The sequence below is a fragment of the Mustela nivalis genome, assembly GCF_964662115.1.
Source record: "Mustela nivalis genome assembly, contig: HAP1_SCAFFOLD_226, whole genome shotgun sequence".
Taxonomy (NCBI): domain Eukaryota; kingdom Metazoa; phylum Chordata; class Mammalia; order Carnivora; family Mustelidae; genus Mustela; species Mustela nivalis.
The window spans coordinates 932,728-1,076,075 of NW_028136410.1; positions in this window are offsets into that span (position 1 = coordinate 932,728).

A 143,348-nucleotide genomic window follows, 5' to 3' on the forward strand; every position below is an offset into this window, starting at 1 on the left:
ACATATGCGGGCTCTTGGTCCAGTCACTGAGAGGCGTTACTTGAAAAAGGTACTCACGCTGAGGGTCACAATGTGTGTTTGTGCCCAAGGCGGCCCTCACGCTTGGGCGTGGCCTCATGGGCCATGCCGTTTTCTCCTACACTGAAGGTTTGACTCACTGCCAGCAGCAAGGTTTCTTGCCAGGGGGAAGGAGGGGTTCTGACTTGTGCATCAGGTTCCCCCCTGTGCAGGGATTGGAGATAAGGTCTAGGTTCCGATGACTGAAAACCCATGTTGGGAATGGATGGTGGCCTAAGGCAGTGGCGGGTCCAATGTGCTGGGTGTGCAGCCAGCTGTGTCGGTGTCTGTTGGAAGGTCTGGGCTCAGGCTATTTGCGACAGAGCATCACTGTTTAAGGTAGCCTATGCAATTGGGGTGTTGCCGAGGGCCAAGCAGTTTGATCCTCATTTGGGGTTTCTGGGCAGCGCCATAGACAATGTTTTTCTCCTGGGAGGCAGGCACAGTGCTTCATTGTGGCCCCAGAATTCCCAGGAGGGAGGGTTTGTGGGCCAGGAGTGTGAGGACGGAAGTCTGAAAACACAAGCTAGTGTGAGGATTGGAGCCAAGGGCAGAGCAGGCCCACTCTGCAGAGGCTGAATCAAAATCTCCTGCATCTGAAGTCAGGCTGAGGATCAGACGTTGGCTGAGGCTGGAGTATGTGTCCATGATGGCACCTTCATGAAGTGGGGGCCTCATGAGGCCAAGGAAGTTTTCCCACGCTGAGTTTGGAGGTTGCCCCAAACCACAAGGTTTCCTTCTGCGGGACATTCGAGTCCTGTTGCATGGCTCCAGGACATACCATATGGAAGGACTGGAGAGCAGGGTTCGAAGGATGGATCCCTGTACAGCATGCCTCGCATTCCCATTGGCTATTAGCGACAAGATATGTTTGATCTGCTGCCTCTGGAACACGCGACCCAGGGGGCTGAGTTGAAATGGCCTCTCCTGAGGATGCGTCATAATGTGCGTTTGGGTCCATGGAGACCTTGGAATGTGCTGGTTGTTCGGTGGCCCTGCGGAACTCTCCTACCTGAAGTGTTTGATACATCCCAGTAAGAAAGCTGCCCATGTGGAGGTGAGAGAGGTTTGGTTTGGTGCCTCAGAAAAGCCCCATGTGCTGGTCTACGAAAACAGTCCTCTGAGAACGGAAACATGGAAACCAAAGCTAAGGTTCAGATTAGGGCCTGGGGGCCTGTCCATTTCAACCTTCTGTCTCTGGGGACACTGTCTGAGAGTCTAAGTGGAGATAGTTGCTCCGCTGGTGTCAGAGAGCCCCTCTTAGTCCAGGGTGGCCTATACTATTGATGGCCTCAGGGACCTTGGAGCTTTTCCCTAACCTGTAGGGTTGTGGTCAATGGATTGGGCACACTTTCCTTGGAGAGGGCAGGCACAATCTTTCGCTGTTTGGTGCAGAGGCCCTAGCCTGGATGTTGTGTGGGTCCAGGCTGTGGGCACAGAAGTCTGAATACACAAACTCAGCTTATGAGTGGCGCCTAGGGTATGGCAGGCCGGATGTACAGCCCGAGAGGGAGCTCCTGGGCCTCTGAAACAAGGGCGAGTGGGAGGCGTTCCTTCAGGCTTTTGTCTCTGGATGTTGTGTCCGGGATAGCCGTGGATTGGAGCGGTGGCCTCAGGTACTGTGGACGAGTATCCCTCTCTGGGGATTTGTCCCAGCTCCCAAGAGTTTGGGGTCATTTTGTGGGAAGGGTGGAGTCGTGTTGTCTGGCTCATGGGTCTCTCCAAGAAAGGGATTCCAGAGCAGAGCTCCAGGTACGGGCGGGGCGACTGGAAAATTCAAACCGTGGTGAGGATTGGGTGCATAGGGGCTTGGCAAGCCCCATATGTGGGCTCTTGGTCCAGGCCCTGACAGGCCTTTCTTTGACATGGGGCTCATGCTGAGGGTCACAGTGTGAATTTGTGCCCAAGCAGCACTCAAGTTTGGGCGTGGCATCAGGGGCCATGAAGGTTTCTCCCACCCTGAGGGTGTGACTCCATGCCAAGAGCAAGCTTGACAGCCATGGGGAAGGAGGAGTTCTGTTTTGTGCTTGCTATACCCAGCTGTGTGGAGAATTGATATAATGTCTAGGTTCAGATATCTGAAAACCAAGGTTAGGATGAGGTGACGGCATAAGACCATGGCGTGTCCGAAGTGCTGGGTGTGCGGCCAGCTGTCTCCTTGTCTGTCTGGACGTCTGGCTTCAGGCTGTGTCAGGCAGAGCATGAGTGCCCAGAGCAGCCTATCCAGTTCGGGTACCGTCGAGGCCCGAGCAGGTTGATCCTCATCTGGGTTTTCTGGAGAGCCCCACAGGGAAACGTTTTTCTTCGGTTGGGCAGACACTGGGCTGGGTTTTGGTTCCGGAGTTCCTAGTCCGGAGGGCTTGTTTGCCAGGAGTGTGAGGAAGGAAGTCTGAAAACACAAGCTAGCGTGAGGTTTGGGACCGAGGGCACGGCAGGCCCACTCTGCAGAGGCTGAATCGAGATCTCCTGCACTGAGGTCATGTCAACTATGAGACGTGCCTCAGGCTAGAGTTCTTGTCCAGCATGGCCTCTTCCTGAAGGGTGTGGGGGCTTCATGAGGCCAGAAAGTTTTGGCTACGATGGGATTTGTGAACTGCTCCAAAACTGAAGGTTACCTTCTGCACGACAGTCGAGTCCTATTGGATGGTTCCAAGAGGCCCCATATGGAAAGACTCGAGAGCAGGTGTCTAAGCATGGATGCCTGGGAACGCCACCTCATATTCCCACTCTTTAGTCAGGACAAGGCAGGCTCAATCTGCGGGCTCCTGGGTGAGCTACCCAGAGGGGAGAGTTGAAATGGTCTCTCCTGAAGATGAGTCCTACTGTGGCTTGGTGGCCTGGGAGACTTTGGAATGTGGAGGTGGCTCAGGGACTCTGCAGGATTCTCCAACATGAGGTGTTTGACACGGCTCCAACAAGGAAACTTCCCATGTGGAGGCGAGAGGAGTTCTGTTCCGTGCCTCAGGAAAGCCCCATACCCTGTTCTTCGAACCAAAGCCTCTGAGGAGTGACACCTGGAAACCAAAGCAAGAGTTGAGACTACGGCCTAAAGGCCTGTCCGGCTCAACCTTCTATCTCTGTTGACATCTGTGTGCATGCATTCATGGATGTAGCTGCTCAGCTTGTGTCCGAATGCCCCTGTGAGTCCAGTGAGGCTCCCAGTAGTGGGATGTCCTCGGAGGCCTTGAGGTTTCTCATATTCTGGAGGTGTGTGGCCAAAGGAATGGACACAGTTTCCCAGGAGAGAGCAGGCACGGTCCTGTGGTATGGCTCCAGAGGACCCAGCCTAGAGGCTGTGTTTGCCAGGGCTGTGGGGACAGATGTCTGAAAAAGCAAACTTGGCTCAGCTAGGGGCCAATGTAATGGCAGGCCTGATCTCTAGTCCGTGAGGGGAGATCCTCTGGAAATCAAAGTAGGGCAAGTGGGAGGCAGTCACTCAGGATTTTGTCTCTGGGTGTTGCGTTTACAGTGTCCGGTCAGGGTAGGGGTTGTCTCAGAGGCCGAGGAAGAGCCTTCCTCTCGGGGGATTGTCCAAGCTCCCAAGTGTTTGTGTTCATTCTGTGGGAATGAAGAGTACTGTTTTCTGCCACAGGGGACCCCCCCCCAGGAGAGGTACTCTAGAGCACAGCAGTGGGTTCCCTCAACTGGAATACACACCATCTAGTTAGTCCTGGGTGCCTATGGGCATGGCAAGCCACATATGCGGGCTCTTGGTCCAGTCACTGAGAGGCGTTACTTGAAAAAGGTACTCACGCTGAGGGTCACAATGTGTGTTTGTGCCCAAGGCGGCCCTCACGCTTGGGCGTGGCCTCATGGGCCATGCCGCTTTCTCCTACACTGAAGGTTTGACTCACTGCCAGCAGCAAGGTTTCTTGCCAGGGGGAAGGAGGGGTTCTGACTTGTGCATCAGGTTCCCCCCTGTGCAGGGATTGGAGATAAGGTCTAGGTTCCGATGACTGAAAACCCAGGTTGGGAATGGATGGTGGCCTAAGGCAGTGGCGGGTCCAATGTGCTGGGTGTGCAGCCAGCTGTGTCGGTGTCTGTTGGAAGGTCTGGGCTCAGGCTATTTGCGACAGAGCATCACTGTTTAAGGTAGCCTATGCAATTGGGGTGTTGCCGAGGGCCAAGCAGTTTGATCCTCATTTGGGGTTTCTGGGCAGCGCCATAGACAATGTTTTTCTCCTGGGAGGCAGGCACAGTGCTTCATTGTGGCCCCAGAATTCCCAGGAGGGAGGGTTTGTGGGCCAGGAGTGTGAGGACGGAAGTCTGAAAACACAAGCTAGTGTGAGGATTGGAGCCAAGGGCAGAGCAGGCCCACTCTGCAGAGGCTGAATCAAAATCTCCTGCATCTGAAGTCAGGCTGAGGATCAGACGTTGGCTGAGGCTGGAGTATGTGTCCATGATGGCACCTTCATGAAGTGGGGGCCTCATGAGGCCAAGGAAGTTTTCCCACGCTGAGTTTGGAGGTTGCCCCAAACCACAAGGTTTCCTTCTGCGGGACATTCGAGTCCTGTTGCATGGCTCCAGGACATACCATATGGAAGGACTAGAGAGCAGGGCTCGAAGGATGGATCCCTGTACAGCATGCCTCGCATTCCCATTGGCTATTAGCGACAAGATATGTTTGATCTGCTGCCTCTGGAACACGCGACCCAGGGGGCTGAGTTGAAATGGCCTCTCCTGAGGATGCGTCATAATGTGCGTTTGGGTCCATGGAGACCTTGGAATGTGCTGTTGTTCGGTGGCCCTGCGGAACTCTCCTACCTGAAGTGTTTGATACATCCCAGTAAGAAAGCTGCCCATGTGGAGATGAGAGATGTTTGGTTTGGTTCCTCAGAAAAGCCCCATGTGCTGGTCTACGAAAACAGTCCTCTGAGAACGGAAACATGGAAACCAAAGCTAAGGTTCAGATTAGGGCCTGGGGGCCTGTCCATTTCAACCTTCTGTCTCTGGGGACACTGTCTGAGAGTCTAAGTGGAGATAGTTGCTCCGCTGGTGTCAGAGAGCCCCTCTTAGTCCAGAGTGGCCTATACTATTGATGGCCTCAGGGACCTTGGAGCTTTTCCCTAACCTGTAGGGTTGTGGTCAATGGATTGGGCACACTTTCCTTGGAGAGGGCAGGCACAATCTTTCGCTGTTTGGTCCAGAGGCCCTAGCCTGGATGTTGTGTGGGTCCAGGCTGTGGGCACAGAAGTCTGAATACACAAACTCAGCTTATGAGTGGCGCCTAGGGTATGGCAGGCCGGATGTACAGCCCGAGAGGGAGGTCCTGGGCCTCTGAAACAAGGGCGAGTGGGAGGCGTTCCTTCAGGCTTTTGTCTCTGGATGTTGTGTCCGGGATAGCCGTGGATTGGAGCGGTGGCCTCAGGTACTGTGGACGAGTATCCCTCTCTGGGGATTTGTCCCAGCTCCCAAGAGTTTGGGGTCATTTTGTGGGAAGGGTGGAGTCGTGTTGTCTGGCTCATGGGTCTCTCCAAGAAAGGGATTCCAGAGCAGAGCTCCAGGTACGGGCGGGGCGACTGGAAAATTCAAACCGTGGTGAGGATTGGGTGCATAGTGGCTTGGCAAGCCCCATATGTGGGCTCTTGGTCCAGGCCCTGACAGGCCTTTCTTTGACATGGGGATCATGCTGAGGGTCACAGTGTGAATTTGTGCCCAAGCAGCACTCAAGTTTGGGCGTGGCATCAGGGGCCATGAAGGTTTCTCCCACCCTGAGGGTGTGACTCCATGCCAAGAGCAAGCTTGACAGCCATGGGGAAGGAGCAGTTCTGTTTTGTGCTTGCTATACCCAGCTGTGTGGAGAATTGATATAATGTCTAGGTTCAGATATCTGAAAACCAAGGTTAGGATGAGGTGACGGCATAAGACCATGGCGTGTCCGAAGTGCTGGGTGTGCGGCCAGCTGTCTCCTTGTCTGTCTGGACGTCTGGCTTCAGGCTGTGTCAGGCAGAGCATGAGTGCCCAGAGCAGCCTATCCAGTTCGGGTACCGTCGAGGCCCGAGCAGGTTGATCCTCATCTGGGTTTTCTGGAGAGCCCCACAGGGAAACGTTTTTCTTCGGTTGGGCAGACACTGGGCTGGGTTTTGGTTCCGGAGTTCCTAGTCCGGAGGGCTTGTTTGCCAGGAGTGTGAGGAAGGAAGTCTGAAAACACAAGCTAGCGTGAGGTTTGGGACCGAGGGCACGGCATGCCCACTCTGCAGAGGCTGAATCGAGATCTCCTGCACTGAGGTCATGTCAACTATGAGACGTGCCTCAGGCTAGAGTTCTTGTCCAGCATGGCCTCTTCCTGAAGGGTGTGGGGGCTTCATGAGGCCAGAAAGTTTTGGCTACGATGGGATTTGTGAACTGCTCCAAAACTGAAGGTTACCTTCTGCACGACAGTCGAGTCCTATTGGATGGTTCCAAGAGGCCCCATATGGAAAGACTCGAGAGCAGGTGTCTAAGCATGGATGCCTGGGAACTCCACCTCATATTCCCACTCTTTAGTCAGGACAAGGCAGGCTCAATCTGCGGGCTCCTGGGTGAGCTACCCAGAGGGGAGAGTTGAAATGGTCTCTCCTGAAGATGAGTCCTACTGTGGCTTGGTGGCCTGGGAGACTTTGGAATGTGGAGGTGGCTCAGGGACTCTGCAGGATTCTCCAACATGAGGTGTTTCACACGGCTCCAACAAGGAAACTTCCCATGTGGAGACGAGAGGAGTTCTGTTCCGTGCCTCAGGAAAGCCCCATACCCTGTTCTTCGAACCAAAGCCTCTGAGGAGTGACACCTGGAAACCAAAGCAAGAGTTGAGACTACGGCCTAAAGGCCTGTCCGGCTCAACCTTCTATCTCTGTTGACATCTGTGTGCATGCATTCATGGATGTAGCTGCTCAGCTTGTGTCCGAATGCCCCTGTGAGTCCAGTGAGGCTCCCAGTAGTGGGATGTCCTCGGAGGCCTTGAGGTTTCTCATATTCTGGAGGTGTGTGGCCAAAGGAATGGACACAGTTTCCCAGGAGAGAGCAGGCACGGTCCTGTGGTATGGCTCCAGAGGACCCAGCCTAGAGGCTGTGTTTGCCAGGGCTGTGGGGACAGATGTCTGAAAAAGCAAACTTGGCTCAGCTAGGGGCCAATGTAATGGCAGGCCTGATCTCTAGTCCGTGAGGGGAGATCCTCTGGAAATCAAAGTAGGGCAAGTGGGAGGCAGTCACTCAGGATTTTGTCTCTGGGTGTTGCGTTTACAGTGTCCGGTCAGGGTAGGGGTTGTCTCAGAGGCCGAGGAAGAGCCTTCCTCTCGGGGGATTGTCCAAGCTCCCAAGTGTTTGTGTTCATTCTGTGGGAATGAAGAGTACTGTTTTCTGCCACAGGGGACCCCCCCAGGAGAGGTACTCTAGAGCACAGCAGTGGGTTCCCTCAACTGGAATACACACCATCTAGTTAGTCCTGGGTGCCTATGGGCATGGCAAGCCACATATGCGGGCTCTTGGTCCAGTCACTGAGAGGCGTTACTTGAAAAAGGTACTCACGCTGAGGGTCACAATGTATGTTTGTGCCCAAGGCGGCCCTCACGCTTGGGCGTGGCCTCATGGGCCATGCCGTTTTCTCCTACACTGAAGGTTTGACTCACTGCCAGCAGCAAGGTTTCTTGCCAGGGGGAAGGAGGGGTTCTGACTTGTGCATCAGGTTCCCCCCTGTGCAGGGATTGGAGATAAGGTCTAGGTTCCGATGACTGAAAACCCAGGTTGGGAATGGATGGTGGCCTAAGGCAGTGGCGGGTCCAATGTGCTGGGTGTGCAGCCAGCTGTGTCGGTGTCTGTTGGAAGGTCTGGGCTCAGGCTATTTGCGACAGAGCATCACTGTTTAAGGTAGCCTATGCAATTGGGGTGTTGCCGAGGGCCAAAGCAGTTTGATCCTCATTTGGGGTTTCTGGGCAGCGCCATAGACAATGTTTTTCTCCTGGGAGGCAGGCACAGTGCTTCATTGTGGCCCCAGAATTTCCAGGAGGGAGGGTTTGTGGGCCAGGAGTGTGAGGACGGAAGTCTGAAAACACAAGCTAGTGTGAGGATTGGAGCCAAGGGCAGAGCAGGCCCACTCTGCAGAGGCTGAATCAAAATCTCCTGCATCTGAAGTCAGGCTGAGGATCAGACGTTGGCTGAGGCTGGAGTATGTGTCCATGATGGCACCTTCATGAAGTGGGGGCCTCATGAGGCCAAGGAAGTTTTCCCACGCTGAGTTTGGAGGTTGCCCCAAACCACAAGGTTTCCTTCTGCGGGACATTCGAGTCCTGTTGCATGGCTCCAGGACATACCATATGGAAGGACTGGAGAGCAGGGTTCGAAGGATGGATCCCTGTACAGCATGCCTCGCATTCCCATTGGCTATTAGCGACAAGATATGTTTGATCTGCTGCCTCTGGAACACGCGACCCAGGGGGCTGAGTTGAAATGGCCTCTCCTGAGGATGCGTCATAATGTGCGTTTGGGTCCATGGAGACCTTGGAATGTGCTGGTTGTTCGGTGGCCCTGCGGAACTCTCCTACCTGAAGTGTTTGATACATCCCAGTAAGAAAGCTGCCCATGTGGAGATGAGAGATGTTTGGTTTGGTGCCTCAGAAAAGCCCCATGTGCTGGTCTACGAAAACAGTCCTCTGAGAACGGAAACATGGAAACCAAAGCTAAGGTTCAGATTAGGGCCTGGGGGCCTGTCCATTTCAACCTTCTGTCTCTGGGGACACTGTCTGAGAGTCTAAGTGGAGATAGTTGCTCCGCTGGTGTCAGAGAGCCCCTCTTAGTCCAGGGTGGCCTATACTATTGATGGCCTCAGGGACCTTGGAGCTTTTCCCTAACCTGTAGGGTTGTGGTCAATGGATTGGGCACACTTTCCTTGGAGAGGGCAGGCACAATCTTTCGCTGTTTGGTCCAGAGGCCCTAGCCTGGATGTTGTGTGGGTCCAGGCTGTGGGCACAGAAGTCTGAATACACAAACTCAGCTTATGAGTGGCGCCTAGGGTATGGCAGGCCGGATGTACAGCCCGAGAGGGAGCTCCTGGGCCTCTGAAACAAGGGCGAGTGGGAGGCGTTCCTTCAGGCTTTTGTCTCTGGATGTTGTGTCCGGGATAGCCGTGGATTGGAGCGGTGGCCTCAGGTACTGTGGACGAGTATCCCTCTCTGGGGATTTGTCCCAGCTCCCAAGAGTTTGGGGTCATTTTGTGGGAAGGGTGGAGTCGTGTTGTCTGGCTCATGGGTCTCTCCAAGAAAGGAATTCCAGAGCAGAGCTCCAGGTACGGGCGGGGCGACTGGAAAATTCAAACCGTGGTGAGGATTGGGTGCATAGGGGCTTGGCAAGCCCCATATGTGGGCTCTTGGTCCAGGCCCTGACAGGCCTTTCTTTGACATGGGGCTCATGCTGAGGGTCACAGTGTGAATTTGTGCCCAAGCAGCACTCAAGTTTGGGCGTGGCATCAGGGGCCATGAAGGTTTCTCCCACCCTGAAGGTGTGACTCCATGCCAAGAGCAAGCTTGACAGCCATGGGGAAGGAGGAGTTCTGTTTTGTGCTTGCTATACCCAGCTGTGTGGAGAATTGATATAATGTCTAGGTTCAGATATCTGAAAACCAAGGTTAGGATGAGGTGACGGCATAAGACCATGGCGTGTCCGAAGTGCTGGGTGTGCGGCCAGCTGTCTCCTTGTCTGTCTGGACGTCTGGCTTCAGGCTGTGTCAGGCAGAGCATGAGTGCCCAGAGCAGCCTATCCAGTTCGGGTACCATCGAGGCCAGAGCAGGTTGATCCTCATCTGGGTTTTCTGGAGAGCCCCACAGGGAAACATTTTTCTTCCGTTGGGCAGACACTGGGCTGGGTTTTGGTTCCGGAGTTCCTAGTCCGGAGGGCTTGTTTGCCAGGAGTGTGAGGAAGGAAGTCTGAAAACACAAGCTAGCGTGAGGTTTGGGACCGAGGGCACGGCAGGCCCACTCTGCAGAGGCTGAATCGAGATCTCCTGCACTGAGGTCATGTCAACTATGAGACGTGCCTCAGGCTAGAGTTCTTGTCCAGCATGGCCTCTTCCTGAAGGGTGTGGGGGCTTCATGAGGCCAGAAAGTTTTGGCTACGATGGGATTTGTGAACTGCTCCAAAACTGAAGGTTACCTTCTGCACGACAGTCGAGTCCTATTGGATGGTTCCAAGAGGCCCCATATGGAAAGACTCGAGAGCAGGTGTCTAAGCATGGATGCCTGGGAACGCCACCTCATATTCCCACTCTTTAGTCAGGACAAGGCAGGCTCAATCTGCGGGCTCCTGGGTGAGCTACCCAGAGGGGAGAGTTGAAATGGTCTCTCCTGAAGATGAGTCCTACTGTGGCTTGGTGGCCTGGGAGACTTTGGAATGTGGAGGTGGCTCAGGGACTCTGCAGGATTCTCCAACATGAGGTGTTTCACACGGCTCCAACAAGGAAACTTCCCATGTGGAGACGAGAGGAGTTCTGTTCCGTGCCTCAGGAAAGCCCCATACCCTGTTCTTCGAACCAAAGCCTCTGAGGAGTGACACCTGGAAACCAAAGCAAGAGTTGAGACTACGGCCTAAAGGCCTGTCCGGCTCAACATTCTATCTCTGTTGACATCTGTGTGCATGCATTCATGGATGTAGCTGCTCAGCTTGTGTCCGAATGCCCCTGTGAGTCCAGTGAGGCTCCCAGTAGTGGGATGTCCTCGGAGGCCTTGAGGTTTCTCATATTCTGGAGGTGTGTGGCCAAAGGAATGGACACAGTTTCCCAGGAGAGAGCAGGCACGGTCCTGTGGTATGGCTCCAGAGGACCCAGCCTAGAGGCTGTGTTTGCCAGGGCTGTGGGGACAGATGTCTGAAAAAGCAAACTTGGCTCAGCTAGGGGCCAATGTAATGGCAGGCCTGATCTCTAGTCCGTGAGGGGAGATCCTCTGGAAATCAAAGTAGGGCAAGTGGGAGGCAGTCACTCAGGATTTTGTCTCTGGGTGTTGCGTTTACAGTGTCCGGTCAGGGTAGGGGTTGTCTCAGAGGCCGAGGAAGAGCCTTCCTCTCGGGGGATTGTCCAAGCTCCCAAGTGTTTGTGTTCATTCTGTGGGAATGAAGAGTACTGTTTTCTGCCACAGGGGACCCCCCCAGGAGAGGGACTCTAGAGCACAGCAGTGGGTTCCCTCAACTGGAATACACACCATCTAGTTAGTCCTGGGTGCCTATGGGCATGGCAAGCCACATATGCGGGCTCTTGGTCCAGTCACTGAGAGGCGTTACTTGAAAAAGGTACTCACGCTGAGGGTCACAATGTGTGTTTGTGCCCAAGGCGGCCCTCACGCTTGGGCGTGGCCTCATGGGCCATGCCGTTTTCTCCTACACTGAAGGTTTGACTCACTGCCAGCAGCAAGGTTTCTTGCCAGGGGGAAGGAGGGGTTCTGACTTGTGCATCAGGTTCCCCCTGTGCAGGGATTGGAGATAAGGTCTAGGTTCCGATGACTGAAAACCCAGGTTGGGAATGGATGGTGGCCTAAGGCAGTGGCGGGTCCAATGTGCTGGGTGTGCAGCCAGCTGTGTCGGTGTCTGTTGGAAGGTCTGGGCTCAGGCTATTTGCGACAGAGCATCACTGTTTAAGGTAGCCTATGCAATTGGGGTGTTGCCGAGGGCCAAGCAGTTTGATCCTCATTTGTGGTTTCTGGGCAGCGCTATAGACAATGTTTTTCTCCTGGGAGGCAGGCACAGTGCTTCATTGTGGCCCCAGAATTCCCAGGAGGGAGGGTTTGTGGGCCAGGAGTGTGAGGACGGAAGTCTGAAAACACAAGCTAGTGTGAGGATTGGAGCCAAGGGCAGAGCAGGCCCACTCTGCAGAGGCTGAATCAAAATCTCCTGCATCTGAAGTCAGGCTGAGGATCAGACGTTGGCTGAGGCTGGAGTATGTGTCCATGATGGCACCTTCATGAAGTGGGGGCCTCATGAGGCCAAGGAAGTTTTCCCACGCTGAGTTTGGAGGTTGCCCCAAACCACAAGGTTTCCTTCTGCGGGACATTCGAGTCCTGTTGCATGGCTCCAGGACATACCATATGGAAGGACTGGAGAGCAGGGTTCGAAGGATGGATCCCTGTACAGCATGCCTCGCATTCCCATTGGCTATTAGCGACAAGATATGTTTGATCTGCTGCCTCTGGAACACGCGACCCAGGGGGCTGAGTTGAAATGGCCTCTCCTGAGGATGCGTCATAATGTGCGTTTGGGTCCATGGAGACCTTGGAATGTGCTGGTTGTTCGGTGGCCCTGCGGAACTCTCCTACCTGAAGTGTTTGATACATCCCAGTAAGAAAGCTGCCCATGTGGAGATGAGAGATGTTTGGTTTGGTGCCTCAGAAAAGCCCCATGTGCTGGTCTACGAAAACAGTCCTCTGAGAACGGAAACATGGAAACCAAAGCTAAGGTTCAGATTAGGGCCTGGGGGCCTGTCCATTTCAACCTTCTGTCTCTGGGGACACTGTCTGAGAGTCTAAGTGGAGATAGTTGCTCCGCTGGTGTCAGAGAGCCCCTCTTAGTCCAGGGTGGCCTATACTATTGATGGCCTCAGGGACCTTGGAGCTTTTCCCTAACCTGTAGGGTTGTGGTCAATGGATTGGGCACACTTTCCTTGGAGAGGGCAGGCACAATCTTTCGCTGTTTGGTCCAGAGGCCCTAGCCTGGATGTTGTGTGGGTCCAGGCTGTGGGCACAGAAGTCTGAATACACAAACTCAGCTTATGAGTGGCGCCTAGGGTATGGCAGGCCGGATGTACAGCCCGAGAGGGAGGTCCTGGGCCTCTGAAACAAGGGCGAGTGGGAGGCGTTCCTTCAGGCTTTTGTCTCTGGATGTTGTGTCCGGGATAGCCGTGGATTGGAGCGGTGGCCTCAGGTACTGTGGACGAGTATCCCTCTCTGGGGATTTGTCCCAGCTCCCAAGAGTTTGGGGTCATTTTGTGGGAAGGGTGGAGTCGTGTTGTCTGGCTCATGGGTCTCTCCAAGAAAGGGATTCCAGAGCAGAGCTCCAGGTACGGGCGGGGCGACTGGAAAATTCAAACCGTGGTGAGGATTGGGTGCATAGGGGCTTGGCAAGCCCCATATGTGGGCTCTTGGTCCAGGCCCTGACAGGCCTTTCTTTGACATGGGGCTCATGCTGAGGGTCACAGTGTGAATTTGTGCCCAAGCAGCACTCAAGTTTGGGCGTGGCATCAGGGGCCATGAAGGTTTCTCCCACCCTGAAGGTGTGACTCCATGCCAAGAGCAAGCTTGACTGCCATGGGGAAGGAGGAGTTCTGTTTTGTGCTTGCTATACCCAGCTGTGTGGAGAATTGATATAATGTCTAGGTTCAGATATCTGAAAACCAAGGTTAGGATGAGGTGACGGCATAAGACCTTGGCGTGTCCGAAGTGCTGGGTGTGCGGCCAGCTGTCTCCTTGTCTGTCTGGACGTCTGGCTTCAGGCTGTGTCAGGCAGAGCATGAGTGCCCAGAGCAGCCTATCCAGTTCGGGTACCGTCGAGGCCAGAGCAGGTTGATCCTCATCTGGGTTTTCTGGAGAGCCCCACAGTGAAACATTTTTCTTCCGTTGGGCAGACACTGGGCTGGGTTTTGGTTCCGGAGTTCCTAGTCCGGAGGGCTTGTTTGCCAGGAGTGTGAGGAAGGAAGTCTGAAAACACAAGCTAGCGTGAGGTTTGGGACCGAGGGCACGGCAGGCCCACTCTGCAGAGGCTGAATCGAGATCTCCTGCACTGAGGTCATGTCAACTATGAGACGTGCCTCAGGCTAGAGTTCTTGTCCAGCATGGCCTCTTCCTGAAGGGTGTGGGGGCTTCATGAGGCCAGAAAGTTTTGGCTACGATGGGATTTGTGAACTGCTCCAAAACTGAAGGTTACCTTCTGCACGACAGTCGAGTCCTATTGGATGGTTCCAAGAGGCCCCATATGGAAAGACTAGAGAGCAAGTGTCTAAGCATGGATGCCTGGGAACGCCACCTCATATTCCCACTCTTTAGTCAGGACAAGGCAGGCTCAATCTGCGGGCTCCTGGGTGAGCTACCCAGAGGGGAGAGTTGAAATGGTCTCTCCTGAAGATGAGTCCTACTGTGGCTTGGTGGCCTGGGAGACTTTGGAATGTGGAGGTGGCTCAGGGACTCTGCAGGATTCTCCAACATGAGGTGTTTGACACGGCTCCAACAAGGAAACTTCCCATGTGGAGACGAGAGGAGTTCTGTTCCGTGCCTCAGGAAAGCCCCATACCCTGTTCTTCGAACCAAAGCCTCTGAGGAGTGACACCTGGAAACCAAAGCAAGAGTTGAGACTACGGCCTAAAGGCCTGTCCGGCTCAACCTTCTATCTCTGTTGACATCTGTGTGCATGCATTCATGGATGTAGCTGCTCAGCTTGTGTCCGAATGCCCCTGTGAGTCCAGTGAGGCTCCCAGTAGTGGGATGTCCTCGGAGGCCTTGAGGTTTCTCATATTCTGGAGGTGTGTGGCCAAAGGAATGGACACAGTTTCCCAGGAGAGAGCAGGCACGGTCCTGTGGTATGGCTCCAGAGGACCCAGCCTAGAGGCTGTGTTTGCCAGGGCTGTGGGGACAGATGTCTGAAAAAGCAAACTTGGCTCAGCTAGGGGCCAATGTAATGGCAGGCCTGATCTCTGGTCCGTGAGGGGAGATCCTCTGGAAATCAAAGTAGGGCAAGTGGGAGGCAGTCACTCAGGATTTTGTCTCTGGGTGTTGCGTTTACAGTGTCCGGTCAGGGTAGGGGTTGTCTCAGAGGCCGAGGAAGAGCCTTCCTCTCGGGGGATTGTCCAAGCTCCCAAGTGTTTGTGTTCATTCTGTGGGAATGAAGAGTACTGTTTTCTGCCACAGGGGACCCCCCCAGGAGAGGGACTCTAGAGCACAGCAGTGGGTTCCCTCAACTGGAATACACACCATCTAGTAAGTCCTGGGTGCCTATGACCATGGCAAGCCACATATTCGGGCTCTTGGTCCAGTCACTGAGAGGCGTTACTTGAAAAAGGTACTCACGCTGAGGGTCGCAATGTGTGTTTGTGCCCAAGGCGGCCCTCACGCTTGGGCGTGGCCTCATGGGCCATGCCGTTTTCTCCTACACTGAAGGTTTGACTCACTGCCAGCAGCAAGGTTTCTTGCCAGGGGGAAGGAGGGGTTCTGACTTGTGCATCAGGTTCCCCCCTGTGCAGGGATTGGAGATAAGGTCTAGGTTCCGATGACTGAAAACCCAGGTTGGGAATGGATGGTGGCCTAAGGCAGTGGCGGGTCCAATGTGCTGGGTGTGCAGCCAGCTGTGTCGGTGTCTGTTGGAAGGTCTGGGCTCAGGCTATTTGCGACAGAGCATCACTGTTTAAGGTAGCCTATGCAATTGGGGTGTTGCCGAGGGCCAAGCAGTTTGATCCTCATTTGTGGTTTCTGGGCAGCGCCATAGACAATGTTTTTCTCCTGGGAGGCAGGCACAGTGCTTCATTGTGGCCCCAGAATTCCCAGTAGGGAGGGTTTGTGGGCCAGGAGTGTGAGGACGGAAGTCTGAAAACACAAGCTAGTGTGAGGATTGGAGCCAAGGGCAGAGCAGGCCCACTCTGCAGAGGCTGAATCAAAATCTCCTGCATCTGAAGTCAGGCTGAGGATCAGACGTTGGCTGAGGCTGGAGTATGTGTCCATGATGGCACCTTCATGAAGTGGGGGCCTCATGAGGCCAAGGAAGTTTTCCCACGCTGAGTTTGGAGGTTGCCCCAAACCACAAGGTTTCCTTCTGCGGGACATTCGAGTCCTGTTGCATGGCTCCAGGACATACCATATGGAAGGACTGGAGAGCAGGGTTCGAAGGATGGATCCCTGTACAGCATGCCTCGCATTCCCATTGGCTATTAGCGACAAGATATGTTTGATCTGCTGCCTCTGGAACATGCGACCCAGGGGGCTGAGTTGAAATGGCCTCTCCTGAGGATGCATCATAATGTGCGTTTGGGTCCATGGAGACCTTGGAATGTGCTGGTTGTTCGGTGGCCCTGCGGAACCCTCCTACCTGAAGTGTTTGATACATCCCAGTAAGAAAGCTGCCCATGTGGAGATGAGAGAGGTTTGGTTTTGTGCCTCAGAAAAGCCCCATGTGCTGGTCTACGAAAACAGTCCTCTGAGAGCGGAAACATGGAAACCAAAGCTAAGGTTTAGATTAGGGCCTGGGGGCCTGTCCATTTCAACCTTCTGTCTCTGGGGACACTGTCTGAGAGTCTAAGTGGAGATAGTTGCTCCGCTGGTGTCAGAGAGCCCCTCTTAGTCCAGGGTGGCCTATACTATTGATGGCCTCAGGGACCTTGGAGCTTTTCCCTAACCTGTAGGGTTGTGGTCAATGGATTGGGCACACTTTCCTTGGAGAGGGCAGGCACAATCTTTCGCTGTTTGGTCCAGAGGCCCTAGCCTGGAGGTTGTGTGGGTCCAGGCTGTGGGCACAGAAGTCTGAATACACAAACTCAGCTTATGAGTGGCGCCTAGGGTATGGCAGGCCGGATGTACAGCCCGAGAGGGAGCTCCTGGGCCTCTGAAACAAGGGCGAGTCGGAGGCGTTCCTTCAGGCTTTTGTCTCTGGATGTTGTGTCCGGGATAGCCGTGGATTGGAGCGGTGGCCTCAGGTACTGTGGACGAGTATCCCTCTCTGGGGATTTGTCCCAGCTCCCAAGAGTTTGGGGTCATTTTGTGGGAAGGGTGGAGTCGTGTTGTCTGGCTCATGGGTCTCTCCAAGAAAGGGATTCCAGAGCAGAGCTCCAGGTACGGGCGGGGCGACTGGAAAATTCAAACCGTGGTGAGGATTGGGTGCATAGGGGCTTGGCAAGCCCCATATGTGGGCTCTTGGTCCAGGCCCTGACAGGCCTTTCTTTGACATGGGGCTCATGCTGAGGGTCACAGTGTGAATTTGTGCTCAAGCAGCACTCAAGATTGGGCGTGGCATCAGGGGCCATGAAGGTTTCTCCCACCCTGAAGGTGTGACTCCATGCCAAGAGCAAGCTTGACAGCCATGGGGAAGGAGGAGTTCTGTTTTGTGCTTGCTATACCCAGCTGTGTGGAGAATTGATATAATGTCTAGGTTCAGATATCTGAAAACCAAGGTTAGGATGAGGTGACGGCATAAGACCATGGTGTGTCCGAAGTGCTGGGTGTGCGGCCAGCTGTCTCCTTGTCTGTCTGGACGTCTGGCTTCAGGCTGTGTCAGGCAGAGCATGAGTGCCCAGAGCAGCCTATCCAGTTCGGGTACTGTCGAGGCCCGAGCAGGTTGATCCTCATCTGGGTTTTCTGGAGAGCCCCACAGGGAAACATTTTTCTTCCGTTGAGCAGACACGGGGCTGGGTTTTGGTTCCGGAGTTCCTAGTCCGGAGGGCTTGTTTGCCAGGAGTGTGAGGAAGGAAGTCTGAAAACACAAGCTAGCGTGAGGTTTGGGACCGAGGGCACGGCAGGCCCACTCTGCAGAGGCTGAATCGAGATCTCCTGCACTGAGGTCATGTCAACTATGAGACGTGCCTCAGGCTAGAGTTCTTGTCCAGCATGGCCTCTTCCTGAAGGGTGTGGGGGCTTCATGAGGCCAGAAAGTTTTGGCTACGATGGGATTTGTGAACTGCTCCAAAACTGAAGGTTACCTTCTGCACGACAGTCGAGTCCTATTGGATGGTTCCAAGAGGCCCCATATGGAAAGACTCGAGAGCAGGTGTCTAAGCATGGATGCCTGGGAACGCCACCTCATATTCCCACTCTTTAGTCAGGACAAGGCAGGCTCAATCTGCGGGCTCCTGGGTGAGCTACCCAGAGGGGAGAGTTGAAATGGTCTCTCCTGAAGATGAGTCCTACTGTGGCTTGGTGGCCTGGGAGACTTTGGAATGTGGAGGTGGCTCAGGGACTCTGCAGGATTCTCCAACATGAGGTGTTTGACACGGCTCCAACAAGGAAACTTCCCATGTGGAGACGAGAGGAGTTCTGTTCCGTGCCTCAGGAAAGCCCCATACCCTGTTCTTCGAATCAAAGCCTCTGAGGAGTGACACCTGGAAACCAAAGCAAGAGTTGAGACTACGGCCTAAAGGCCTGTCCGGCTCAACCTTCTATCTCTGTTGACATCTGTGTGCATGCATTCATGGATGTAGCTGCTCAGCTTGTGTCCGAATGCCCCTGTGAGTCCAGTGAGGCTCCCAGTAGTGGGATGTCCTCGGAGGCCTTGAGGTTTCTCATATTCTGGAGGTGTGTGGCCAAAGGAATGGACACAGTTTCCCAGGAGAGAGCAGGCACGGTCCTGTGGTATGGCTCCAGAGGACCCAGCCTAGAGGCTGTGTTTGCCAGGGCTGTGGGGACAGATGTCTGAAAAAGCAAACTTGGCTCAGCTAGGGGCCAATGTAATGGCAGGCCTGATCTCTAGTCCGTGAGGGGAGATCCTCTGGAAATCAAAGTAGGGCAAGTGGGAGGCAGTCACTCAGGATTTTGTCTCTGGGTGTTGCGTTTACAGTGTCCGGTCAGGGTAGGGGTTGTCTCAGAGGCCGAGGAAGAGCCTTCCTCTCGGGGGATTGTCCAAGCTCCCAAGTGTTTGTGTTCATTCTGTGGGAATGAAGAGTACTGTTTTCTGCCACAGGGGACCCCCCCAGGAGAGGGACTCTAGAGCACAGCAGTGGGTTCCCTCAACTGGAATACACACCATCTAGTAAGTCCTGGGTGCCTATGACCATGGCAAGCCACATATTCGGGCTCTTGGTCCAGTCACTGAGAGGCGTTACTTGAAAAAGGTACTCACGCTGAGGGTCGCAATGTGTGTTTGTGCCCAAGGCGGCCCTCACGCTTGGGCGTGGCCTCATGGGCCATGCCGTTTTCTCCTACACTGAAGGTTTGACTCACTGCCAGCAGCAAGGTTTCTTGCCAGGGGGAAGGAGGGGTTCTGACTTGTGCATCAGGTTCCCCCCTGTGCAGGGATTGGAGATAAGGTCTAGGTTCCGATGACTGAAAACCCAGGTTGGGAATGGATGGTGGCCTAAGGCAGTGGCGGGTCCAATGTGCTGGGTGTGCAGCCAGCTGTGTCGGTGTCTGTTGGAAGGTCTGGGCTCAGGCTATTTGCGACAGAGCATCACTGTTTAAGGTAGCCTATGCAATTGGGGTGTTGCCGAGGGCCAAGCAGTTTGATCCTCATTTGTGGTTTCTGGGCAGCGCCATAGACAATGTTTTTCTCCTGGGAGGCAGGCACAGTGCTTCATTGTGGCCCCAGAATTCCCAGTAGGGAGGGTTTGTGGGCCAGGAGTGTGAGGACGGAAGTCTGAAAACACAAGCTAGTGTGAGGATTGGAGCCAAGGGCAGAGCAGGCCCACTCTGCAGAGGCTGAATCAAAATCTCCTGCATCTGAAGTCAGGCTGAGGATCAGACGTTGGCTGAGGCTGGAGTATGTGTCCATGATGGCACCTTCATGAAGTGGGGGCCTCATGAGGCCAAGGAAGTTTTCCCACGCTGAGTTTGGAGGTTGCCCCAAACCACAAGGTTTCCTTCTGCGGGACATTCGAGTCCTGTTGCATGGCTCCAGGACATACCATATGGAAGGACTGGAGAGCAGGGTTCGAAGGATGGATCCCTGTACAGCATGCCTCGCATTCCCATTGGCTATTAGCGACAAGATATGTTTGATCTGCTGCCTCTGGAACACGCGACCCAGGGGGCTGAGTTGAAATGGCCTCTCCTGAGGATGCGTCATAATGTGCGTTTGGGTCCATGGAGACCTTGGAATGTGCTGGTTGTTCGGTGGCCCTGCGGAACCCTCCTACCTGAAGTGTTTGATACATCCCAGTAAGAAAGCTGCCCATGTGGAGATGAGAGAGGTTTGGTTTGGTGCCTCAGAAAAGCCCCATGTGCTGGTCTACGAAAACAGTCCTCTGAGAACGGAAACATGGAAACCAAAGCTAAGGTTTAGATTAGGGCCTGGGGGCCTGTCCATTTCAACCTTCTGTCTCTGGGGACACTGTTTGAGAGTCTAAGTGGAGATAGTTGCTCCGCTGGTGTCAGAGAGCCCCTCTTAGTCCAGGGTGGCCTATACTATTGATGGCCTCAGGGACCTTGGAGCTTTTCCCTAACCTGTAGGGTTGTGGTCAATGGATTGGGCACACTTTCCTTGGAGAGGGCAGGCACAATCTTTCGCTGTTTGGTCCAGAGGCCCTAGCCTGGAGGTTGTGTGGGTCCAGGCTGTGGGCACAGAAGTCTGAATACACAAACTCAGCTTATGAGTGGCGCCTAGGGTATGGCAGGCCGGATGTACAGCCCGAGAGGGAGCTCCTGGGCCTCTGAAACAAGGGCGAGTGGGAGGCGTTCCTTCAGGCTTTTGTCTCTGGATGTTGTGTCCGGGATAGCCGTGGATTGGAGCGGTGGCCTCAGGTACTGTGGACGAGTATCCCTCTCTGGGGATTTGTCCCAGCTCCCAAGAGTTTGGGGTCATTTTGTGGGAAGGGTGGAGTCGTGTTGTCTGGCTCATGGGTCTCTCCAAGAAAGGGATTCCAGAGCAGAGCTCCAGGTACGGGCGGGGCGACTGGAAAATTCAAACCGTGGTGAGGATTGGGTGCATAGGGGCTTGGCAAGCCCCATATGTGGTCTCTTGGTCCAGGCCCTTACAGGCCTTTCTTTGACATGGGGCTCATGCTGAGGGTCACAGTGTGAATTTGTGCTCAAGCAGCACTCAAGTTTGGGCGTGGCATCAGGGGCCATGAAGGTTTCTCCCACCCTGAAGGTGTGACTCCATGCCAAGAGCAAGCTTGACAGCCATGGGGAAGGAGGAGTTCTGTTTTGTGCTTGCTATACCCAGCTGTGTGGAGAATTGATATAATGTCTAGGTTCAGATATCTGAAAACCAAGGTTAGGATGAGGTGACGGCATAAGACCATGGCGTGTCCGAAGTGCTGGGTGTGCGGCCAGCTGTCTCCTTGTCTGTCTGGACGTCTGGCTTCAGGCTGTGTCAGGCAGAGCATGAGTGCCCAGAGCAGCCTATCCAGTTCGGGTACTGTCGAGGCCCGAGCAGGTTGATCCTCATCTGGGTTTTCTGGAGAGCCCCACAGGGAAACATTTTTCTTCCGTTGGGCAGACACTGGGCTGGGTTTTGGTTCCGGAGTTCCTAGTCCGGAGGGCTTGTTTGCCAGGAGTGTGAGGAAGGAAGTCTGAAAACACAAGCTAGCGTGAGGTTTGGGACCGAGGGCACGGCAGGCCCACTCTGCAGAGGCTGAATCGAGATCTCCTGCACTGAGGTCATGTCAACTATGAGACGTGCCTCAGGCTAGAGTTCTTGTCCAGCATGGCCTCTTCCTGAAGGGTGTGGGGGCTTCATGAGGCCAGAAAGTTTTGGCTACGATGGGATTTGTGAACTGCTCCAAAACTGAAGGTTACCTTCTGCACGACAGTCGAGTCCTATTGGATGGTTCCAAGAGGCCCCATATGGAAAGACTCGAGAGCAGGTGTCTAAGCATGGATGCCTGGGAACGCCACCTCATATTCCCACTCTTTAGTCAGGACAAGGCAGGCTCAATCTGCGGGCTCCTGGGTGAGCTACCCAGAGGGGAGAGTTGAAATGGTCTCTCCTGAAGATGAGTCCTACTGTGGCTTGGTGGCCTGGGAGACTTTGGAATGTGGAGGTGGCTCAGGGACTCTGCAGGATTCTCCAACATGAGGTGTTTGACACGGCTCCAACAAGGAAACTTCCCATGTGGAGACGAGAGGAGTTCTGTTCCGTGCCTCAGGAAAGCCCCATACCCTGTTCTTCGAACCAAAGCCTCTGAGGAGTGACACCTGGAAACCAAAGCAAGAGTTGAGACTACGGCCTAAAGGCCTGTCCGGCTCAACCGTCTATCTCTGTTGACATCTGTGTGCATGCATTCATGGATGTAGCTGCTCAGCTTGTGTCCGAATGCCCCTGTGAGTCTAGTGAGGCTCCCAGTAGTGGGATGTCCTCGGAGGCCTTGAGGTTTCTCATATTCTGGAGGTGTGTGGCCAAAGGAATGGACACAGTTTCCCAGGAGAGAGCAGGCACGGTCCTGTGGTATGGCTCCAGAGGACCCAGCCTAGAGGTTGTGTTTGCCAGGGCTGTGGGGACAGATGTCTGAAAAAGCAAACTTGGCTCAGCTAGGGGCCAATATAATGGCAGGACTGATCTCTAGTCCGTGAGGGGAGATCCTCTGGAAATCAAAGTAGGGCAAGTGGGAGGCAGTCACTCAGGATTTTGTCTCTGGGTGTTGCGTTTACAGTGTCCGGTCAGGGTAGGGGTTGTCTCAGAGGCCGAGGAAGAGCCTTCCTCTCGGGGGATTGTCCAAGCTCCCAAGTGTTTGTGTTCATTCTGTGGGAATGAAGAGTACTGTTTTCTGCCACAGGGGACCCCCCCAGGAGAGGGACTCTAGAGCACAGCAGTGGGTTCCCTCAACTGGAATACACACCATCTAGTTAGTCCTGGGTGCCTATGGGCATGGCAAGCCACATATGCGGGCTCTTGGTCCAGTCACTGAGAGGCGTTACTTGAAAAAGGTACTCACGCTGAGGGTCGCAATGTGTTTTTGTGCCCAAGGCGGCCCTCACGCTTGGGCGTGGCCTCATGGGCCATGCCGTTTTCTCCTACACTGAAGGTTTGACTCACTGCCAGCAGCAAGGTTTCTTGCCAGGGGGAAGGAGGGGTTCTGACTTGTGCATCAGGTTCCCCCCTGTGCAGGGATTGGAGATAAGGTCTAGGTTCCGATGACTGAAAACCCATGTTGGGAATGGATGGTGGCCTAAGGCAGTGGCGGGTCCAATGTGCTGGGTGTGCAGCCAGCTGTGTCGGTGTCTGTTGGAAGGTCTGGGCTCAGGCTATTTGCGACAGAGCATCACTGTTTAAGGTAGCCTATGCAATTGGGGTGTTGCCGAGGGCCAAGCAGTTTGATCCTCATTTGTGGTTTCTGGGCAGCGCCATAGACAATGTTTTTCTCCTGGGAGGCAGGCACAGTGCTTCATTGTGGCCCCAGAATTCCCAGTAGGGAGGGTTTGTGGGCCAGGAGTGTGAGGACGGAAGTCTGAAAACACAAGCTAGTGTGAGGATTGGAGCCAAGGGCAGAGCAGGCCCACTCTGCAGAGGCTGAATCAAAATCTCCTGCATCTGAAGTCAGGCTGAGGATCAGACGTTGGCTGAGGCTGGAGTATGTGTCCATGATGGCACCTTCATGAAGTGGGGGCCTCATGAGGCCAAGGAAGTTTTCCCACGCTGAGTTTGGAGGTTGCCCCAAACCACAAGGTTTCCTTCTGCGGGACATTCGAGTCCTGTTGCATGGCTCCAGGACATACCATATGGAAGGACTGGAGAGCAGGGTTCGAAGGATGGATCCCTGTACAGCATGCCTCGCATTCCCATTGGCTATTAGCGACAAGATATGTTTGATCTGCTGCCTCTGGAACACGCGACCCAAGGGGCTGAGTTGAAATGGCCTCTCCTGAGGATGCGTCATAATGTGCGTTTGGGTCCATGGAGACCTTGGAATGTGCTGGTTGTTCGGTGGCCCTGCGGAACCCTCCTACCTGAAGTGTTTGATACATCCCAGTAAGAAAGCTGCCCATGTGGAGATGAGAGAGGTTTGGTTTGGTGCCTCAGAAAAGCCCCATGTGCTGGTCTACGAAAACAGTCCTCTGAGAACGGAAACATGGAAACCAAAGCTAAGGTTTAGATTAGGGCCTGGGGGCCTGTCCATTTCAACCTTCTGTCTCTGGGGACACTGTCTGAGAGTCTAAGTGGAGATAGTTGCTCCGCTGGTGTCAGAGAGCCCCTCTTAGTCCAGGGTGGCCTATACTATTGATGGCCTCAGGGAACTTGGAGCTTTTCCCTAACCTGTAGGGTTGTGGTCAATGGATTGGGCACACTTTCCTTGGAGAGGGCAGGCACAATCTTTCGCTGTTTGGTCCAGAGGCCCTAGCCTGGAGGTTGTGTGGGTCCAGGCTGTGGGCACAGAAGTCTGAATACACAAACTCAGCTTATGAGTGGCGCCTAGGGTATGGCAGGCCGGATGTACAGCCCGAGAGGGAGCTCCTGGGCCTCTGAAACAAGGGCGAGTGGGAGGCGTTCCTTCAGGCTTTTGTCTCTGGATGTTGTGTCCGGGATAGCCGTGGATTGGAGCGGTGGCCTCAGGTACTGTGGACGAGTATCCCTCTCTGGGGATTTGTCCCAGCTCCCAAGAGTTTGGGGTCATTTTGTGGGAAGGGTGGAGTCGTGTTGTCTGGCTCATGGGTCTCTCCAAGAAAGGGATTCCAGAGCAGAGCTCCAGGTACGGGCGGGGCGACTGGAAAATTCAAACCGTGGTGAGGATTGGGTGCATAGGGGCTTGGCAAGCCCCATATGTGGTCTCTTGGTCCAGGCCCTGACAGGCCTTTCTTTGACATGGGGCTCATGCTGAGGGTCACAGTGTGAATTTGTGCTCAAGCAGCACTCAAGTTTGGGCGTGGCATCAGGGGCCATGAAGGTTTCTCCCACCCTGAAGGTGTGACTCCATGCCAAGAGCAAGCTTGACAGCCATGGGGAAGGAGGAGTTCTGTTTTGTGCTTGCTATACCCAGCTGTGTGGAGAATTGATATAATGTCTAGGTTCAGATATCTGAAAACCAAGGTTAGGATGAGGTGACGGCATAAGACCATGGTGTGTCCGAAGTGCCGGGTGTGCGGCCAGCTCTCTCCTTGTCTGTCTGGACGTCTGGCTTCAGGCTGTGTCAGGCAGAGCATGAGTGCCCAGAGCAGCCTATCCAGTTCGGGTACTGTCGAGGCCCGAGCAGGTTGATCCTCATCTGGGTTTTCTGGAGAGCCCCACAGGGAAACATTTTTCTTCCGTTGGGCAGACACTGGGCTGGGTTTTGGTTCCGGAGTTCCTAGTCCGGAGGGCTTGTTTGCCAGGAGTGTGAGGAAGGAAGTCTGAAAACACAAGCTAGCGTGAGGTTTGGGACCGAGGGCACGGCAGGCCCACTCTGCAGAGGCTGAATCGAGATCTCCTGCACTGAGGTCATGTCAACTATGAGACGTGCCTCAGGCTAGAGTTCTTGTCCAGCATGGCCTCTTCCTGAAGGGTGTGGGGGCTTCATGAGGCCAGAAAGTTTTGGCTACGATGGGATTTGTGAACTGCTCCAAAACTGAAGGTTACCTTCTGCACGACAGTCGAGTCCTATTGGATGGTTCCAAGAGGCCCCATATGGAAAGACTCGAGAGCAGGTGTCTAAGCATGGATGCCTGGGAACGCCACCTCATATTCCCACTCTTTAGTCAGGACAAGGCAGGCTCAATCTGCGGGCTCCTGGGTGAGCTACCCAGAGGGGAGAGTTGAAATGGTCTCTCCTGAAGATGAGTCCTACTGTGGCTTGGTGGCCTGGGAGACTTTGGAATGTGGAGGTGGCTCAGGGACTCTGCAGGATTCTCCAACATGAGGTGTTTGACACGGCTCCAACAAGGAAACTTCCCATGTGGAGACGAGAGGAGTTCTGTTCCGTGCCTCAGGAAAGCCCCATACCCTGTTCTTCGAACCAAAGCCTCTGAGGAGTGACACCTGGAAACCAAAGCAAGAGTTGAGACTACGGCCTAAAGGCCTGTCCGGCTCAACCGTCTATCTCTGTTGACATCTGTGTGCATGCATTCATGGATGTAGCTGCTCAGCTTGTGTCCGAATGCCCCTGTGAGTCCAGTGAGGCTCCCAGTAGTGGGATGTCCTCGGAGGCCTTGAGGTTTCTCATATTCTGGAGGTGTGTGGCCAAAGGAATGGACACAGTTTCCCAGGAGAGAGCAGGCACGGTCCTGTGGTATGGCTCCAGAGGACCCAGCCTAGAGGCTGTGTTTGCCAGGGCTGTGGGGACAGATGTCTGAAAAAGCAAACTTGGCTCAGCTAGGGGCCAATGTAATGGCAGGCCTGATCTCTAGTCCGTGAGGGGAGATCCTCTGGAAATCAAAGTAGGGCAAGTGGGAGGCAGTCACTCAGGATTTTGTCTCTGGGTGTTGCGTTTACAGTGTCCGGTCAGGGTAGGGGTTGTCTCAGAGGCCGAGGAAGAGCCTTCCTCTCGGGGGATTGTCCAAGCTCCCAAGTGTTTGTGTTCATTCTGTGGGAATGAAGAGTACTGTTTTCTGCCACAGGGGACCCCCCCAGGAGAGGGACTCTAGAGGACAGCAGTGGGTTCACTCAACTGGAATACACACCATCTAGTAAGTCCTGGGTGCCTATGACCATGGCAAGCCACATATGCGGGCTCTTGGTCCAGTCACTGAGAGGCGTTACTTGAAAAAGGTACTCACGCTGAAGGTCACAATGTGTGTTTGTGCCCAAGGCGGCCCTCACGCTTGGGCGTGGCCTCATGGGCCATGCCGTTTTCTCCTACACTGAAGGTTTGACTCACTGCCAGCAGCAAGGTTTCTTGCCAGGGGGAAGGAGGGGTTCTGACTTGTGCATCAGGTTCCCCCCTGTGCAGGGATTGGAGATAAGGTCTAGGTTCCGATGACTGAAAACCCATGTTGGGAATGGATGGTGGCCTAAGGCAGTGGCGGGTCCAATGTGCTGGGTGTGCAGCCAGCTGTGTCGGTGTCTGTTGGAAGGTCTGGGCTCAGGCTATTTGCGACAGAGCATCACTGTTTAAGGTAGCCTATGCAATTGGGGTGTTGCCGAGGGCCAAGCAGTTTGATCCTCATTTGTGGTTTCTGGGCAGCGCCATAGACAATGTTTTTCTCCTGGGAGGCAGGCACAGTGCTTCATTGTGGCCCCAGAATTCCCAGTAGGGAGGGTTTGTGGGCCAGGAGTGTGAGGACGGAAGTCTGAAAACACAAGCTAGTGTGAGGATTGGAGCCAAGGGCAGAGCAGGCCCACTCTGCAGAGGCTGAATCAAAATCTCCTGCATCTGAAGTCAGGCTGAGGATCAGACGTTGGCTGAGGCTGGAGTATGTGTCCATGATGGCACCTTCATGAAGTGGGGGCCTCATGAGGCCAAGGAAGTTTTCCCACGCTGAGTTTGGAAGTTGCCCCAAACCACAAGGTTTCCTTCTGCGGGACATTCGAGTCCTGTTGCATGGCTCCAGGACATACCATATGGAAGGACTGGAGAGCAGGGTTCGAAGGATGGATCCCTGTACAGCATGCCTCGCATTCCCATTGGCTATTAGCGACAAGATATGTTTGATCTGCTGCCTCTGGAACACGCGACCCAGGGGGCTGAGTTGAAATGGCCTCTCCTGAGGATGCGTCATAATGTGCGTTTGGGTCCATGGAGACCTTGGAATGTGCTGGTTGTTCGGTGGCCCTGCGGAACCCTCCTACCTGAAGTGTTTGATACATCCCAGTAAGAAAGCTGCCCATGTGGAGATGAGAGAGGTTTGGTTTGGTGCCTCAGAAAAGCCCCATGTGCTGGTCTACGAAAACAGTCCTCTGAGAACGGAAACATGGAAACCAAAGCTAAGGTTTAGATTAGGGCCTGGGGGCCTGTCCATTTCAACCTTCTGTCTCTGGGGACACTGTTTGAGAGTCTAAGTGGAGATAGTTGCTCCGCTGGTGTCAGAGAGCCCCTCTTAGTCCAGGGTGGCCTATACTATTGATGGCCTCAGGGACCTTGGAGCTTTTCCCTAACCTGTAGGGTTGTGGTCAATGGATTGGGCACACTTTCCTTGGAGAGGGCAGGCACAATCTTTCGCTGTTTGGTCCAGAGGCCCTAGCCTGGAGGTTGTGTGGGTCCAGGCTGTGGGCACAGAAGTCTGAATACACAAACTCAGCTTATGAGTGGCGCCTAGGGTATGGCAGGCCGGATGTACAGCCCGAGAGGGAGCTCCTGGGCCTCTGAAACAAGGGCGAGTGGGAGGCGTTCCTTCAGGCTTTTGTCTCTGGATGTTGTGTCCGGGATAGCCGTGGATTGGAGCGGTGGCCTCAGGTACTGTGGACGAGTATCCCTCTCTGGGGATTTGTCCCAGCTCCCAAGAGTTTGGGGTCATTTTGTGGGAAGGGTGGAGTCGTGTTGTCTGGCTCATGGGTCTCTCCAAGAAAGGGATTCCAGAGCAGAGCTCCAGGTACGGGCGGGGCGACTGGAAAATTCAAACCGTGGTGAGGATTGGGTGCATAGGGGCTTGGCAAGCCCCATATGTGGTCTCTTGGTCCAGGCCCTGACAGGCCTTTCTTTGACATGGGGCTCATGCTGAGGGTCACAGTGTGAATTTGTGCTCAAGCAGCACTCAAGTTTGGGCGTGGCATCAGGGGCCATGAAGGTTTCTCCCACCCTGAAGGTGTGACTCCATGCCAAGAGCAAGCTTGACAGCCATGGGGAAGGAGGAGTTCTGTTTTGTGCTTGCTATACCCAGCTGTGTGGAGAATTGATATAATGTCTAGGTTCAGATATCTGAAAACCAAGGTTAGGATGAGGTGACGGCATAAGACCATGGTGTGTCCGAAGTGCCGGGTGTGCGGCCAGCTCTCTCCTTGTCTGTCTGGACGTCTGGCTTCAGGCTGTGTCAGGCAGAGCATGAGTGCCCAGAGCAGCCTATCCAGTTCGGGTACTGTCGAGGCCCGAGCAGGTTGATCCTCATCTGGGTTTTCTGGAGAGCCCCACAGGGAAACATTTTTCTTCCGTTGGGCAGACACTGGGCTGGGTTTTGGTTCCGGAGTTCCTAGTCCGGAGGGCTTGTTTGCCAGGAGTGTGAGGAAGGAAGTCTGAAAACACAAGCTAGCGTGAGGTTTGGGACCGAGGGCACGGCAGGCCCACTCTGCAGAGGCTGAATCGAGATCTCCTGCACTGAGGTCATGTCAACTATGAGACGTGCCTCAGGCTAGAGTTCTTGTCCAGCATGGCCTCTTCCTGAAGGGTGTGGGGGCTTCATGAGGCCAGAAAGTTTTGGCTACGATGGGATTTGTGAACTGCTCCAAAACTGAAGGTTACCTTCTGCACGACAGTCGAGTCCTATTGGATGGTTCCAAGAGGCCCCATATGGAAAGACTCGAGAGCAGGTGTCTAAGCATGGATGCCTGGGAACGCCACCTCATATTCCCACTCTTTAGTCAGGACAAGGCAGGCTCAATCTGCGGGCTCCTGGGTGAGCTACCCAGAGGGGAGAGTTGAAATGGTCTCTCCTGAAGATGAGTCCTACTGTGGCTTGGTGGCCTGGGAGACTTTGGAATGTGGAGGTGGCTCAGGGACTCTGCAGGATTCTCCAACATGAGGTGTTTGACACGGCTCCAACAAGGAAACTTCCCATGTGGAGACGAGAGGAGTTCTGTTCCGTGCCTCAGGAAAGCCCCATACCCTGTTCTTCGAACCAAAGCCTCTGAGGAGTGACACCTGGAAACCAAAGCAAGAGTTGAGACTACGGCCTAAAGGCCTGTCCGGCTCAACCGTCTATCTCTGTTGACATCTGTGTGCATGCATTCATGGATGTAGCTGCTCAGCTTGTGTCCGAATGCCCCTGTGAGTCCAGTGAGGCTCCCAGTAGTGGGATGTCCTCGGAGGCCTTGAGGTTTCTCATATTCTGGAGGTGTGTGGCCAAAGGAATGGACACAGTTTCCCAGGAGAGAGCAGGCACGGTCCTGTGGTATGGCTCCAGAGGACCCAGCCTAGAGGCTGTGTTTGCCAGGGCTGTGGGGACAGATGTCTGAAAAAGCAAACTTGGCTCAGCTAGGGGCCAATGTAATGGCAGGCCTGATCTCTAGTCCGTGAGGGGAGATCCTCTGGAAATCAAAGTAGGGCAAGTGGGAGGCAGTCACTCAGGATTTTGTCTCTGGGTGTTGCGTTTACAGTGTCCGGTCAGGGTAGGGGTTGTCTCAGAGGCCGAGGAAGAGCCTTCCTCTCGGGGGATTGTCCAAGCTCCCAAGTGTTTGTGTTCATTCTGTGGGAATGAAGAGTACTGTTTTCTGCCACAGGGGACCCCCCCAGGAGAGGGACTCTAGAGGACAGCAGTGGGTTCACTCAACTGGAATACACACCATCTAGTAAGTCCTGGGTGCCTATGACCATGGCAAGCCACATATGCGGGCTCTTGGTCCAGTCACTGAGAGGCGTTACTTGAAAAAGGTACTCACGCTGAAGGTCACAATGTGTGTTTGTGCCCAAGGCGGCCCTCACGCTTGGGCGTGGCCTCATGGGCCATGCCGTTTTCTCCTACACTGAAGGTTTGACTCACTGCCAGCAGCAAGGTTTCTTGCCAGGGGGAAGGAGGGGTTCTGACTTGTGCATCAGGTTCCCCCCTGTGCAGGGATTGGAGATAAGGTCTAGGTTCCGATGACTGAAAACCCATGTTGGGAATGGATGGTGGCCTAAGGCAGTGGCGGGTCCAATGTGCTGGGTGTGCAGCCAGCTGTGTCGGTGTCTGTTGGAAGGTCTGGGCTCAGGCTATTTGCGACAGAGCATCACTGTTTAAGGTAGCCTATGCAATTGGGGTGTTGCCGAGGGCCAAGCAGTTTGATCCTCATTTGTGGTTTCTGGGCAGCGCCATAGACAATGTTTTTCTCCTGGGAGGCAGGCACAGTGCTTCATTGTGGCCCCAGAATTCCCAGTAGGGAGGGTTTGTGGGCCAGGAGTGTGAGGACGGAAGTCTGAAAACACAAGCTAGTGTGAGGATTGGAGCCAAGGGCAGAGCAGGCCCACTCTGCAGAGGCTGAATCAAAATCTCCTGCATCTGAAGTCAGGCTGAGGATCAGACGTTGGCTGAGGCTGGAGTATGTGTCCATGATGGCACCTTCATGAAGTGGGGGCCTCATGAGGCCAAGGAAGTTTTCCCACGCTGAGTTTGGAAGTTGCCCCAAACCACAAGGTTTCCTTCTGCGGGACATTCGAGTCCTGTTGCATGGCTCCAGGACATACCATATGGAAGGACTGGAGAGCAGGGTTCGAAGGATGGATCCCTGTACAGCATGCCTCGCATTCCCATTGGCTATTAGCGACAAGATATGTTTGATCTGCTGCCTCTGGAACACGCGACCCAGGGGGCTGAGTTGAAATGGCCTCTCCTGAGGATGCGTCATAATGTGCGTTTGGGTCCATGGAGACCTTGGAATGTGCTGGTTGTTCGGTGGCCCTGCGGAACCCTCCTACCTGAAGTGTTTGATACATCCCAGTAAGAAAACTGCCCATGTGGAGATGAGAGAGGTTTGGTTTGGTGCCTCAGAAAAGCCCCATGTGCTGGTCTACGAAAACAGTCCTCTGAGAACGGAAACATGGAAACCAAAGCTAAGGTTTAGATTAGGGCCTGGGGGCCTGTCCATTTCAACCTTCTGTCTCTGGGGACACTGTTTGAGAGTCTAAGTGGAGATAGTTGCTCCGCTGGTGTCAGAGAGCCCCTCTTAGTCCAGGGTGGCCTATACTATTGATGGCCTCAGGGACCTTGGAGCTTTTCCCTAACCTGTAGGGTTGTGGTCAATGGATTGGGCACACTTTCCTTGGAGAGGGCAGGCACAATCTTTCGCTGTTTGGTCCAGAGGCCCTAGCCTGGAGGTTGTGTGGGTCCAGGCTGTGGGCACAGAAGTCTGAATACACAAACTCAGCTTATGAGTGGCGCCTAGGGTATGGCAGGCCGGATGTAAAGCCCGAGAGGGAGCTCCTGGGCCTCTGAAACAAGGGCGAGTGGGAGGCGTTCCTTCAGGCTTTTGTCTCTGGATGTTGTGTCCGGGATAGCCGTGGATTGGAGCGGTGGCCTCAGGTACTGTGGACGAGTATCCCTCTCTGGGGATTTGTCCCAGCTCCCAAGAGTTTGGGGTCATTTTGTGGGAAGGGTGGAGTCGTGTTTTCTGGCTCATGGGTCTCTCCAAGAAAGGGATTCCAGAGCAGAGCTCCAGGTACGGGCGGGGCGACTGGAAAATTCAAACCGTGGTGAGGATTGGGTGCATAGGGGCTTGGCAAGCCCCATATGTGGTCTCTTGGTCCAGGCCCTGACAGGCCTTTCTTTGACATGGGGCTCATGCTGAGGGTCACAGTGTGAATTTGTGCTCAAGCAGCACTCAAGTTTGGGCGTGGCATCAGGGGCCATGAAGGTTTCTCCCACCCTGAAGGTGTGACTCCATGCCAAGAGCAAGCTTGACAGCCATGGGGAAGGAGGAGTTCTGTTTTGTGCTTGCTATACCCAGCTGTGTGGAGAATTGATATAATGTCTAGGTTCAGATATCTGAAAACCAAGGTTAGGATGAGGTGACGGCATAAGACCATGGTGTGTCCGAAGTGCTGGGTGTGCGGCCAGCTGTCTCCTTGTCTGTCTGGACGTCTGGCTTCAGGCTGTGTCAGGCAGAGCATGAGTGCCCAGAGCAGCCTATCCAGTTCGGGTACTGTCGAGGCCCGAGCAGGTTGATCCTCATCTGGGTTTTCTGGAGAGCCCCACAGGGAAACATTTTTCTTCCGTTGGGCAGACACTGGGCTGGGTTTTGGTTCCGGAGTTCCTAGTCCGGAGGGCTTGTTTGCCAGGAGTGTGAGGAAGGAAGTCTGAAAACACAAGCTAGCGTGAGGTTTGGGACCGAGGGCACGGCAGGCCCACTCTGCAGAGGCTGAATCGAGATCTCCTGCACTGAGGTCATGTCAACTATGAGACGTGCCTCAGGCTAGAGTTCTTGTCCAGCATGGCCTCTTCCTGAAGGGTGTGGGGGCTTCATGAGGCCAGAAAGTTTTGGCTACGATGGGATTTGTGAACTGCTCCAAAACTGAAGGTTACCTTCTGCACGACAGTCGAGTCCTATTGGATGGTTCCAAGAGGCCCCATATGGAAAGACTCGAGAGCAGGTGTCTAAGCATGGATGCCTGGGAACGCCACCTCATATTCCCACTCTTTAGTCAGGACAAGGCAGGCTCAATCTGCGGGCTCCTGGGTGAGCTACCCAGAGGGGAGAGTTGAAATGGTCTCTCCTGAAGATGAGTCCTACTGTGGCTTGGTGGCCTGGGAGACTTTGGAATGTGGAGGTGGCTCAGGGACTCTGCAGGATTCTCCAACATGAGGTGTTTCACACGGCTCCAACAAGGAAACTTCCCATGTGGAGACGAGAGGAGTTCTGTTCCGTGCCTCAGGAAAGCCCCATACCCTGTTCTTCGAACCAAAGCCTCTGAGGAGTGACACCTGGAAACCAAAGCAAGAGTTGAGACTACGGCCTAAAGGCCTGTCCGGCTCAACCGTCTATCTCTGTTGACATCTGTGTGCATGCATTCATGGATGTAGCTGCTCAGCTTGTGTCCGAATGCCCCTGTGAGTCCAGTGAGGCTCCCAGTAGTGGGATGTCCTCGGAGGCCTTGAGGTTTCTCATATTCTGGAGGTGTGTGGCCAAAGGAATGGACACAGTTTCCCAGGAGAGAGCAGGCACGGTCCTGTGGTATGGCTCCAGAGGACCCAGCCTAGAGGCTGTGTTTGCCAGGGCTGTGGGGACAGATGTCTGAAAAAGCAAACTTGGCTCAGCTAGGGGCCAATATAATGGCAGGCCTGATCTCTAGTCCGTGAGGGGAGATCCTCTGGAAATCAAAGTAGGGCAAGTGGGAGGCAGTCACTCAGGATTTTGTCTCTGGGTGTTGCGTTTACAGTGTCCGGTCAGGGTAGGGGTTGTCTCAGAGGCCGAGGAAGAGCCTTCCTCTCGGGGGATTGTCCAAGCTCCCAAGTGTTTGTGTTCATTCTGTGGGAATGAAGAGTACTGTTTTCTGCCACAGGGGACCCCCCCAGGAGAGGGACTCTAGAGCACAGCAGTGGGTTCCCTCAACTGGAATACACACCATCTAGTTAGTCCTGGGTGCCTATGGGCATGGCAAGCCACATATGCGGGCTCTTGGTCCAGTCACTGAGAGGCGTTACTTGAAAAAGGTACTCACGCTGAGGGTCGCAATGTGTTTTTGTGCCCAAGGCGGCCCTCACGCTTGGGCGTGGCCTCATGGGCCATGCCGTTTTCTCCTACACTGAAGGTTTGACTCACTGCCAGCAGCAAGGTTTCTTGCCAGGGGGAAGGAGGGGTTCTGACTTGTGCATCAGGTTCCCCCCTGTGCAGGGATTGGAGATAAGGTCTAGGTTCCGATGACTGAAAACCCAGGTTGGGAATGGATGGTGGCCTAAGGCAGTGGCGGGTCCAATGTGCTGGGTGTGCAGCCAGCTGTGTCGGTGTCTGTTGGAAGGTCTGGGCTCAGGCTATTTGCGACAGAGCATCACTGTTTAAGGTAGCCTATGCAATTGGGGTGTTGCCGAGGGCCAAGCAGTTTGATCCTCATTTGTGGTTTCTGGGCAGCGCCATAGACAATGTTTTTCTCCTGGGAGGCAGGCACAGTGCTTCATTGTGGCCCCAGAATTCCCAGTAGGGAGGGTTTGTGGGCCAGGAGTGTGAGGACGGAAGTCTGAAAACACAAGCTAGTGTGAGGATTGGAGCCAAGGGCAGAGCAGGCCCACTCTGCAGAGGCTGAATCAAAATCTCCTGCATCTGAAGTCAGGCTGAGGATCAGACGTTGGCTGAGGCTGGAGTATGTGTCCATGATGGCACCTTCATGAAGTGGGGGCCTCATGAGGCCAAGGAAGTTTTCCCACGCTGAGTTTGGAGGTTGCCCCAAACCACAAGGTTTCCTTCTGCGGGACATTCGAGTCCTGTTGCATGGCTCCAGGACATACCATATGGAAGGACTGGAGAGCAGGGTTCGAAGGATGGATCCCTGTACAGCATGCCTCGCATTCCCATTGGCTATTAGCGACAAGATATGTTTGATCTGCTGCCTCTGGAACACGCGACCCAGGGGGCTGAGTTGAAATGGCCTCTCCTGAGGATGCGTCATAATGTGCGTTTGGGTCCATGGAGACCTTGGAATGTGCTGGTTGTTCGGTGGCCCTGCGGAACCCTCCTACCTGAAGTGTTTGATACATCCCAGTAAGAAAGCTGCCCATGTGGAGATGAGAGAGGTTTGGTTTGGTGCCTCAGAAAAGCCCCATGTGCTGGTCTACGAAAACAGTCCTCTGAGAACGGAAACATGGAAACCAAAGCTAAGGTTTAGATTAGGGCCTGGGGGCCTGTCCATTTCAACCTTCTGTCTCTGGGGACACTGTCTGAGAGTCTAAGTGGAGATAGTTGCTCCACTGGTGTCAGAGAGCCCCTCTTAGTCCAGGGTGGCCTATACTATTGATGGCCTCAGGGAACTTGGAGCTTTTCCCTAACCTGTAGGGTTGTGGTCAATGGATTGGGCACACTTTCCTTGGAGAGGGCAGGCACAATCTTTCGCTGTTTGGTCCAGAGGCCCTAGCCTGGAGGTTGTGTGGGTCCAGGCTGTGGGCACAGAAGTCTGAATACACAAACTCAGCTTATGAGTGGCGCCTAGGGTATGGCAGGCCGGATGTACAGCCCGAGAGGGAGCTCCTGGGCCTCTGAAACAAGGGCGAGTGGGAGGCGTTCCTTCAGGCTTTTGTCTCTGGATGTTGTGTCCGGGATAGCCGTGGATTGGAGCGGTGGCCTCAGGTACTGTGGACGAGTATCCCTCTCTGGGGATTTGTCCCAGCTCCCAAGAGTTTGGGGTCATTTTGTGGGAAGGGTGGAGTCGTGTTGTCTGGCTCATGGGTCTCTCCAAGAAAGGGATTCCAGAGCAGAGCTCCAGGTACGGGCGGGGCGACTGGAAAATTCAAACCGTGGTGAGGATTGGGTGCATAGGGGCTTGGCAAGCCCCATATGTGGGCTCTTGGTCCAGGCCCTGACAGGAGAGATGAAGCCCTAAGGCCATGGTGTTTCTGATGTGCTCAGTGTTCGGCCAGCTGTTGAGTGTGGGTTGGGAGGGGCAGGCTCAGGCTGTGGCAGACAGGGAATTAGTGTTCATGCTACACTGTATCATTGGGGTGCAGTCGAGTTTCGTGCAGGATGGTACTCATTTGTGGTTACTGGGTAGCCCCAAAGAGCAAAGTTTTTCTTCTGGAGGGAAGACAAGTGCCACATAGTGGCTCCAGAATTCCCAAACTGGAAGGCTTGTGGGCCAGGAGTGTGAGGAAAAAATTCTGAGAACACAAGCCAGCCTTAGATTTCGGGGTGAGGGGACGGCAGGCACCCTCTGCAGAGATGATTCGAGATCCCGTATACCTGAAGACAGAGCTAGGATCAGACGTTTTCTTAGGTCGGAGTTTCTGTCCATGACGGCCCATTCATGAAGGGGAGGGTGTCACGAGGTCATGGAGGTTTTCCCACGATGGGAATTGTGAGATGGTCCAAACCGCAATGATTCCTTCTGTGGGACAGGTGAGACCTGTTGGATGGCTCCCGGACATCTTATAAGGAAGTTATCCAGAGCAGGGTTCTAAGGATGGATTCCTGGGCAGCCTGCCTCCCATTCCAGGTGTCTCATAGAGCCAGGGCAAGTTCGATCTGCTGGATCCAGGGTAGCAACCGAGGCGGGTGTGTTGAACGGGTGAGTTGAGGATGGGTCATAATGTGTATTTGTGTCCATGTAGACATTGGAATGGGGTGTTTGATCCGGGCCTTGAGGGATGTTCATAACGGAGGTTTTGATGGAGCTCTAAAGAGTATGTTTCCTATGTAGAGAAGAGAATTGTTTTGATGAGTGCCTAAGGAATCTCCCATATGCTGGTATTGGAAACCAGGCCTCTGAGGAGAGATGACTGGAAACAAAAGCAATGGATCTGATTAGGGCCTAAGTGCCTGTCCAGTTCAATCTTATTCTATGGGGATATCTGTCTCTGGGTCTGAGTGGAGGTAGTTTCCTAACTTGTGAAAGATCATCCCTGTGTGTCCTGGGCAGCCAACACTATTCGGATGGCCTCGGGGAGATTGGAGGATACTCCTAATCTATAGGGTTGTGGCCAATGGAAATGGCAGAATTCCCATGGAGAGGGAAGCCACAGTCCTGAGGTGTGGCTCTAGGGGCCCCAACTTGGATGGTGTGTGGGCCAGGACTGTGAGGACAGAAGTCTGAAAACACAAACTCAGCTTAGGTTTGGGGATGTATGTATGAAGGCTCAATCTACAGACCGTGCGAATTTTCCGGGCTATGAACAAAGGGCGAGTATGTGGCGCTTGCTCAGGCATTTGTCTCTGTATTTTGTGTCAATGGTGGCCGTGGAATGTCGGGGTGTCCTCTAGGGACATGGACAATTCTTTCTCTGATGATTTGGCCTGATCCCAAGTGGTTGGGACCATTCTGTGGATGGGAAGAGTCCTTTATGTATTTTTTTTTTACCTCAGTTGTCCCACCAAAGAGGGATTCCAGAGTAGAGCCCTGCGTAGGGGTGACTAAACATCTCGAACTCTGGTTGAGTTTGGGGGACTAGGAGCTTGGCAAGCCCCATATGTGGGCTGTTGTTCCAGTCACTAAGAGGCTTTACATGAGGATAGGGCTCACGCTGAGGGTCACAATGTGTGTTTGTGCACATTGTGGCCCTCAGGGATAGGTGGGGCCTCCTAGTCCATGCTGCTTTCTCCTACAATGAACATTGGACAACATGCCAACCACTAGGTTTCTTGCCAAGGCGAAGGAGAAGTACTGATTCTTGCATCAGGTTTACTCCTGAGCAGTGAGTGGAGATAAGGTCTAGGTTCTAAGGTGAAAACTGAGGTTGGGTAGAGATGATGGCCTAAAGCCATTGTGGGTGTGATATGCTCTGTGTACGGCCAGCTGTCTGGGTGTTGGACTGGAGGTCTGCCCTCAGGCTGTGTCAGACAGGGCTTTAGTGCACAGGCTAGACTGTATAATTGGGGTATGGTCGAGTGGCATGCAGGTTGTTACTCATTTGGCGTTTCTGGTTAGCCCTATAGGGCAACATTTTTCTTCTGGAGGGCAGGCAGAGTGCTGCATTGTGTCTCCAGAATTGCCAAACTGGAGGGGTGTGGCCAGGATTGTGAGGAAGGAAGTCTGAAAACACAAGCTAGCACGAGTTTTGGGGCCAAGAGCATGGCAGGCCCACTGTGCAGAGGCTGAATCGAATCTCCTGCAGGTGAGGTCAGGGCGAGTATCAGATGTTGCCTCAAGCTGGAGTTTGTGTCCATGACGGCCCCTTCCTGAAGGGGGTGGGGGCGTCATGAGGCCAGGGAGGTTTCCCTACGCTGGGAGTTGTGAGCTGCTCCAAACTTCAAAGTTTCCTTCTTCAGGACAGTCGAGTACTATTGGATGGTTCCAGGATGCCCCATACAGAAAGACTCGAGAGCAGGGGCCTAAGCATGGATGCCGAGAAACGCCAACTCACCTTCCCATTGCCTGGTGGAGACAAGGCAAGCTCAATCTGCAGGCTCTTGGGTGAGCTACCCAGAAGGCTGAGTTTAAATGGACTCTCCTGAGGATGAGTCATAATGTGGGTTGGTGGCCATGGAGACCTTGGAATGTGGCAGTAGCTAAGGGACTCTGCAGGATTCTCCAACCCGAAGGGCTTGACACAACCCCAACAAGGAAGCTTCCCATGTGGAGATGAGAGGTCTTCTGTCTGGTGCCTCAGGAAAGCCCCGTATGCTGGTCTTCGAACCCAGGCCTCTGAGGAGTGATACCTGGACACCAAAGCAAGAGTTGATAATAGAGCCTAGGGGCCTGTCTGGTTCAATCTTCTGTCTCTGCGGATATCTGTCTGTGAGTCTGCATGGAGGTAGTAGTTGCTCAGCTTGTGTCATAATGCCCCTATTTGTCCAGTGCGGCTTGCGGTAGTGGGATGTCCTTGGGGACCTTGAGGTTTCTACTATTTTGTAGAGTTGTGGCCAATGGAATGGGCAGTTTCTTAGGAGAGAGCAGGCACAGTTCTGTGGTGTGGCTCCAGAGACCCCAGCCTGGAGGCTGTGTAGGCCATGGCTGTGCAGACAGACATCCAAAAACCCTAACTCAGCTCAGGTTTGGGGCCGAGGTTACGGCAGGCCTGATCTACAGTCCATGAGGGGAGCTCCTCTGGATATAAACGAAGGGTGAGAGGCAGGCAGTCGCTCAGGCTTTTGTCTCTGGATGTTTTGTCCACAATGGCCGTTTAATGTAGGAGTTGCCTCATGGGTCGTAGAAGTCTCCCTCTCTGGTAGTTTCTCCAGCCCCCAAGAGTTTGGGGTCATTCTGTGGGAAGGGAAGTGTCCTGTTTTCTGCTTCATGTGTCCCCCCAGTAGAGGGATTCTAGAGCATAGTAGTGGGTACTGACAACTGGAATACTCGCCCTCTGGTTAAGCCTGGGGGGCCTATGGATATGACAAGCCCCATATGCAGGATCTTGGTCCAGCCACTGAGAGGCGTTACTTTAATACGGGACTCACGCTGCAGGTCACAATGCATATCTGTGCCCTAGGCGGCCCTCAAGCACTGGCGTGGCCTTTCGGACAATGCAGGTTTTCCCAATTGAACGTTGGACAACATGCCAACCACAAGGTTTCCCGCCATGGGGAAGGAGGAATTCTAATTTCTGCATCACGTTCACCCCTGGGCATGATTGTACATAAGGTCTAGGTTCTAAAGACTGAAAACCGAGGTTGGGAATAGATGACGACCTACAGCAGTAGCGAGTCCAATGTGTCCAGGTTGGGGCCAGCTCTCTGGGTGTCGTTTGGGATGTCTTGTCTCAGGCTGTGCCAGACAGGGCATTAGTATACAGGGTGGGCTGTATAATTGCTTTACAATCGAGTGGCATGCATTAGAAAATCATTTGGTGTTTCTTTTAGCATCATAGGGCAAAGTTTTTCTTCTGGAGGGCAGGCAGAGTGCTGCATTGTGGCTTCAGAATTCCCAAACTGGAGGGCTTGTGGGCCAGGAGAGTGAGGACGGAAGCTGAGAACACAAGCTAGGCTTAGGTTTCGGGGCAAGGACATGGCAGGCACACTCTGCAGAGCTGAATTGAGATCTCATGCGGGTGAAGTCAGGTCGAGGTTCAGACTTACCTCAGGGTTGAGTGTCTGTCCATGTGGCCCCTTCAAGAAGAGGGGGGATTATGAGGCCATGGGGGTTTTGCCACTATTGGAGTTGTGAGATGGTCCAAACCGCAAGGATTCCTTCTGTGGGACAATTAAGATTTGTTGGATGGCTCCAGGACGTCTTATAAGGTATTTTTCCAGAACAGCGTTCTAAGTATGGATGCCTGGGCAGCCAGCCTCACATTCCAATTGTCTCCTAGCAACAAGAAACGTTTAATCTGCTGTCCTGGGGTAGCAACAGAGGGGGCTGAGTTGAAATGGATCTTCCTGAGGATGGACTTAATGTTGGTTTGAGTCCATGGAGACCTTGGTTATTTGGCAGTGGCACCAGCGCCCTGAATGATTCTCCTAACCAGCTGTTATGACTAAGCTCCAATGAGCAAGTTTTCCATGGGGAGACGAGATTTGTTCTTATTGGTGCCTCAGGAAACCACCATATGCTGGTATTGGAAACGAGGCCTCTGAGCAGAGATGACTGGAAACCAAAGCAATGGATCTGATTAGGGCCTAGGGGCCTGTCCGGTTCAATATTTTTCTCTGGGGACATCTCTTGTCTGAGTGCAGGTAGTTGCTCAGCTGGTTTTAGATCACCCCTGTTTGTCCTGGGCGGCCTACACTATTGGGATGGCCTCGGTGACTTTGGAGGTTTTTCCTCATTTGCAAGGTTGTGGCCAATGGAATGGGAAGAATTCCCTTGAAAGGGAAGCACAGTCCTGAGGTGTGGCTCCAGGGACCCAAGTGTGGAGCGTGTGTGGTCCAGGGCTATTTGGACAAAAGTCTGAAAACACAAATTCCACTTAGGTTGGGGGATGTAGGTATGGCCGGCCCGATCTATAGACCGTGAGGAGAACTCTTCGGCATATGAACAAAGGGCGAATGTGAGGTGCTTGCTCATGCTTTTTTTTTTTTTTTTTCTGGAAATGTGTCACCGATTGCCATGAAATGTCGGGGTGTCCTCATGGGCCATCGATGAGGCTCCCTTTCTGGGGATTTAACCCGATCCTAAGGGTTTGGGTTCATTCTGTCGGAAGGGAGGAGGCCTTTCTGGATTTTTTGTTTATTTTTTATTTATTTATTTTTTTTATCTCAGGTGGACCACCAAAAGAGGGATTCCAGAGCAGAGTCGTGGGTGGGGGCAACTGGACAACCAGACCTCTGGTTAACATTGGGACCTAAGAACATGGCAAGCCCCATATGTGGGCTTTTGGTCCAGACACTGAGAGGCCTTCCTTGAGGATATGTCTCACACTGAGTTTCACAATGTGTTTTTGAGCCCAAGGAGCCCCTCAAGGAAGGGCGTGGCCTAATGTACCATGCTGGTTTCTCCTACACTGAACATTGCACAATATGGCAACCACAAGTTTTCTGGCCATGGCGAAGAAGGAGTTCTAATTTCTGCAACACTTTCACTCCTGGACTATGATTGGATTTAAGGTCTAGGTTCTGAAGCCTGAAAACCGAGGTTGGGAAGAGATGACGACCTACAGCAATAGCGGGTCCTATGTGTCCAGGTTGGGGCCAGCTGTCTGGGTGTCGTTTGGGATGTCTTGTCTCAGGCTGTGCCGGACAGGGCATTAGTATACAGGGTAGGCTGTATAATTGCTTTACCATCGAGTGACATGCATTAGAAAATCATTTGGGGTTTCTTATTAGCAGCATAGGGCAAAGTTTTTCTTCTTGAGGGCAGGCAGAGTGCTGCATTGTGGCTTCGGAATTCCCAAACTGGAGGGCTTTTGGGCCAGCTGAGTGAGGACGGAAGCTGAGAACACAAGCTAGGCTTAGGTTTCGGGGCAAGGGTATGGCAGGCACACTCTGCAGAGCTGAATTGAGATCTCATGCATCTGAAGTTAGGTCGAGGATCAGACTTTGTCTCAGGTTTGAGTTTCTTTCCATTTTGGCCCCTTCAAGAAGAGGGGGGATTATGAGGCCATGGGGGTTTTGCCACTATTGGAGTTGTGAGATGCTCCAAACCGCAAGGATTCCTTCTGTGGGACAATTAAGATTTGTTGGATGGCTCCAGGACGTCTTATAAGGTATTTTTCCAGAACAGGGTTCTACGTATCGATGCCTGGGCAGCAGCCTCACATTCCAATTGTCTCCTAGCAACAAGAAACGTTTGATCTGCTGGCTTGGGGTAGCAACAGAGGGGGCTGAGTTGAATGGACTTTCCTGAGGATGGTCTTAATGTTGGATTGAGCCATGGAGACCTTGGTATGGGGCAGTGGCACCAGGGCCCTGAAGGATTCTCCTAACCAGAGGTTATGACAAAACTCCAATGAGCAAGTTTTCCATGGGGAGACGAGATTTGTTCTTATTGGTGCCTCAGGAAACCACCATATGCTGGTATTGGAAACGAGGCCTCTGAGGAGAGATGCCTGGAAACCAAAGCAATGGATCTGATTAGGGCCAACGGGACTGTCCGGTTCAATATTTTTCTCTGGGGACATCTGTTGTCTGAGTGGAGGTAGTTGCTCAGGTGGTTTGAGATCACCCCTGTTTGTCCTGGTCGGCCTAAACTATTGGGATGGCCTCGGTGACTTTGGAGGTTTTTCCTAATTTGCAAGGTTGTGGCCAATTGAATGGGAAGAATTCCCTTGAAAGGGAAGCACAGTCCTGAGGTGTGGCTCCAGGGACCCAAGTGTGGAGCGTGTGTGGTCCAGGGCTATTTGGAATAAAAGTCTGAAAACACAAACTCCACTCAGGTTGGAGGATGTAGGTATGGCTGGCCCGATCTATAGACCATGAGGAGAACTCTTCGGGATATGAACAAAGGGCGAATGTGAGGTGCTTGCTCATGCTTTTTTTTTTTTTTTTCTGGAAAGGTGTCACCGATTGCCATGGAATGTCGGGGGGTCTTCATGGGCCATCGATGAGGCTCCCTTTCTGGGGATTTGACCCGATCCCAAGAGTTTGGGGTCATTCTGTCAGAAGGGAGGAGGTCTTTCTGTTGTTGTTTTTTTTTTTTTTTTTTTTTTTTTTTTTTTTTTACCTCAGGTGGACCACCAAAAGAGGCATTCCAGAGCAGAGTGCTGGGGAGGGGCGACTGGACAACCAGACCTCTGGTTAACATTGGGACCTAAGAACATGGCAAGCCCCATATTTGGGCTCTTGGTCCAGACACTGAGAGGCCTTCCTTGAGGATAGGTCTCACACTGAGTTTCACAATGTGTTTTTGTGCTCAAGGAGCCCCTCAAGTCAGGGCGTGGCCTAATGTACCATGCTGGTTTCTCCTACACTGAACGTTGCACAATGGCAACCACAAGTTTTCTGGCCATGGGGAAGAAGGAGTTCTAATTTCTGCAACACTTTCACTCCTGGACTATGATTGGATTTAAGGTCTAGGTTCTGAAGCCTGAAAACTGAGGTTGGGAAGAGATGAAGCCCTAAGGCCATGGTGTGTCTGATGTGCTCAGTGTTCGGCCAGCTGTTGAGTGTGGGTTGGTAGGTGCAGGCTCAGGCTGTGGCAGACAGGGAATTAATGCCCAGGCTAGACTGTATCATTGGGGTGCAGTCGAGTTTCGTGCAGGATGGTACTCATTTGTGGTTACTGGGTAGCCCCAGAGGGCAACGTTTTTCTTCTGGAGGGAAGACACAGTGTCACATACTGGCTCCAGAATTCCCAAACTGGAAGGCTTGTGGGCCAGGAGTGTGAGAAAAAAATTCTGAAAACACAAGCAGACTTAGATTTCGGGGTGAGGGAATGGCAGGCACCCTCTGCAGAGATGATTCGAGATCCCGTATGCCTGAAGACAGAGCTAGGATCAGACGTTGGCTTACGTCGGAGTTTCTGTCCATGACGGCCCCTTCATGAAGGGGACGGTGTCGAGAGGACATGGAGGTTTTCCCACGATGGGAATTGTGAGATGCTCCAAACCGCAATGATTCCTTCTGTGGGACAGGTGAGACCGGTGGATGGCTCCAGGACATCCCATAAGGAAGTTATCCATAGCAGGGTTCTAAGGATGGATGCCTGGGCAGCCTGCCTCCCATTCCAGGTGTCTCATAGAGCCAAGGCAAGTTCGATCTGCCTGATCTAGTGGAGCAACCGAATCGGGTGTGTTGAAATGGGTGAGTTGAGGATGGGTCATAATGTGCATTTGTGTCCATGGAGACCTTGGAATGGGGTCTGATCCGGGTCCTTGAGGGATGTTCATAACCGGAGGTTTTGATGGAGCTCTAAAGAGTATGTTTCCTATGTAGAGAAGAGAATTGTTTTGATGAGTGCCTAAGGAATCTCCCATATGCTGGTATTGCAAACCAGGCCTCTGAGGAGAGATGACTGGAATCAAAAGCAATGGATCTGATTAGGGCCTAAGTGCCTGTCCAGTTCAATCTTATTCTATGGGGATATCTGTCTCTGGGTCTGAGTGGAGGTAGTTTCCTAACTTGTGAGAGATCATCCCTGTTTGTCCTGGGCAGCCAACACTATTCGGATGGCCTCTAGGAGATTGGAGGATACTCCTAATCTATAGGGTTGTGGCCAATGGAAATGGCAGAATTCCCCTGGAGAGGGAAGCCACAGTCCTGAGGTGTGGCTCCAGGGGCCCCAACTTGGATGGTGTGTGGGCCAGGACTGTGGGGACAGAAGTCTGAAAACACAAACTCAGCTTAGGTTTGGGGATGTATGTATGAAGGCTCGATCTACAGACCGTGAGAATTTTCCGGGCTATGAACAAAGGGCGAGTATGTGGCGCTTGCTCAGGCTTTTGTCTCTGGATTTTGTATCAACGGTGGCCGCGGAATGTCGGGGTGTCCTCAAGGGCCATGGACAATTCTTTCTCTGATGATTTGGCCTGATCCCAAATCATTCTGTGGATGGGAAGAGTGTTGGGATCACTCTGTGGATGGGAAGAGTCCTTTATGTATTTTTTTTTTTACCTCAGGTGTCCCACCAAAGAGGGATTCCAGAGTAGAGCCCTGAGTAGGAGTGACTAGACATCTCGAACTCTGGTTGAGATTGGGGGACTAGGGACTGGCAAGCCCCATATGTGGGCTGTTGTTCCAGTCACTAAGAGGCTTTACATGAAGATAGGGCTCACGCTGAGGGTCACAATGTGTGTTTGTGCACATTGTGGCCCTCAGGGATAGGTGGGGCCTCATAGTCCATGCTGCTTTCTCCTACAATGAACATTGGACAACATGCCAACCACTAGGTTTCTTGCCAAGGCGATGGAGAAGTTCTGATTCTTGCATCAGGTTCACTCCTGAGCAGTGAGTGGAGATAAGGTCTAGGTTCTGAAGGTGAAAACTGAGGTTGGGTAGAGATGATGGCCTAAAGCCATTGTGGGTGTGATATGCTCTGTGTACGGCCAGCTGTCTGGGTGTTGGACTGGAGGTCTGCCCTCAGGCTGTGTCAGACAGGGCTTTAGTGCACAGGCTAGACTGTATAATTGGGGTATGGTCGAGTGGCATGCAGGTTGTTACTCATTTGGCGTTTCTGGTTAGCCCTATAGGGCAACATTTTTCTTCTGGAGGGCAGGCAGAGTGCTGCATTGTGTCTCCAGAATTGCCAAACTGGAGGGGTGTGGCCAGGATTGTGAGGAAGGAAGTCTGAAAACACAAGCTAGCACGAGTTTTGGGGCCAAGAGCATGGCAGGCCCACTCTGCAGAGGCTGAATCGAGATCTCCTGCAGGTGAGGTCAGGGCGAGTATCAGATGTTGCCTCAAGCTGGAGTTTGTGTCAATGACGGCCCCTTCCTGAAGCGGGTGGGGGCGTCATGAGGCCAGGGAGGTTTCCCTATGCTGGGAGTTGTGAGATGCTCCAAACTTCAAAGTTTCCTTCTTCAGGACAGTCGAGTACTATTGGATGGTTCCAGGATGCCCCATACAGAAAGACTCGAGAGCAGGGCCGTAAGCATGGATGCCGAGAAACGCCAACTCACCTTCCCATTGCCTGGTCGAGACAAGGCACGCTCAATCTGCGGGCTCTTGGGTGAGCTACCCAGAAGGCTGAGTTTAAATGGACTCTCCTGAGGATGAGTCATAATGTGGGTTGGTGGACATGGAGACCTTGGAATGTGGCAGTAGCTAAGGGACTCTGCAGGATTCTCCAACCCGAAGGGCTTGACACAACCCCAACAAGGAAGCTTCCCATGTGGAGATGAGAGGTCTTCTGTCTGGTGCCTCAGGACAGCCCCGTATGCTGGTCTTCGAACCCAGGCCTCTGAGGAGTGATACCTGGACACCAAAGCAAGAGATCATAATAGGGCCTAGGGGCCTGTCTGGTTCAATCTTCTGTCTCTGCGGATATCTGTCTGTGTGTCTGCATGGAGGTAGTAGTTGCTCAGCTTGTGTCATAATGCCCCTATTTGTCCAGTGCGGCTTGCGGTAGTGGGATGTCCTTGGGGACCTTGAGGTTTCTACTATTTTTTAGAGTTGTGGCCAATGGAATGGGCAGTTTCTTAGGAGAGAGCAGGCACAGTACTGTGGTGTGGCTCCAGAGACCCCAGCCTGGAGGCTGTGTGGGCCGTGGCTTGCAGACAGACATCCAAAAACCCTAACTCAGCTCAGGTTTGGGGCTGAGGTTACGGCAGGCCTGATCTACAGTCCATGAGGGGAGTTCCTCTGGATATGAAAGAAGGGTGAGAGGGAGGCAGTCGCTCCGGCTTTTGTCTATGGATGTTTTGTCCACAATGGCCGTTTAAGGTAGGAGTTGCCTCACGGGTCGTAGATGTCTCCCTCTCTGGTAGTTTGTCCAGCCCCCAAGAGTTTGGGGTCATTCTGTGGGAAGGGAAGTGTCCTGTTTTCTGCTTCATGTGTCCCCCCAGTAGAGGGATTCTAGAGCATAGCAGTGGGTACTGACAACTGGAATACTCGCCCTCTGGTTAAGCCTGGGGGCCTATGGATATGACAAGCCCCATATGCAGGATCTTGGTCCAGCCACTGAAAGGCGTTACTTTAATAAGGGACTCACGCTGCAGGTCACAATGCATGTCTATGCCCTAGGCGGCCCTCAGGCACTGGCGTGGCCTTTCGGACAATGAAGGTTTTCCCACATTGAACGTTGGACAACATGCCAACCACAAGGTTTCTGGCCATGGGGAAGGAGGAATTCTAATTTCTGTATCACGTTCACCCCCGGGCAGTGATTGGAGATAAGGTCTAGGTTCTGAAACCTGAAACCCGAGGTTGGGAAGAGATGACGACCTACAGCCATAGCGGGTCCTATGTGTCCCGGTTGGGGCCAGCTGTCTGGGTGTCGTTTGGGATGTCTTGTCTCAGGCTGTGCCAGACAGGGCATTAGTATACAGAGTGGGCTGTATAATTGCTTTACAATCGAGTGGCATGCATTAGAAAATCATTTGGGGTTTCTTATTAGCAGCATAGGGCAAAGTTTTTCTTCTGGAGGGCAGGCAGCATGCTGCATTGTGGCTTCGGAATTCCCAAACTGGAGGGCTTATGGGCCAGGAGAGTGAGGACGGAAGTCTGAGAACACAAGCTAGGCTTAGGTTTCGGGGCAAGGACATGGCAGGCACACTCTGCAGAGCTGAATTGAGATCTCATGCGTCTGAAGTCAGGTCGAGGTTCAGACTTTGGCTCAGGTTTGAGTTTCTGTCCATGTTGGCCCCTTCAGGAAGGGGGGGCATTATGAGGCCATGGGGGTTTTCGCACTATTGGAGTTGTGAGATGCTCCAAACCGCAAGGATTCCTTCTGTGGGACAATTAAGATTTGTTGGATGGCTCCAGGACGTCTTATAAGGTATTTTTCCAGAACAGGGTTCTAAGTATGGATGCCTGGGCAGCCAGCCTCACATTCCAATTGTCTCCTAGCAACAAGAAACGTTTGATCTGCTGGCTTGGGGTAGCAACAGAGGGGGCTGAGTTGAAATGGACTTTCCTGAGGATGGTCTTAATGTTGGATTGAGTCCATGGAGACCTTGGTATGGGGCAGTGGCACCAGGGCCCTGAAGGATTCTCCTAACCAGAGGTTATGACAAAGCTCCAATGAGCAAGTTTTCCATGGGGAGACGAGATTTGTTCTCATTGGTGCCTCAGGAAACCACCATATGCTGGTATTGGAAACGAGGCCTCTGAGGAGAGATGCCTGGAAACCAAAGCAATGGATCTGATTAGGGCCTAGGATCCTGTCCGGTTCAATATTCTTCTCTGGGGACATCTGATGTCTGAGTGGAGGTAGTTGCTCAGCTGGTTTGAGATCACCCCTGATTGTCCTGGGCGGCCTACACTATTGGGATGGCCTCGGTGACTTTGGAGGTTTTTCCTCATTTGCAAGGTTGTGGCCAATGGAATGGGAAGAATTCCCTTGAAAGGAAAGCACAGTCCTGAGGTGTGGCTCCAGGGACCCAAGTGTGGAGCGTGTGTGGTCCAGGGCTATTTGGACAAAAGTCTGAAAACACAAACTCCACTTAGGTTGTGGGATGTAGGTATGGCCGGCCCGATCTATAGACCGTGAGGAGAACTCTTCGGCATATGAACAAAGGGCGAATGTGAGCTGCTTGCTCATGCTCTTTATTTTTTTTTTTTTCTGGAAATGTGTCACCTATTGCCATGGAATGTCGGGGTGTCCTCATGGGCCATCGATGAGGCTCCCTTTCTGGGGATTTGAACAGATCCCAAGAGTTTGGGGTCATCCTGTCTTAAGGGAGGAGGCCTTTCTGGTTTTTTTTGTTTATTTTTATTTATTTATTTATTTATTTTACCTTAGGTGGACCACCAAAAGAGGGATTCCAGAGCAGAGTCGTGGGTGGGGGCAACTGGACAACCAGACCTCTGGTTAACATTGGGACCTAAGAACATGGCAAGCCCCATATGTGGGCTCTTGGTCCAGACACTGAGAGGCCTTCCTTGAGGATAGGTCTCGCACTGAGTTTCACAATGCGTTTTTGTGCCCAAGGAGCCCCTCAAGTCAGGGCGTGGCCTAATGTACCATGCTGGTTTCTCCTACACTGAACGTTGCACAATATGGCAACCAAAAGTTTTCTGGCCATGGGGAAGAAGGAGTTCTATTTTCTGCAACTCTTTCACTCCTGGACTGTGATTGGATTTAAGGTCTAGGTTCTGAAGCCTGAAAACTGAGGTTGGGAAGAGATGAAGACCTAAGGCCATGGTGTGTCTGATGTGCTCAGTGTTCGGCCAGCTGTTGAGTGTGGGTTGGGAGGTGCAGGCTCAGGCTGTGGCAGACAGGGAATTAATGCCCAGGCTAGACTGTATCATTGGGGTGCAGTCGAGTTTCGTGCAGGATGGTACTCATTTGTGGTTACTGGGTAGCTCCAAAGGGCAACGTTTTTCTTCTGGAGGGAAGACACAGTGCCACATAGTGGCTCCAGAATTCCCAAACTGGAAGGCTTGTGGGCCAGGAGTGTGAGGAAAAAATTCTGAGAACACAAGCCAGACTTAGATTTCGGGGTGAGGGGACGGCAGGCACCCTCTGCAGAGATGATTCGAGATCCCGTATACCTGAAGACAGAGCTAGGATCAGAAGTTGGCTTAGGTCGGAGTTTCTGTCCATGATGGCCCCTTCATGAAGGGGAGGGTGTCACGAGGACATGGAGGTTTTCCCACGATGGGAATTGTGAGATGCTCCAAACCGCAATGATTCCTTCTGTGGGACAGTCGAGACCTGTTGGATGGCTCCAGGACATCCCATAAGGAAGTTATCCAGAGCAGGGTTCTAAGGATGGATGCCTGGGCAGCCTGCCTCCCATTCCAGGTGTCTCATAGAGCCAAGGCAAGTTCGATCTGCTGGATCTAGGGGAGCAACCAAGGTGGGTGTGTTGAAATGGGTGAGTTGAGGATGGGTCATAATGTGCATTTGTGTCCATGTAGACCTTGGAATGGGATGCTTTATCCGGGGCCTTGAGGGATGTTCATAACCGGGGGTTTTGATGGAGCTCTAAAGAGTATGTTTCCTATGTAGAGAAGAGAATTGTTTTGATGAGTGCCTAAGGAATCTCCCTTATGCTGGTATTGGAAACCAGGCCTCTGAGGAGAGATGACTGGAATCAAAAGCAATGGATCTGATTAGGGCCTAAGTGCCTGTCCAGTTCAATGTTATTCTTGGGGATATCTGTCTCTGGGTCTGAGTGGAGGTAGTTTCCTAACTTGTGAGAGATCATCCCTGTTTGTCCTGGGCAGCCAACACTATTCGGATGGCCTCGGGGAGATTGGAGGATACTCCTAATCTATAGGGTTGTGGCCAATGGAAATGGCAGAATTCCCCTGGAGAGGAAAGCCACAGTCCTGAGGTGTGGCTCCAAGGGCCCCAACTTGGATGGTGTGTGGGCCAGGACTGTGGGGACAGAAGTCTGAAAACACAAACTCAGCTTAGGTTTGGGGATGTATGTATGAAGGCTCGATCTACAGACCGTGAGAATTTTCCGGGCTATGAACAAAGGGCGAGTATGTGGCGCTTGCTCAGGCTTTTGTCTCTGGATTTTGTGTCAACGGTGGCCGCGGAATATCGGGGTGTCCGCTAGGGCCATGGACAATTCTTTCTCTGATGATTTGGCCTGATCCCAAGTGGTTGGGATCATTCTGTGGATCGGAAGAGTCCTTTCTGTAATTTTTTTTTTTTTTTTTTACCTCATGTGTCCCACCAAAGAGGGATTCCAGAGTAGAGCCCTGAGGAGGGGTGACTAGACATCTCGAACTCTGGTTGAGATTGGGGGACTAGGGGCCTGGTAAGCCCCATATGTGGGCTGTTGTTCCAGTCACTAAGAGGCTTTACATGAGGATAGGGTTCACGCTGAGGGTCACAATGTGTGTATGTGCACATTGTGGCCCTCAGGGATAGGTGGGGCCTCATAGTCCATGCTGCTTTCTCCTACAATGAACATTGGACAACATGCCAACCAATAGGTTTCTTGCCAAGGCGAAGGAGAAGTTCTGATTCTTGCATCACGTTCACTCCTGAGCAGTGAGTGGAGATAAGGTCTAGGTTCTGAAGGTGAAAACTGAGGTTGGGTAGAGATGATGGCCTAAAGCCATTGTGGGTGTGATATGCTCTGTGTACGGCCAGCTGTCTGGGTGTTGGACTGGAGGTCTGCCCTCAGGCTTTGTCAGACAGGGCTTTAGTGCACAGGCTAGACTGTATAATTGGGGTATGGTCGAGTAGCATGCAGGTTGTTACTCATTTGGCGTTTCTGATTAGCCCTATAGGGCAACATTTTTCTTCTGGAGGGCAGGCAGAGTGCTGCATTGTGTCTCCAGAATTGCCAAACTGGAGGGGTGTGGCCAGGATTGTGAGGAAGGAAGTCTGAAAACACAAGCTAGCACGAGTTTTGGGGCCAAGAGCATGGCAGGCCCACTCTGCAGAGGCTGAATCGAGATCTCCTGCAGGTGAGGTCAGGGCAAGTATCAGATGTTGCCTCAAGCTGGAGTTTGTGTCCATGACGGCCCCTTCCTGAAGGGGGTGGGGGCGTCATGAGGCCAGGGAGGTTTCCCTACGCTGGGAGTTGTGAGCTGCTCCAAACTTCAAAGTTTCCTTCTTCAGGACAGTCGAGTACTATTGGATGGTTCCAGGATGCCCCATACAGAAAGACTCGAGAGCAGGGCCGTAAGCATGGATGCCGAGAAACGCCAACTCACCTTCCCATTGCCTAGTCGAGACAAGGCATGCTCAATCTGCGGGCTCTTGGGTGAGCTACCCAGAAGGCTGAGTTTAAATGGACTCTCCTGAGGATGAGTCATAATGTGGGTTGGTGGCCATGGAGACCTTGGAATGTGGCAGTAGCTAAGGGACTCTGCAGGATTCTCCAACCCGAAGGGCTTGACACAACCCCAACAAGGAAGCTTCCCATGTGGAGATGAGAGTTCTTCTGCCTGGTGCCTCAGGAAAGCCCCGTATGCTGGTCTTCGAACCCAGGCCTCTGAGGAGTGATACCTGGACACCAAAGCAAGAGTTCATAATAGGGCCTTGGGGCCTGTCTGGTTCAATCTTCTGTCTGCGGATATCTGTCTGTGTGTCTGCATGGAGGTAGTAGTTGCTCAGCTTGTGTCATAATGCCCCTATTTGTCCAGTGCGGCTTGCGGTAGTGGGATGTCCTTGGGGACCTTGAGGTTTCTACTATTTTGTAGAGTTGTGCCCAATGGAATGGGCAGTTTCTTAGGAGAGAGCAGGCACAGTACTGTGGTGTGGCTCCAGAGAACCCAGCCTGGGGGTTGTGTGGGCCATGGCTGTGCAGACAGACATCCAAAAACCCTAACTCAGCTCAGGTTTGGGGCCGAGGTTACGGCAGGCCTGATCTACAGTCCATGAGGGGAGTTCCTCTGGATATGAAAGAAGGGTGAGAGGGAGGCAGTCGCTCCGGCTTTTGCTCTGGATGTTTTGTCCACAATGGCCGTTTAATGTAGGAGTTGCCTCATGGGTCGTAGATGTCTCCCTCTCTGGTAGTTTGTCCAGCCCCCAAGAGTTTGGGGTCATTCTGTGGGAAGGGAAGTGTCCTGTTTTCTGCTTCATGTGTCCCCCCAGTAGAGGGATTCTAGAGCATAGCAGTGGGTACTGACAACTGGAATACTCGCCCTCTGGTTAAGCCTGGGGGCCTATGGATATGACAAGCCCCATATGCAGGATCTTGGTCCAGCCACTGAGAGGCGTTACTTTAATACGGGACTCACGCTGCAGGTCACAATGCATGTCTGTGCTCTAGGAGGCCCCAAGCTCTGGCGTGGCCTTTCGGACAATGCAGGTTTTCCCACATTGAACGTTGGACAACATGCCAACCACAAGGTTTCTGGCCATGGGGAAGGAGGAATTCTAATTTCTGCATCACGTTCACTCCTGGGCAGTGATTGGAGATAAGGTCTAGGTTCTGAAGCCTGAAAACCGAGGTTGGGAAGAGATGACGACCTACAGCCATAGTGGGTCCTATGTGTCCAGGTTGGGGCCAGCTGTCTGGGTGTCGTTTGGGATGTCTTGTCTCAGGCTCTGCCAGACAGGGCATTAATATACAGGGTGGGCTGTATAATTGCTTTACAATCGAGTGGCATGCATTAGAAAATCATTTGGGGTTTCTTATTAGCAGCATAGGGCAAAGTTTTTCTTCTGGAGTGCAGGCAGCATGCTGCATTGTGGCTTCGGAATTCCCAAACTGGAGGGCTTATGGGCCAGGAGAGTGAGGACGGAAGTCTGAGAACACAAGCTAGGCTTAGGTTTCGGGGCAAGGACATGGCAGGCACACTCTGCAGAGCTGAATTGAGATCTCATGCGTCTGAAGTCAGGTCGAGGTTCAGACTTTGGCTCAGGTTTGAGTTTCTGTCCATGTTGGCCCCTTCAGGAAGGGGGGGCATTATGAGGCCATGGGGGTTTTCGCACTATTGGAGTTGTGAGATGCTCCAAACTGCAAGGATTCCTTCTGTGTGACAATTAAGATTTGTTGGATGGCTCCAAGACGTCTTATAAGGTATTTTTCCAGAACAGCGTTCTAAGTATGGATGCCTGGGCAGCCAGCCTCACATTCCAAATGTCCCCCAGCAACAAGAAACGTTTGATCTGCTGGCTTGGGGTAGCAACAGAGCGGGCTGAGTTGAAATGGACTTTCCTGAGGATGGTCTTAATGTTGGATTGAGTCCATGGAGACCTTGGTATGGGGCAGTGGCACCAGGGCCCTGAAGGATTCTCCTAACCAGAGGTTATGACAAAGCTCCAATGAGCAAGTTTTCCATGGGGAGACGAGATTTGTTCTTATTGGTGCCTCAGGAAACCACCATATGCTGGTATTGGAAACGAGGCCTCTGAGGAGAGATGCCTGGAAACCAAAGCAATGGATCTGATTAGGGCCTAGGGTCCTGTCCGGTTCAATATTCTTCTCTGGGGACATCTGTTGTCTGAGTGGAGGTAGTTGCTCAGCTGGTTTGAGATCACCCCTGTTTGTCCTGGGCGGCCTACACTATTGGGATGGCCTCGGTGACTTTGGAGGTTTTTCCTCATTTGCAAGGTTGTGGCCAATGGAATGGGAAGAATTCCCTTGAAAGGGAAGCACAGTCCTGAGGTGTGGCTCCAGGGACCCAAGTGTGGAGCGTGTGTGGTCCAGGGCTATTTGGTCAAAAGTCTGAAAACACAAACACCACTTAGGTTGTGGGATGTAGGTATGGCCGGCCCGATCTATAGACCGTGAGGAGAACTCTTCGGCATATGAACAAAGGGCGAATGTAAGGTGCTTGCTCATGCTTTTTTTTTTTTTTTTTTTTTCTGGAAATGTGTCACCGATTGCCATGGAATGTCGGGGTGTCCTCATGGGCCATCGATGAGGCTCCCTTTCTGGGTATTTGACCAGATCCCAAGAGTTTGGGGTCATTCTGTGGGAAGGGAGGAGGCCTTTCTGGGTTTTTTTGTTTATTTTTATTTATTTATTTATTTTTTTAACCTCAGGTGGACCACCAAAAGAGGGATTCCAGAGCAGAGTCGTGGGTGGGGGCAAATGGACAACCAGACCTCTGGTTAACATTGGGACCTAAGAACATGGCAAGCCCCATATGTGGGCTCTTGGTCCAGACACTGAGAGGCCTTCCTTGAGGATAGGTTTCGCACTGAGTTTCACAATGTGTTTTTGTGCCCAAGGAGCCCCTCAAGTCAGGGCGTGGCCTAATGTACCATGCTGGGTTCTCCTACACTGAACGTTGCACAATATGGCAACCAAAAGTTTTCTGGCCATGGGGAAGAAGGAGTTCTATTTTCTGCAACTCTTTCACTCCTGGACTGTGATTGGATTTAAGGTCTAGGTTCTGAAGCCTGAAAACTGAGGTTGGGAAGAGATGAAGACCTGAGGCCATGGTGTGTCTGATTGCTCAGTGTTCGGCCAGCTGTTGAGTGTGGGTTGGGAGGTGCAGGCTCAGGCTGTGGCAGACAGGGAATTAATGCCCAGGCTAGACTGTATCATTGGGGTGCAGTCGACTTTCGTGCAGGATGAGACTCATTTGTGGTTACTGGGTAGCCCCAAAGGGCAAAGTTTTTCTTCTGGAGGGAAGACACAGTGCCACATAGTGGATCCAGAATTCCCAAACTGGAAGGCTTGTGGGCCAGGAGTGTGAGGAAAAAATTCTGAGAACACAAGCCAGACTTAGATTTCGGGGTGAGGGGACGGCAGGCACCCTCTGCAGAGATGATTCGAGATCCCGTATACCTGAAGACAGAGCTAGGATCAGAAGTTGGCTTAGGTCCGAGTTTCTGTCCATGACGGCCCCTTCATGAAGGGGAGGGTGTCACGAGGTCATGGAGGTTTTCCCACGATGGGAATTGTGATATGCTCCAAACCGCAATGATTCCTTCTGTGGGACAGTTGAGACCTGTTGGATAGCTCCACACATCCCATAAGGAAGTTATCCAGAGCAGGGTTCTATGGATGGATGCCTGGGCAGCCTGCCTCCCATTCCAGGTGTCTCATAGAGCCAAGGCAAGTTCGATCTGCTGGATCTAGGGGAGCAACCGAGGCGGGTGTGTTGAAATAGGTGATTTGAGGATGGGTCATAATGTGCATTTGTGTCCATGTAGACCTTGGAATGGGATGCTTGATCCGGGGCCTTGAGGGATGTTCATAACCGGAGGTTTTGATGGAGCTCTAAAGAGTATGTTTCCTATGTAGAGAAGAGAATTGTTTTGATGAGTGCCTAAGGAATCTCCCATATGCTGGTATTGGAAACCAGGCCTCTGAGGAGAGATGACTGGAATCAAAAGCAATGGATCTGATTAGGGCCTAAGTGCCTGTCCAGTTCAATCTTATTCTCTGGGGATATCTGTCTCTGGGTCTGAGTGGAGGTAGTTTCCTAACTTGTGAGAGATCATCCCTGTTTGTCCTGGGCAGCCAACACTATTCGGATGGCCTCGGGGAGATTGGAGGATACTCCTAATCTATAGGGTTGTGGCCAATGGAAATGGCAGAATTCCCCTGGAGAGGAAAGCCACAGTCCTGAGGTGTGGCTCCAGGGGCCCCAACTTGGATGGTGTGTGGGCCAGGACTCTGGGGACAGAAGTCTGAAAACACAAACTCAGCTTAGGTTTGGGGATGTATGTATGAAGGCTCGATCTACAGACCGTGCGAATTTTCCGGGCTATGAACAAAGGGCGAGTATGTGGCGCTTGCTCAGGCTTTTGTCTCTGGATTTTGTGTCAACGGTGGGCGCGGAATGTCGGGGTGTCCTCAAGGGCCATGGACAATTCTTTCTCTGATGATTTGGCCTGATCCCAAGTGGTTGGGATCATTCTGTGAATGGGAAGAGTCCTTTCTGTATTTTTTTTTTTTACCTCAGGTGTCCCACCAAAGAGGGATTCCAGAGTAGAGCCCTGAGTAGGTGTGACTAGACATCTCGAACTCTGGTTGAGATTGGGTGACTAGGGGCTTGGCAAGCCCCATATGTGGGCTGTTGTTCCAGTCACTAAGAGGCTTTACATGAGGATAGGGCTCACGCTGAGGGTCACAATGTGTGTATGTGCACATTGTGGCCCTCAGGGATAGGTGGGGCCTCCTAGTCCATGCTGCTTTCTCCTACAATGAACGTTGGACAACATGCCAACCACTAGGTTTCTTGCCAAAGCGAAGGAGAAGTTCTGATTCTTGCATCACGTTCACTCCTGAGCAGTGAGTGGAGATAAGGTCTAGGTTCTGAAGGTGAAAACTGAGGTTGGGTAGAGATGATGGCCTAAAGCCATTGTGGGTGTGATATGCTCTGTGTACGGCCAGCTGTCTGGGTGTTGGACTGGAGGTCTGCCCTCAGGCTGTGTCAGACAGGGCTTTAGTGCACAGGCTAGACTGTATAATTGGGGTATGGTCGAGTGGCATGCAGGTTGTTACTCATTTGGCGTTTCTGGTTAGCCCTATAGGGCAACATTTTTCTTCTGGAGGGCAGGCAGAGTGCTGCATTGTGTCTCCAGAATTGCCAAACTGGAGGTGTGTGGCCAGGATTGTGAGGAAGGAAGTCTGAAAACACAAGCTAGCACGAGTTTTGGGGCCAAGAGCATGGCAGGCCCACTCTGCAGAGGCTGAATCGAGATCTCCTGCAGGTGAGGTCAGGGCGAGTATCAGATGTTGCCTCAAGCTGGAGTTTGTGTCCATGACGGCCCCTTCCTGAAGGGGGTGGGGGCGTCATGAGGCCAGGGAGGTTTCCCTACGCTGGGAGTTGTGAGCTGCTCCAAACTTCAAAGTTTCCTTCTTCAGGACAGTCGAGTACTATTGGATGGTTCCAGGATGCCCCATACAGAAAGACTCGAGAGCAGGGCCGTAAGCATGGATGTGGAGAAACGCCAACTCACCTTCCCATTGCCTGGTCGAGACAAGGCACGCTCAATCTGCGGGCTCTTGGGTGAGCTACCCAGAAGGCTGAGTTTAAATGGACTCTCCTGAGGATGAGTCATAATGTGGGTTGGTGGCCATGGAGACCTTGGAATGTGGCAGTAGCTAAGGGACTCTGCAGGATTCTCCAACCCGAAGGGCTTGACACAACCCCAACAAGGAAGCTTCCCATGTGGAGATGAGAGTTCTTCTGCGTGGTGCCTCAGGAAAGCCCCGTATGCTGGTCTTCGAACCCAGGCCTCTGAGGAGTGATACCTGGACACCAAAGCAAGAGTTCATAATAGGGCCTAGGGGCCTGTCTGGTTCAATCTTCTGTCTCTGCGGATATCTGTCTTTGTGTCTGCATGGAGGTAGTAGTAGCTCAACTTGTGTCATAATGCCCCTATTTTCCAGTGCGGCTTGCGGTAGTGGGATGTCCTTGGGGACCTTGAGGTTTCTACTATTTTGTAGAGTTGTGGCCAATGGAATGGGCAGTTTCTTAGGAGAGAGCAGGCACAGTACTGTGGTGTGGCTCCAGAGACCCCAGCCTGGAGGCTGTGTGGGCCATGGCTGTGCAGACAGACATCCAAAAACCCTAACTCAGCTCAGGTTTAGGGCCGAGGTTACGGCAGGCCTGATCTACAGTCCATGAGGGGAGTTCCTCTGGATATGAAAGAAGGGTGAGAGGGAGGCAGTCGCTCAGGCTTTTGTCTCTGGATGTTTTGTCCACAATGGCCGTTTAATGTAGGAGTTGCCTCATGGGTCGTAGAAGTCTCCCTCTCTGGTAGTTTGTCCAGCCCCCAAGAGTTTGGGGTCCTTCTGTGGGAAGGGAAGTGTCCTGTTTTCTGCTTCATGTGTCCCCCCAGTAGAGGGATTCTAGAGCATAGCAGTGGGTACTGACAACTGGAATACTCGCCCTCTGGTTAAGCCTGGGGGCCTATGGATATGACAAGCCCCATATGCAGGATCTTGGTCCAGCCACTGAAAGGCGTTACTTTAATACGGGACTCACGCTGCAGGTCACAATGCATGTCTGTGCCCTAGGCGGCCCTCAAGCACTGGCGTGTCCTTTCGGACAATGCAGGTTTTCCCACATTGAACGTTGGACAACATGCCAACCACAAGGTTTCTGGCCATGGGGAAGGAGGAATTCTAATTTCTGCATCACGTTCACACCTGGGCAGTGATTGGAGATAAGGTCTAGGTTCTGAAACCTGAAAACCGAGTTTGGGAAGAGATGAAGACCTACAGCCATAGCGGGTCCTATGTGTCCATGTTGGGGCCAGCTGTCTGGGTGTCGTTTGGGATGTCTTGTCTCAGGCTCTGCCAGACAGGGCATTAGTATACAGGGTGGGCTGTATAATTGCTTTACAATCAAGTGGCATGCATTAGAAAATCATTTGGGGTTTCTTATTAGCAGCATAGTGCAAAGTTTTTCTTCTGGAGGGCAGGCAGCATGCTGCATTGTGGCTTCGGAATTCCCAAACTGGAGGGCTTATGGGCCAGGAGAGTGAGGACGGAAGTCTGAGAACACAATCTAGGCTTAGGTTTCGGGGCAAGGATATGGCAGGCACACTCTGCAGAGCTGAATTGAGATCTCATGCGTCTGAAGTCAGGTCGAGGTTCAGGCTTTGGCTCAGGTTTGAGTTTCTGGCCATGTTGGCCCCTTCAGGAATGGGGGGCATTATGAGGCCATGGGGGTTTTCCCACTATTGGAGCTGTGAGATGCTCCAAACCGCAAGGATTCCTTCTGTGGGACAATTAAGATTTGTTGGATGGCTCCAGGATGTCTTATAAGGTATTTTTCCAGAACAGCGTTCTAAGTATGGATGCCTGGGCAGCCAGCCTCACATTCCAAATGTCCCCCAGCAACAAGAAACGTTTGATCTGCTGGCTTGGGGTAGCAACAGAGCGGGCTGAGTTGAAATGGATTTTCCTGAGGATGGTCTTAATGTTGGATTGAGTCCATGGAGACCTTGGTATGGGGCAGTGGCACCAGGGCCCTGAAGGATTCTCCTAACCAGAGGTTATGACAAAGCTCCAATGAGCAAGTTTTCCATGGGGAGACGAGATTTGTTCTTATTGGTGCCTCAGGAAACCACCATATGCTGGTATTGGAAACGAGGCCTCTGAGGAGAGATGCCTGGAAACCAAAGCAATGGATCTGATTAGGGTCTAGGGTCCTGTCCGGGTCAATATTCTTCTCTGGGGACATCTGTTGTCTGAGTGGAGGTAGTTGCTCAGCTGGTTTGAGATCACCCCTGTTTGTCCTGGGCGGCCTACACTATTGGGATGGCCTCGGTGACTTTGGAGGTTTTTCCTCACTTGCAAGGTTGTGGCCAATGGAATGGGAAGAATTCCCTTGAAAGGGAAGCACAGTCCTGAGGTGTGGCTCCAGGGACCCAAGTGTGGAGCGTGTGTGGTCCAGGGCTATTTGGTCAAAAGTCTGAAAACACAAACACCACTTAGGTTGGGGGATGTAGGTATGGCCGGCCCGATCTATAGACCGTGAGGAGAACTCTTCGGCATATGAACAAAGGGCGAATGTGAGGTGCTTGCTCATGCTTTTTTTTTTTTTTTTTCTGGAAATGTGTCACCGATTGCCATGGAATGTCGGGGTGTCCTCATGGGCCATCGATGAGGCTCCCTTTCTGGGGATTTGACCAGATCCCAAGAGTTTGGGGTCATTCTGTCGTAAGGGAGGAGGCCTTTCTGGTTTTTTTTGTTTATTTTTATTTATTTATTTATTTTTTTTACCTCAGGTGGACCACCAAAAGAGGGATTCCAGAGCAGAGTCGTGGGTGGGGGCAACTGGACAACCAGACCTCTGGTTAACATTGGGACCTAAGAACATGGCAAGCCCCATATGTGGGCTCTTGGTCCAGACACTGAGAGGCCTTCCTTGAGGATAGGTTTCGCACTGAGTTTCACAATGTGTTTTTGTGCCCAAGGAGCCCCTCAAGTCAGGGCGTGGCCTAATGTACCATGCTGGGTTCTCCTACACTGAACGTTGCACAATATGGCAACCAAAAGTTTTCTGGCCATGGGGAAGAAGGAGTTCTATTTTCTACAACTCTTTCACTCCTGGACTGTGATTGGATTTAAGGTCTAGGTTCTGAAGCCTGAAAACTGAGGTTGGGAAGAGATGAAGACCTAAGGCCATGGTGTCTCTGATTGCTCAGTGTTCGGCCAGCTGTTGAGTGTGGGTTGGGAGGTGCAGGCTCAGGCTGTGGCAGACAGGGAATTAATGCCCAGGCTAGACTGTATCATTGGGGTGCAGTCGACTTTCGTGCAGGATGGGACTCATTTGTGGTTACTGGGTAGCCCCAAAGGGCAAAGTTTTTCTTCTGGAGGGAAGACACAGTGCCACATAGTGGATCCAGAATTCCCAAACTGGAAGGCTTGTGGGCCAGGAGTGTGAGGAAAAAATTCTGAGAACACAAGCCAGACTTAGATTTCGGGGTGAGGGGACGGCAGGCACCCTCTGCAGAGATGATTCGAGATCCCGTATACCTGAAGACAGAGCTAGGATCAGAAGTTGGCTTAGGTCGGAGTTTCTGTCCATGACGGCCCCTTCATGAAGGGGAGGGTGTCACGAGGTCATGGAGGTTTTCCCACGATGGGAATTGTGATATGCTCCAAACCGCAATGATTCCTTCTGTGGGACAGTTGAGACCTGTTGGATAGCTCCAGACATCCCATAAGGAAGTTATCCAGAGCAGGGTTCTAAGGATGGATGCCTGGGCAGCCTGCCTCCCATTCCAGGTGTCTCATAGAGCCAAGGCAAGTTCGATCTGCTGGATCTAGGGGAGCAACCGAGGCGGGTGTGTTGAAATAGGTGATTTGAGGATGGGTCATAATGTGCATTTGTGTCCATGTAGACCTTGGAATGGGATGCTTGATCCGGGGCCTTGAGGGATGTTCATAACCGGAGGTTTTGATGGAGCTCTAAAGAGTATGTTTCCTATGTAGAGAAGAGAATTGTTTTGATGAGTGCCTAAGGAATCTCCCATATGCTGGTATTGGAAACCAGGCCTCTGAGGAGAGATGACTGGAATCAAAAGCAATGGATCTGATTAGGGCCTAAGTGCCTGTCCAGTTCAATCTTATTCTCTGGGGATATCTGTCTCTGGGTCTGAGTGGAGGTAGTTTCCTAACTTGTGAGAGATCATCCCTGTTTGTCCTGGGCAGCCAACACTATTCGGATGGCCTCGGGGAGATTGGAGGATACTCCTAATCTATAGGGTTGTGGCCAATGGAAATGGCAGAATTCCCCTGGAGAGGAAAGCCACAGTCCTGAGGTGTGGCTCCAGGGGCCCCAACTTGGATGGTGTGTGGGCCAGGACTCTGGGGACAGAAGTCTGAAAACACAAACTCAGCTTAGGTTTGGGGATGTATGTATGAAGGCTCGATCTACAGACCGTGAGAATTTTCCGGGCTATGAACAAAGGGCGAGTATGAGGCGCTTGCTCAGGCTTTTGTCTCTGGATTTTGTGTCAACGGTGGGCGCGGAATGTCGGGGTGTCCTCAAGGGCCATGGACAATTCTTTCTCTGATGATTTGGCCTGATCCCAAGTGGTTGGGATCATTCTGTGAATGGGAAGAGTCCTTTCTGTATTTTTTTTTTTTACCTCAGGTGTCCCACCAAAGAGGGATTCCAGAGTAGAGCCCTGAGTAGGGGTGACTAGACATCTCGAACTCTGGTTGAGATTGGGTGACTAGGGGCTTGGCAAGCCCCATATGTGGGCTGTTGTTCCAGTCACTAAGAGGCTTTACATGAGGATAGGGCTCACGCTGAGGGTCACAATGTGTGTATGTGCACATTGTGGCCCTCAGGGATAGGTGGGGCCTCCTAGTCCATGCTGCTTTCTCCTACAATGAACGTTGGACAACATGCCAACCACTAGGTTTCTTGCCAAAGCGAAGGAGAAGTTCTGATTCTTGCATCACGTTCACTCCTGAGCAGTGAGTGGAGATAAGGTCTAGGTTCTGAAGGTGAAAACTGAGGTTGGGTAGAGATGATGGCCTAAAGCCATTGTGGGTGTGATATGCTCTGTGTACGGCCAGCTGTCTGGGTGTTGGACTGGAGGTCTGCCCTCAGGCTGTGTCAGACAGGGCTTTAGTGCACAGGCTAGACTGTATAATTGGGGTATGGTCGAGTGGCATGCAGGTTGTTACTCATTTGGCGTTTCTGGTTAGCCCTATAGGGCAACATTTTTCTTCTGGAGGGCAGGCAGAGTGCTGCATTGTGTCTCCAGAATTGCCAAACTGGAGGTGTGTGGCCAGGATTGTGAGGAAGGAAGTCTGAAAACACAAGCTAGCACGAGTTTTGGGGCCAAGAGCATGGCAGGCCCACTCTGCAGAGGCTGAATCGAGATCTCCTGCAGGTGAGGTCAGGGCGAGTATCAGATGTTGCCTCAAGCTGGAGTTTGTGTCCATGACGGCCCCTTCCTGAAGGGGGTGGGGGCGTCATGAGGCCAGGGAGGTTTCCCTACGCTGGGAGTTGTGAGCTGCTCCAAACTTCAAAGTTTCCTTCTTCAGGACAGTCGAGTACTATTGGATGGTTCCAGGATGCCCCATACAGAAAGACTCGAGAGCAGGGCCGTAAGCATGGATGCGGAGAAACGCCAACTCACCTTCCCATTGCCTGGTCGAGACAAGGCACGCTCAATCTGCGGGCTCTTGGGTGAGCTACCCAGAAGGCTGAGTTTAAATGGACTCTCCTGAGGATGAGTCATAATGTGGGTTGGTGGCCATGGAGACCTTGGAATGTGGCAGTAGCTAAGGGACTCTGCAGGATTCTCCAACCCGAAGGGCTTGACACAACCCCAACAAGGAAGCTTCCCATGTGGAGATGAGAGTTCTTCTGCGTGGTGCCTCAGGAAAGCCCCGTATGCTGGTCTTCGAACCCAGGCCTCTGAGGAGTGATACCTGGACACCAAAGCAAGAGTTCATAATAGGGCCTAGGGGCCTGTCTGGTTCAATCTTCTGTCTCTGCGGATATCTGTCTTTGTGTCTGCATGGAGGTAGTAGTAGCTCAACTTGTGTCATAATGCCCCTATTTGTCCAGTGCGGCTTGCGGTAGTGGGATGTCCTTGGGGACCTTGAGGTTTCTACTATTTTGTAGAGTTGTGGCCAATGGAATGGGCAGTTTCTTAGGAGAGAGCAGGCACAGTACTGTGGTGTGGCTCCAGAGACCCCAGCCTGGAGGCTGTGTGGGCCATGGCTGTGCAGACAGACATCCAAAAACCCTAACTCAGCTCAGGTTTAGGGCCGAGGTTACGGCAGGCCTGATCTACAGTCCATGAGGGGAGTTCCTCTGGATATAAACGAAGGGTGAGAGGCAGGCAGTCGCTCAGGCTTTTGTCTCTGGATGTTTTGTCCACAATGGCCGTTTAATGTAGGAGTTGCCTCATGGGTCGTAGAAGTCTCCCTCTCTGGTAGTTTGTCCAGCCCCCAAGAGTTTGGGGTCCTTCTGTGGGAAGGGAAGTGTCCTGTTTTCTGCTTCATGTGTCCCCCCAGTAGAGGGATTCTAGAGCATAGCAGTGGGTACTGACAACTGGAATACTCGCCCTCTGGTTAAGCCTGGGGGCCTATGGATATGACAAGCCCCATATGCAGGATCTTGGTCCAGCCACTGAAAGGCGTTACTTTAATACGGGACTCACGCTGCAGGTCACAATGCATGTCTGTGCCCTAGGCGGCCCTCAAGCACTGGCGTGTCCTTTCGGACATTGCAGGTTTTCCCACATTGAACGTTGGACAACATGCCAACCACAAGGTTTCTGGCCATGGGGAAGGAGGAATTCTAATTTCTGCATCACGTTCACCCCTGGGCAGTGATTGGAGATAAGGTCTAGGTTCTGAAGCCTGAAAACCGAGGTTGGGAAGAGATGACGACCTACAGCCATAGCGGGTCCTATGTGTCCATGTTGGGGCCAGCTGTCTGGGTGTCGTTTGGGATGTCTTGTCTCAGGCTCTGCCAGACAGGGCATTAGTATACAGGGTGGGCTGTATAATTGCTTTACAATCAAGTGGCATGCATTAGAAAATCATTTGGGGTTTCTTATTAGCAGCATAGGGCAAAGTTTTTCTTCTGGAGGGCAGGCAGCATGCTGCATTGTGGCTTCGGAATTCCCAAACTGGAGGGCTTATGGGCCAGGAGAGTGAGGACGGAAGTCTGAGAACACAAGCTAGGCTTAGGTTTCGGGGCAAGGACATGGCAGGCACACTCTGCAGAGCTGAATTGAGATCTCATGCGTCTGAAGTCAGGTCGAGGTTCAGGCTTTGGCTCAGGTTTGAGTTTCTGGCCATGTTGGCCCCTTCAGGAATGGGGGGCATTATGAGGCCATGGGGGTTTTCCCACTATTGGAGCTGTGAGATGCTCCAAACCGCAAGGATTCCTTCTGTGGGACAATTAAGATTTGTTGGATGGCTCCAGGATGTCTTATAAGGTATTTTTCCAGAACAGCGTTCTTAGTATGGATGCCTGGGCAGCCAGCCTCACATTCCAAATGTCCCCCAGCAACAAGAAACGTTTGATCTGCTGGCTTGGGGTAGCAACAGAGCGGGCTGAGTTGAAATGGACTTTCCTGAGGATGGTCTTAATGTTGGATTGAGCCCATGGAGACCTTGGTATGGGGCAGTGGCACCAGGGCCCTGAAGGATTCTTTTAACCAGAGGTTATGACAAAGCTCCAATAAGCAAGTTTTCCATGGGGAGACGAGATTTGTTCTTATTGGTGCCTCAGGAAACCACCATATGCTGGTATTGGAAACGAGGCCTCTGAGGAGAGATGCCTGGAAACCAAAGCAATGGATCTGATTAGGGCCTAGGGTCCTGTCCGGGTCAATATTCTTCTCTGGGGACATCTGTTGTCTGAGTGGAGGTAGTTGCTCAGCTGGTTTGAGATCACCCCTGTTTGTCCTGGGCGGCCTACACTATTGGGTTGGCCTCGGTGACTTTGGAGGTTTTTCCTCATATGCAAGATTGTGGCCAATGGAACGGGAAGAATTCCCTTGAAAGGGAAGCACAGTCCTGAGGTGTGGCTCCAGGGACCCAAGTGTGGAGCGTGTGTGGTCCAGGACTATTTGGTCAAAAGTCTGAAAACACAAACTCCACTTAGGTTGGGGGATGTAGGTATGGCCGGGCCGATCTATAGACCGTGAGGAGAACTCTTCGGCATATGAACAAAGGGCAATTGTGAGGTGCTTGCTCATGCTTTTTTTTTTTTTTCTGGAAATGTGTCACCGATTGCCATGGAATGTCGGGGTGTCCTCATGGGCCATCGATGAGGCTCCCTTTCTGGGGATTTGACCAGATCCCAAGAGTTTGGGGTCATTCTGTCGTAAGGGAGGAGGCCTTTCTGGTTTTTTTTGTTTATTTTTATTTATTTATTTATTTATTTTTTACCTCAGTTGGACCACCAAAAGAGGGAATCCAGAGCAGAGTCGTGGGTGGGGCAACTGGACAACCAGACCTCTGGTTAACATTGGGACCTAAGAACATGGCAAGCCCCATATGTGGGCTCCTGGTCCAGACACTGAGAGGCCTTCCTTGAGGATAGGTCTCGCACTGAGTTTCACAATGTGTTTTTGTGCCCAAGGAGCCCCTCAAGTCAGGGCGTGGCCTAATGTACCATGCTGGGTTCTCCTACACTGAACGTTGCACAATATGGCAACCAAAAGTTTTCTGGCCATGGGGAAGAAGGAGTTCTATTTTCTGCAACTCTTTCACTCCTGGACTGTGATTGGATTTAAGGTCTAGGTTCTGAAGCCTGAAAACTGAGGTTGGGAAGAGATGAAGACCTGAGGCCATGGTGTGTCTGATTGCTCAGTGTTCGGCCAGCTGTTGAGTGTGGGTTGGGAGGTGCAGGCTCAGGCTGTGGCAGACAGGGAATTAATGCCCAGGCTAGACTGTATCATTGGGGTGCAGTCGACTTTCGTGCAGGATGGGACTCATTTGTGGTTACTGGGTAGCCCCAAAGGGCAAAGTTTTTCTTCTGGAGGGAAGACACAGTGCCACATAGTGGATCCAGAATTCCCAAACTGGAAGGCTTGTGGGCCAGGAGTGTGAGGAAAAAATTCTGAGAACACAAGCCAGACTTAGATTTCGGGGTGAGGGGACGGCAGGCACCCTCTGCAGAGATGATTCGAGATCCCGTATACCTGAAGACAGAGCTAGGATCAGAAGTTGGCTTAGGTCGGAGTTTCTGTCCATGACGGCCCCTTCATGAAGGGGAGGGTGTCACGAGGTCATGGAGGTTTTCCCACGATGGGAATTGTGATATGCTCCAAACCGCAATGATTCCTTCTGTGGGACAGTTGAGACCTGTTGGATAGCTCCAGACATCCCATAAGGAAGTTATCCAGAGCAGGGTTCTAAGGATGGATGCCTGGGCAGCCTGCCTCCCATTCCAGGTGTTTCATAGAGCCAAGGCATGTTCGATCTGCTGGATCTAGGGGAGCAACCTAGGCGGGTGTGTTGAAATGTGTGAGTTGAGGATGGGTCATAATGTGCATTTGTGTCCATGTAGACCTTGGAATGGGGTGCTTGATCCGGGGCCTTGAGGGATGTTCATAACCGGAGGTTTTGATGGAGCTCTAAAGAGTATGTTTCCTATGTAGAGAAGAGAATGGTTTTGATGAGTGCCTAAGGAATCTCCCATATGCTGGTATTGGAAACCAGGCCTCTGAGGAGAGATGACTGGAATCAAAAGCAATGGATCTGATTAGGGCCTAAGTGCCTGTCCAGTTCAATCTTATTCTATGGGGATATCTGTCTCTGGGTCTGAGTGGAGGTAGTTTCCTAACTTGTGAGAGATCATCCCTGTTTGTCCTGGGCAGCCAACACTATTCGGATGGCCTCTAGGAGATTGGAGGATACTCCTAATCTATAGGGTTGTGGCCAATGGAAATGGCAGAATTCCCCTGGAGAGGAAAGCCACAGTCCTGAGGTGTGGCTCCAGGGGCCCCAACTTGGATGGTGTGTGGGCCAGGACTGTGGGGACAGAAGTCTGAAAACACAAACTCAGCTTAGGTTTGGGGATGTATGTATGAAGGCTCGATCTACAGACCGTGAGAATTTTCCGGGCTATGAACAAAGGGCGAGTATGAGGCGCTTGCTCAGGCTTTTGTCTCTGGATTTTGTGTCAACGGTGGGCGCGGAATGTCGGGGTGTCCTCAAGGGCCATGGACAATTCTTTCTCTGATGATTTGGCCTGATCCCAAGTGGTTGGGATCATTCTGTGAATGGGAAGAGTCCTTTCTGTATTTTTTTTTTTTTTACCTCAGGTGTCCCACCAAAGAGGGATTCCAGAGTAGAGCCCTGAGTAGGGGTGACTAGACATCTCGAACTCTGGTTGAGATTGGGTGACTAGGGGCTTGGCAAGCCCCATATGTGGGCTGTTGTTCCAGTCACTAAGAGGCTTTACATGAGGATAGGGCTCACGCTGAGGGTCACAATGTGTGTATGTGCACATTGTGGACCTCAGGGATAGGTGGGGCCTCCTAGTCCATGCTGCTTTCTCCTACAATGAACGTTGGACAACATGCCAACTAATAGGTTTCTTGCCAAAGCGAAGGAGAAGTTCTGATTCTTGCATCACGTTCACTCCTGAGCAGTGAGTGGAGATAAGGTCTAGGTTCTGAAGGTGAAAACTGAGGTTGGGTAGAGATGATGGCCTAAAGCCATTGTGGGTGTGATATGCTCTGTGTACGGCCAGCTGTCTGGGTGTTGGACTGGAGGTCTGCCCTCAGGCTGTGTCAGACAGGGCTTTAGTGCACAGGCTAGACTGTATAATTGGGGTATGGTCGAGTGGCATGCAGGTTGTTACTCATTTGGCGTTTCTGGTTAGCCCTATAGGGCAACATTTTTCTTCTGGAGGGCAGGCAGAGTGCTGCATTGTGTCTCCAGAATTGCCAAACTGGAGGTGTGTGGCCAGGATTGTGAGGAAGGAAGTCTGAAAACACAAGCTAGCACGAGTTTTGGGGCCAAGAGCATGGCAGGCCCACTCTGCAGAGGCTGAATCGAGATCTCCTGCAGGTGAGGTCAGGGCGAGTATCAGATGTTGCCTCAAGCTGGAGTTTGTGTCCATGACGGCCCCTTCCTGAAGGGGGTGGGGGCGTCATGAGGCCAGGGAGGTTTCCCTACGCTGGGAGTTGTGAGCTGCTCCAAACTTCAAAGTTTCCTTCTTCAGGACAGTCGAGTACTATTGGATGGTTCCAGGATGCTCCATACAGAAAGACTCGAGAGCAGGGCCGTAAGCATGGATGCGGAGAAACGCCAACTCACCTTCCCATTGCCTGGTCGAGACAAGGCACGCTCAATCTGCGGGCTCTTGGGTGAGCTACCCAGAAGGCTGAGTTTAAATGGACTCTCCTGAGGATGAGTCATAATGTGGGTTGGTGGCCATGGAGACCTTGGAATGTGGCAGTAGCTAAGGGACTCTGCAGGATTCTCCAACCCGAAGGGCTTGAAAAAACCCCAACAAGGAAGCTTCCCATGTGGAGATGAGAGGTCTTCTGTCTGGTGCCTCAGGAAAGCCCCGTATGCTGGTCTTCGAACCCAGGCCTCTGAGGAGTGATACCTGGACACCAAAGCAAGAGTTCATAATAGGGCCTAGGGGCCTGTCTGGTTCAATCTTCTGTCTCTGCGGATATCTGTCTTTGTGTCTGCATGGAGGTAGTAGTAGCTCAACTTGTGTCATAATGCCCCTATTTGTCCAGTGCGGCTTGCGGTAGTGGGATGTCCTTGGGGACCTTGAGGTTTCTACTATTTTGTAGAGTTGTGGCCAATGGAATGGGCAGTTTCTTAGGAGAGAGCAGGCACAGTACTGTGGTGTGGCTCCAGAGACCCCAGCCTGGAGGCTGTGTGGGCCATGGCTGTGCAGACAGACATCCAAAAACCCTAACTCAGCTCAGGTTTAGGGCCGAGGTTACGGCAGGCCTGATCTACAGTCCATGAGGGGAGTTCCTCTGGATATGAAAGAAGGGTGAGAGGGAGGCAGTCGCTCAGGCTTTTGTCTCTGGATGTTTTGTCCACAATGGCCGTTTAATGTAGGAGTTGCCTCATGGGTCGTAGAAGTCTCCCTCTCTGGTAGTTTGTCCAGCCCCCAAGAGTTTGGGGTCATTCTGTGGGAAGGGAAGTGTCCTGTTTTCTGCTTCATGTGTCCCCCCAGTAGAGGGATTCTAGAGCATAGCAGTGGGTACTGACAACTGGAATACTCGCCCTCTGGTTAAGCCTGGGGGCCTATGGATATGACAAGCCTCATATGCAGGATGTTGGTCCAGCCACTGAGAGGCGTTACTTTAATACGGGACTCACGCTGCAGGTCACAATGCATGTCTGTGCCCTAGGCGGCCCTCAAGCACTGGCGTGTCCTTTCGGACAATGCAGGTTTTCCCACATTGAACGTTGGACAACATGCCAACCACAAGGTTTCTGGCCATGGGGAAGGAGGAATTCTAATTTCTGCATCACGTTCACCCCTGGGCAGTGATTGGAGATAAGGTCTAGGTTCTGAAGCCTGAAAACCGAGGTTGGGAAGAGATGACGACCTACAGCCATAGCGGGTCCTATGTGTCCATGTTGGGGCCAGCTGTCTGGGTGTCGTTTGGGATGTCTTGTCTCAGGCTCTGCCAGACAGGGCATTAGTATACAGGGTGGGCTGTATAATTGCTTTACAATCAAGTGGCATGCATTAGAAAATCATTTGGGGTTTCTTATTAGCAGCATAGGGCAAAGTTTTTCTTCTGGAGGGCAGGCAGCATGCTGCATTGTGGCTTCGGAATTCCCAAACTGGAGGGCTTATGGGCCAGGAGAGTGAGGACGGAAGTCTGAGAACACAAGCTAGGCTTAGGTTTCGGGGCAAGGACATGGCAGGCACACTCTGCAGAGCTGAATTGAGATCTCATGCGTCTGAAGTCAGGTCGAGGTTCAGACTTTGGCTCAGGTTTGAGTTTCTGGCCATGTTGGCCCCTTCAGGAATGGGGGGCATTATGAGGCCATGGGGGTTTTCCCACTATTGGAGCTGTGAGATGCTCCAAACCGCAAGGATTCCTTCTGTGGGACAATTAAGATTTGTTGGATGGCTCCAGGATGTCTTATAAGGTATTTTTCCAGAACAGCGTTCTAAGTATGGATGCCTGGGCAGCCAGCCTCACATTCCAAATGTCCCCCAGCAACAAGAAACGTTTGATCTGCTGGCTTGGGGTAGCAACAGAGCGGGCTGAGTTGAAATGGACTTTCCTGAGGATGGTCTTAATGTTGGATTGAGTCCATGGAGACCTTGGTATGGGGCAGTGGCACCAGGGCCCTGAAGGATTCTTTTAACCAGAGGTTATGACAAAGCTCCAATAAGCAAGTTTTCCATGGGGAGACGAGATTTGTTCTTATTGGTGCCTCAGGAAACCACCATATGCTGGTATTGGAAACGAGGCCTCTGAGGAGAGATGCCTGGAAACCAAAGCAATGGATCTGATTAGGGCCTAGGGTCGTGTCCGGTTCAATATTCTTCTCTGGGGACATCTGTTGTCTGAGTGGAGGTAGTTGCTCAGCTAGTTTGAGATCACCCCTGTTTGTCCTGGGCGGCCTACACTATTGGGATGGCCTCGGTGACTTTGGAGGTTTTTCCTCATTTGCAAGATTGTGGCCAATGGAACGGGAAGAATTCCCTTGAAAGGGAAGCACAGTCCTGAGGTGTGGCTCCAGGGACCCAAGTGTGGAGCGTGTGTGGTCCAGGACTATTTGGTCAAAAGTCTGAAAACACAAACTCCACTTAGGTTGGGGGATGTAGGTATGGCCGGGCCGATCTATAGACCGTGAGGAGAACTCATCGGCATATGAACAAAGGGCAATTGTGAGGTGCTTGCTCATGCTTTTTTTTTTTTTTCTGGAAATGTGTCACCGATTGCCATGGAATGTCGGGGTGTCCTCATGGGCCATCGATGAGGCTCCCTTTCTGGGGATTTGACCAGATCCCAAGAGTTTGGGGTCATTCTGTCGTAAGGGAGGAGGCCTTTCTGGTTTTTTTTGTTTATTTTTATTTATTTATTTATTTATTTTTTACCTCAGTTGGACCACCAAAAGAGGGATTCCAGAGCAGAGTCGTGGGTGGGGGCAACTGGACAACCAGACCTCTGGTTAACATTGGGACCTAAGAACATGGCAAGCCCCATATGTGGGCTCCTGGTCCAGACACTGAGAGGCCTTCCTTGAGGATAGGTCTCGCACTGAGTTTCACAATGTGTTTTTGTGCCCAAGGAGCCCCTCAAGTCAGGGCGTGGCCTAATGTACCATGCTGGTTTCTCCTACACTGAACGTTGCACAATATGGCAACCAAAAGTTTTCTGGCCATGGGGAAGAAGGAGTTCTATTTTCTGCAACTCTTTCACTCCTGGACTGTGATTGGATTTAAGGTCTAGGTTCTGAAGCCTGAAAACTGAGGTTGGGAAGAGATGAAGACCTAAGGCCATGGTGTCTCTGATTGCTCAGTGTTCGGCCAGCTGTTGAGTGTGGGTTGGGAGGTGCAGGCTCAGGCTGTGGCAGACAGGGAATTAATGCCCAGGCTAGACTGTATCATTGGGGTGCAGTCGAGTTTCGTGCAGGATGGGACTCATTTGTGGTTACTGGGTAGCCCCAAAGAGCAACGTTTTTCTTCTGGAGGGAAGACACAGTGCCACATAGTGGCTCCAGAATTCCCAAACTGGAAGGCTTGTGGGCCAGGAGTGTGAGGAAAAAATTCTGAGAACACAAGCCAGACTTAGATTTCGGGGTGAGGGGACGGCAGGCACCCTCTGCAGAGATGATTCGAGATCCCGTATACCTGAAGACAGAGCTAGGATCAGAAGTTGGCTTAGGTCGGAGTTTCTGTCCATGACGGCCCCTTCATGAAGGGGAGGGTGTCACGAGGACATGGAGGTTTTCCCACGATGGGAATTGTGAGATGCTCCAAACCGCAATGATTCCTTTTGTGGGACAGTCGAGACCTGTTGGATAGCTCCAGGACATCCCATAAGGAAGTTATCCAGAGCTGGGTTCTAAGGATGGATGCCTGGGCAGCCTGCCTCCCATTCCAGGTGTTTCATAGAGCCAAGGCAAGTTCGATCTGCTGGATCTAGGGGAGCAACCTAGGCGGGTGTGTTGAAATGTGTGAGTTGAGGATGGGTCATAATGTGCATTTGTGTCCATGTAGACCTTGGAATGGGGTGCTTGATCCGGGGCCTTGAGGGATGTTCATAACCGGAGGTTTTGATGGAGCTCTAAAGAGTATGTTTCCTATGTAGAGAAGAGAATTGTTTTGATGAGTGCCTAAGGAATCTCCCATATGCTGGTATTGGAAACCAGGCCTCTGAGGAGAGATGACTGGAATCAAAACCCATGGATCTGATTAGGGCCTAAGTGCCTGTCCAGTTCAATCTTATTCTCTGGGGATATCTGTCTCTGGGTCTGAGTGGAGGTAGTTTCCTAACTTGTGAGAGATCATCCCTGTTTGTCCTGGGCAGCCAACACTATTCGGATGGCCTCGGGGAGATGGGAGGATACTCCTAATCTATAGGGTTGTGGCCAATGGAAATGGCAGAATTCCCCTGGAGAGGGAAGCCACAGTCCTGAGGTGTGGCTTCAGGGGCCCCAACTTGGATGGTGTGTGGGCCAGGACTGTGGGGACAGAAGTCTGAAAACACAAACTCAGCTTAGGTTTGGGGATGTATGTATGAAGGCTCGATCTACAGACCGTGAGAATTTTCCGGGCTATGAACAAAGGGCGAGTATGTGGCGCTTGCTCAGGCTTTTCTCTCTGGATTTTGTGTCAACGGTGGCCGCGGAATGTCGGGGTGTCAAGGGCCATGGACAATTCTTTCTCTGATGATTTGGCCTGATACCAAGTGGTTGGGATCATTCTGTGGATGGCAAGAGTCCTTTCTGTAATTTTTTTTTTTTTTTTTACCTCAGGTGTCCCACCAAAGAGGGATTCGAGAGTAGAGCCCTGAGTAGGGGTGACTAGACATCTCGAACTCTGGTTGAGATTGGGGGACTAGGGGCCTGGCAAGCCCCATATGTGGGCTGTTGTTCCAGTCACTAAGAGGCTTTACATGAGGATAGGGCTCACGCTGAGGGTCACAATGTGTGTTTGTGCACATTGTGGCCCTCAGGGATAGGTGGGGCCTCATAGTCCATGCTGCTTTCTCCTATAATGAACATTGGACAACATGCCAACCACTAGGTTTCTTGCCAAGGCGAAGGAGAAGTTCTGATACTTGCATCACGTTCACTCCTGAGCAGTGAGTGGAGATAAGGTCTAGGTTCTGAAGGTGAAAACTGAGGTTGGGTAGAGATGAGGGCCTAAAGCCATTGTGGGTGTGATATGCTCTGTGTACGGCCAGCTGTCTGGGTGTTGGACTGGAGGTCTGCCCTCAGGCTGTGTCAGACAGGGCTTTAGTGCACAGGCTAGACTGTATAATTGGGGTATGGTCGAGTGGCATGCAGGTTGTTACTCATTTGGCGTTTCTGGTTAGCCCTATAGGGCAACATTTTTCTTCTGGAGGGCAGGCAGAGTGCTTCATTGTGTCTCCAGAATTGCCAAACTGGAGGTGTGTGGCCAGGATTGTGAGGAAGGAAGTCTGAAAACACAAGCTAGCACGAGTTTTGGGGCCAAGAGCATGGCAAGCCCAATCTGCAGAGGCTGAATCTAGATCTCCTGCAGGTGAGGTCAGGGCGAGTATCAGATGTTGCCTCAAGCTGGAGTTTGTGTCCATGACGGCCCCTTCCTGAAGGGGGTGGGGGCGTCATGAGGCCAGGGAGGTTTCCCTACGCTGGGAGTTGTGAGCTGCTCCAAACTTCAAAGTTTCCTTCTTCAGGACAGTCGAGTACTATTGGATGGTTCCAGGATGCCCCATACAGAAAGACTCGAGAGCAGGGCCGTAAGCATGGATGCGGAGAAACGCCAACTCACCTTCCCATTGCCTGGTCGAGACAAGGCACGCTCAATCTGCGGGCTCTTGGGTGAGCTACCCAGAAGGCTGAGTTTAAATGGACTCTCCTGAGGATGAGTCATAATGTGGGTTGGTGGCCATGGAGACCTTGGAATGTGGCAGTAGCTAAGGGACTCTGCAGGATTCTCCAACCCGAAGGGCTTGAAAAAACCCCAACAAGGAAGCTTCCCATGTGGAGATGAGAGGTCTTCTGTCTGGTGCCTCAGGAAAGTCCCGTATGCTGGTCTTCGAACCCAGGCCTCTGAGGAGTGATACCTGGACACCAAAGCAAGAGTTCATAATAGGGCCTAGGGGCCTGTCTGGTTCAATCTTCTGTCTCTGCGGATATCTGTCTTTGTGTCTGCATGGAGGTAGTAGTTGCTCAACTTGTGTCATAATGCCCCTATTTGTCCAGTGCGGCTTGCGGTAGTGGGATGTCCTTGGGGACCTTGAGGTTTCTACTATTTTGTAGAGTTGTGGCCAATGGAATGGGCAGTTTCTTAGGAGAGAGCAGGCACAGTACTGTGGTGTGGCTCCAGAGACCCCAGCCTGGAGGCTGTGTGGGCCATGGCTGTGCAGACAGACATCCAAAAACCCTAACTCAGCTCAGGTTTAGGGCCGAGGTTACGGCAGGCCTGATCTACAGTCCATGAGGGCAGTTCCTCTGGATATAAACGAAGGGTGAGAGGCAGGCAGTCGCTCAGGCTTTTGTCTCTGGATGTTTTGTCCACAATGGCCGTTTAATGTAGGAGTTGCCTCATGGGTCGTAGAAGTCTCCCTCTCTGGTAGTTTGTCCAGCCCCCAAGAGTTTGGGGTCCTTCTGTGGGAAGGGAAGTGTCCTGTTTTCTGCTTCATGTGTCCCCCCAGTAGAGGGATTCTAGAGCATAGCAGTGGGTACTGACAACTGGAATACTCGCCCTCTGGTTAAGCCTGGGGGCCTATGGATATGACAAGCCCCATATGCAGGATCTTGGTCCAGCCACTGAGAGGCGTTACTTTAATACGGGACTCACGCTGCAGGTCATAATGCATGTCTGTGCCCTAGGCGGCCCTCAAGCACTGGCGTGTCCTTTCGGACAATGCAGGTTTTCCCACATTGAACGTTGGACAACATGCCAACCACAAGGTTTCTGGCCATGGGGAAGGAGGAATTCTAATTTCTGCATCACGTTCACCCCTGGGCAGTGATTGGAGATAAGGTCTAGGTTCTGAAGCCTGAAAACCGAGGTTGGGAAGAGATGACGACCTACAGCCATAGCGGGTCCTATGTGTCCATGTTGGGGCCAGCTGTCTGGGTGTCGTTTGGGATGTCTTGTCTCAGGCTCTGCCAGACAGGGCATTAGTGTACAGGGTGGGCTGTATAATTGCTTTACAATCGAGTGGCATGCATTAGAAAATCATTTGGGGTTTCTTATTAGCAGCATAGGGCAAAGTTTTTCTTCTGGAGGGCAGGCAGCATGCTGCATTGTGGCTTCGGAATTCCCAAACTGGAGGGCTTATGGGCCAGGAGAGTGAGGACGGAAGTCTGAGAACACAAGCTAGGCTTAGGTTTCGGGGCAAGGACATGGCAGGCACACTCTGCAGAGCTGAATTGAGATCTCATGCGTCTGAAGTCAGGTCGAGGTTCAGACTTTGGCTCAGGTTTGAGTTTCTGTCCATGTTGGCCCCTTCAGGAAGGGGGGGCTTTATGAGGCCATAGGGGTTTTCCCACTACTGGAGTTGTGAGATGCTCCAAACCGCAAGGATTCCTTCTGTGGGACAATTAAGATTTGTTGGATGGCTCCAGGATGTCTTATAAGGTATTTTTCCAGAAGAGGTTCTAAGTATGGATGCCTGGGCAGCCAGCATCACATTCCAATTGTGTCCTAGCAACAAGAAACGTTTGATCTGCTGGCTTGGGGTAGCAACAGAGGGGGCTGAGTTGAAATGGACTTTCCTGAGGATGGTCTTAATGTTGGATTGAGTCCATGGAGACCTTGGTATGGGGCAGTGGCACCAGGGCCCTGAAGGATTCTTTTAACCAGAGGTTATGACAAAGCTCCAATAAGCAAGTTTTCCATGGGGAGACGAGATTTGTTCTTATTGGTGCCTCAGGAAACCACCATATGCTGGTATTAGAAACGAGGCCTCTGAGGAGAGATGCCTGGAAACCAAAGCAATGGATCTGATTAGGGCCTAGGGTCCTGTCCGGTTCAATATTCTTCTCTGGGGACATCTGTTGTCTGAGTGGAGGTAGTTGCTCAGCTGGTTTGAGATCACCCCTGTTTGTCCGGGGCGGCCTACACTATTGGGATGGCCTCGGTGACTTTGGAGGTTTTTCCTCATTTGCAAGGTTGTGGCCAATGGAACGGGAAGAATTCCCTTGAAAGGAAAGCACAGTCCTGAGGTGTGGCTCCAGGGACCCAAGTGTGGAGCGTGTGTGGTCCAGGGCTATTTGGTCAAAAGTCTGAAAACACAAACTCCACTTAGGTTGGGGGATGTAGGTATGGCCGGGCCGATCTATAGACCGTGAGGAGAACTCATCGGCATATGAACAAAGGGCGAATGTGAGGTGCTTGCTCATGCTTTTTTTTTTTTTTCTGGAAATGTGTCACCGATTGCCATGGAATGTCGGGGTGTCCTCATGGGCCATCGATGAGGCTCCCTTTCTGGGGATTTGACCAGATCCCAAGAGTTTGGGGTCATTCTGTCGTAAGGGAGGAGGCCTTTCTGGTTTTTTTTGTTTATTTTTATTTATTTATTTATTTATTTTTTACCTCAGTTGGACCACCAAAAGAGGGATTCCAGAGCAGAGTCGTGGGTGGGGGCAACTGGACAACCAGACCTCTGGTTAACATTGGGACCTAAGAACATGGCAAGCCCCATATGTGGGCTCTTGGTCCAGACACTGAGAGGCCTTCCTTGAGGATAGGTCTCGCACTGAGTTTTACAATGTGTTTTTGTGCCCAAGGAGCCCCTCAAGTCAGGGCGTGGCCTAATGTACCATGCTGGGTCTCCTACACTGAACGTTGCACAATATGGCAACCAAAAGTTTTCTGGCCATGGGGAAGAAGGAGTTCTATTTTCTGCAACTCTTTCACTCCTGGACTGTGATTGGATTTAAGGTCTAGGTTCTGAAGCCTGAAAACTGAGGTTGGGAAGAGATGAAGACCTAAGGCCATGGTGTGTCTGATTGCTCAGTGTTCGGCCAGCTGTTGAGTGTGGGATGGGAGGTGCAGGCTCAGGCTGTGGCAGACAGGGAATTAATGCCCAGGCTAGACTGTATCATTGGGGTGCAGTCGAGTTTCGTGCAGGATGGGACTCATTTGTGGTTACTGGGTAGCCCCAAAGGGCAACGTTTTTCTTCTGGAGGGAAGACACAGTGCCACATAGTGGCTCCAGAATTCCCAAACTGGAAGGCTTGTGGGCCAGGAGTGTGAGGAAAAAAATTCTGAGAACACAAGCCAGACTAAATTTCGGATGAGGGGACGGCAGGCACCCTCTGCAGAGATGATTCGAGATCCCGTATACCTGAAGACAGAGCTAGGATCAGAAGTTGGCTTAGGTCGGAGTTTCTGTCCATGACGGCCCCTTCATGAAGGGGAGGGTGTCACGAGGACATGGAGGTTTTCCCACGATGGGAATTGTGAGATGCTCCAAACCGCAATGATTCCTTTTGTGGGACAGTCGAGACCTGTTGGATAGCTCCAGGACATCCCATAAGGAAGTTATCCAGAGCAGGGTTCTAAGGATGGATGCCTGGGCAGCCTGCCTCCCATTCCAGGTGTTTCATAGAGCCAAGGCAAGTTCGATCTGCTGGATCTAGGGGAGCAACCGAGGCGGGTGTGTTGAAATGTGTGAGTTGAGGATGGGTCATAATGTGCATTTGTGTCCATGTAGACCTTGGAATGGGGTGCTTGATCCGGGGCCTTGAGGGATGTTCATAACCGGAGGTTTTGATGGAGCTCTAAAGAGTATGTTTCCTATGTAGAGAAGAGAATTGTTTTGATGAGTGCCTAAGGAATCTCCCATATGCTGGTATTGGAAACCAGGCCTCTGAGGAGAGATGACTGGAATCAAAAGCCATGGATCTGATTAGGGCCTAAGTGCCTGTCCAGTTCAATCTTATTCTCTGGGGATATCTGTCTCTGGGTCTGAGTGGAGGTAGTTTCCTAACTTGTGAGAGATCATCCCTGTTTGTCCTGGGCAGCCAACACTATTCGGATGGCCTCGGGGAGATGGGAGGATACTCCTAATCTATAGGGTTGTGGCCAATGGAAATGGCAGAATTCCCCTGGAGATGGAAGCCACAGTCCTGAGGTGTGGCTTCAGGGGCCCCAACTTGGATGGTGTGTGGGCCAGGACTGTGGGGACAGAAGTCTGAAAACTCAAACTCAGCTTAGGTTTGGGGATGTATGTATGAAGGCTCGATCTACAGACCGTGAGAATTTTCCGGGCTATGAACAAAGGGCGAGTATGTGGCGCTTGCTCAGGCTTTTGTCTCTAAATTTTGTGTCAACGGTGGCCGCGGAATGTCGGGGTGTCCTCAAGGGCCATGGACAATTCTTTCTCTGATGATTTGGCCTGATCCCAAGTGGTTGGGATCATTCTGTGGATGGGAAGAGTCCTTTCTGTAATTTTTTTTTTTTTTTTTACCTCCGGTGTCCCACCAAAGAGGGATTCCAGAGTAGAGCCCTGAGTAGGGGTGACTAGACATCTCGAACTCTGGTTGAGATTGGGGGACTAGGGACTGGCAAGCCCCATATGTGGGCTGTTGTTCCAGTCACTAAGAGGCTTTACATGAGGATAGGGCTCACGCTGAGGGTCACAATGTGTGTTTGTGCACATTGTGGCCCTCAGGGATAGGTGGGGCCTCATAGTCCATGCTGCTTTCTCCTACAATGAACATTGGACAACATGCCAACCACTAGGTTTCTTGCCAAGGCGAAGGAGAAGTTCTGATACTTGCATCACGTTCACTCCTGAGCAGTGAGTGGAGATAAGGTCTAGGTTCTGAAGGTGAAAACTGAGGTTGGGTAGAGATGAGGGCCTAAAGCCATTGTGGGTGTGATATGCTCTGTGTACGGCCAGCTGTCTGGGTGTTGGACTGGAGGTCTGCCCTCAGGCTGTGTCAGACAGGGCTTTAGTGCACAGGCTAGACTGTATAATTGGGGTATGGTCGAGTGGCATGCAGGTTGTTACTCATTTGGCGTTTCTGGTTAGCCCTATAGGGCAACATTTTTCTTCTGGAGGGCAGGCAGAGTGCTGCATTGTGTCTCCAGAATTGCCAAACTGGAGGTGTGTGGCCAGGATTGTGAGGAAGGAAGTCTGAAAACACAAGCTAGCACGAGTTTTGGGGCCAAGAGCATGGCAGGCCCACTCTGCAGAGGCTGAATCGAGATCTCCTGCAGGTGAGGTCAGGGCGAGTATCAGATGTTGCCTCAAGCTGGAGTTAGTGTCCATGACGGCCCCTTCCTGAAGGGGGTGGGGGCGTCATGAGGCCAGGGAGGTTTCCCTACGCTGGGAGTTGTGAGCTGCTCCAAACTTCAAAGTTTCCTTCTTCAGGACAGTCGAGTACTATTGGATGGTTCCAGGATGCCCCATACAGAAAGACTCGAGAGCAGGGCCCTAAGCGTGGATGCCGAGAAACGCCAACTCACCTTCCCATTGCCTGGTCGAGACAAGGCACGCTCAATCTGTGGGCTCTTGGGTGAGCTACCCAGAAGGCTGAGTTTAAATGGACTCTCCTGAGGATGAGTCATAATGTGGGTTGGTGGCCATGGAGACCTTGGAATGTGGCAGTAGCTAAGGGACTCTGCAGGATTCTCCAACCCGAAGGGCTTGACACAACTCCAACAAGGAAGCTTCCCATGTGGAGATGAGAGTTCTTCTGTCTGTTGCCTCAGGAAAGCCCCATATGCTGGTCTTCGAACACAGGCCTCTGAGGAGTGATACCTGGACCCCAAAGCAAGAGTTCATAATAGGTCCTAGGGGCCTGTCTGGTTCACTTCTGTCTCTGCGGATATCTGTCTGTGTGTCAGCATGGAGGTAGTAGTTGCTCAGCTTGTGTCATAATGCCCCTATTTGTCCAGTGCGGCTTGCGGTAGTGGGATGTCCTTGGGGACCTTGAGGTTTCTACTATTTTGTAGAGTTGTGGCCAATGGAATGGGCAGTTTCTTAGGAGAGAGCAGGCACAGTACTGTGGTGTGGCTCCAGAGTCCCCAGCCTGGAAACTGTGTGGGCCATGGCTGTGCAGACAGACATCCAAAAACCCTAACTCAGCTCAGGTTTGGGGCAGGAGGTTACGGCAGGCCTGATCTACAGTCCAAGAGGGCAGTTCCTCTGGATATGAAAGAAGGGTGAGAGGGAGGCAGTCGCTCAGGCTTTTGTCTCTGGATGTTTTGTCCACAATGGCTGTTTAATGTAGGAGTTGCCTCATGGGTCGTAGAAGTCTCCCTCTCTGGTAGTTTGTCCAGCCCCCAAGAGTTTGGGGTCCTTCTGTGGGAAGGGAAGTGTCCTGTTTTCTGCTTCATGTGTCCCCCCAGTAGAGGGATTCTAGAGCATAGCAGTGGGTACTGACAACTGGAATACTCGCCCTCTGGTTAAGCCTGGGGGCCTATGGATATGACAAGCCCCATATGCAGGATCTTGGTCCAGCCACTGAGAGGCGTTACTTTAATACGGGACTCACGCTGCAGGTCACAATGCATGTCTGTGCCCTAGGCGGCCCTCAAGCACTAGCGTGGCCTTTCGGACAATGCAGGTTTTCCCACATTGAACGTTGGACAACATGCCAACCACAAGGTTTCTGGCCATGGGGAAGGAGGAATTCTAATTTCTGCATCACGTTCACCCCTGGGCAGTGATTGGAGATAAGGTCTAGGTTCTGAAGCCTGAAAACCGAGGTTGGGAAGAGATGACGACCTACAGCCATAGCGGGTCCTATGTGTCCAGGTTGGGGCCAGCTGTCTGGGTGTCGTTTGGGATGTCTTGTCTCAGGCTGTGCCAGACAGGGCATTAGTATACAGGGTGGGCTGTATAATTGCTTTACAATCGAGTGGCATGCATTAGATAATCATTTGGGGTTTCTTATTAGCAGCATAGAGCAAAGTTTTTCTTCTGGAGGGCAGGCAGCATGCTGCATTGTGGCTTCGGAATTCCCAAACTGGAGGGCTTATGGGCCAGGAGAGTGAGGACGCGGCTGAGAACACAAGCTGGGCTTAGGTTTCGGGGCAAGGACATGGCAGGCACACTCTGCAGAGCTGAATTGAGATCTCATGCGTCTGAAGTCAGGTCGAGGTTCAGACTTTGGCTCAGGTTTGAGTTTCTGTCCATGTTGGCCCCTTCAGGAAGGGGGGGCATTATGAGGCCATTGGGGTTTTCCCACTATTGGAGTTGTGAGATGCTCCAAACCGCAAGGATTCCTTCTGTGGGACAATTAAGATTTGTTGGATGGCTCCAGGACGTCTTATAAGGTATTTTTCCAGAACAGCGTTCTAAGTATGGATGCCTGGGCAGCCAGCCTCACATTCCAATTGTGTCCTAGCAACAAGAAACGTTTGATCTGCTGGCTTGGGGTAGCAACAGAGGGGGCTGAGTTGAAATGGACTTTCCTGAGGATGGTCTTAATGTTGGATTGAGTCCATGGAGACCTTGGTATGGGGCAGTGGCACCAGGGCCCTGAAGGATTCTCCTAACCAGAGGTTATGACAAAGCTCTAATGAGCAAGTTTTCCATGGGGAGACGAGATTTATTCTTATTGGTGCCTCAGGAAACCACCATATGCTGGTATTGGAAACTAGGCATTGAGGAGAGATGCCTGGAAACCAAAGCAATGGATCTGATTAGGGCCTAGGGTCCTGTCCGGTTAAATATTCTTCTCTGGGGACATCTGTTGTCTGAGTGGAGGTAGTTGCTCAGCTGGTTTGAGATCACCCCTGTTTGTCCTGGGCGGCCTACACTATTGGGATGGCCTCGGTGACTTTGGAGGTTTTTCCTCATTTGCAAGGTTGTGGCCAATGGAATGAGAAAAATTCCCTTGAAAGGGAAGCACAGTCCTGAGGTGTGGCTCTAGGGACCCAAGTGTGGAGCGTGTGTGGTCCAGGTCTATTTGGTCAAAAGTCTGAAAACACAAACCCCACTTAGGTTGGGGGATGTAGGTATGGCCGGCCTGATCTATAGACCGTGAGGAGAACTCTTTGACATATGAACAAAGGACGAATGTGAGGTGCTTACTCACGCTTTTTTTTTTTTTTTTTCTGGAAATGTGTCACCGATTGCCATGGAATGTCGGGGTGTCCTCATGGGCCATCGATGAGGCTCCCTTTCTGGGGATTTGACCCGTTCCCAAGAGTTGGGGGTCATTCTGACGGAAGGGAGGAGGCCTTCTTTTTTTTTTTTTTTTCTTTTTTACCTCAGGTGGACCACCAAAAGAGGGATTCCAGAGCAGAGTCGTGGGTGGGGGCAACTGGACAACCAGACCTGTGGTTAACATTGGGACCTAAGAACATGGCAAGCCACATATGTGGGTTCTTGGTCCAGGCACTGAGAGGCCTTCCTTGAGGATAGGTCTCACACTGAGTTTCACAATGTGTTTTTGTGCCCAAGGAGCCCCTCAAGGCAGGGCGTGGACTAATGTACCATGCTGGTTTCTCCTACACTTAACGTTGCACAATATGGCAACCAAAAGTTTTCTAGCCATGGGGGAGAAGGAGTTCTATTTTCTGCAACACTTTCACTCCTGGACTGTGATTGGATTTAAGGTCTAGGTTCTGAAGCCTGAAAACTGAGGTTGGGAAGACATGAAGACCTAAGGCCATGGTGTTTCTGATGTGCTCAGTGTTCGGCCAGCTGTTGAGTGTGGGTTGGGAGGTGCAGGCTCAGGCTGTGGCAGACAGGGAATTAGTGTTCATGCTACACTGTATCATTGGGGTGCAGTCGAGTTTCGTGCAGGATGGTACTCATTTGTGGTTACTGGGTAGCCCCAAAGAGCAAAGTTTTTCTTCTGGAGGGAAGACAAGTGCCACATAGTGGCTCCAGAATTCCCAAACTGGAAGGCTTGTGGGCCAGAAGTGTGAGGAAAAAATTCTGAGAACACAAGCCAGACTTATATTTCGGGGTGAGGGGACGGCAGGCACCCTCTGCAGAGATGATTCGAGATCCCGTATACCTGAAGACAGAGCTAGGATCAGAAGTTGGCTTAGGTCGGAGTTTCTGTCCATGAAGGCCCCTTCATGAATGGGAGGGTGTCACGAGGACATGGAGGTTTTCCCACGATGGGAATTGTGAGATGCTCCAAACCGCAATGATTCCTTTTGTGGGACAGTCGAGACCTGTTGGATAGCTCCAGGACATCCCATAAGGAAGTTATCCAGAGCAGGGTTCTAAGGATGGATGCCTGGGCAGCCTGCCTCCCATTCCAGGTGTTTCATAGAGCCAAGGCAAGTTCGATCTGCTGGATCTAGGGGAGCAACCGAGGCGGGTGTGTTGAAATGTGTGATTTGAGGATGGGTCATAATGTGCATTTGTGTCCATGTAGACCTTGGAATGGGGTGCTTGATCCGGGGCCTTGAGGGATGTTCATAACCGGAGGTTTTGATGGAGCTCTAAAGAGTATGTTTCCTATGTAGAGAAGAGAATTGTTTTGATGAGTGCCTAAGGAATCTCCCATATGCTGGTATTGGAAACCAGGCCTCTGAGGAGAGATGACTGGAATCAAAAGCCATGGATCTGATTAGGGCCTAAGTGCCTGTCCAGTTCAATCTTATTCTCTGGGGATATCTGTCTCTGGGTCTGAGTGGAGGTAGTTTCCTAACTTGTGAGAGATCATCCCTGTTTGTCCTGGGCAGCCAACACTATTCGGATGGCCTCGGGGAGATGGGAGGATACTCCTAATCTATAGGGTTGTGGCCAATGGAAATGGCAGAATTCCCCTGGAGATGGAAGCCACAGTCCTGAGGTGTGGCTTCAGGGGCCCCAACTTGGATGGTGTGTGGGCCAGGACTGTGGGGACAGAAGTCTGAAAACTCAAACTCAGCTTAGGTTTGGGGATGTATGTATGAAGGCTCGATCTACAGACCGTGAGAATTTTCCGGGCTATGAACAAAGGGCGAGTATGTGGCGCTTGCTCAGGCTTTTGTCTCTAAATTTTGTGTCAACGGTGGCCGCGGAATGTCGGGGTGTCCTCAAGGGCCATGGACAATTCTTTCTCTGATGATTTGGCCTGATCCCAAGTGGTTGGGATCATTCTGTGGATGGGAAGAGTCCTTTCTGTAATTTTTTTTTTTTTTTTTTACCTCCGGTGTCCCACCAAAGAGGGATTCCAGAGTAGAGCCCTGAGGAGGGGTGACTAGACATCTCGAACTCTGGTTGAGATTGGGGGTCTAGGGACTGGCAAGCCCCATATGTGGGCTGTTGTTCCAGTCACTAAGAGGCTTTACATGAGGATAGGGCTCACGCTGAGGGTCACAATGTGTGTTTGTGCACATTGTGGCCCTCAGGGATAGGTGGGGCCTCATAGTCCATGCTGCTTTCTCCTACAATGAACATTGGACAACATGCCAACCACTAGGTTTCTTGCCAAGGCGAAGGAGAAGTTCTGATACTTGCATCACGTTCACTCCTGAGCAGTGAGTGGAGATAAGGTCTAGGTTCTGAAGGTGAAAACTGAGGTTGGGTAGAGATGATGGCCTAAAGCCATTGTGGGTGTGATATGCTCTGTGTACGGCCAGCTGTCTGGGTGTTGGACTGGAGGTCTGCCCTCAGGCTGTGTCAGACAGGGCTTTAGTGCACAGGCTAGATTGTATAATTGGGGTATGGTCGAGTGGCATGCAGGTTGTTACTCATTTGGCGTTTCTGGTTAGCCCTATAGGGCAACATTTTTCTTCTGGAGGGCAGGCAGAGTGCTGCATTGTGTCTCCAGAATTGCCAAACTGGAGGTGTGTGGCCAGGATTGTGAGGAAGGAAGTCTGAAAACACAAGCTAGCACGAGTTTTGGGGCCAAGAGCATGGCAGGCCCACTCTGCAGAGGCTGAATCGAGATCTCCTGCAGGTGAGGTCAGGGCGAGTATCAGATGTTGCCTCAAGCTGGAGTTTGTGTCCATGACGGCCCCTTCCTGAAGGGGGTGGGGGCGTCATGAGGCCAGGGAGGTTTCCCTACGCTGGGAGTTGTGAGCTGCTCCAAACTTCAAAGTTTCCTTCTTCAGGACAGTCGAGTACTATTGGATGGTTCCAGGATGCCCCATACAGAAAGACTCGAGAGCAGGGCCCTAAGCGTGGATGCCGAGAAACGCCAACTCACCTTCCCATTGCCTGGTCGAGACAAGGCACGCTCAATCTGTGGGCTCTTGGGTGAGCTACCCAGAAGGCTGAGTTTAAATGGACTCTCCTGAGGATGAGTCATAATGTGGGTTGGTGGCCATGGAGACCTTGGAATGTGGCAGTAGCTAAGGGACTCTGCAGGATTCTCCAACCCGAAGGGCTTGACACAACTCCAACAAGGAAGCTTCCCATGTGGAGATGAGAGTTCTTCTGTCTGTTGCCTCAGGAAAGCCCCGTATGCTGGTCTTCGAACACAGGCCTCTGAGGAGTGATACCTGGACCCCAAAGCAAGAGTTCATAATAGGTCCTAGGGGCCTGTCTGGTTCACTTCTGTCTCTGCGGATATCTGTCTGTGTGTCAGCATGGAGGTAGTAGTTGCTCAGCTTGTGTCATAATGCCCCTATTTGTCCAGTGCGGCTTGCGGTAGTGGGATGTCCTTGGGGACCTTGAGGTTTCTACTATTTTGTAGAGTTGGGGCCAATGGAATGGGCAGTTTCTTAGGAGAGAGCAGGCACAGTACTGTGGTGTGGCTCCAGAGTCCCCAGCCTGGAAACTGTGTGGGCCATGGCTGTGCAGACAGACATCCAAAAACCCTAACTCAGCTCAGGTTTGGGGCAGGAGGTTACGGCAGGCCTGATCTACAGTCCAAGAGGGCAGTTCCTCTGGATATGAAAGAAGGGTGAGAGGGAGGCAGTCGCTCAGGCTTTTGTCTCTGGATGTTTTGTCCACAATGGCTGTTTAATGTAGGAGTTGCCTCATGGGTCGTAGAAGTCTCCCTCTCTGGTAGTTTGTCCAGCCCCCAAGAGTTTGGGGTCCTTCTGTGGGAAGGGAAGTGTCCTGTTTTCTGCTTCATGTGTCCCCCCAGTAGAGGGATTCTAGAGCATAGCAGTGGGTACTGACAACTGGAATACTCGCCCTCTGGTTAAGCCTGGGGGCCTATGGATATGACAAGCCCCATATGCAGGATCTTGGTCCAGCCACTGAGAGGCGTTACTTTAATACGGGACTCACGCTGCAGGTCACAATGCATGTCTGTGCCCTAGGCGGCCCTCAAGCACTAGCGTGGCCTTTCGGACAATGCAGGTTTTCCCACATTGAACGTTGGACAACATGCCAACCACAAGGTTTCTGGCCATGGGGAAGGAGGAATTCTAATTTCTGCATCACGTTCACCCCTGGGCAGTGATTGGAGATAAGGTCTAGGTTCTGAAGCCTGAAAACCGAGGTTGGGAAGAGATGACGACCTACAGCCATAGCGGGTCCTATGTGTCCAGGTTGGGGCCAGCTGTCTGGGTGTCGTTTGGGATGTCTTGTCTCAGGCTGTGCCAGACAGGGCATTAGTATACAGGGTGGGCTGTATAATTGCTTTACAATCGAGTGGCATGCATTAGATAATCATTTGGGGTTTCTTATTAGCAGCATAGAGCAAAGTTTTTCTTCTGGAGGGCAGGCAGCATGCTGCATTGTGGCTTCGGAATTCCCAAACTGGAGGGCTTATGGGCCAGGAGAGTGAGGACGCGGCTGAGAACACAAGCTAGGCTTAGGTTTCGGGGCAAGGACATGGCAGGCACACTCTGCAGAGCTGAATTGAGATCTCATGCGTCTGAAGTCAGGTCGAGGTTCAGACTTTGGCTCAGGTTTGAGTTTCTGTCCATGTTGGCCCCTTCAGGAAGGGGGGGCATTATGAGGCCATTGGGGTTTTCCCACTATTGGAGTTGTGAGATGCTCCAAACCGCAAGGATTCCTTCTGTGGGACAATTAAGATTTGTTGGATGGCTCCAGGACGTCTTATAAGGTATTTTTCCAGAACAGCGTTCTAAGTATGGATGCCTGGGCAGCCAGCCTCACATTCCAATTGTGTCCTAGCAACAAGAAACGTTTGATCTGCTGGCTTGGGGTAGCAACAGAGGGGGCTGAGTTGAAATGGACTTTCCTGAGGATGGTTTTAATGTTGGATTGAGTCCATGGAGACCTTGGTATGGGGCAGTGGCACCAGTGCCCTGAAGGATTCTCCTAACCAGAGGTTATGACAAAGCTCCAATGAGCAAGTTTTCCATGGGGAGACGAGATTTATTCTTATTGGTGCCTCAGGAAACCACCATATGCTGGTATTGGAAACTAGGCATTGAGGAGAGATGCCTGGAAACCAAAGCAATGGATCTGATTAGGGCCTAGGGTCCTGTCCGGTTAAATATTCTTCTCTGGGGACATCTGTTGTCTGAGTGGAGGTAGTTGCTCAGCTGGTTTGAGATCACCCCTGTTTGTCCTGGGCGGCCTACACTATTGGGATGGCCTCGGTGACTTTGGAGGTTTTTCCTCATTTGCAAGGTTGTGGCCAATGGAATGAGAAAAATTCCCTTGAAAGGGAAGCACAGTCCTGAGGTGTGGCTCTAGGGACCCAAGTGTGGAGCGTGTGTGGTCCAGGTCTATTTGGTCAAAAGTCTGAAAACACAAACTCCACTTAGGTTGGGGGATGTAGGTATGGCCGGCCCGATCTATAGACCGTGAGGAGAACTCTTTGACATATGAACAAAGGACGAATGTGAGGTGCTTACTCACGCTTTTTTTTTTTTTTTTCTGGAAATGTGTCACCGATTGCCATGGAATGTCGGGGTGTCCTCATGGGCCATCGATGAGGCTCCCTTTCTGGGGATTTGACCCGTTCCCAAGAGTTGGGGGTCATTCTGACGGAAGGGAGGAGGCCTTCTTTTTTTTTTTTTTTTTCTTTTTTACCTCAGGTGGACCACCAAAAGAGGGATTCCAGAGCAGAGTCGTGGGTGGGGGCAACTGGACAACCAGACCTGTGGTTAACATTGGGACCTAAGAACATGGCAAGCCACATATGTGGGTTCTTGGTCCAGGCACTGAGAGGCCTTCCTTGAGGATAGGTCTCACACTGAGTTTCACAATGTGTTTTTGTGCCCAAGGAGCCCCTCAAGGCAGGGCGTGGCCTAATGTACCATGCTGGTTTCTCCTACACTTAACGTTGCACAATATGGCAACCAAAAGTTTTCTAGCCATGGGGGAGAAGGAGTTCTATTTTCTGCAACACTTTCACTCCTGGACTGTGATTGGATTTAAGGTCTAGGTTCTGAAGCCTGAAAACTGAGGTTGGGAAGACATGAAGACCTAAGGCCATGGTGTTTCTGATGTGCTCAGTGTTCGGCCAGCTGTTGAGTGTGGGTTGGGAGGTGCAGGCTCAGGCTGTGGCAGACAGGGAATTAGTGTTCATGCTACACTGTATCATTGGGGTGCAGTCGAGTTTCGTGCAGGATGGTACTCATTTGTGGTTACTGGGTAGCCCCAAAGAGCAAAGTTTTTCTTCTGGAGGGAAGACAAGTGCCACATAGTGGCTCCAGAATTCCCAAACTGGAAGGCTTGTGGGCCAGAAGTGTGAGGAAAAAATTCTGAGAACACAAGCCAGACTTATATTTCGGGGTGAGGGGACGGCAGGCACCCTCTGCAGAGATGATTCGAGATCCCGTATACCTGAAGACAGAGCTAGGATCAGAAGTTGGCTTAGGTCGGAGTTTCTGTCCATGACGGCCCCTTCATGAAGGGGATCATATCACGAGGACATGGAGGTTTTCCCACGATGGGAATTGTGAGATGCTCCAAAACGCAATGATTCCTTCTGTGGGACAGTCGAGACCTGTTGGATGGCTCCAGGACATCCCATAAGGAAGTTATCCAGAGCAGGGTTCTAAGGATGGATGCCTGGGCAGCCTGCCTCCCATTCCAGGTGTCTCATAGAGCCAAGGCAAGTTCGATCTGCCTGATCTAGGGGAGCAACTGAATCGGGGGTGTTGAAATGGGTGAGTTGAGGATGGGTCATAATGTGCATTTGTGTCCATGGAGACCTTGGAATGGGGTCTTGATCCGGGTCCTTGAGGGATGTTCATAACCGGAGGTTTTGATGGAGCTCTAAAGAGTATGTTTCCTATGTAGAGAAGAGAATTGTTTTGATGAGTGCCTAAGGAAACCAGGCCTCTGAGGAGAGATGACTGGAAACAAAAGCAATCGAGATGATTAGGGCCTAGGTGCCTGTCCGGTTCAATCACTTTCCTGAGGATACGTGTATAAGGATCTGAGGGGATGTAGTTGCTCAGCTTGTGTCAGATCGCCCCTGTTTGTCCTGGGCAGCCTATAATATTGGGATGGCCTCAGGACTTTGGAGTTTCTCCTAATCTATAGGGTTGTGGCCAATGGAATGGGCAGAAATCCCCTGGAGAGGGCAGGCAAAGTTCTGAGTTTGGCTCTAGGGCCCCAACCTTGAGGGTGTGTGGGCCAGGGCTGTGGGGACAAAAATCTGAAAACACAAACTCTGCTTAGGATTGGGGACATAGTTATGGAACGCCCAATCTACAGACCGTGACAACACTTCAGGATATGAAAAAGTTTGAGTTTGAGTTGCTTGCTCAGATTTTGTCTCTGGATTGGTGACAACAATGTGGGTGGAATGCTGGCGTGGCCTCATGGGTTGTGGACGGCTTTCCTTCTCTGAGGATTTGACCCAATCCCAAGAGTTTGGGTACGTTCTGTGGGATGGGAGGAGTCCTTTCTGTTTTTTATTTTATTTTATTTTATTTTTTGTACCTCATGTGTCCCAATAAAAGAGGGATTCCAGAGCAGAGTCCTCGGGAGGGACAACTGGACAACCTCACCTCTGTTTTAGTTTGGGGGCCTAGGGGCATGGCAAGTCCAATATGTGGGCTCTTGATTCAGACACTGAGAGGCCTTCCTTGAGGACAGGGCTCATGCTGAGGGTCACAATGCCTATTTGTGCCAACAAGGCCCTCAAGCATGGGAAGGGCCTCATGGGCCATGTTGGATTCTCCGACACTGAACGTTGGAGAATATGCCAACCACAAGGTTTCTGGCCATGGCGAAGGAAGAGTTGTGACTTCTGCATCACGTTCACCGCTGGACAGTGATTGGAGTTTAGGTCTAGGTTCTGAAACCCGAAAACCGAGGTTGGGAAGAGATGAAGACCTAAGGACCTGTTGGGTCCAATGAGCTCAGTGTGTGGCCAGCTGTTGAGCGTAGGTCTGGAGGTGTGGGCTCATGCTGTGTCAGACAAGGCATTAGACAGGGTAGACTGTATATTTGGGGTGCAGTCGAGTGGCGTTCAATTGATCCTCATTCGGGTTTCTAGGTAGTTCCATTAGGCAACGTTTTTCTCTGGGAGGGCTAGCAGAGTGCTGCATTGTGGCCCCAGTATTGCCAAACTGTAGGGCTTTTGGGCCAGGGGTGTGAGGACTGTAGTCTGAGAACACAAGCTAGGCTTAGTTTTTGGGGTGAGGGCACAGAAGGCACACTCTGCAGAGCTGAATCATGATCTCATGCACCTGAAGTCAGGGCGAATATCAGACGTTTGCTCAGGTTGGAGTTTCTGTCCATGATGGCCACTTTATAAAGTGGAGCGTCTCAAGAGGCCATGTAGATTTTCCCACAATGGGAGTTGTGAGATGATCCAGACTGCAAATATTCCTTCTGTGGGACACTTGAGACCTGTTGGATGGCTCTAGGATGTCCCATATGGAATGACTCCAGAGTAGGGTTCTAAGGATTGATGCCTAGGCAGCCCACCTCCCATTCTAGTTGTCTCCTAGCAACAAGGCAGGTTTGATCTGCAGGCCCTGGGGGAGAAACCAAGGGGGTTGAGTTGACATGGACGCTCCCGAGGATAGATCATAATGTGGGTTTAAGTCCATGGAGACCTTGGAATTGGGCGCTTGATCCGGGGCCCTGAAAGATTCTCCTAAACAGAGGTTTTTATAGAGCTCCAAAGAGTACATTTCCTATGTGGAGAAGAGATTTTTCTGATGAGTGCCGCAGTAATTCCCTATGCTGGTATTGGAAACCAGGCCTCTGAGGAGAGATGCCTGGAAACAAAAGCATTGGATCTGATTAGGGCCTAAGTGCCTGTCCAGTTCAATCTTATTCTCTGGGGATATCTGTCTCTGGGTCTGAGTGGAGGTAGTTTCCTAACTTGTGAAAGATCATCCCTGTTTGTCCTGGGCAGCCAACACTATTCTGATGGCCTCGGGGAGTTTGGAGGTTTCTCCTAATCTATAGGGTTGTGGCCAATGGAAATGGCAGAATTCCCCTGGAGAGGGAAGCCACAGTCCTGAGGTGTGGCTCCAGGGGCCCCAGCTTGGATGGTGTGTGGGCCAGGACTGTGGGGACAGAAGTCTGAAAACACAAACTCAGCTTAGGTTTGGGGCTGTATGTATGAAGGCTCGATCTACAGACCGTGAGAATTTTCCGGGCTATGAAAAAAGGGCGAGTATGTGGCGCTTGCTCAGGCTTTTGTCTCTGGATTTTGTGTCAACGGTGGCTGTGGAATGTCGGGGTGTCCTCAAGGGCCATGGACAATTCTTTCTCTGGTGATTTGGCCTGATCCCAAGGGGTTGGGATCATTCTGTGGATGGGAAAAGTCCTTTCTGTATTTTTTTTTTTTTTTTACCTCAGGTGTCCCACCAAAGAGGGATTCCAGAGCAGAGCCCTGAGTAGGGGTGACTAGACATCTCGAGCTCTGGTTGAGATTGGGGGACTAGGGGCTTGGCAAGCCCCATACGTGGGCTGTTGTTCCAGTCACTAAGAGGCTTCACATGAGGATAGGGCTCACGCTGAGGGTCACAATGTGTGTTTGTGCACATTGTGGCCCTCAGGGATAGGTGGGGCCTCATAGTCCATGCTGCTTTCTCCTACAATGAACGTTGGACAACATGCCAACCACAAGGTTTCTTGCCATGGCGAAGGAGAAGTTCTGATTTTTGCATCACGTTCTCTCCTGAGCAGTGAGTGGAGATAAGGTCTAGGTTCTGAAGGTGAAAACTGAGGTTGGGTAGAGATGATGGCCTAAAGCCATTGTGGGTATGATATGCTCAGTGTACGGCCACCTGTCCTGGTGTTGGACTGGAGGTCTGCCCTCAGGCTGTGTCAGACAGGGTTTTAGTGCACAGGCTAGACTGTATAATTGGGGTATGGTCGAGTGGCATGCAGGTTGTTACTCATTTGGCCATTCTGGTTAGCCCTATAGGGCAACATTTTTCTTCTGGAGGCCAGGCAGAGTGCTGCATTGTGTCTCCAGAATTTCCAAACTGGAGGTGTGTGGCCAGGATTCTGAGGACGGAAGTCTGATAACACAAGTTTGGCTTAGGTTTCGGGGAGAGGGCCCAGCAGGCACACTCTCAAGTGCTGAATCGAGATCTCATGCTTCTGAATTCAGGGCGACAATCAGACTTTGGCTTAGGATGGAGTTTCTGTCCATGATGGCCCATTTATGAAGGTGTGGGGCATCATGAGGAAATGGAGGTTTTCTCACAGTGTTATTGTGTGATGCTTCAAACCACAAGGATACATTCTGCGAGACAGTCAAGACAGGTTGGTTGGATTCAAGACGTCCCATAAAGAAGTTCTCCAGAGCAGGGTTCTAAGGATGGATGCCTGGGCAGCCCGCCTCCCATTCTAACTGTCTCCTAGTGACAAGGAAGGTTTGATCTGCTGCCTCTAGGTGAGCAGCCGAGGGGGCTGATTTGAAATGGACTCTCCTGAGAATGGATCATAATGTAAGTTTGTGTCCTTGGGGACCTTGGGATTGGGCCATGGCGCCAGTGCCCTGAAGGATCCTCCTAACCTGAGGTATTGACACAGCTCCAAAGAGCAAGTTTCCCATGTGGAGATGAGATCTGTTCTGATTGTTTCCTTAGGAAACCCCCATATTCTGATATTGGAAACCAGGCCTCTGAGGAGAGATACCTAGAAACCAAAGCAATGCATCAGAAGTTGGCTCAGGTTGGAGTTTCTGTCCATGATGGCCCCTTTATAAAGGGGAGCATCTCATGAGGCCATGTAGGTTTTCCCACGATAGGAGTTGTGAGATGCTTCAATCTGCAAGGATTCCTTCTGTGGGACAGTCAAGACCTGTTGGAAGGCTCCAGGACATCCCATATGGAAGGGCGCCAGAGCAGGATTCCAAGGATGGATGCCTAGAGAGTCTGCTTTGCATTCCAGTTGTCTCCTAGCGACAAGGCAGGTTTGATATTCTGCCTCTGGGGGAGTAATCGACGGGGCTGAGTTGAAATGTACTCTCCTGCCGAATGGTCATAATGCGGGTATGTGTCCATGGAGACCTTGGAATAGGGCGGTTGCTCCGGCTACCTGAAGGTTTCTCCTAACTGGAGGCTTTTACAGAGCTCCAAAGGATAAGTTTCCCATGTGAAGACAAGATTTGTTCTGATTGGTATCTCTGGAATCCCCCATATGCTGGTATTGGAAAACAGGCCTCTGAGGAGAGATGCTTAGAAAAAAAAGCAATGGAACCAATTACATTCTAGGGGCCAGTCCAGTTTAATCTTCTTCTCTTGGGTTATCTGTCTACGGGTGAGTTGACGTCGTTGCTCAGCTTGTGAGAGATCGCCCCTCTTTGTCCTGGGTGGCCTACACTATTGGAATTGCCTCTGGGACTTTGGAGGTTTCTCCTTATCTGTAGGGTTGTGGCCAATGGAATGGGAAGAATTTCCTTGGAGAGGGCAGGCACAGTCCTGAGGTGTGGCTCCAGGGGCCTCAGTGTGGAGGGTGTGTGGGACAGGGATGTCAGGATAGAAGTCTGAAAACACAAACTCGGCTTAGGTTTGGGGACGTAGGTATGGTGGCAAATCTACAGACTATGAGGAGAATTTTTTGGGCTATGACCTAAGGGTGAGTGTGAACGCTTGCTGAAGCTTATGTCTCTGGATTTTGTGTCAATAGTGGCCGTGGAATGTCGGGCTGGCCTCATGGGCCATGGACGAGTCTTTCTCTCTGGACCCCAATCACTTGGGATGGCCCAATCCCAAGTGATTGGGGTCATTCTGTGAGTGGGAGGAGTCCTTTCTGTGTTTATTTACCTCAAATGTCCCACCAAAGAGGGATTCCAGAGCAGAGCCCTGAGTAGGGGTGACTAGATGTCTCTACCTCTGGTTAAGATTGGGTGACTTGGGGCATGGCAGGCCCCATATGTGGGCTCATGGTCCAGCCACTGAGAGGCTTTACTTGAGGACAGGGCTCAAACTGAGGGTCCCAATGTGTGTTTGAGCCCACCGCAGCTCTTAAGCATAGGCAGGGCCTCAGGGACCCTACACTACCCTCAGGGGCCCTACTACTACCCCTGTAGGCCCTACAGGGGTCCTCCACTGAACGTTGGACAAGATGCCAACCACAAGATTCTGGCGAGAGGGAAGGAGGAGTTCTGATTTCTGCATCATGTTCACCCATGGGAAGTGAGTAGAGATAAGGTCTAGGATTCTGTAGCCTGAAAACCGAAGTTGGAAAGAGATGGCGACCTAAGGCCATGGCGGTTCAGATGTTCTCAGTGTACTGCAAGCTGTCTGGGTGTCGGTTGGGAATTCAGGCCTCAGGTTATGTCAGACAGGGCATTAGTGCACAGGCTAGACTATATAATTGGTGTACAGTTGAGTGACGTGCAGGTTTATCCTCATTTGAGGTTTCTGGGTAGACCCATAGGGCAATATTTTTCTTCTAGAGGGCAGGCAGAGTGCAGCACTGTGTCATCGGAAATCCCAAAATAGAGGGCGTGTGGTCCAGGAGAGTGAGGACGGAAGTCGGAGAACACTAGCTACGCTTAGGATTTGGGGTGAGGGCACAGCAGGTACACTCTGACGAGCTGAATCAAGATCTCGTGCATCTGAAGTCAAGGCGAAGATCAGCTGTTGGCTCAGGTTGGAGTTAATTTCCATGATCTGCCTTCATGAAGATTGGGGGCATCATGTGACCTTGGAAGCTTTCCATGATATGAGTTGTTAGGTGGTCCATGCACAAGGACTCCTGTGGGACAGTCGAGACCTGTTGGATGGCTCAAGGATGTCCCATAAGGAATGACGCAAGAGCAGGGTTCTAAGGATGGATGCCTGAAGAGCCCAACTCGCATTTCAATTGTCTCCTAGCGACAAGGCAGGTTCAATCTGCTGGCTCTGGGGTAGCAACCGAGGGGGTTTAGTTGAAATGGACTCTCCTGAGGATGGGTCATAATTTGGGATTGTGTCCATGGAGATATTCAAATGGGGCAGTGGCTCCAGTGACCTGAAGATTTCTCCTAACTGGAGGTTATGACACAGCTCCATAGAGCAAGATTCCCATGTGGAGACGAGATTTTTTCTGATAGGTAGCTCTGGAAACCCCCTTATGCTGGTATTGGAATCCAGGCCTCTGAGGAGAGATGCCTGAAAACAAAAGCAATGGGTCCAATTAGGGCCTAGGTGCCTGTCTTGTTCAATATTCTTTTCTATGGATATCTGTCTAAGGTTCTGATTGGAGGTAGTGGCTCAGCTTGTGCCAGAGGGTCCTTGTATGCCCAGGACATCCTACACTATTGGGATGGCCTCAGAGATTTTGGATGATTCTCCTAATCTGTCAGGTTGTGCCAAATGAATGAGCAGAATTCCCTCGGAGAGGGCAGGCACAGTCCTGAGGTGTGGCTCCATGGGGCCCAGCCTTTAGGGTGTGTGGGTGAGGACAATGGAGACAGAAGTCTGAAAACACAAACTCGGCTTAGGTTTGGGGACATAGGTATGGCAGGCCCGATCTACAGACCTTGAGAATTTTGGGGGCTCTGAACAAAGGGCAAGTGTGTGGCGCTTTTTCAGGTTTTTGTCTCCGGATTTTGTGTCAATGGTGGCCGTGGAATGTCAGGCTGGCCTCATCGACCATGGACGAGTATTTCTCTCTGTGGATTTGGCCAGATTCCAAGTGTTTGGGGTCATTCTTTGGATGGTAGGAGTCCTTACTTTTTTTTTTTCTTTATCTTGTTTTTTTTTTTTTTTTTTTTTTTACCTTATGTGTCCCACCAAAGAGGGATTCCAGAAAAGAGCTCTGAATAAGGTTGACTAGACTTCTCAAGCTCTGGCTAGGATTGGGGGAGTAGGGGCATGGCAAGTCCCATATGCAGGCTCTTGGTCCAGCCCCGGAGAGGCTTACTTGAGGCCAGGGTTCATGCTTAGGGTCCTAATGTGTGTTTATGCCCATCGCGGCCCTCAAGCATGTCTGAGGCCTCATGGGCCATGCTGGGTTCTCATATACTGAACGTTGGACAACATGCCAACCACAAGGTTTCTGGTCATGGGGAAGGTGAAGTTCTGATTTCTGCATCACGTACATCACTTAGTTGTGAGTGGAGATAATGTCTAGGTTCTGAAGCCTGAAGACCAAGGTTGGGAAGAGATGATGACCTAAGGCCATGGCATGTTCGATGTGTTCAGTGTGAGGCCAGGTGTCTGGGTGTCGGTCACGAGGTCTGGGGTCAGGCTGTGTCAGACAGGGCATTAGTGCCCAGGCTAGACTATATAATTGGGGTACAGTCTAGAGAATTGCAGGTTGATCCTCATTTGATGTTTCTGGGTAGACCCCTAGGGCAAAGTCTCTTTTCTGGAGGGCAGGCAGAGTGCTGCATTTTGTCTCCAGAATTCCCAAAGTGGAAGGCTTGTGGGCCAGGAGTGTGAGGACGGAAGTCTGAGAACGCGAGCTGGCTTAGGTTTTGGGGCAAGGGCAAGGCAGGAACACTCTGCAGAGCTGAATTGAGATCTCATGCATCTGAAGACAGGGCGAATCAGACGGGAGTTTCTGTCCATGATGTCCTCTACCTGAAGGTGGAGGCATCACGAGGCCATGGAGGTTTTCCCACGGTGCGAGTGTGTGATGCTGCAAACTACAAGGATTCCTTCTGCAGGACAGTTGAGACCTGTTGAGTGGATCAAGGACACCCCATTAGGAATTTCTCCAGAGCAGAGTTCTAACAACGGATACCTGGGCAACAAACTCGCATTCCAATTGTCTCCTAGTGACAAAGCAGGTTTGATCTGCTGGCACTGGGTGAGCAACCGCCAGGTTTGAGTTGAAATGGACTCTCCTGAGGATGGGTCATAATGTGGGATTGTGTCCATTGAGACATTGGAATGGGGCGATGGCTCCAGTGACGTGAAATTTTCTCCTAACTGGAGATTTAGACACAGTTCCATATAACATGATTCCCATGTGGCATGCGATTTGTTCTGATTGGTAGCTCCAGAAACCCTCATGTGCTGGTATTGGAATCCAGGCCTCTGAGGAGAGATACGTGAAAACAAAAGCAATGGATCCGTTTAGGGCCTAGGTGCCTGTCCTGTTCAATCTTCTTTTCTATGGATATCTATCTACAGGTCTGATTGGAGGTAGTGGCTCAGCTTGTGGCAGATGGTCCCTGTTTGTCCCGGACATCCTACAATATTGGGGTGGCCTCGGGGACTTCGGATGTTTCTCCTAATCTGTCAGGTTGTGCCAAAGGAATGAGCAGAATTCCCATGGAGAGGGCAGGCACAGTCCTGAGCTGTGGCTCCATGGGGCCAAGCCTTGAGGGTGTGTGGGCCAGGACAATGGAGACAGAAGTCTGAAAACACAAACTTGGCTTAGGTTTGGGGACATAGGTATGGCAGGCCCGATCTACAGACCGTGAGAATTTTTCAGGCTTTGAACAAAGGGCGAGTGTGTGGCGCTTTTTCAGGCTTTTGTCTCCGGATTTTGTGTCAATGGTGGCCGTGGAATGTCAGGATGGCCTCATCAGCCATGGACGAGTATTTCTCTCTGTGAATTTGGCCCAATTCCAAGTGTTTGCGGTCATTCTTTGGACGGTAGGAGTCCTTTCTCTATTTTTTTTTAACCTCATGTGTCCCACCAAGGAGGGATTCTAGAGAAGAGATCTGAGTAGGGGTGACTAGACTTCTCAAGCACTGGTTAAGGTTTGGGGAGTAGGGGCATGGTAATCTCCATATGTGGGCTCTTGGTCCAGCCCCGGAGAGGCTTTACTTGAGGCCAGGGTTCATGCTTAGGGTCCTAATGTGTGTTTGTGCCCATCGCAGCCCTCAAGCATGTCTGAGGCCTCATGGGCCATGCTGGTTTCTCCTACACTGCACGTTGGACAACATGCCAACCACAGGGTTTCTGGTCATGGGGAAGGAGGAGTTCTGATTTCTGCATCACGTACACGGCATGGCAGTGAGTAGAGATAAGGACTAGATTCTGAAGCCTGAAAACCGAGGTTGGTAAGAGATGACGACCTAAGGCCATGGTGGGTCCGATGCACTTAGTGTGCGGCCAGATGTCTGTGTCCATCATGAGCTCTGGGCTCAGGCTGTGTCAGGCAGGGCATTAGTCCCCAGGCTAGACTGTATAATTGGGGTACAGTCGAGTGATGTGAAGGTTGGTCCTCATTTGGGGTTTCTGGTTGGCCCCATAGGGCAAAGATTTTCTTCTGGAGGGCAGGCAGAGTGCTGCATTCTGGATCCAGAATTGCCAACTTCAGGGCTTGTGGGCCAGGTGTTTTAGGACAGAAGTCTGAGAACACAAGTTCAGCTTAGAATTCGCAGCGGTGACATGGCAGGCACACTCTACAGACCTGAAATGAGATCTCGTGCATCTGAAGTCAGGGCGAGGATCAGATGTTGGCTTAGGTTGGAGTTTCTGTACATGATGTCCCCTTCATGAAGGTGGGGGGGGGCATCAGGAAACCATGGAAGATTTCCAACTTTGTGAGTGTGTGATGCTCCAAACCACAAGGATTCCGTCAGCGGGACAGTCACGACCTTTTGGATGGATAAAGGACGTCCCATAAGAAATGCTCCAAAGCACAGTTCTAATGATGGATGCCTGGGCAGTCCAACTTGCATTCCAGTTTTGTCCTAGTGAAAAGGAGGATTCGATCTGCTGTCACTAGGGGAACAACCGAGGGGGCTGAATTGAAATGCACTCTCATGAGGATCAGTCATGATGTGGATTTGTGTCCATGGATCCCTTGGAATGGGGCAGTGGCTCTGTTTCCCTGAAGAATTCTCCTAACCTGAGGTTTTGATGCAGCTCCAAAGAGCAAGTTTCCCATGTAGAGACGAGATTTGTTCTGAAACCCCCACAACCTGGTATTGGAAACCAAGCATCTGGGGAACAATGCCTGGAATCCAAAGCAATGGATCTGATTACAGTCTAGGGGCCTGTCCTTTTCAATATTCTCCTCTGAGTGTCTCTGTCTAAGATTCAGAATGGAGGTCACTGCTCCGCTTGTGTCAGATCACCCATGTTTGTTGGGGGAGGCCAACACTATTGGGCTGGTCTTGGGAATTGGAGGTTTCTCCTAATCTGTAAGGTTGTGGCAAATGAAACGGGCAGAGTTCCCTTGGAAAGCACTGGCACAGTCCTTAGGTGTGACACCACCTTTCTGGGTGTCATCCAGGAGGTCCAGGCTCAGGCTGTGTCAGACAGGGCATTAGTGCCAAGCTTAGACTGTATAATTGGAGTAAAGTTGATGGCATGCAGATTGATCCTCATTTGGCGTTTCTGGGTAGCCCCAGGGGCAACGTTTTTCTTCTGGAGGGAAGGAAGAGTGCTGCATTGTGGCGACGGAATTCTCACACTGGAGGGCTTGTGGGCCAGAATGGTGAGGAAGGAAGTGTGAGAACACAAGCTAGGCTTAGGTTTTGGGTCAAGATCATGGCAGGCACACTCTGTAGAGCTAAATCTAAATCTCATGCATCTGAAGTCAGGGCGAGGATCAGACGTAGGCTCAGGTTGAAGTTTCTGTTCAGGATGGCCCCTTCATGATGGTGGGGGGCATCAATAGAGCCAGCAGATCTAAACTGTCTTGTTGCTAGGAGACAATTGGAATGCGAAGCGGGCTTCCCAGGCATCCATCCGCGAACGGTGCTCTGCAGTCATTCCATATGGGATGTCCTGGAGCTGTCCAACAGGTCTCAATTGTCCCGCAGAAGGAATCCATGAAGGGGGCATCCCACAACTCCCAACATGGGAAAACCTCAATGGCCTCGAGATTCCGCTCCCTTCATGAAGCGGTCTAACCTGGGCACTAATGCACTGTCGAACACAACCTGAGCCCGGACCTCCTGACCAACACCCAGAAAGCTGACCGCACACTGAGCACATAAAAACCGCCATGGCCTTAGGTCATGATCTATTCCCTACCTCATATTTCAGGCTTCAGAACCGCGACATTATCTCCAATCACTGCCCAGGGGTGAGTGTGATGCTGAAATCAGAACTCCTCCTTACCATGGAAAGAACCCTTGTGGTTGGCACGTTGTCCAACGTTCAGTGTAGGAGAAACCAGCATTCACCATGAGGCCTCGCCCATTCTTGAGTGCGACGAGGGCATACACACGCATTGTGACCCTCAGCATGATTCCTGTCCTCTAGTAAGTCCTCTCAGTGGCTGGACCATTATATGTCATAATGGGCTTGACATGTCCCTAGGCCCCAATTTTTAACCAGATTTCTGATTGTCCAGTCGCCCCTCCCCAGGGCTCTACTCTGGAATCCCTCATTTGGTGGGACACCTGAGGTTAAAAAAGAAAACAACAATAAAAAAAAAAAAACTGACTTCTTCCAGCCCACAGAATGACCACAAACTCTTTGGACGGGGCGAAACCAACAGAGAGTAAGACTCGTCCATTTCCCATGAAGTCACCCAGAAATTCCACGACCATGAGTGACACGATATCCAGAGACAAAAACTTGAGCAGGAGCCTCACACTCGCCCTTCTTTCAAATCCCGAAGAGTTCTCTTCATGGTCTGTAGATCAGTCCTGCCATACCTATGACCCGAAACATAAGCCGAGTTTGTGTTTTCAGACAACTGTCCAAACAGCCCTGGCCTACACAACCAACAGGCTCAGGCCCCTGGAGCCAGACCTGAGGACTGTACTTGCCCTCTCCAAGGGAATTGTGTGTGCCCATTCCAATGGCCACAACCCTTCAAATAGGATAATCCTCCAAATTCCCTGATCCATCTCAATAGTGGTGGCTTCCCAGGAAAAACAGGGGCAATCTGAGCCCAACTGAGCACCTACCTGCACTCAGACCCATAGACAGATGTCCCCAGAGGTAAAAAGGAAAGAACAGGCCCCTAGGCACTAATCAGATCCATTGCTTTGGTTTCCAGGCATCTCTCCTCAGAGGCCTGGATTTCAAAAGCAGCATATAGATGTTTCTTGACTCACCCATCAGAAAACATCTCATCTACACATGGGAAACTTGCACGTTGGAGCTGTGTCAAAGCCTCTGTTTAGGAGAACCATTTAGGGCCCCAGTGCCACCGCTTCATTCCAAGGTCTCCATAGACACAAAAGCACATTAGGACCCATCCCCAGGGGTGTCCATTTCAACTCAGCGTCCTCGGTTGCTCCCCACAGATCCAGGAGATCTAACCTGTCTTGTTGCTAGGAGACAATTGGAATGCGAGGTGGGCTACCCAGCCATCCATCCTTAGAACCCTGCTCAGAATCATTGGCCTGGAGCCAAACAACAGGTCTCAATTGTCCTGCAGAAGACTCTCTGCAGTTTGGAGCTTTTCACAACTCCCATCGTGGGAAAACCCCCATGGCTTCGTGATGCCCCCGCCCATTCATGAAGGGGCCATCAGGGACAGAAACTCCAACCTGAGCGATCGTCTGATCCTCGCCCTGACTTCAGATGCACGAGATCTCGATTCAGGTCTGTAGATTGTGCCTGCCATGGCCTCACCCAAAAACCTAAGCCTAGCTTGTGTTCTCAGACTTTTGTCGTCAGACTACTGGCCCACAAGCCCTCCAGTTTGGCAATCCAGAACTACAATGCCACACTCTGCCTGCCCGCCAGAAGAAAAACATTGTCCTCTGGGGCTATCCAGTAACCCCAAATGAGGATCAACCTGCACCGACCTTGGCTGTACCCCAAATACATAGGCTGACCAGGGCACTAATGCCCTTTCTGACACAGCCTGAGCCTGGACCCCCTGGCCCCTTCCAGACAGCTGGCCGCACACTGAGCACATCCAGCCTCCATGGCCTTAGGTCGTCATCTCTTCCCAACCTCGGTTTTCAGGTTTCAGAACCTAGACCTTATATCCAATCACTCCCCTTGATTGAAGATGATGCTGAAAGCAGTGCTCCTTCCCCATGGCAAGAAACCTTGTGGTTGGCATGTTGTCCAACGTTCAGTGTAGTTGAAACCAGTTTGGCCCATGAGGCCCCGCCCATGCTCGCGGGCCACATTGGTCACAAACCTACATTGTGACCCTCAGGCTGAGCCCAGTCCTCAAGTAAGGACACTCAGTGGCTGGATGAAGAGACAGCATATTGGGCTTGCCATGCCCCTAGGCCCCAATTTTTAACCATAGTTCGGGTTGTCCCTTCAGTCTTCCCCATGGCTTTGCTTTGGAATTCATCTTTTGGTGGGACACCTGAGGTAACAAAACTGAAAGGAGTACTCCCATCCCACAGATTGAATAAAAGCAATTGGGAATCGGGCCAAATCCTCAGAGAGGAAGATTCGTCCATGGCCCATGAGGCCTCTCCGACATTTCACTGCCATCGCTGATACAAAATCCAGAGACAAAAGCCTGAGCAAGCGCCTCAGACTCGCACTTTCTTCATATCCTGTAGAGTTCTTCTCATGGTTTGTAGATCGGGCCTGCCATACCTACGTCCCCAAACCTAAGCTGAGTTTGTGTTTTCAGACTTCTGTTCTCAAAGTCTTGGGCCACACACCCTTTAGGCTGGGCCCCTGGAGCCACACATTAGGACTGTGCCTACCAATCCATGGGAATTCTGCCCATTCCATGGTCCAAAATCGTACAAATTAGGAGAAACCTCCAAAGTCCCTGAGGCCATCCCAATAGTGTAGGTCGCCCGGAACAAACAAGGGCTGTCTGACACCAGCTGATAATCGACCTCCACTCATACCATAGATGGATGTCCCCCGAGAAGAAGATTGAACCAGACAGGACCCTAGGCCATAATAGGATCCATTGCTTTGGGTTACAGACATGTGTCCTCAAAAGCCTGATTCCAATACGAGCATAGGGGTTTTCCTGAGGCACCCATCAGAACTCATCTCGTCTCCACAAGGAAACCTCTGCATGGGAGCCATGTCCAAAGCTTAGGAGAGTACTTCAGGGTCCCGGTGCCACCGCCCCATTCCAAGGCCCTCATCGACACAAAAACACATTAGGACCCATCCTCAGGAAAGTCCATTTCAACTCAGCCACCCCGGTTGCTTCCCCAGAGCTAGCAGATTAAACTGTCTTGTTGCTAGGAGACAATTGGAATGCGAGGCGGGCTTCCCAGGCATCCATCCGCGAATGGTGCTCTGGAGTCATTCCATATGGGATGTCCTGGAGCTGTCCAACAGGTCTCAATTGTCCCGCAGAAGGAATCCTTGAAGGGGGCATCCCACAACTCCCAACATGGGAAAACCTCAATGGCCTCGAGGTTCCGCTCCCTTCATGAAGCGGTCTAACCTGGGCACTAATGCACTGTCGAAACAACCTGAGCCCGGACCTCCTGACCAACACCCAGAAAGCTGACCGCACACTGAGCACATAAAAACCGCCATGGCCTTAGGTCATGATCTATTCCCTACCTCATATTTCAGGCTTCAGAACCGCGACATTATCTCCAATCACTGCCCAGGGGTGAGTGTGATGCTGAAATCAGAACTCCTCCTTACCCATGGAAAGAACCCTTGTGGTTGGCACGTTGTCCAACGTTCAGTGTAGGAGAAACCAGCATTCACCATGAGGCCTCGCCCATTCTTGAGTGCGACGAGGGCATACACACGCATTGTGACCCTCAGCATGATTCCTGTCCTCTAGTAAGTCCTCTCAGTGGCTGGACCATTAGATGTCATAGTGGGCTTGACATGTCCCTAGGCCCCAATTTTTAACCAGATTTCTGATTGTCCAGTCGCCCCTCCCCAGGGCTCTACTCTAGAATCCCTCATTTGGTGGGACACCTGAGGTTAAAAAAGAAAACAACAACAACAACAAAAAAAAAAAACGGACTTCTTCCAGCCCACAGAATGACCACAAACTCTTTGGACGGGGCGAAACCAACAGAGAGTAAGACTCGTCCATTTCCCATGAAGTCACCCAGAAATTCCACGACCATGAGTGACACGATATCCAGAGACAAAAACTTGAGCAGGAGCCTCACACTCGCCCTTCTTTCAAATCCCGAAGAGTTCTCTTCATGGTCTGTAGATCAGTCCTGCCATACCTATGACCCGAAACATAAGCCGAGTTTGTGTTTTCAGACAACTGTCCAAACAGCCCTGGCCTACACAACCAACAGGCTCAGGCCCCTGGAGCCAGACCTGAGGACTGTACTTGCCCTCTCCAAGGGAATTGTGTGTGCCCATTCCAATGGCCAGAACCCTTCTAATAGGATAATCCTCCAAAGTCCCTGATCCATCTCAATAGTGGTGGCTTCCCAGGAAAAACAGGGGCAATCTGAGCCCAACTGAGCACCTACCTGCACTCAGACCCATAGACAGATGTCCCCAGAGGTAAAAAGGAAAGAACAGGCCCCTAGGCACTAATCAGATCCATTGCTTTGGTTTCCAGGCATCTCTCCTCAGAGGCCTGGATTTCAAAAGCAGCATCTAGATGTTTCTTGACTCACCCATCAGAAAACATCTCATCTACACATGGGAAACTTGCACGTTGGAGCTGTGTCAAAGCCTCTGTTTAGGAGAACCATTTAGGGCCCCAGTGCCACCGCTTCATTCCAAGGTCTCCATAGACACAAAAGCACATTAGGACCCATCCCCAGGGGTGTCCATTTCAACTCAGCGTCCTCGGTTGCTCCCCACAGATCCAGGAGATCTAACCTGTCTTGTTGCTAGGAGACAATTGGAATGCGAGGTGGGCTACCCAGCCATCCATCCTTAGAACCCTGCTCAGAATCATTGGCCTGGAGCCAAACAACAGGTCTCAATTGTCCTGCAGAAGACTCTCTGCAGTTTGGAGCTTTTCACAACTCCCATCGTGGGAAAACCCACATGGCTTCGTGATGCCCCCGCCCATTCATGAAGGGGCCATCAGGGACAGAAACTCCAACCTGAGCGATCGTCTGATCCTCGCCCTGACTTCAGATGCACGAGATCTCGATTCAGGTCTGTAGATTGTGCCTGCCATGGCCTCACCCAAAAACCTAAGCCTAGCTTGTGTTCTCAGACTTTTGTCGTCAGACTACTGGCCCACAAGCCCTCCAGTTTGGCAATCCAGAACTACAATGCCACACTCTGCCTGCCCGCCAGAAGAAAAACATTGTCCTCTGGGGCTATCCAGTAACCCCAAATGAGGATCAACCTGCACCGACCTTGGCTGTACCCCAAATACATAGGCTGACCAGGGCATTAATGCCCTTTCTGACACAGCCTGAGCCTGGACCCCCTGGCCCCTCCCAGACAGCTGGCCGCACACTGAGCACATCCAGCCTCCATGGCCTTAGGTCGTCATCTCTTCCCAACCTCGGTTTTCAGGTTTCAGAACCTAGACCTTATATCCAATCACTCCCCTTGATTGAAGATGATGCTGAAAGCAGTGCTCCTTCCCCATGGCAAGAAACCTTGTGGTTGGCATGTTGTCCAACGTTCAGTGTAGTTGAAACCAGTTTGGCCCATGAGGCCCCGCCCATGCTTGCGGGCCACATTGGTCACAAACCTACATTGTGACCCTCAGGCTGAGCCCAGTCCTCAAGTAAGGACACTCAGTGGCTGGATGAAGAGACAGCATATTGGGCTTGCCATGCCCCTAGGCCCCAATTTTTAACCATAGTTCGGGTTGTCCCTTCAGTCTTCCCCATGGCTTTGCTTTGGAATTCATCTTTTGGTGGGACACCTGAGGTAACAAAACTGAAAGGAGTACTCCCATCCCACAGATTGAATAAAAGCAATTGGGAATCGGGCCAAATCCTCAGAGAGGAAGATTCGTCCATGGCCCATGAGGCCTCTCCGACATTTCACGGCCATCGCTGATACAAAATCCAGAGACAAAAGCCTGAGCAAGAGCCTCAGACTCGCACTTTCTTCATATCCTGTAGAGTTCTTCTCATGTTTTGTAGATCGGGCCTGCCATACCTACGTCCCCAAACCTAAGCTGAGTTTGTGTTTTCAGACTTCTGTTCTCAAAGTCTTGGGCCACACACCTTTTAGGCTGGGCCCCTGGAGCCACACATTAGGACTGTGCCTACCAATCCATGGGAATTCTGCCCATTCCATGGTCCAAAATCGTACAAATTAGGAGAAACCTCCAAAGTCCCTGAGGCCATCCCAATAGTGTAGGTCGCCCGGAACAAACAAGGGCTATCTGACACCAGCTGATAATCGACCTCCACTCATACCATAGATGGATGTCCCCCGAGAAGAAGATTGAACCAGACAGGACCCTAGGCCATAATAGGATCCATTGCTTTGGGTTACAGACATGTGTCCTCAAAAGCCTGATTCCAATACGAGCATAGGGGTTTTCCTGAGGCACCCATCAGAACTCATCTCGTCTCCACAAGGAAACTGTGCATGGGAGCCATGTCCAAAGCTTAGGAGAGTACTTCAGGGTCCCGGTGCCACCGCCCCATTCCAAGGCCCTCATGGACACAAAAACACATTAGGACCCATCCTCAGGAAAGTCCATTTCAACTCAGCCACCCAGGTTGCTTCCCCAGAGCTAGCAGATTAAACTGTCTTGTTGCTAGGAGACAATTGGAATGCGAGGCGGGCTTCCCAGGCATCCATCCGCGAATGGTGCTCTGGAGTCATTCCATATGGGATGTCCTGGAGCTGTCCAATAGGTCTCAATTGTCCCGCAGAAGGAATCCTTGAAGGGGGCATCCCACAACTCCCAACATGGGAAAACCTCAATGGCCTCGAGGTTCCGCTCCCTTCATGAAGCGGTCTAACCTGGGCACTAATGCACTGTCGAACACAACCTGAGCCCGGACCTCCTGACCAACACCCAGAAAGCTGACCGCACACTGAGCACATAAAAACCGCCATGGCCTTAGGTCATGATCTATTCCCTACCTCATATTTCAGGCTTCAGAACCGCGACATTATCTCCAATCACTGCCCAGGGGTGAGTTTGATGCTGAAATCAGAACTCCTCCTTACCCATGGAAAGAACCCTTGTGGTTGGCACGTTGTCCAACGTTCAGTGTAGGAGAAACCAGCATTCACCATGAGGCCTCGCCCATTCTTGAGTGCGACGAGGGCATACACACGCATTGTGACCCTCAGCATGATTCCTGTCCTCTAGTAAGTCCTCTCAGTGGCTGGACCATTAGATGTCATAATGGGCTTGACATGTCCCTAGGCCCCAATTTTTAACCAGATTTCTGATTGTCCAGTCGCCCCTCCCCAGGGCTCTACTCTGGAATCCCTCATTTGGTGGGACACCTGAGGTTAAAAAAGAAAACAACAATAAAAAAAAAAAAACGGACTTCTTCCAGCCCACAGAATGACCACAAACTCTTTGGACGGGGCGAAACCAACAGAGAGTAAGACTCGTCCATTTCCCATGAAGTCACCCAGAAATTCCACGACCATGAGTGACACGATATCCAGAGACAAAAACTTGAGCAGGAGCCTCACACTCGCCCTTCTTTCAAATCCCGAAGAGTTCTCTTCATGGTCTGTAGATCAGTCCTGCCATACCTATGACCCGAAACATAAGCCGAGTTTGTGTTTTCAGACAACTGTCCAAACAGCCCTGGCCTACACAACCTACAGGCTCAGGCCCCTGGAGCCAGACCTGAGGACTGTACTTGCCCTCTCCAAGGGAATTGTGTGTGCCCATTCCAATGGCCACAACCCTTCAAATAGGATAATCCTCCAAAGTCCCTGATCCATCTCAATAGTGGTGGCTTCCCAGGAAAAACAGGGGCAATCTGCGCCCAACTGAGCACCTACCTGCACTCAGACCCATAGACAGATGTCCCCAGAGGTAAAAAGGAAAGAACAGGCCCCTAGGCACTAATCAGATCCATTGCTTTGGTTTCCAGGCATCTCTCCTCAGAGGCCTGGATTTCAAAAGCAGCATCTAGCTGTTTCTTGACTCACGCATCAGAAAACATCTCATCTACACATGGGAAACTTGCACGTTGGAGCTGTGTCAAAGCCTCTGTTTAGGAGAACCATTTAGGGCCCCAGTGCCACCGCTTCATTCCAAGGTCTCCATAGACACAAAAGCACATTAGGACCCATCCCCAGGGGTGTCCATTTCAACTCAGCGTCCTCGGTTGCTCCCCACAGATCCAGGAGATCTAACCTGTCTTGTTGCTAGGAGACAATTGGAATGCGAGGTGGGCTACCCAGCCATCCATCCTTAGAACCCTGCTCAGAATCATTGGCCTGGAGCCAAACAACAGGTCTCAATTGTCCTGCAGAAGACACTCTGCAGTTGGGAGCTTTTCACAACTCCCATCGTGGGAAAACCCCCATGGCTTCGTGATGCCCACGCCCATTCATGAAGGGGCCATCAGGGACAGAAACTCCAACCTGAGCGATCGTCTGATCCTCGCCCTGACTTCAGATGCACGAGATCTCGATTCAGGTCTGTAGATTGTGCCTGCCATGGCCTCACCCAAAAACCTAAGCCTAGCTTGTGTTCTCAGACTTTTGTCGTCAGACTACTGGCCCACAAGCCCTCCAGTTTGGCAATCCAGAACTACAATGCCACACTCAGCCTGCCCGCCAGAAGAAAAACATTGTCCTCTGGGGCTATCCAGTAACCCCAAATGAGGATCAACCTGCACCGACCTTGGCTGTACCCCAAATACATAGGCTGACCAGGGCACTAATGCCCTTTCTGACACAGCCTGAGCCTGGACCCCCTGGCCCCTCCCAGACAGCTGGCCGCACACTGAGCACATCGAGCCGCCATGGCCTTAGGTCGTCATCTCTTCCCAAACTCGGTTTTCAGGTTTCAGAACCTAGACCTTATCTCCAATCACTGCCCGGGATTGAAGATGATGCTGAAAGCAGAACTCCTTCCCCATGGCAAGAAACCTTGTGGTTGGCATGTTGTCCAACGTTCAGTGTAGTTGAAACCACTGTGGCCCATGAGGCCCCGCCCATGCTCGCAGGCCACATTGGTCACAAACCCACATTGTGACCCTCAGGCTGAGCCCAGTCCTCAAGTAAGGCCACTCAGTGGCAGGATGAAGAGACAGCATATTGGGCTTGCCATGCCCCTAGGCCCCAATTTTTAACCATAGTTCGGGTTGTCCCTTCAGTCTTCTCCATGGCTTTGCTTTGGAATTCATCTTTTGGTGGGACACCTGAGGTAACAAAACTGAAATGAGTCCTCCCATCCCACAGATTGACTAAAAGCAATTGGGAATTGGGCCAAATCCTCAGAGAGGAAGATTTGTCCATGGCCCATGAGGCCTCCCCGACATTCCACGGCCCTCGCTGATACAAAATCCAGAGACAAAAGCCTGAGCAAGTGCCTCAGACTCGCACTTTCTTCATATCCTGAAGAGTTCTCATGGTTTGTAGATCGGGCCTGCCATACCTACGTCCCCAAACCTAAGCTGCGTTTGTGTTTTCAGACTTCTGTCCTCAAAGTCTTGGGCCACACACCCTCCAGGCTGGGCCCCTGGAGCCACACATTAGGACTGTGCCTACCAATCCATGGGAATTCTGCCCATTCCATGGTCCAAAATCGTACAAATTAGGAGAAACCTCCAAAGTCCCTAGGGCATCCCAATAGTGTAGGTCGCCCGGAACAAACAAGGGCTGTCTGACAACAGCTGATAATTGACCTCCACTCATACCATAGATGGATGTCCCCAGAGAAGATGATTGAACCAGACAGGACCCTAGGCCATAATAGGATCCATTGCTTTGGGTTCAGGCATGTGTCCTCAAAAGCCTGATTCCAATTCGAGCATAGCGGTATTCCTGAGGCACCCATCAGAACTCATCTCGTCTCCACAAGGAAACTGTGCATGGGAGCCATGTCCAAAGCTTAGGAGAGTACTTCAGGGTCCCGGTGCCACCGCCCCATTCCAAGGCCCTCATGGACACAAAAACACATTAGGACCCATCCTCAGGAAAGTCCATTTCAACTCAGCCACCCCGGTTGCTCCCGCAGAGCCATCAGATCTAATCTGTCTTGTTGCTATGAGGCAATTGGAATGCGAGGCTGGCTTCACAGCCATCCATCCGCGAACGGTGCTCTGGAGTCATTCCATATGCGATGCCCTGGAGCTGTTCAACAGGTCTCAATTGTCCCGCAGAAGGAATCCTTGAAGGGTCATCCCACAACTCCAAACGTGGGAAAACCTCAATGGCCTCGAGATTCCGCTCCCTTCATGAAGCGGCCGTCATGCACAGAAACTCCAACCTGAGCCAACGTCTGATCCTCCCCTGACTTCAGAAGCATGAGATATTGGTTCAGATCTGCAGGGGGTACCTGCCGTGCCCTCGCCCTGAAACCCAAGTCTAGCTTGTCTTCTCAGACTTCCGTCCTCACACTCCTGGCCCTGAAGCCCTCAAGTTTGGCAATTCCGGACCCACAATGCAGCACTCTGCCTGCCCTCTAGAAAAAAAATTATTGCCTCATGAGCTGCCCAGGCACCTTAAATGAGGGTAAACCTACACAGCACTCGACTTTACCCAAATTATATAGTCTAACCTGGGCACTAATGGAATGTCGAACACAACCTGAGCCGGGACCTCCTGACCAAGACCCAGAAAGCTGACCGCACACTGAGCACATAAAACCCGCCATGGCCTTAGGTCATGATCTCGTCCCTACCTCAGATTTCAGGCTTCAGAACCGAGACCTTATCTCCAATCACTGCCAGGGGTGAGTGTGATGCAGAAATCAGAACTCCTCCTTACCCATGGCAAGAACCCTTGTGGTTGGCACGTCGTCCAACCTTCAGTGTAAGAGAAACCAGCATTCACCCTGAGGCCCCGCCCATTCCTGAGTGCGACGAGGGCATACACACGCTTTGTGACCCTCAGCATGAGTCCTGTCCTCTAGTAAGTCCTCTAAGTGGCTGGACCATTAGTTGTCATAATGGGCTTGACATGTCCCTAGGCACCAATTTTTAACCAGATTTCTGATTGTCCAGTTGCCCCTCCCCAGGGCTCTACTCTGGAATCCATCATTTGGTGGGACACCTGAGGTTAAACAAGAAAAAAACAACAACACCAAAAAAAAAAAAAAAAAACCGGACTTCTTCCAGGCCACAGAATGACCCCAAACTCTTTGGACGGGGCCAAACCACCAGAGAGTAAGACTCGTCCATTTCCCATGAAGTCACCCAGAAATTCCACGACCATGAGTGACACGATATCCAGAGACAAAAACTTGAGCAGGAGCCTCACACTCGCCCTTCTTTAAAATCCCGAAGAGTTCTCCTCATGGTCCGTAGATCAGTCCTGCCATACCTATGACCCGAAACATAAGCCGAGTTTGTGTTTTCAGACAACTGTCCAAACAGCCCTGGCCTACACAACCTACAGGCTCAGGCCCCTGGAGCCAAACCTTAGGACTGTACTTGCATTCTCCAAGGGAAATGTGTGTGCCCATTCCAATGGCGACAACCCTTCTAAAAGGATAAACCTCCAAATTCCCTGATCCATCTCAATAGTGGTGGCTTCCCAGGAAAAACAGGGGCAATCTGAGCCCTACTGAGCACCTACCTGCACTCCGACTCATAGACAGATGTCCCCAGAGGTAAAAAGGAAAGAACAGTCCCCTAGGCACTAATCAGATCCATTGCTTTGATTTCCAGACATCTCTCCTCAGAGGCCTGGATTTCAAAAGCAGCATCTAGCTGTTTCTTGACTCACGCATCAGAAAACATCTCATCTACACATGGGAAACTTGCACGTTGGAGCTGTGTCAAAGCCTCTGTTTAGGAGAACCATTTAGGGCCCCAGTGCCACCGCTTCATTCCAAGGTCTCCATAGACACAAAAGCACGTTAGGACCCATCCCCAAGGGTGTCCATTTCAACTCAGCGTCCTCGGTTGCTCCCCACAGATCCAGGAGATCTAAACTCTCTTGTTGCTAGGAGACAATTGGAATGTGAGGTGGGCTACCCAGCCATCCATCCTTAGAACCCTGCTCAGAATCATTGGCCTAGAGCCAAACAACAGGTCTCAATTGTCCTGCAGAAGACTCTCTGCAGTTTGGAGCTTCTCACAACTCCCATCGTGGGAAAACACCCATGGCCTCGTGATGCCCCCCCCCATTCTTGAAGGGGCCATCAGGGACAGAAACTCCAACCTGAGCGATCGTCTGATCCTCGCCCTGACTTCAGATGCACGAGATCTCGATTCAGGTCTGTAGATTGTGCCTGCCATGGCCTCACCCAGAAACCTAGCCTAGCTTGTGTTCTCAGACTTTTGTCGTAAGACTACTGGCCCACAAGCCCTCCAGTTTGGCAATCCAGAACTACAATGCAGCACTCTGCCGGCCCTCCAGAAGAAAAACATTGTCCTCTGGGGCTACCTAGTAACCCCAAATGTGGATCAACCTGCACCGAACTTGGCTGTACCCCAAATACATAGGCTGACCAGGGCACTAATGCCCTTTCTGACACAGCCTGAGCCTGGACCCCCTGGACGCTCCCAGACATCTGGCCGCACACTGAGCCCATCGAGCCGCCATGGCTTTATGTCGTCATCCCGTCCCAACCACGGTTTTCAGGTTTCAGAACCTAGACCTTATCTCCAATCACTGCTCAGGGTTGAAGGTGATGCAGAAATCAGAACTCCTTCCCCATGGCAAAAAACCTTGTGTTTGGCATGTTGTCCAACGTTCAGTGTAGTTGAAACCAGTGTGGCCCATGAGGCCCCGCACATGCTCGCGGGCCACATTGGTCAGAAACACACATTGTGACGCTCAGGCTGAGCCCAGTCCTCAAGTAAGGCCACTCAGTGGCTGGATGAAGAGATAGCATATTGGGATTGCCATACCCCTAGGCCCCAATTCTTAACCATAGATCAGGTTGTCCTTTCACTCTTCCCCACGGCTTGGCTTTGGAATTCCTCTTTTGGTGGGACACCTGAGGTAACAAAACTGAAATGAGTCCTCCCATCCCACCGATTGACGAAATGCAATTGGGAATCAAGCCAAATACTCAGAGAGGAAGATTCGTCCATGGCCCATGAGGCCTCCCCGACATTCCACGGCCATCGCTGATACAAAATCCAGATACAAAAGCCTGAGCAAGCGCCTCAGACTCACACTTTCTTCATATCCTGTAGAGTTCTGCTCATCGTTTGTAATCGGGCCTGCCATACCTACGTCCCCAAACCTAAGCTGAGTTTGTGTTTTCAGACTTTTGTCCTCAAAGTCGTGGTCCACACACTGTCCAGGCTGGGCCCCTGGAGCCACACATTAGGACTGTGCCTGCCAATCCATGGGAATTCTGCCCATTCCATGGTCCAAAATAGTACAAATTAGGAGAAACCTCCAAAGTCCCTGAGGCCATCCCAAAAGTGTAGTTCGCCCGGAACAAACAAGGGCTGTCTGACACTAGCTGATAATCGACCTCCACTCATAACATAGATGGATGTCCCCAGAGAAGAAGATTGAACCAGACAGGACCCTAGGCCATAATAGGATCCATTGCTTTGGGTTACAGGCATGTGTCCTCAAAAGCCTGATTCCAATACGAGAATAGGGGTTTTCCTGAGGCACCCATCAGAACTCATCTCGTCTCCACAAGGAAACCTCTGCATGGGAGCCATGTCCAAAGCTTAGGAGAGTACTTCAGGGTCCCGGTGCCACCGCCCCATTCCAAGGCCCTCATCGACACAAAAACACATTAGGACCCATCCTCAGGAAAGTCCATTTCAACTCAGCCACCCCGGTTGCTCCCGCAGAGCCATCAGATCTGAACTGTCTTGTTGCTAGGAGACAATTGGAATGCGAGGCGGGCTTCCCAGGCATCCATCCGCGAATGGTGCTCTGGAGTCATTCTTTATGGGATGTCCTGGAGCTGTCCAACAGATCTCAATTGTACCGCAGATGGAATCCTTGAAGGGGGCATCGCACAACTCCCAACATGGGAAAACCTCAATGGCTCGAGATTCCGCTCCCTTCATGAAGCGGCCGTCATGCTCAGAAACTCCAACCTGAGCCAACGTCTGATCCTCGCCCTGACTTCAGATGCATGAGATATTGGTTCAGATCTGCAGGGGGTACCTGCCATGCCCTCGCCCTGAAACCCAAGTCTAGCTTGTCCTCTCAGACTTCCGTCCTCACACTCCTGGCCCCGAAACCCTCAAGTTTGGCTATTCCGGACCCACAATGCAGCACTCTGCCAGCCCTCTAGAAAAAAAATTATTGCCTCATGAGCTGCCCAGGCACCTTAAATGAGGGTAAACCTACACAGCACTCGACTTTACCAAATTATATAGTGTAACCTGGACTCTAATGCACTGTCGAACACAACCTGAGCCCGGACCTCCTGACCAACACCCAGAAAGCTGACCGCACACTGAGCACATAAAACCCGCCATGGCCTTAGGACATCATCTCTTCCCTACCTCAGTTTTCAGTCTTCAGAACCGAGACCTTATCTCCAATCACTGCCCAGGGGTGAGTGTGATGCAGAAATCGGAACTCCTCCTTACCCATGGCAAGAACCCTTGTGGTTGGCACGTTGTCCAACGTTCAGTGTAGGAGAAACCAGCATTCACCCTGAGGCCCCACCCATTCTTGAGTGCGATGAGGGCATACATTGTGACCCTCAGCATGAGTCCTGTCCTCTAGTAAGTCCTCTCAGTGGCTGGACCATTAGATGTCATAATGGGCTTGACATGTCCCTAGGCCCCAATTTTTAACCAGATTTCTGATTGTCCAGTCACCCCTCCACAGGGCTCTACTCTGGAATCCATCATTTGGTGGGACAACTGAGGTTAAACAAGAAAAAAATACCAACACCAAAAAAAAAAAAAAAAAAACGGACTTCTTCCAGCCCACAGAATGACCCCAAACTCTTTGGACGGGGCCAACCACCAGAGAGTAAGACTCGTCCATTTCCCATGAAGTCACCCAGAAATTCCACGACCATGAGTGACACGATATCCAGAGACAAAAACTTGAGCAGGAGCCTCACACTCGCCCTTCTTTCAAATCCTGAAGAGTTCTCCTCATGGTATGTAGATCAGTCCTGCCATACCTATGACCTGAAACATAAGCCGAGTTTGTGTTTTCAGACAACTGTCCAAACAGCCCTGGCCTACACAACCTACAGGCTCAGGCCCCTGGAGCCAAACCTGGGGACTGTACTTGCCCTCTCCAAGGGAATTGTGTGTGCCCATTCCAATGGCCACAACCCTTCTAATAGGATAAACCTCCAAAGTCCCTATTTCATCTCAATAGTGGTGGCTTCCCAGGAAAAACAGGGGCAATCTAAGCCCAATTGAGCACCTACCTGCACTCAGACCCGTAGACAGATGTCCCCAGAGGTAAAAAGGAAAGAACAGGCCCCTAGGCACTATCAGATCCATTGCTTTGGTTTCCAGGCATCTCTCCTCAGAGGCCTGGATTTCAAAACAGCATCTAGCTGTTTCTTTACTCACCCATCATAAAACATCTCATCTACACATGGGAAACTTGCACGTTGGAGCTGTGTCAAAGCCTCTATTTAGGAGAACCCTTTAGGGCCCCAGTACCACCGCTTCATTCCAAGGTCTCCATAGACACAAAAGCACGTTAGGACCCATCCCCAGGGGTGTCCATTTCAACTCAGCGCCCTCGGTTGCTCCCCACAGATCCAGGAGATCTAACCTCTCTTGTTGCTAGGAGACAATTGGAATAAGAGGTGGGCTACCCAGCCATCCATCCTTAGAACCCTGCTCAGAATCATTGGCCTGGAGCCAAACAACAGGTCTCAATTGCCCTGCAGAAGACTCTCTGCAGTTTGGAGCTTCTCACAACTCCCATCGTGGGAAAACCCCCATGGCCTCGTGATGCCCCCCCCCACATTCATGAAGGGGCCATCAGGGACAGAAAATCCAACCTGAGCAATCGTCTAATCCTCGCCCTGACTTCAGATGCACGAGATCTCGATTCAGGTCTGTAGAATGTGCCTACCATGGCCACACCCAGAAACCTAAGCCTAGCTTGTGTTCTCAGACTTTTGTCGTCAGACTACTGGCCCACAATCCCTCCCGTTTGGCAATCCAGAACTACAATGCAGCACTCTGCCAGCCCTCCAGAAGAAAAACATTGTCCTCTGGGGCTACCCAGTAACCCCAAATGAGGATCAACCTGCACCGACCTTGGCTGTACCCCAAATACATAGGCTGACCAGGGCACTAATGCCCTTTCTGACACTGCCTGAGCCTGGACACCCTGGACCCTCACAGACAGCTGGCCGCACACTGAGCACATCGAGCCGCCATGGCCTTAGGTCGTCATCTCTTCCCAAACTCGGTTTTCAGGTTTCAGAACCTAGACCTTATCTCCAATCACTGCCCAGGGTTGAAGGTGATGCAGAAATCAGAACTCCTTCCCAATGGCAAGAAACCTTGTGGTTGGCATGTTGTCCAACGTTCAGTGTAGTTGATACCAGTGTGGCCCATGGTGCCCCGCCCATGCTCGGGGGCCACATTGGTCACAAACACACATTGTGACGCTCAGGCTGAGATCAGTCCTCAAATAAGGCCACTCAGTGGCTGGATGAAGAGATAGCATATTGGGCTTGCCAGGCCCTAGGCCCCAATTTTTAACCATAGTTCGGGTTGTCCCTTCAGTCTTCCCCATGGCTTGGCTTTGGAATTCCTCTTTTGGTGGGACACCTGAGGTAACAAAACTGAAATGAGTCCTCCCATCCCACAGACTGACGAAAAGCAATTGGGAATCGGGCCAAATCCTCAGAGGGGAAGATTCGTCCATGGCCCATGAGGCCTCCCCGACATTCCACGGCCATCGCTGATACAAAATCCAGAGAAAAAAGCCTGAGCAAGCGCCTCAGACTCGCACTTTCTTCATATCCTGAAGAGTTCTTCTCATGGTTTGTCTATCGGGCCTGCCATACCTACGTCCCCAAACCTAAGCTGAGTTTGTGTTTTCAGACTTATGTCCTCAAAGTCTTGGGCCACACACCCTCCAGGCTGGGCCCCTGGAGCCACACATTAGGACTGTGCCTACCAATCCATGGGAATTCTGCCCATTCCAAGGTCCAAAATCGTACAAATTAGGAGAAACCTCCAAAGTCCCTGAGGCCATCCCAATAGTGTAGGTCGCCCGGAACAAACAAGGGCTGTCTGACACCAGCTAATAATCGACCTCCACTCATACCATAGATGGATGTCCCCAGAGAAGAAGATTGAACCAGACAGGACCCTAGGCCATAATAGGATCCACTGCTTTGGGATACAGGCATGTGTCCTCAAAAGCCTGATCCCAATACGAGCATAGGGGTTTTCCTGAGGCACCCATAGGACTCATCTCGTCTCCACAAGGAAACCTGTGCATGGGAGATATGTGCAAAGCTTAGGAGAGTACTTTAGGGTCCCGGTGCCGCCGCCCCATTCCAAGGCCCTCATGGACACAAAAACACATTAGGACCCATCCTCAGGAAAGTCCATTTCAACTCAGCCACCCCGGTTGCTCCGGCAGAGCCATCAGATCTAAACTGTCTTGTTGCTAGGAGACAATTGGAATGCGAGGCGGGCTTCCCAGGCATCCATCCGCGAACGGTGCTCTGGAGTCATTCCATATGTGATGTCCTGGAGCTGTCCAACAGGTCTCAATTGTCCCGCAGAAGGAATCCTTGAAGGGGGCATCCCTCAACTCCCAACGTGGGAAAACCTCAATGGCCTCGAGATTCCGCTCCCTTCATGAAGCGGCCGTCATGCACAGTAACTTCAACCTGAGCCAACGTCTGATCCTCGACCTGACTTCAGATGCATGAGATATTGGTTCAGATCTGCAGGGGGTGCCCCCGCCCTGAAACCCAAGTCTAGCTTGTCTTCTCAGACTTCCGTCCTCACACTCCTGGCCCCTAAGCCCTCAAGTTTGGCAATTCCAAACCCACAATGCAGCACTCTGCCTGCCCTCTAGAAAAAAAATTATTGCCTCATGAGCTGCCCAGGCACCTTAAATGAGGGTAAACCTACACAGCACTCGACTTTACCCAAATTATATAGTCTAACCTGGGCACTAATGCACTGTCGAACACAACCTGAGCGCGGACCTCCTAACCAACACCCAGAAAGCTGACCGCACACTGAGCACATAAAACCCGCCATGGCCTTAGGTCATCATCTCTTCCCTACCTCAGTTTTCAGCTTCAGAACCGAGACCTTATCTCCAACACTGCACAGGGGTGAGTGTGATGGAGAAATCAGAACTCCTCCTTACCCATGGCAAGAACCCTTGTGGTTGGCACGTTGTCCAACGTTCAGTGTAGGAGAAACCAGCATTCACCCTGAGGCCCCGCCCATTCTTGAGCGTTACGAGGGCATACACACGCATTGAGACCCTCAGCATGAGTCCTTTCCTCTAGTAAGTCCTCTCAGTGGCTGGACGATTAGATGTCATAATGGGCTTGACATGTCCCTAGGCCCCAATTTTTAACCAGATTTCTGATTGTCCAGTCGCCCCTCACCAGGGCTCTACTCTGGAATCCCTCATTTGGTGGGACACATGAGGTTAAAAAAGAAAACAACAACAACAACAACAACAACAACAAAAACGGACTTCTTCCAGCCCACAAAATGACCCCAAACTCTTTGGACGGGGCCAAACCACCAGAGAGTAAGACTCATCCATTTCCCATGAAGTCACCCAGAAATTCCACGACCATTAGTGACACGATATCCAGAGACAAAAACTAGATCAGGAGCCTCACAATCGCCCTTCTTTCAAATCCCGAAGAGTTCTCCTCATGGTCTGTAGATCAGTCCTGCCATACCTATGACCCGAAACATAAGCCGAGTTTGTGTTTTCAGACAACTCTCCAAACAGCCCTTCCCCATGGCAAGAAACCTTGTGGTTGGCATGTTGTCCAACGTTCAGTGTAGTTGAAACCAGTGTGGCCCATGAGTCCCGGCCCATGCTCGCAGGCCACATTGGTCACAAACACACATTGTGACCCTCGGCTGAGCCCAGTCCTCAAGTAAGGCCACTCAGTGGCTGGATGAAGAGATAGCATATTGGGCTTGCCATGCCCCTAGGCCCCAATTTTTAAACATAGTTCAGGTTGTCCCTTCAGTCTTCCCCACGGCTTGGCTTTGGAATTCCTCTTTTGGAGGGACACCTGAGTTAACAAAACTGAAATGAGCCCACCCATCCCACAGATTGACGAAAAGCAATTGGGAATCGGGCCAAATCCTCAGAGAAGAAGATTCGTACATGGGCCTTGAGGCCTTCCCTACATTCCACGGCCATCGCTGATACAAAATGCAGATACAAAACCCTGAGCAAGCGCCTCAGTCTCGCACTTTATTCATATCCTGAAGAGTTCTTCTCATGGTTTATCTATCAGGCCTGCCATACCTACGTCCCCAAACCTAAGCTGAGTTTGTGTTTTCAGACATCTGTCCTCAAAGTCTTGGGCCACACACCCTCCAGGCTGGGCCCCTGGAGCCACACATTAGGACTGTGCCTACCAATCCATGGGAATTCTGCCCATTCCATGGTTCAAAATTGTACAAATTAGGAGAAACCTCCAAAGTCCCTGAGGCCATCCCAATAGTGTAGGTCGCCCGGAACAAACAAGGGCTGTCTGACACCAGCTGATAATCGACCTCCACTCAGACCATAGATGGATGTCCCCAGAGAAGAAGATTGAACAAGACAGGACCCTAGGCCATAATAGCATCCATTGCTTTGTGTTACAGGCATGTGTCCTCAAAAGCTTGATTCCAATACGAGCATAGGGGTTTTCCTGAGGCACCCATCAGGACTCATCTCGTCTCCACAAGGAAACCTCTGCATGGGAGCCATGTCCAAAGCTTAGGAGAGTACTTCAGAGTCCCGGTGCCACCGCCCCATTCCAAGGCCCTCATGGACACAAAAACACATTAGGACCCATCCTCAGGAAAGTCCATTTCAACTCAACCACCCCGGTTGCTCCCGCAGAGCCATCAGATCTATACTGTCTTGTTGCTAGGAGACAATTGGAATGCGAGGCGGGCTTCCCAGGCATCCATCCGCGAACGGTGCTCTGGAGTCATTCCATATGGGATGACCTGGAGCTGTCCAACAGGTCTCAATTGTCCCACAGAAGGAATCCTTGAAGGGGGCATCTAACAACTCCCAACGTGGGAAAACCTCAATGGCCTCGAGATTCCGCTCCCTTTATGAAGCGGCCGTCATGCTCAGAAACTCCCACCTGAGCCAACGTCTGATACTCGCCCTGACTTCAGATGCATGAGATATTGGTTCAGATCTGCATGGGGTACCTGCCGTACCCTCGCCCTGAAACCCAAGTCTAGCTTGTCTTCTCAGACTTCCGTCCTCACACTCCTGGCCCCGAAGCCCTCAAGTTTGGCAATTCCGGACCCACAATGCAGCACTCTGCCTGCCCTCTAGATAAAAAAATTATAGCCTCATGAGCTGCCCAGCCACCTTAAATGAAAATAAACGTACACAGCACTCGACTTTACCCAAATTATATAGTCTAACCTGGGCACTAATGCACTGTCGAACACAACCTGAGCCCGGACCTCCTGACCAACACCCAGAAAGCTGACCGCACACTGAGCACATAAAACCCGCCATGGCTTTAGGTCATCATCTCTTCCCTACCTCAGTTTTCAGCTTCAGAACCGAGACCTTATCTCCAATCACTGCCCAGGGGTGAGTGTGATGGAGAAATCAGAACTCCTCCTTACCCATGGCAAGAACCCTTGTGGTTGGCACGTTGTCCAACGTTCAGTGTAGGAGAAACCAGCATTCACCCTGAGGCCCCGCCAATTCTTGAGCGTTACGAGGGCATACACACGCATTGAGACCCTCAGCATGAGTCCTGTCCTCTAGTAAGTCCTCTCAGTGGCTGGACCATTAGATGTCATAATGGGCTTGACATGTCCCTAGGCCCCAATTTTTAACCAGATTTCTGATTGTCCAGTCGCCACTCCTCAGGGCTCTAATCTGGAATCCCTCATTTGGTGGGACACCTGAGGTTAAAAAAGAAAACAACAACAACAACAACAACAAAAAAAAAAACGGACTTCTTCCAGCCCACAGAATGTCCCCAGCCTCTTTGGACGGGGCCAAACCACCAGAGAGTAAGACTCGTCCATTTCCCATGAAGTCACCCAGAAATTCCACGACCATGAGTGACACGATATCCAGAGCCAAAAACTTGAGCAGGAGCCTCACACTCGCCCTTCTTTCAAATCCTGAAGAGTTCTCCTCATGGTCTGTAGATCAGTCCTGCCATACCTATGACCCGAAACATAAGCCGAGTTTGTGTTTTCAGACAACTGTCCAAACAGCCCTGGCCTACACAACCTACAGGCTCAGGCCCCTGGAGCCAAACCTGAGGACTGTACTTGCCCTCTCCAAGGGAATTGTGTGTGCCCATTCCAATGGCCACAACCCTTCTAATAGGATAAACCTCCAAAGTCCCTGATCCATCTCAATAGTGGTGGCTTCCCAGGAAAAACAGGGGCAATCTGAGCCCAACTGAGCACCTACCTGCACTCAGACCCATAGACAGATGTCCCCAGAGGTAAAAAGGAAAGAACAGGCCCCTAGGCACTAATCAGATCCATTGCTTGGTTTCCAGGCATCTCTCCTCAGAGGCCTGGATTTCAAAAGCAGCATATAGCTGTTTCTTGACTCACCCATCAGAAAACACCTCATCTACACATGGGAAACTTGCACGTTGGAGCTGTGTCAGAGCTTCAGTTTAGGAGAAACCTTAAGGTCCCCAGTGCCACCGCTTCATTCTAAGGTCTCCATAGACACAAAAGTACGTTAGGACCCATCCCCAGGGGTGTCCAATTCAACTCAGCTGCCTCGGTTGCTCCCCACAGATCCAGGAGATCTAACCTGTTTTGTTGCTAGGAGACAATTGAAATGCGAGGTGGGCTACTCAGCCATCCATCCTTAGAACCCTGCTCAGAATCATTGGCCTGGAGCCAAACAACAGTTCTCAATTGTCCTGCAGAAGACTCTCTGCAGTTTGGAGCTTCTCACAACTACCATCGTGGGAAAACACCCATGGCCTCGTGATGACCACCCCCATTCATGAAGGGGCCATCAGACCAGAAACTCCAACCTGAGCGATCGTCTAATCCTTGCCCTGACTTCAGATGAACGAGATCTCGATTCATGTCTGTAGATTGTGCCTGCCATATCCTCACCTCGAAACCTAAGCCTAGCTTGTGTTCTTAGACATTTGTCGTCAGACTACTGGCCCACAAGCCTTCCAGTTTGGCAATCCAGAACTACAATGCACACTCTGCTAGAACTCCAGAAGAAAAACATTGTCCTCTGGGGCTACCCTGTAACTCCAAATGAGGATCAACCTGCACCGAACTTGGCTGTACCCCAAATACATAGGCTGACCAGGGAACTAATGCCCTTTCTGACACAGCCTGAGCCTGGACCCCCTGGCCCCTCCCAGACAGTTGGCCGCACACTGAGCACATCTAGCCGCCATGGACTTAGGTCGTCATCTCTTCCCAAACTCGGTTTTCAGGTTTCAGAACCTAGACCCTATCTCCAAACACTGCCCAGGGTTGAAGGTGATACAGAAATCAGAACCCCTTCCCCATGGCAAGAAACCTTGTGGTTGGCATGTTGTCCAACGTTCAGTGTAGTTGAAACCAGTGTGGCCCATGAGGCCCCGCCCATGTTCACGGGCCACATTGGTTACAAACACACATTGTGACCCTCAGGCTGAGCCCAGTCCTCAAGTAAAGCCACTCAGTGGCTGGATGAAGAGATAGCATATTGGGCTTGCCATGCCCCTTGGCCCCAATTTTTATCCATAGTTCGGGTTGTCCCTTCAGTCTTCCCCACGGCTTGGCTTTGGAATTCCTCTTTTGGTGGGACACCTGAGGTAACAAAACTGAAATGAGTCCTCCCATCCCACAGATTGACGAAAAGCAATTGGGAATCGGGCCAAATACTCAGAGAGGAAGATTCGTCCATGGCCCATGAGGCCTCTCCGACATTCCACGGACATCGCTGGTACAAAATCCAGAGACAAAAGCCTGAGTTAGCGCCTCAGACTAGCCTTTCTTCATATCCTGAAGAGTTCTTCTCATGGTTTGTAGATCGGGCCTGCCATACCTACGTCCCCAAACCTAAGTTGAGTTTGTGTTTTCAGACTTCTGTCCTCAAAGACTTGGGCCACACACCCTCCAGGCTGGGCCCCTGGAGCCACACATTAGGACTGTGCCTACCAATCCATGGGAATTCTGCCCATTCCATGGTCCAAAATCGTACAAATTAGGAGAAACCTCCAAAGTCCCTGAGGCCATCCCAATAGTGTAGGTCGCCCGGAACAAACAAGGGCTGTCTGACACCAGTTGATAATCGACCTCCACTCATACCATAGATGGATGTCCCCAGAGAAGAAGATTGAAACAGACAGGACCCTAGGCCATAATAGGATCCATTGCTTTGGGTTACAGGCATGTGTCCTCAAAAGCCTGATTCCAATACGAGCATAGGGGTTTTCCTGAGGCACCAATCAGAACTCATCTCGTCTCCACAAGGAAACCTGTGCATGGGAGCCATGCCCAAGTCTTAGGAGAGGACTACAGGGTCCCGGTGCCACCACCCCATTCCAAGGCCCTCATGGACACAAAAACACATTAGGACCCATCCTCAGGAAAGTCCATTTCAACTCAGGCGCCCCAGTTGCTCCGGCAGAACCATCAGATCTAAACTGTCTTGTTGCTAGGAGACAATTGGAATGCGAGGCGGGCTTCCCAGGCATCCATCCGCGAACGGTGCTCTGGAGTCCTTCCATATGGGATGTCCTGGAGCTGTCCAACAGGTCTCAATTGTCCCGCAGAAGGAATCCTTGAAGGGGTCATCTCACAACTCCCAACGTGGGAAAACCTCAATGGCCTCGAGATTCCGCTCCCTTCATGAAGCAGACGTCATGCTCAGAAAATCCAACCTGAGCCAACGTCTGATCCTCGCCCTGACTTCAGATGCATGAGATATTGGTTCAGATCTTCATGGGGTACCTGCCGTACCCTCACCCTGAAACCCAAGTCTAGCTTGTCTTCTCAGACTTCCGTCCTCACACTCCTGTCCCCGAAGCCCTCAAGTTTGGCAATTCCGGACCCACAATGCAGCACTCTGCCTGCCCTCTAGAAAAAAAATTATTGCCTCATGAGATGCCCAGGCACCTTAAATGAGGGAAAACCTACACTGCACTCGACGTTACCCAAATTATATAGTCTAACCTGGGCACTAATGCACTGTCTAACACAACCTGAGCCCGGACCTCCTGACCAACACCCAGAAAGCTGACCGCACACTGAGCACATAAAACCCGCCATGGCCTTAGGTCATCATCTCTTCCCTACCTCAGTTTTCAGCTTCAGAACCGAGACCTTATCTCCAACACTGCACAGGGGTGAGTGTGATGGAGAAATCAGAACTCCTCCTTACCCATGGCAAGAACCCTTGTGGTTGGCACGTTGTCCAACGTTCAGTGTAGGAGAAACCAGCATTAATCCTGAGGCCCCGCCCATTCTTGAGTTTTACGAGGGCATATACACGCATTGTGTCCCTCAGCATGAGTCCTGTCCTCTAGTAAGTCTTCTCAGTGGCTGGACCATTAGATGTCATAATGGGCTTGACATGTCCCTAGGTTCCAATTTTTAACCAGATTTCTGATTGTCCAGTCGCCCCTCCCCAGGGCTCTACTCTGAAATCCCTCATTTGGTGGGACACCTGAGGTTAAAAAAGAACACAACAACAACAAAAAAAAACAAAAAAACAAAAAACGGACTTCTTCCAGCCCACAGAATGACCCCAAACTCTTTGGACGGGGCCTAACCACCAGAGAGTATGACTCGTCCATTCCCCATGAAGTCACACAGAAATTCCACGACCATGAGTGACACGATATCCAGAGACAAAAACTTGCGCAGGAGCCTCACAGTCGCCCTTCTTTCAAATCCCGAAGAGTTCTCTTCATGGTCTGTAGATCAGTCCTGCCATACCTATGACCCGAAACATAAGCCCAGTTTTTGTTTTCAGACAACTGTCCAAACAGCCCTGGCCTACACAACCTACAGGCTCAGGCCCCTGGAGCCAAACCTGAGGACTGTACTAGCCCTCTCCAAGGGAATTGTGTGTGCCCATTCCAATGGCCACAACACTTCTAATAGGATAAACCTCCAAAGTCCCTGATCCATCTCAATAGTGGTGGCTTCCCAGGAAAAACAGGGGCAATCTGAGCCCAACTGAGCACCTACCTGCACTCAGACCCATAGACAGATGTCCCCAGAGGTAAAAAGGAAAGAACAGGCCCCTAGGCACTAATCAGATCCATTGCTTTGGTTTCCAGGCATCTCTCTTCATAGGCCTGGATTTCAAAAGCAGCATATAGCTGTTTCTTGACTCACCCATCAGAAAACACCTCATCTACACATGGGAAACTTGCACGTTGGAGCTGTGTCAGAGCTTCAGTTTAGGAGAAACCTTAAGGTCCCCAGTGCCACCGCTTCATTCTAAGGTCTCCATAGACACAAAAGTACGTTAGGACCCATCCCCAGGGGTGTCCAATTCAACTCAGCTGCCTCGGTTGCTCCCCACAGATCCAGGAGATCTAACCTGTTTTGTTGCTAGGAGACAATTGAAATGCGAGGTGGGCTACCCTGCCATCCATCCTTAGAACCCTGCTCAGAATCATTGGCCTGGAGCCAAACAACAGGTCTCAATTGTCCTGCAGAGGACTTTCTGCTGTTTGGAGCTTCTCACAACTATCATCGTGGAAAAACCCCCATGGCCTCTTGATGCCCCCCCCCATTCATGAAGGGGCCATCAGGGACAGAAACTCCAACCTGAGCGATCATCTGATCCTCGCCCTGACTTCAGATGCACGAGATCTCGATTCAGGTCTGTAGATTGTGCATGCCATGGCCTCACCCAGAAACCTAAGCCTAGCTTGTGTTCTCAGACTTTTGTCGTCAGACTACTGGCCCACAAGCCCTCCAGTTTGGCAATCCAGAACTACAATGCCGCACTCTGCCGGCCCTCCAGAAGAAAAACATTGTCCTCTGGTGCTACCCAGTAATCCCAAATGAGGATCAACCTGCACCGACCTTGGCTGTACCCCAAATACATAGGCTGACCAGGGAACTAATGCCCTTTCTGACACAGCCTGAGCCTGGACCACCTGGCCCCTCCCAGACAGCTGGCCGCACACTGAGCACATCGCGCTGCCATGGCCTTAGGTCGTCATCTCTTCCCAACAACAGTTTTCAGGTTTCAGAACCTAGACCTTATCTCCAATCACTGCCCAGTGTTGAAGGTGATGCAGAAATCAGAACTCCTTCCCCATGGCAAGAAACCTTGTGGTTGGCATGTTGTCCAACGTTCAGTGTAGTTGAAACCAGTGTGGCCCATGTGTCCCGGCCCATGCTCGCAGGCCACATTGGTCACAAACACACATTGTGACCCTCAGGCTGAGCCCAGTCCTCAAGTAAGGCCACTCAGTGGCTGGATGAAGAGATAGCATATTGGGCTTGCCATGCCCCTAGGCCCCAATTTTTAACCATTGTTCAGGTTGTCCCTTCAGTCTTCCCCACGGCTTGGCTTTGGAATTCCTCTTTTGGTTGGACAACTGAGGTAAAAAAACTGAAATGAGTCCTCCCATCCCACAGATTGACGAAAAGCAATTGGGAAGCGGGCCAAATCCTCAGAGAGGAAGATTCGTCCATGGCCCATGAGGCCTCCCCGACATTCCACGGCCATCGCTGATTCAAAATCCAGAGACAAAAGCCTGAGCAAGCGCCTAAGACTCGCACTTTCTTCATATCCTGAAGAGTTCTGCTCATGGTTTGTCGACCGGGCCTGCCATACCTACGTCCCCAAACCTAAGCTGAGTTTGTGTTTTCAGACTTCTGTCCTCAAAGTCTTGGGCCACACACCCTCCAGGCTGGGACCCTGGAGCCACACATTAGGACTGTGCCTACCAATCCATGGGAATTCTGCCCATTCCAGGGTCCAAAATCGTACAAATTAGGAGAAACCTCCAAAGTCCCTGAGGCCATCCCAATAGTGTAGGTCGCCCAGAACAAACAAGGGCTGTCTGACACCAGCTGATAATCGACCTCCACTCATACCATAGATGGATGTCCCCAGAGAAGAAGATTGAACCAGACAGGACCCTAGGCCATAATAGGATCCATTGCTTTGGGTTACAGGCATGTGTCCTCAAAAGCCTGATTCCAATACGAACATAGGGGTTTTCCTGAGGCACCCATCAGAACTCATCTCGTCTCCACAAGGAAACCTGTGCATGGGAGCCATGTCCAAAGCTTAGGAGAGTACTTCAGGTTCCCGGTGCCATCGCCCCATTCCAAGGCCCTCATGGACACAAAAACACATTAGGACCCATCCTCAGAAAAGTCCATTTCAACTCAGCCACCCCGGTTGCTCCCGCAGAGCCATCAGATCTAAACTGTCTTGTTGCTAGGAGACAATTGGAATGCGAGGCGGGCTTCCCAGGCATCCATCCGCGAACGGTGCCTTGGAGTCATTCCATATGGGATGTCCTGGAGCTGTCCAACAGGTCTCAATTGTCCCGCAGAAGGAACCCTTGAAGGGGGCATCCCACAACTCCCAACGTGGGAAAACCTCAATGGCCTCGAGATTCCGCTCCCTTCATGAAGCGGCCGTCATGCACATAAACTCCAACCTGAGCCAACGTCTGATCCTCGCCCTGACTTCAGATGCATGAGATATTGGTTCAGATCTGCAGGGGGTACCTGCCGTGCCCTCGCCCTGAAACCCAAATCTAGCTTCTCTTCTCAGACTTCCGTCCTCACACTCCTGGCCCCGAAGCCCTCAAGTTTGGCAATTCCGGACCCACAATGCAGCACCCTGTCTGCCCTCTAGAAATAAAATTATTGCCTCATGAGCTGCCCAGGCACCTTAAATGAGGATAAACCTACACAGCACTCGACTTTACCCAAATTATATAGTCTAACCTGGGCACTAATGCACTGCCGAACACAACCTGAGCCCGGACCTCCTAACCAACACCCAGAAACCTGACCGCACACTGAGCACATAAAACCCGCCATGGCCTTAGGTCATCCTCTTCCCTACCTCAGTTTTCAGGCTTCAGAACCGAGACCTTATCTCCAATCACTGCCCAGGAATGAGTGTGATGCAGAAATCAGAACTCCCCCTTACCCATGGCAAGAACCCTTGTGGTTGGCACGTTGTCCAACGTTCAGTGTAGGAGAAACCAGCATTCATTCTGAGGCCCCGCCCATTCTTGAGTTTTATGAGGGCATATACACGCATTGTGTCACTCAGCATGAGTCCTGTCCTCTAGTAAGTCTTCTCAGTGGCTGGACCATTAGATGTCATAATGGGCTTGACATGTCCCTAGGTTCCAATTTTTAACCAGATTTCTGATTGTCCAGTCGCCCCTCCCCAGGGCTCTACTCTGGAATCCATCATTTGGTGGGACACATGAGGTTAAAAAAGAAAAAAACAACGACAACAACAAAAAAAAAAACGGACTTCTTCCAGTCCACAGAATGACCCCAACCTCTTTGGACGGGGCCAAACCACCAGAGAGTAAGACTCGTCCATTTCCCATGAAGTCACCCAGAAATTCTACGACCATGAGTGACACGATATCCAGAGACAAAAACTTAAGCAGGAGCCTCACACTCGCCCTTCTTTCAAATCCCGAAGAGTTCTCCTCATGGTCTGTAGATCAGTCCTGCCATACCTATGACCCGAAACATAAGCCCAGTTTGTGTTTTCAGACAACTGTCCAAACAGCCCTGGCCTACACAACCTACAGGCTCAGGCCCCTGGAGCCAAACCTGACGACTGTACTTGCCCTCTCCAAGGGAATTGTGTGTGCCCATTCCAATGGCCACAACCCTTCTAATAGGATAAACATCCAAAGTCCCTGATCCATCTCAATAGTGGTGGCTTCCCAGGAAAAACAGGGGCAGTCTGAGCCCAACTGAGCACCTACCTGCACTCATTCCCATAGACAGATGTCCCCAGAGGTAAAAAGGAAAGAACAGGCCCCTAGGCACTAATCAGATCCATTGCTTTGGTTTCCAGGCATCTCTCCTCAGAGGCCTGGATTTCAAAAGCAGCATATAGCTGTTTCTTGACTCACCCATCAGAAAACATCTCATCTACACATGGGAAACTTGCACGTTGGAGCTGTGTCAAAGCCTCTGTTTAGGAGAACCCTTTAGGGCCCCAGTGCCACCGCTTCATTCCAAGGTCTCCATAGACACAAAAGCACGTTAGGACCCATCCCCAGGGGTGTCCATATCAACTCAGCGTCCTCGGTTGCTCCCCACAGATCCAGGATATCTAACCTGTCTTGTTGCTAAAAGACAATTGGAATGCGAGGTGGGCTACCCAGCCATCCATCCTTAGAACCCTGCTCAGAATCATTGGCCTGGAGCCAAACAACAGGTCTCAATTGTCATGGAGAGGACTGTCTGCTGTTTGGAGCTTCTCACAACTCCCATCGTGTGAAAACCCCCATGGCCTCTTGATGCCCCCCCCATTCATGAAGGGGCCATCAGGGACAGAAACTCCAACCTGAGCGATCGTCTGATCCTCGCCCTGACTTCAGATGCACGAGATCTCGATTCAGGTCTGTAGATTGTGCCTGCCATGGCCTTACCCAGAAACCTAAGCCTAGCTTGTGTTCTCAGACTTTTGTCGTCAGACTACTGGCCCACAAGCCCTCCAATTTGGCAATCCAGAACTACAATGAAGCAGTCTGCTGGCCCTCCAGAAGAAAAATATTGTCCTCTGGGGTTACCCAGTAATCCCAAATGAGGATCAACCTGCACCGAACTTGGCTGTACCCCAAATACATAGGCTGACCAGGGAACTAATGCCCTTTCTGACACAGCCTGAGCCTGGACCCCCTGGCCCCTCCCAGACAGCTGGCCGCACACTGAGCACATCTAGCCGCCATGGCCTTATGTCGTCATCTCTTCCCAACCTAGGTTTTCAGGTTTCAGAACCTAGGCCATATCTCCAATCACTGCCCAGGTTGAAGGTGATGCAGAAACCAGAACTCCTTCCCCATGGCAAGAAATCTTGTGTTTGGCATGTTGTCCAACGTTCAGTTTCGTTGAAACCAGTGTGGCCCATGAGGCCCCGCCCATGCTCGCGGGCCACATTGGTCACAAACACACATTGTGACTTTCAGGCTGAGATCAGTCCTCAAGTAGGCCACTCAGTGGCTGGATGAAGAGATAGCATATTGGGCTTGCCATGCCCCTAGGCCCCAATTTTTTACCATAGTTCGGGTTGTCCCTTCAGTCTTCCCCACGGCTTTGCTTTGGAATTCCTCTTTTGGTGGGACACCTGAGGTAACAAAACTGAAATGAGTCCTCCCATCCCACAGATTGATGAAAAGCAATTGGGAATCGGGCCAAATCCTCAGAGAAGAAGATTCCTCCATGGCCCATGAGGCCTCCCCGACATTCCACGGCCATCGCTGATACAAAATCCAGATACAAAAGCCTGAGCAAGCGCCTCTCACTCGCACTTTCTTCATATCCTGAAGAGTTCTGCTCATGGTTTGTAGATCGGGCCTGCCATACCTACGTCCCCAAACCTAAGATGAGTTTGTTTTTTCAGACTCCTGTCTTCAAAGTCCTGGGCCACACACCCTCCAGGCTGGCACCCAGGAACCACACATTAGGACTGTGCCTACCAATCCATGGGAATTCTGCCCATTCCATGGTCCAAAATCGTACAAATTAGGAGAAACCTCCAAAGTCCCTGAGGCCATCCCAATAGTGTAGGTCGCCCGGAACAAACAAGGGCTGTCTGACACCAGCTGATATTCGACCTCCACTCATACCATAGATGGATGTCCCCAGAGAAGAAGATTGAACCAGACAGGACCCTAGGCCATAATAGGATCCATTGCTTTGGGTTACAGGCATGTGTCCTCAAAAGCCTGATTCCAATACGAGCATAGGGGTTTTCCTGAGGCACCCATCAGAACTCATCTCGTCTCCACAAGGAAACCTGTGCATGGGAGCCATGTCCAAAGCTTAGGAGAGTACTTCAGGGTCCCGGTGCCACCGCCCCATTCCAAGGCCCTCATGGACACAAAAACACATTAGGACCCATCCTCAGGAAAGTCCATTTCAACTCAGCCACCCCGGTTGCTCCGGCAGAGCCATCAGATCTATACTGACTTGTTGCTAGGAGACAATTGGAATGCGAGGCGGGCTTCCCAGGCATCCATCCGCGAACGGTGCTCTGGAGTCATTCCATATGGGATGTCCTGGAACTGTCCAACAGGTCTCAATTGTCCCGCAGAAGGAATCCTTGAAGGGGTCATCCCACAACTCCCAACGTGGGAAAACCTCAATGGCCTCGAGATTCCGTTCCCTTCATGAAACAGACGTCATGTTAGAAAATCCAACCTGAGCCAACGTCTGATCCTCGCCCTGACTTCAGATGCATGAGATATTGGTTCAGATCTTCATGGGGTACCTGCCGTGCCCTCACCCTGAAACCCAAGTCTTGCTTGTCTTCTCAGACTTCCGTCCTCACACTCCTGGCCCCAAAGCCCTCAAGTTTGGCAATTCCGGACCCACAATGCAGCACTCTGCCTGCCCTCTAGAAAAAAAATTATTGCCTCATGAGATGCCCAGGCACCTTAAATGAGGGTAAACCTACATAGCACTCGACTTTACCCAAATTATATAGTCTAACCTGGGCACTAATGCACTGTCGAACACAACCTGAGCGCGGACCTCCTGACCAACACCCAGAAACCTGACCGCACACTGAGCACATAAAACCCGCCATAGCCATAGGTCAACATCTCTTCCCTACCTCAGTTTTCAGGCTTCAGAACCGAGACCTTATCTCCAATCACTGCCCAATGGTGAGTGTGATGCAGAAATCAGAACTCCTCCTTACCCATGGCAAGAACCCTTGTGGTTGGCACGTTGTCCAACGTTCAGTGTAGGAGAAACCAGCATTCATCCTGAGGCCCCGCCCATTCTTGAGTTTTATGAGGGCATATACACGCATTGTGTCACTCAGCATGAGTCCTGTCCTCTAGTAAGTCTTCTCAGTGGCTGGACCATTAGATGTCATAATGGGCTTGACATGTCCCTAGGTTCCAATTTTTAACCAGATTTCTGACTGTCCAGTCGCCCCTCCCCAGGGCTCTACTCTGGAATCCATCATTTGGTGGGACACATGAGGTTAAAAAAGAAAAAAACAACAACAACAACAACAAAAAAAAACGGACTTTTTCCAGTCCACAGAATGTCCCCAACCTCTTTGGACGGGGCCAAACCACCAGAGAGTAAGACTCGTCCATTTCCCATGAAGTCACCCAGAAATTCCACGACCATGAGTGACACGATATCCAGAGACAAAAACTTGCGCAGGAGCCTCACAGTCGCCCTTCTTTCAAATCCCGAAGAGTTCTCCTCATGGTCTGTAGATCAGTCCTGCCATACCTATGACCCGAAACATAAGCCGAGTTTGTGTTTTCAGACAACTGTCCAAACAGCCCTGGCTCAGGACTACTGAGCAGACTCAGGCTTACAGGCTCAGGCCCCTGGAGCCAAACCTGAGGACTGTACTTGCCCTCTACAAGGGAATTGGGTGTGCACATTCCAATGGCCACAACTTTTCTAATAGGATAAACCTCCAAAGTCCCTGATCCATCTCAATAGTGGTGGCTTCCCAGGAAAAACAGGGGCAATCTGAGCCCAACTGAGCACCTACCTGCACTCAGACCCATAGACAGATGTCTTCAGAGGTAAAAAGGAAAGAACAGGCCCCTAGGCACTAATCAGATCCATTGCTTTGGTTTCCAGGCATCTCTCCACAGAGGCCTGGATTTCAAAAGCAGCATATAGCTGTTTCTTGACTAACCCATCAGAAAACATCTCATCTACACATGGGAAACTTGCACGTTGGAGCTGTGTCAAAGCCTCTGTTTAGGAGAACCTTTAGGGCCCCAGTGCCACCGCTTCATTCCAAGGTCTCCATATACACAAAATGACATTAGGACCCATCCCCAGGGGTGTCCATTTCAACTCAGCTTCCTCGGTTGCTCCCCACAGAACCAGAAGATCTAACCTGTCTTGTTGCTAGGAGACAATTGGAATGCGAGGTGGGCTACCCAGCCATCCATCCTTAGACCCTGCTCAGAATCATTGGCCTGGAGCCAAACAACAGGTCTCAATTTTCCTGCAGAAGACTCTCTGCAGTTTGGAGCTTCACACAACTCCCATCGTGGGAAAACCCCCATGGCCTCGTGATGCCCCTCCCATTCATTAAGGGTCCATCAGGGATAGAAACTCCAACCTGAGCGATTGCCTGATCCTCGCCCTGACTTCAGATGCACGAGATCTCGATTCAGGTCTGTAGATTGTGCCTGCCATGGCCTCACCCAGAAACCTAAGCCTAGCTTGTGTTCTCAGACTTTTGTCGTCAGACTACTGGCCCACAAGCCCTCCATTTTGGCAATCCAGAACTTTTCCTGCCCTCCAGAAGAAATACATTGTCCTCTGGGGCTACTCAGTAACCCCAAATGAGGATCAACCTGCACCGACCTTGGCTGTACCCCAAATACATAGGCTGACCAGAGCACTAATGCACTTTCTGACACAGCCTGAGCCTGGACCCCCTGGCCCCTCCCAGACAGCTGGCCGCACACTGAGCACATCGATCCGCCATGGCCTTAGGTCGTCATCTCTTCCCATCCTCGGTTTTCAGGTTTCAGAACCTAGACCTTATCTCCAATCACTGCCCAGGTTGAAGGTGATGAAGAAATCAGAACTCCTTCCCCATTGTAAGAAACCTTGTGGTTGGCATATTGTCCAACGTTCAGTGTCCTTGAAACCAGTGTGGCCCATGAGTTCACCCCATGCTCGCAGGCCACATTGGTCACAAACACACATTGTGACCCTCAGGCTGAGCCCAGTCCTCAAGTAAGGCCACTCAGTGGCTGGATGAAGAGATAGCTTATTGGGCTTGCCGTGTCCCTATGCCCCAATTTTTAACCATAGTTCGGGTTGTCCCTTCAGTCTTCCCCACGGCTTGGCTTTGAAATTCCTCTTTTCGTGGGACACCTGAGGTAACAAACCTGAAAGGAGACCTCCCATCCCACAGATTGACGAAAAGCAATTGGGAATCGGGCCAAATCCTCAGAGAGGAAGATTCCTCCATGGCCCATGAGGCCTCCTCGACATTCCACGTCCATCGCTGATTCAAAATCCAGAGACAAAAGCCTGAGCAAGCGCCTCAGACTCGCACTTTCTTCATATCCTGAAGAGTTCTTCTCATGGTTTGTAGATCGGGCCTGCCATACCTACGTCCCCAAACGTAAGCTGAGTTTGTGTTTTCAGACTTCTGTCCTCAAAGTCTTGGGCCACACACCCTCCAGGCTGGGCCCCTGGAGCCACACATTAGGACTGTGCCTACCAATCCATGGGAATTCTGCCCATTCCATGGTCCAAAATCGTACAAATTAGGAGAAACCTCCAAGGTCCCTGAGGCCACCCCAATAGTGTAGGTCGCCCGGAACAAACAAGGGCTGTCTGACACCAGCTGATAATCGTCCTCCTCTCATACCATAGATTGATGTCCCCAGAGAAGAAGATTGAACCAGACAGGACCCTAGGCCTTAATAGGATCCATTGCTTTGGGTTACAGGCATGTGTCTTCAAAAGCCTGATTCCAATACGAGCATAGGGGTTTTCCTGAGGCACCCATCAGAACTCATCTCGTCTCCACAAGGAAACCTGTGCATGGGAGCCATGTCCAAAGCTTAGGAGAGTACTTCAGGGTCCCGGTGCCACCGCCCCATTCCAAGGCCCTCATGGACACAAAAACACATTAGGACCCATCCTCAGGAAAGTCCATTTCAACTCAGCCACCCCGGTTGCTCCGGCAGAGCCATCAAATCTAAACTGTCTTGTGTCTAGGAGACAATTGGAATGCGAGGCGGGCTTCCCAGGCATCCATCCGTGAACGGTGCTCCCGTCATGCTCAGAACTCCAACCTGAGCCAACGTCTGATCCTCGCCATGACTTCAAATGCATGAGATATAGGTTCAGATCTGCAGGGGGTACCTGCCGTGCCCTCGCCCTAAAAGCTAAGTCTAGCTTGTCTTCTCAGACTTCCGTCCTCACATTCCTGGCCCCGAAGCCCTCAAGTTTGGCAAAACCGGACCCACAATGCAGCACTCTGCCTGCCCTCTAGAAAAAAAATTATTGCCTCATAGCTGCCCAGGCACCTTAAATGAGGGTAAACCTACACAGCACTCGACTTTACACAAATTATAAAGTCTAACCTGGGCACTCATGCACTGTCGAACACAACCTGAGCCCGGACCTCCTGACCAACACCCAGAAAGCTGACCGCACACTGAGCACATAAAACCCGCCATAGCCTTAGGTCATCATCTCTTCCCTACCTCAGTTTTCAGGCTTCAGAACCGAGACCTTATCTCCAATCACTGCCCAGGGGTGTGTGTGATGAGAAATCAGAACTCCTCCTTACCCATGGCAAGAACCCTTGTGGTTGGCACGTTGTCCAACGTTCAGTGTAGGAGAAACCAGCATTCACCCTGAAGCCCCGCCCATTCTTGAGTGTGAGGAGGGCATACACACGCATTGTGACCCTCAGAATGAGTCCTGTCCTCTAGTAAGTCCTCTCCTTGGCTGGACCATTAGATGTCATAATGGGCTTGACATTTCCCTAGGCCCCAATTTTTAACCAGATTTCTGATTGTCCATTCGACCCTCCCCAGGGTTCTACTCTGGAATCCTCATTTGGTGGGACACTTGAGGTTAAAAAAGAAAACAACAACAACAACAACAACAAAAAAAAAACGGACTTCTTCCAGCCCACAGAATGACCCCAAACTCTTTGGACGGGGCCAAACCACCAGAGAGTAAAACTCGTCCATTTCCCATGAAGTCACCCAGAAATTCCACGACCATGAGTGACACGATATCCAGAGACAAAAACTGGAGCAGGAGCCTCACAGTCGCCCTTATTTCAAATCCCGAAGAGTTCTCTTCATGGTCTGTAGATCAGTCCTGCCATACCTATGACCCGAAACATAAGCCGAGTTTGTGTTTTCAGACAACTGTCCAAACAGCCCTGGCCTACACAACCTACAGGCTCAGGCCCCTGGAGCCAAACCTGAGGACTGTACTTGCACTCTCCAAGGGAATTGTGTGTGCCCATTCCAATGGCCTCAACCCTTCTCATAGGATAAACCTCCAAAGTCCCTGATCCATCTCAATATTGGTGGCTTCCCAGGAAAAACAGGGGCAATCTGAGCCCAACTGAGCACCTACCTGCACTCAGACCCATAGACAGATGTCTTCAGAGGTAAAAAGGAAAGAACAGGCCCCTAGGCACTAATCAGATCCATTGCTTTGGTTTCCAGGCATCTCTCCTCAGAGGCCTGGATTTCAAAAGCAGCATATAGCTGTTTCTTGACTCACCCATCAGAAAACATCTCATCTACACATGGGAAACTTGCACGTTGGAGCTGTGTCAAAGCCTCTGTTTAGGAGAACCCTTTAGGGCCCCAGTGCCACCGCTTCATTCCAAGGTCTCCATAGACACAAAAGCACGTTAGGACCCATCCCCAGGGGTGTCCATTTCAACTCAGCTTCCTCGGTTGCTCCCCACAGAACCAGAAGATCTAACCTGTCTTGTTGCTAGGAGACAATTGGAATGCGAGGTGGGCTACCCAGCCATCCATCCTTAGACCCTGCTCAGAATCATTGGCCTGGAGCCAAACAACAGGTCTCAATTGTCCTGCAGAAGACTCTCTGCAGTTTGGAGCTTCACACAACTCCCATCGTGGGAAAACCCCCATGGCCTCGTGATGCCCCTCCCATTCATTAAGGGTCCATCAGGGATAGAAACTCCAACCTGAGCGATTGCCTGATCCTCGCCCTGACTTCAGATGCACGAGATCTCGATTCAGGTCTGTAGATTGTGCCTGCCATGGCCTCACCCAGAAACCTAAGCCTAGCTTGTGTTCTCAGACTTTTGTCGTCAGACTACTGGCCCACAAGCCCTCCATTTTGGCAATCCAGAACTTTTCCTGCCCTCCAGAAGAAATACATTGTCCTCTGGGGCTACCCAGTAACCCCAAATGAGGATCAACCTGCACCGACCTTGGCTGTACCCCAAATACATAGGCTGACCAGAGCACTAATGCACTTTCTGACACAGCCTGAGCCTGGACCCCCTGGCCCCTCCCAGACAGCTGGCCGCACACTGAGCACATCGATCCGCCATGGCCTTAGGTCGTCATCTCTTCCCATCCTCGGTTTTCAGGTTTCAGAACCTAGACCTTATCTCCAATCACTGCCCAGGTTGAAGGTGATGAAGAAATCAGAACTCCTTCCCCATTGTAAGAAACCTTGTGGTTGGCATATTGTCCAACGTTCAGTGTCGTTGAAACCAGTGTGGCCCATGAGTTCACCCCATGCTCGCAGGCCACATTGGTCACAAACACACATTGTGACCCTCAGGCTGAGCCCAGTCCTCAAGTAAGGCCACTCAGTGGCTGGATGAAGAGATAGCTTATTGGGCTTGCCGTGTCCCTATGCCCCAATTTTTAACCATAGTTCGGGTTGTCCCTTCAGTCTTCCCCACGGCTTGGCTTTGAAATTCCTCTTTTCGTGGGACACCTGAGGTAACAAACCTGAAAGGAGACCTCCCATCCCACAGATTGACGAAAAGCAATTGGGAATCGGGCCAAATCCTCAGAGAGGAAGATTCCTCCATGGCCCATGAGGCCTCCTCGACATTCCACGTCCATCGCTGATTCAAAATCCAGAGACAAAAGCCTGAGCAAGCGCCTCAGACTCGCACTTTCTTCATATCCTGAAGAGTTCTTCTCATGGTTTGTAGATCGGGCCTGCCATACCTACGTCCCTAAACCTAAGTTGAGTTTGGGTTTTCAGACTTCTGTCCTCAAAGTCTTGGGCCACACACCCTCCAGGCTGGGCACCTGGAGCCACACATTAGGACTGTGCCTACCAATCCATGGGAATTCTGCCCATTCCATGGTCCAAAATCGTACAAATTCGGAAAAACCTCCAAAGTCCGAGGCCATCCCAATAGTGTAGGTTGCCCGGAACAAACAAGGGCTGTCTGACATCAGCTGATAATCGACCTCCACTCATACCATAGATGGATGTTCCCAGAGAAGAAGATTGAACCAGACAGGACCTAGGCCATAATAGGATCCATTGCTTTGGGTTACAGGCATGTGTCCTCAAAAGCCTGATTCCAATACGAGCATAGGGGTTTTCCTGAGGCACCCATCAGAACTCATCTCGTCTCCACAAGATACCTGTGCATGGGAGCCATGTCCAAAGATTAGGAGAGTACTTCAAGGTCCCGGTGCCACCGCCCCACTCCAAGGCCCTCATGGACACAAAAACACATTAGGACCCATCCTCAGGAATGTCCATTTCAACTCAGCCACCCCGGTTGCTCCGGCAGAGCCATCAGATCTAAACTGTCTTGTTGCTAGGAGACAATTGGAATGCGAGGCGGGCTTCCCAGGCATCCATCCGCAAACGGTGCTCTGGAGTCATTCCATATGGGATGTGCTGGAGCTGTCCAACAATTCTCAATTGTCCCGCAGAAGGAATCCTTTAAGGGGGCATCCCACAACTCCCAACGTGGGAAAACCTCAATGGCCTCGAGATTCCGCTCCCTTCATGAAGCGGCCGTCATGCTCAGAACTCCAACCTGAGCCAACATCTGATCCTCGCCCTGGCTTCAGATGCATGTGATATTGGTTCAGATCTGCAGGGGTTACCTGCCGTGCCCTCGGCCTAAAACCCTAGTCTAGCTTGTCTTCTCTGACGTCCGTCCTCACACTCGTGGCCCCAAAGCCCTCAAGTTTAGCAAGTCCGGACCCACAATGCAGCACTCTGCCTGCCCTCTAGAAAAAAAATTATTGCCTCATGAGCTGCCCAGGCACCTTAAATGAGGATAAACCTACACAGCACTCGACTTTATCCAAATTATATAGTCTAACCTGGGCACTAATGCACTGTCGATCACAACCTGAGCCCGGACCTCGTGACCAACAGCCAGAAAGCTGACCGCACACTGAGCACATAAAACCCAGCATGGCCTTAGGTCATCATCTCTTCGCTACCTCAGTTTTCAGGCTTCAGAACCGAGACCTTATCTCCAATCACTGCCCAGGGGTGAGTGTGATGCAGAAATCAGAACTCCTCCTTATCCATGGCAAGATCCCTTGTGGTTTGCACGTTGTCCAACGTTCAGTGTAGGAGAAACCAGCATTCACCCTGAGGCCCCGCCCATTCTTGTGTGTTACGAGGGCATACACACGCATTGCGACCCTCAGCATGAGTCCTGTCCTCTAGTAAGTCCTCTCCTTGGCTGGACCATTAGATGTCATAATGGGCTTGACATGTCCCTAGGCCCCAATTTTAACCAGATTTCTGGTTGTCCGTTCGGCCCTCCCCAGGGCTCTACTCTGGAATACCTCATTTGGTGAGACACCTGAGGTTAAAAAAGAAAACAACAACAACAACAACAAAAACAAAACGGACTTCTTCCAGCCCACAGAATGACCCCAAACTCTTTGGACGTGGCCAAACCACCAGAGAGTAAGACTCGTCCATTTCCCATGAAGTCACCCATAAATTCCACGACCATGAGTGACACGATATCCAGAGACAAAAACTTGAGCAGGAGCCTCACACTCGCCCTTTTTTCATATCCTGAAGAGTTCTCCTCATGGTCTGTAGATCAGTCCTGCCATACCTATGACCCGAAACATAAGCCGCGTTTGTGTTTTCAGACAACTGTCCAAACAGCTCTGGCCTACACAACCTACAGGCTCAGGCCCCTGGAGCCAAACCTGAGGACTGTACTTGCCCTCTCCAAGGGAATTGTATGTGCCCATTCCAATGGCCACAACCCTACTAATAGGATAAACCTCCAAACTGCCTGAGGCCATCCCAATAGTCTGGCTTCCCAGGACAAACAGGGGCAATCTGAGCTCATCTGAGCACCTACCTGCACTCAGACGCATAGACTGATGTCCCCAGAGGTAAAAAGGAACGAACAGGCCCCTAGGCACTATTCGGATCCATTGCTGTGGTATCCAGTCATCTCTCCTCAGAGGCCTGGATTTCAATACCAGCGTATGGCTGTTTCTTGACTCACCCATCAGAAAACATCTCATCTACATATGGGAAACTTGCACGTTGGAGCTGTGTGAAAGCCTCTGTTTGGAAAAACCCTTCAGGACCCCAGTGCCACCGCTACATTCCAAGGTCTCCATAGACACAAAAAGACATTAGGACCCATCCACAGGAGAGTTTATTTCAACTCAGCCTCCTGGGTTGCTCCCCCAGATCCAGCAGATCTAACCTGTCTTGTTGCTAGGACACAATTGGAATGCGAGGTGGGCTACCCAGCCATCTATCCTTAGAACCCTGCTCGGAATCGTTGCCCTGGAGCCAACCAACAGGTCTCAATTGTCCTGCAGAAGAATCTTTGCAGTTTGGAGCTTCTCACAACTAACATCGTGGGAAAACCCCCACGGCCTCATGACCCCCCCGCCCCTTCATGAAGGGCCATCAGGGACAGAAACTCCAACCTGAGCGATCTTCTGATCCTCGCCCTGACATCATAAGCACGAGATCTCGATTCAGGTCTGTAGATTGTTCCTGCCTTGTCCTCACCCAGAAACCTAAGCCTAGCTTGTTCTCAGATTTCCTTCCTCAGACTACTGGCGCACAAGCCTCCAGTTTGAAAACCAGAACTATAATGCAGCACTCTTCCTGCCCTCAGGAAGAAAAACATTGCCCTCTGGGGCTACCCAGAAACTCCAAAAGAGGATCAAACTGCACGCCATACGACTGTACCCCAAATATATAGGCTGACCTGGGCACTATTGCCCTTTTTGACACAGCCTGAGCCTGGATTACCTGGCCCCACACAGAAAGCTGGCCGCTCACTGAGCACATCGGACCTGCCATGGTCTTAGGTCGTCATCTCTTCCCAACCTCGGTTGTCAAGTTTCAGAACCTAGACCTTATCTCCAATCACTGCCCAGGCTTGAAAGTGATGCAGAAATCACAACTCCTTCCCCGTGGCAAGAAACCATGTGGTTGGCATGTTGTCCAACGTTCAGTGTAGTTGAAACCAGGGTGGCCCATGAGGCCCCGCTCATGTTTGTGGGCCACATTGGTCAAAACCACACATTGTGACCCTCACCCTGATCCCAGTCCTCAATAAGGCCTCTCAGTGGCTGGATGAAGAGATAGCATATTGGGCTTGCCATGCCCCTAGGCCCCAAATTTTACCCATAGTTCGGGTTCTCCCTTCACTTTTCCCCAGGGCTCTTCTTTGGAATTCCTCTTTTGGCGGGACACCTGAGGTAACAAACCTGAAAGGAGTCCTCCCATTCCACAGTTTGACGAAAAACAATTGGGATCGGGCCAAATCCACAGAGAGGAAGATTCGTCCATGGCCCATGAGGCCTCCCCGACATTCCACGGCCATCTCTGATACAAAATCCAGAGACAAAAGCCTGAGCAAGCCCCTCAGACTCGCTCTTTCTTCATATCCGGAAGAGTTCTTCTCATGGTTTATAGATCGGGCCTGCCATACCTACGTCCCCAAACCTAAGCTGAGTTTGTGTTTTCAGACTTCTGTCCTCAAAGTCCTGGGCCACACACCCTTCAGGCTGGGGCCCCTGGAGTCACACATTAGGACTGTGCCTACCCAATCCATGGGAATTCTGCCGATGCCATTGTCCAAAACAGTAAAATTTGGAGAACCCTCCAAATCCCTGAGGCCATCCCAATAGTGCAGGTCGCCCGGGACAAACAAGGGCGGTCTGATACCAGCTGAGCATCTACCTCCACTCATACCATAGATGGATGTCCCCTGAGAAGAAGATTGAACCAGACAGGACCTTAGGCCATAATCGGATACATTGCTTTGGATTACAGGCATGTCTCCTCAAAAGCCTGGATACCAATACCAGCATAGAGGTTTTCCTGAGGCACCCATCAAAACAAATCTCGTCTCCACAAGGAACCTTGTGCATCGAGCTATGTCAAAAGCTTAGGAGAATACTTCAGGGTCCCGGTGCCACCGCCCCATTTTAAGGCCCTCATGGACACAAACACACATTAGGACCCATCCTCAGGAAAGTCCATTTCAAGTCAGCCACCCCGGTTTCTCCCGCTAAGCCATCAGATCTAAACTGTCTTGTTGCTAGGAAACAATTGGAATGCGAGGTGGGCTTCCCAGGCATCCATCCTCGAACGGTGCCCTGGAGTCATTCCATATGGGATGTCTTAGAGCTGCCCAACAAGTCTCAATTGTCCCGCATCAGGAATCCTTGAAGGGGGCATCCCACAACTCCCAACGTGGGAAAACCTCCATGGCCTCGAGATTTTGCTCCCTTCATGAAGGGGCCGTCATGCACAGAAACTCCAACCTGAGCCAACTTCTGATCCTCGCCCTGACTTCAGATGCATGAGATATAGGTTCAGATCTACAGGGGTACCTGCCGTGCCCTGGCCCTGAAACCAAAGTCTAGCTTGTGTTCTCAGACTTCCGTCCTCACACTCCAGGCCTCGAAGCCCGGAAGTTTCGCAATTCCAGACCCACAATGCAGCACTCTGCCTGCCCTCTAGAAAAAAAATTTGGCCTAATGAGCTGCCCAGGCACCTTATATGAGGATAAATCTACATGGCATTCGACTATACCCAAAGTATATAGTCTAACCTGGGCACTAATGCACTGTCTGACACAACCTGAGCTCGGACCTCCTGACCAACACCCAGAAACCTGACCGCACACTGAGCACATCAGAACTGCCATGGCCTTAGGATATCATCTCTTCCCAACTGCGGTTTTTCAGGCTTCAGAACCTAGACCTTATCTCCAACCAATGCCCAGGGGTGCCTGTGATGCAGAAATCAGACCTTGTCCT